Here is a 144,179-nt window from a genome sequence, read left to right as displayed (position 1 = left end):
TTAAGGTTAACCGAGATATCATTATTAAATTTTTACGAAATAAAATATGTGCGATTTTATAGAAGATATGGTACAGAATTTTGAGTTTTTGTGCAGTAAAATAAATAAATTTTTCCTTTTAAGTGTACAAGGTTTATGAATATAGATATCTAAAAGACACCTTTTACAGTAGAAAAGCCTTAATTTGCATGAACTGATTCTAAAACGCTTGTAGAAACGTTAAATGTTTGAAAATTTACTTATTTTTGCACCAAAGTTTTGTACAATCCCTCAATCAACGGATAAGCTATTTAGCTCTAGTTCTCTAGTTTCGCATATTATAAACCGCTAGTCTCCACTTTTCTTTTAGTTTCTTTTTTAAATTGTATTTCAGTAAGATAAATAATTTGGTAAATTAAACTTTCTTCATTGCGAGCCTTCATAAAAAATTTAATTTCATATATTGTACTGAAAGCTGTCGCATGACCATTATTGTTGGAATCTGAAACCTTGGTCAAAGCATTTCTTTAACTGTAAATATGGATCTAAGAATATTTGCTCGAGAGATATTTAGTCGTGCAATTTTTGTAACATCTTGTGTATTCTTTAAGTGCTCTGTATTGCTTAGTATCATAAGCGATATCAAAACGTTGCAGATTCCTCGAGTAATTGTCAGAAAATCATCCACGAAGGCATCCCTTCCCTTGCGAAGAAAGTCATCGCGTGCTTTACCGTAATCGAATAAACCAACTTCGAGGCAGTTTAACGCTTGAAAAATAAGATATTTCACATTAAGTATAAATCATTAACGCATGAAAGAGGTCCAGCTAGCCTAACCTAAAGACAGAAATGTAAAAATCCTGCTCCAAAATTTTCGACGAACAGTCGAAGGCGAAAATTTAGATTCAAAATATGGTTAGGTAACCATAGCTTCCCAAATAATTATCCATGAACATCGTCTCCTCAGCGTAGGAAATTACAGTTGAAGAAATAACATTTGCCTGCAGATCATTTTATAACATTTCATTATATATCAACGTAAATAATTAGAGTGCGAAATAGAATATCGTTATAAACATAAGAGCACACAAACGCCAGCTAAAAGCAGCAATGCTCATTGCACTGCACGGTCATATTCAGTTGCGATTTCTGATCAAAGATTTCTGTTAAGAGAAAAGTGTCAAACGTAATGACATTCCTCTTGTGGATATTTGCTTTCGAACCATGTTTGTGGAAGGATTTCATAATAGAAATTCGTTATTATGTTGCAAGGGAGTACTTCTAACACAATATAAACAATAATTTGAAGACTTTTTTTTTTTTTTTTTTTTTTTTTTTTTTTTTTAAGACATGTTTTAAAAAACATCCAGTGCTGAAAAGGGTTAATTCAACATGCATCAAAAGTGAAGACCAAGTTTCATGGATATCAGTTCAAGTTAGAGAAGAATATGAAAGATCTTATAAAAATCATTCCAGCAGACACCAGAGAAAAAGCAATTTTTGACGAATTTGAAAGACAAAACTTTTAATTCTGAAAGTGCGGTTATTCACAAGCTTCATAAATTCAGAAGTGGAATCTGTTAAATTTCCTCGTAATGCCGAAGGAAAGAAAATTTATATTACATATCTAATGGGTCGTCGCCTCGGGGCAGACACTGTTAGTCGAGGTTCTGCCCAACACGTCAAAAATGCTAGTGTCTGGGCCTTAGATGAGCACTGTGCTTTAGACGAAGGACAAGCAGTTCTTTTCTTCAGGAGACTTAGTCATGCTTAATGTGCAGAAAACGAAATTCCAGAGTGAAAGCCGAAGAGGCTGGAGTTGTGTAGAGGTCTACACAGCCAGCTATCGGGAAAATTACGGGAGGGGGGGGGGAAGGAGGCTTTAAGAAAATGACTTGAGTCCCTAGCTCTATCTAGCAAAACTATCACAGGAAACTTCCTCTTATAAAAGGGACAAGTGAAGAAAATCCAACTTGCTGGATTTCAGAAATAGCATTAATTGCGAGCAGTACCTTCAGAAATTTCTTGAAATAAACAATACAGTAGTATCAAACCTGAAAAAGAACTTAGTCTCATCGAAGAGCTGAAGTCAGATTTATCGGCCACTTAATATTGAGAAATTGAAAATTCTGTTTCCTGTTTGCCTAATCGAGTGGCGACTACAAATAAAGCTCTATTTATAGATAAGCAAGCATCCATTTAGTTATTTAAATTTTTTATTGTCTGCCAGAACCAGTGGAATAATTAAAAGCAGGCATTTTCAGAAAGGAATACATATTTGGTATCAATCAGGACCAGCGCCGTTGCAAAATTTCTCCGTGATTTAAACACTACTGGCCGCTGGCTCCGTAAATTTTAGAAATCGGTACTACTCCGTTAATAGAGCTGCGTCAATTAAAAATGAGAAGAAAGTAATATTTCAACAACACGCCAAATATCGTAGCTCGAGAATTTAATGTTTGTAATATTATGGGTCAAGATTTCTAGTTTTCGTTTGAAATATTGTCAGTCGTTATTTTGAGTTTTTTTTTTTTTTTTTTTTTTTTTCCCTGTTGTTGTTGTTTTGTTTATGTTTGAAATATCGGTATTTGTTCTCGTTTCAAATCACTTGTTAGTGACATATCATCACTCGTTGGCCATATTCCACCATTTTTTTAATACGAAGGATTACACAATTTTGCAGTTACCTAATGACGAAGAATCTGCCATAAGTATTTTTCAGGATAAAGGAATAATTCATAACAACAGAATTAGTTCTCAAAAGAATACGATGAAATTAACTTTTGACTCAAATAAAGCTCCTGTATGGCGTTGTTACGTACGTTCTTGCTCTGGAGGGGGAAAACAAAAAAAAAAAGGATTGACAGCCAAAACATGGTTTCAAGGCTCGCGTCTTTCTTTTCTCAATGCCGTTCTTTTTATTTATCTGTGGTGTCAGGAACTGACGTCTATTGAATTTTGGTAGTTAGAAATCAGCCATAGTACGATTAATTAACTGGAATAACTACTTTAAAGTCTTTTTTTAAAAAGAAAAAACAACATTGGACATTTTCTTACGGAACAATGAGTATTTGGGGTTTATGCCGGGAAAGCAAAGAATGTTTCAGGTCGTCTTTCCCGATCATTGTGCTACAACATTGACGACCGCCATTTAGGAAAACATCGCGGATACAGTGCCTATTTAAGTTCATTTCGGGGCTTGGGCGCAGAAGATTTACACAGAATTGAACAAATGAAACAAAATTTTAATGTTTAATTTTTATTGAAAAAATATATATAAAATTAAAAAACAAAACAGTATTATAAAAAAATATTAAAAATAAAAACAACATTCTAAAATATACCATTAAAGAAAAGGTAAAAATAAAAATAACATTCTAAAATATAACATTAAAGAAAAGGTAAAAATAAAAATAACATTCTAAGATATAACAAATAACAATAAAAAAATTACAGCCTTCTTTTTCGTGACTTAATATTGGCAGACTGACGTATGATAGTATCACTATCAAGTTTCTCCAATACGTTATATTCTATACAGGGTGTTTCATAGATCATGGGACAAACTTGGAGGGGTGGTGGAGCGTACTAAAACATGCATTTTTTTTTTTAATAGGAATGTAGGGTGTAAAATGCCGGGTTAAGGCAGGAACGCAAAAAAAAAAAAAAAAAGACACAAGAGAAAAATGTGTTTATGTACAAAATCAACGCAAAGTGCTTCTTTGTATTCACAATACAATAGTACAGATCATAATACAATTCTGTACAGTATTTGCAAATAAATGTTCAAAATTGCAACCGCCAGCAGTAATACATGCTAGGTAACGTCGCACAAGGGATTAACGAACATTTTGAAAAACGACAGGCATTTCGCGCACGCTTGCAGCTGCAATGGATAGTCGTGAAACGAGGTTCTTCAGCGAGTCAACGGAAGTCTCGTAAATGATGCTCTTCAGATGGTCCCATAAAAAAAAAATCCAAGCTGGATAAATCTGGCGAACGGGTCCACCACGGCCCGGGAATGTCCCATCCAAGTAATTGCGGACCCGCACGGGGTTATGGGCTGGTGCACCATCATGCTGGGACTACATGCGATCACCCGGAACAACACCCGGAACAACCTGCAGCAATTCCAGTAGCACCTCTTGCAGAAAAATATGATAACATAAGCCATTTATGCGTGCAGGTAAGAGGTATGGGCCTATGAGGTAGTCTTTAACAATACTCGCCCACACATTAACGGAGAAGCGGGTTTGTAATGCATGTGGGCGTGGGCCGTGGGGATTATGAGTTGCCCGCATGTGCATGTTGTGGCTATTGAAGATGCCGTCCTGTGAGAAATATGCCTCGTCACATCTGATGGGAAATCCGCCTGCACCGCACACTGCTGCACGAACCAATAACAGAAATGAAATCGAAGCGTGTAATCTGTCTCTTGCAAAGCTTGGACTCTCTGCAAATGGTATGGGTGCAAACCATTTTCATGCAATACTCTCCAAATAGTGGAATGACTCAGCTGCAGACGACGTGCAATAGCTCTTGTACTTTTCTGAGGTGATTCATGCACAATGTTCAAGATGGCTTCTTCAATGCGAGGTTGTCGTGCACTTCTTCTTCCATTCCTAGTGTCAGAGGTGGCTTCAAATGACCCGTTTCCACACAGAGACCGATGCAACCTCTGGAACATTGTGTGCTTCGGCATACGCCTGTTCGGAAACCGTTCCTGGTACAACCGTAGCGCTGCTCTGATGTTCCCATTGGCAGCACCATACATGAGATGCATGTCAGCTTTTTCCCTGTGCGTAAACTCACCCATCACGCTCGACATAAGAGTTGCGAATGATCCTCTGATGCATCGGATCGTGGTTTTTCCGGCTCACACTTTCCGGTTATTTATGTTTAACTTTACATTTAGACATTTCTTATAAGTACTCTAAAAGCTTTATTTAATAAAATTTTATTAGTTCATTCAAAAATACGAAATTTAGAGGTAAAAATATCATTTCTTCTTGCTCTCACGAATCATTATTTACAAATTTTAAAGTCTGAAAAATACATGTCTGCGATGTTACCATTGTACGATGATTTGTAGGTGCTTTATTTTTTTACCACGATATTTTTTTACGATGATATTTTAAAACTGCGAAGCTTCGCCTTGTATTGTTTTCTCTGTGATATTTTTACCGCATTGATTTCGGCGAACACCGAAGCAGAGCTCGATCATATCTGAATTCGTAAACTACGCTAAGAATATTTTTTATAATTAGTGATGTTAGGGTGAAAAAAGCTTCCAAAAACTTAAAGTAAAAAATAAATAACGATTATGTGAAATCTTCTCTTGGCCCCCCAAAACTTACAAATTTCTATATTTTTTTTATATAGATACAGCGGTTCTCAATCTTTTGACTAACGCGTACCATCTAAACAAAAATTGAAAACCTTTAGTACCACCATTACATTTTACAATGATTATTTTCCAATTTCTGAATAGAAATATTTTTAAAAAATTCAGAAAGTTTTCAGATTTTATATTACGCCCAAAAGCTCGTTTTTTTAGCGTTTTGTGTGTCACCTTTATTTATTAAATATCATGTTCTTCGCACTTAAACCATAAAATTCAAATCAACAGCAATATCACAAAATATTAAAAAGAGCATATCGTTAGTATTTTCGGTACACAGCCTCGCGCGCTGAAGATTAATTTTTTTTTTTTTTTTTTTCCGTACAGTGTTGCCGTTGCTCGCTTTGAAATCGTTGAGTTTGTTAATCAAAAATTCCTTTAAAGTGTTACAAAATATGAAATGTTGGGGTGTTGAGGCATTTAATGCAGGATGTTGGGGTTATTAAATTTAGAATTTAATAGTTAAAAATACTTTGGTTCTTTGCGTACCACCTATCTTTCTGTTGCGTACCACCGGTTGGGACCCCTGATATAGAATATAAATTAAAAGAAAGAAAAAAAATCTGAAGGCTTTCAGATTTATTATTACACACACAGGGGCGTTTTTTTAACGTTTTCTGATTATATTTATTTATTAAATATGTTTAAGCCATAAAATTCAACAGCAATATCACAAAATATTTAAAAGAGCATATCTTTATAATTTCCGATACACAGTCTCGCGCACTGGAGATTAACTTATTATTTTTTCCCCTTCCGTACAGCCTTGCAATTGCTCGTTTTGAAATCATTGAGTTTCTTAACAAAAAAACTCATAAATGCTTTACAAAATATGAAATAGATTATCAAACAAATTCCAAATTTAGGCTTCCAGATGCCCATACTCCGGTGGAGACGTACGTTATTCAAAATTTGATAGCTCTAGGTAGCGTTGTTTTATCACAATGCGAAAGCATACATACATTTATGCAGATTCTTTATTATTTAATTCCTTTAAATAAAATACAAGGATCTAAAATTTGATGGCACCACTTTAAAAAGTGGTATGCCGTTTATGGTGAATCAATGCAAAATGCCAAAACGAAATTGATAGACGTTCTGGGCAAACTGCCCCTTTGAGCTAATAATAAAGTAGATTTTGAAAAAAAATTACCGTCGATTTTATTTCGTCAAAAGCAAGAAAAATTAAATACTTAAAAAAATAACTAAATAAAAAAAACTTCAACATTAATTAAATAAAATTTATGTTAATTTTGTATTATTTATATTATTTCAGCGTTATTTGCTGTTTATCAAAAAGTTACTTTTTAATGGTTGCTTTTAAAAAGTATAATTTATTATTTGCATTTACTTTTTGAATGCATAAAGTTATGATTTAGAATATAATAAACTTACGATATGGTTTTATATAATTACCTTTCAGAAGTCAAACAACAAAAATCAGCGTTATACCTACAAAATTTTCACAGGACTAGTTTCGATGGTTTTACCGAACCATCATCTTCAGCTGCAAAACCGCAAATGAACAAGATAGGAAATAATGATTAGATAAGATAAGAAAGCCTGGACAAGAATAAGCAAGTGGCGCCATCTGTTGGCGAAACCAGAACTAAAACATAATTTCTCTAAAAGCCGAAGGCAAATTTGGATTGGAATTAGGATCGTTAATTAGAACAGAAAGATTTTTATGAATGTGAAATGCCTCTAGAAAATCCAGTTCTCCAATGGAAGATGTTTTTTGAATAATTTTGGCAGCAGAAAAATTGAAAGTGTGATTTTCGGACCAACAATGGTGAGCAACAGAAGACTTCTGTGTTTCCTTTTTTCTAACATAAGCCTCATGTTCTTTGACGCGAAATTTTAAGGCTCTCTTAGTTTGGCCAATGTAAATTAAACCACACTGGCAAGGAATCCTATAAATACCCCAGGAATTCATATCCGGAATGGGGTCCTTGAGTATAGAAGTTGGAATTTTATTGATGGGAGAATAAACAACCCGAAAGTTAAATTTCTGCAAAATATGTGCAACTTTATAGCTAATTGATGGAAAGAAGGGAATGACAACAGAATTTTTATAATCTCCTAAAATAAGAGTGTGGCTTTTAGTGTGTTCAGATGAGAATTTTTTAACTGCTTGATTAATAATGTTGGGTGAAAAGCCCCTGTCAATAGGTATTGCTTTTAAATAATTTAGTTCTTCATCAAGGGCTAGTTTGGAGGAGCAAACTTGAAGAGCACGGAAAACATAGCAATAAAATGAAGCTAACTTTTGTTTAGTCGGATGACATGATTTAAAGTGTGGTGGAAGGCAAACCGATGAAGGTTTACGGTAAACTGTAGTACTGAAGTTGGATGTGTTACGTGTGACCAGAATGTCGAGAAACGGAAGAGAATTGCAAGTCTCAAGTTCAAAAGTGAACTGAATAGCAGGATCAATAGAATTCATTGTTGAAAGAACTTTATTTAAATCATCTTTATTACCTTCAAACAGGGTAAAAGTATCGTCTACGTAGCGGAACCATGCCGGGAAGTTTAAAGTTTCAAACAATTTTGATTCATAATAATGCATGTAGATATCAGCCAGGATGGGACTGAGGGGGCTTCCCATGGCTAATCCCTCAGTTTCCTTGTAATATTTATTTTGGAAAACAAAATGTGTTTGTTTCAAACAGAGTTGAGTGAGAGAAATTAGCTCCTCAATTTCGATGCAAGAGAAATGAAATTCGCGAAGTCTGGTTTCTAGACACCTTAATGCACCCTCCACTGGGACATTGGTGAATAATGATTTTACATCAAAAGAAACCATGAGTAAATTACTAGGAGAAATGTTTTTAACCTTTTTTACAAACTCTATTGAATTTTTTATGGTGTAAATGTTATTGTCTAATAGAGTGGAAAATCTAGAAACCAAATATTTAGCTAAAGGATACGAGGCAGTACCTAAATTTGATACAATAGGGCGGAAAGGAATACCACTTTTATGAATTTTGGGAAGAGCATATAATCTGGCACAATTCGCAACAGATGGGATAAGCGAATGTTTTAAGTTGCTTGAAATGATTTGCGAAAATTTGATCGCAGTTTTTATTTTGGATAAGTCCGAAGGTGAAAAATCTTTAGGGATCGGATTATATGGTCCTTCGTTTAAGAGTTTAGTGACACCATCGATGTAAGTGTTCTTATCCATGACGACTATCTGGCCGCCTTTGTCGGCCTTTGAAATGATAATATCCGGGTTAGAATGAATTTCGCGCATTGTAGCTCTTTCTACAATGCGCATTGTAGCTCTTTCTACAATTTTCACCCAACATTATTAATCAAGCAGTTAAAAAATTCTCATCTCAACACACTAAAAGCCACACTCTTATTTTAGGAGATTATAAAAATTCTGTTGTCATTCCCTTCTTTCATCAATTAGCTATAAAGTTGCACATATTTTGCAGAAATTTAACTTTCGGGTTTTTTATTCTTCCAACTTCTATACTCAAGGACCCCATTCCGGATATGAATTCCTGGGGTATTTATAGGATTCCTTGCCAGTGTGGTTTAATTTACATTGGCCAAACTAAGAGAGCCTTAAAATTTCGCGTCAAAGAACATAGGCTTATGTTAGAAAAAAGGAAACACAGAAGTCTTCTGTTGCTCACCATTGTTGGTCCGAAAATCACACTTTCAATTTTTCTGCTGCCAAAATTATTCAAAAAACATCTTCCATTGGAGAACTGGATTTTCTAGAGGCATTTCACATTCATAAAAATCTTTCTGTTCTAGTTAACGATCCTAATTCCAATCCAAATTTGCCTTCGGCTTTTAGAGAAATTATGTTTTAGTTCTGGTTTCGCCAACAGATGGCGCCACTTGCTTATTCTTGTCCAGGCTTTCTTATCTTATCTAATCATTATTTCCTATCTTGTTCATTTGCGGTTTTGCAGCTGAAGATGATGGTTCGGTAAAACCATCGAAACTAGTCCTGTGAAAATTTTGTAGGTATAACGCTGATTTTTGTTGTTTGACTTCTGAATTAGTATTTATTCGGCGTGTTATTGTGTCTTAATAATTACCTTTGTTAAATCTACATTACATACATTGTATAGACATGCATTTAAGCTGATTTATATATAAATAAACGCATTTACTTCTTTGTCTAAGGTGGAAAACTGCCTAGGCACGGCTTTGCAGCCTTTATTGGCATTCTTTCGGACTATGCCAGTTGATATCTTTTCCTTATCCATGTATGGCAGTAAGGAGCCAGATTATCTTTTAAGTAAAAGCGGCCGTAGCTCTTCGTATTACTACTAACACAGAAGAATCTAAATATTCCACCTTTGTTCGACCCTGTATGGAATCATTTACTTTCTGTCACAATCAGAATGGTTAAATCTGCTAAATTTTCTGGTATAGCAAATTTCAAGTCCACTGAATGGCTAAAGCTGCGAAACACTCATACTTGGGTTGAGACTTTAATAATTGTAAACACTGCCGTGCATATGTCGTGAAATGAAGCGAATATGTTATTAAGATTGTAGAGACATTAGGTATATTTTTGGAAGCAGGCAAGACGAAAAATTTGCAATCGCCTTCGCCGGGAATCTAACCACGGACCTCTGGAATACCGGCCCAGCGTGCAGACCACCACACCACGAAGGCACGCTAGGAAGGCGGGAGAAATACCTTATATACTCCCACTTTTAAAGGGCAACTGAGGTTTTAGGGGACCCAATCGCCAAATCCTCGATGAGGAAAATCATCATCCAACATCCTTTTAGTTCGAGCGCCACTGTAGAGACATTAGGTTTTTTTGGAGCAGGTAAGATGAAAAATCGGCAACGGCCTCGCCGGGAATCGAAACACGGACCTCTCGGATACGTGTCGAGCGTGTAGGCCACTACACCACGAAGGCACGCTAAGAAGGCGGGAGAAATACCATATAAGATCATTTTACTCTTAATTATAATATGAGGTATTCCTCTTTTTCTCTGTTTTTTTAATTGCTTTCGAATTAACCGTGATTTTGAGTTAATCATGGGTATTGCCCCAGTATTAGTCCGGTTAATTAGAAATTGACTGTAGTCTCGGATGAGTTGGCGTTGTTTTTTTAGGCTTTAAAGTAGGGTAGTCTGGATATTCTAGAAACAGGAACAGTGGATTCGTTGATGATGTAGAAATGGCTGCAATAAGATATTGCTCAAACTGACCTGAGGTGCTATGAACACGAAGGAGAGGGTTTTTTATGCCTTAATATTAAGCTGAATGAGACAAGCCAAATCATACAAGCCTAAGTTGAAACATTAATCAAACAAGTGTCATCATTACGGAAGTCACCATAAATTAAAAGCACATCCGAACTTCAAAACGTGAAGGTATGATTATCTCATGGCTGTGATAGTTTTACTCTAACATAGATTGTATATCATGGACAGACTATCCATGCACAGTATTACTGTTGACGTCTCGCATTTAATTTGAGACTAACATAGTAAAAAGCCGACGGTAATTTCTAAAGACTCCTTTCCTAATTTTGTAGGATAATGCTTGGGTGCATAATTTAAGCTGATTTGGTAACTCTAGGCTGTTGTCATCTACCACACTCCACGGACTTAAGCCATTGTAATAACGATTTGTTTCATAAAATAAAGAAACTGCATTGCGGCATTCGTTTCTGAATAATTCCACAGGTTTTTCAGATAACAGATGGCTCCATTCGAGCCATCAATATAAAAGACGTTTGCTACAGATAGGGTATGATTTCCATACCGCTGGCAATGGACTGCATACAATGCTGACGACTATATGAAGGCCAGTAAATTTTTCGCTCTTTTGAATTTGTTACAAATGAATAGTTTCCACTAGTAAAGTTCAAACACCGCTGTTTGTTCTGGTTTTCTCCCAGATGGTATAGTGGTTAGTGACGCTGACTGCCGTACCGATGGGCTCGGATTCAAATCTCGGAGATGAAATGAATATTTTGAAATGTATAGTATCTGTGTGGGAAGGGGGCACTTAAAATACACGGTGAGCAGAAAGACCTCCCGAATAAGTGGTGGTAGGGGAAGAAACATGGGAGGCTCTCCCCCCCTCCCCAGCGTGTTTTCCAACAAAACTGGGGCAGAGCTCAACAATTAGCCAAGACCGGCGATGCATGACATACCTTTGGGAATGCACAGGTACCAACCAGTCTTGCTTATAATCTGTTCGTCCTTTTTTTGATTCTTGGTGATGGGATTCTTCGTTTGCTTGATTTAAAAAAAAATTTTTTTTAGGCTTTTTGCACATGTAATGTAAATACGAACCAATGCCTTTCAAGAAGGCCTTCTAATTAATTATCCAACAGTTCAAATTAATTTGTATTCTGACCCTAAAATATCATTATCAGGACGCAGTCTTTATTTCTTCTTTACCATATTATGAGAATGCTTTTCTGTTTGATGAATTATAGCAAAACATGCGAAACGTATCTTTCTGAGGGAATGACTTTCTAAGGACTCCTATTTATGTTATACATAAAGGAAACGATAAAACTGCTCATGCAGTTAATCCAATTGGATTTGGTTTCACAAATTTCAGTGATGATGTTTATTCGGTCATTTTCGACTCATTATGAGAAGAAGGACAACTGTTTTTAATACAAAGAAATATGCAAACTTTGAAATTTTATTCCTAGATTATACTTAAATAACTTCAAAATTGTATGCACTATGATATACTAAAGGAAGTGAAAGTAAAATTTTAAATAATTGATGTTTCGAATATTGAGAAAAAGTGTTGTTATGCTATGCTGAAAACTCTTAGTAATTTAGTAAAAGATCACAATATGCCAAGGGAGCCATTGATTCGTATATTCGGGTAAAAAGCTACGTGAAAATTTTTAACATTATGTGCTTATCATGAGAATGCTATTAACTTATCTCTTAAAAGATGTGTATGATAACTATCTCTAACTATAAAATACATACAAAACCAGTTGAGGAGAATTTCGCTTTCATATATCTACCCCACTTTTCATCTCGAGTGTGTCAACAACTCGAAGGGGAAACCATAAAGAAAACAACTCTTGGAATTCACAGGCAGCAGTTGATCGTGTCAACTAGTCATCAGTCCCGCTCACCCGAAAGTATTAACTTACATTTCCTCTTGTTACCCCCGTTCTTCTTGTGATCCAGCCCCGACTTTATTTGGGTGGGTGAGTGATAGAGGTTCACGCTCTAAGTGAAATGCATGAATGCTTTGTCTGTTCTTAATTGCTGTCAGTATAAGCTAAGGTCTTTGTTTTACTTCATGTCACATAAGGAATTACAACGAAAGGTAAGATTTTATTTAATATATTGCGATAAAATGCATAATGTTTGCTCTGATTTGAAAAGAAAACTTAGCAATCTCCGTTCTATTATTATTGTTTTAAGAATATTTTTGCTTGCCAAATTAAATCATGTTCTGAAAATACTGCTAACATTTGCATCTTTTGTATTTATTATTACTCAACATTAGTTTCATACTTAAAATTATATTATAATGCAATGCTATATTTCTTGTGTAAAAAATAATTCTGGAGAAATGCGTGTAGAAATGTAAGTAAATTTTGCCTCGAAGAGTAGCATTATGTATTTTAATCCTACTGTTTTTATATTAGAACAGAATTCAAAAATTCCGAGTAACAACCTATCTGGATCAGTTAAAACAAAACAATGTTATTAATATTCTTTACATATGCCTTAAAAGTAAAGATTTTTTAAAACTTTTTAATACATTAAATTTAAACAAAAAGTCTCCTTTTTATTTATTTAATACAAAATATGTAACTCTCTTTATTCAACTAAAATTAAAACAAAGTTTTTCAAGAAACTGTTACATCAGTTCAATAACATATTTTTTTAAATATATATTGTACTGCATTATTATTTTATATTATTCAAATTAATGGAAAAAAACTTAAAAATTACGCAAATTAAACACAAGCGATACTTGACGTAGAAAGAGAATAAGCGATCCAAATAACTGAAGCTTGAAGTCCGGATAAAAGGATTCTGCCATATTGAATTATAAATATGAAAGTTTTATATTATAAATTTTACTGTTTTAGGGTGGAGCTTGGTATTTATTCTAAATGATATGTAATAGTAGTACCCAATATTGGTTAATTATACCAGTATTCAGGGTTCTTGCGGGTTGGCGAACAAAATAACAATGAATAGAGAAAATATAACAGAATAAAGTTCAAGATATTACTTTTAGCATTAGCTGAAAGAGTACTGCTAAGAAGCACAGCAAATGTTAAACTGGCTTATTGTATGTTGTTCTAAATGCTAAACACCATAGCCTAGCACCTAGAACCATGAAGCCGGGTCTAGGGCCTCACATTTTAAGAGCTCCAAAATCCTCTTTTCCATCATCCTTATTTAACCCTATTTATCTTGCATGAAAGTTAGGAAAATGAGAGCTGGGAACCCGCAAAGGAACACAATTCTTAAAGTCCCAGACTATTTACTCTGCCCATGAGCTCCAGTTTAAATTTATTTTGGGTACATAGCATAATACGTTATGTTTAGCAGATATCGAGTCTTGAAATAATAAATGTGGTTAATTCAAAATTCTTATGGTATTAACTTCAAATAATCTTTGCATGAAAGTAGAGCTAAGATTATTATAATTATAAAATATATAAAAATTCTAAAATTCGGTCAGAAATAATAAATTTTGCTGGCCTATCCGAAGGGCCGGAGAAAAACAGTTGATCATCACTAAGTTATGGTTAAAAACACAATAAGGAACATAACTTAGACAGAATTAGTGCAGAATATGAGATTTTGTTAAATTAAATTAATAAAAGAAGCTGAAAATTCTAAAAAGGACCGTATTCTGTAAATTCCGATTGCAGTATAACACCTCAAGAAGAACTAATTATGTTAGAAATTTAAAATATACAAAAATATTTTATGTATAAAAATTTCATTTCTCTTCTTAAATAAAGATGTACAGTTGTTGATTCATAAAATTAACTATTAATAAAAATAAGATTATTAAATAATAAAATTAATAATCAGTATATAGGAAAGAAAAGAAAAGGAGGAAGTACATAAAGAGGTTTACATTCTAAATTCTGCTATAAAACTCCATCACGATCATTACATTTTAGTTTTATGCAGATGCTAATGTACAAAATGTGTAAAGTTAAAAAATTTTACAGTCACCTATTTATAGTGCTTTAGAAATTTATTTATGACGTAATAGTATAAAGCAGGGTTTCTTAAACTGTAGATCGCGATCCCCGAGGAGGTCGCCAAAATTTTTCGCAGTTTTGATATTTCTTTAACTGATTACAATAATTTTACAATTACCAAACACTTTTACACACTGTATCTGAAAATCGATAAAGATAAGTCAGTACAGACAAAGAAAAAAACGAAAATGTTTCAACGCATTCTTTTCATAATAGAAACGTTCATTTTCCTTGCTTTGCACGTGACGCTATCATTTCGTCTGTTACTTATTTAAAATTTTCACATCGTTCTATGTCTTAAAAATAGAAGTTAAAGTTGATGACCTAAAACTGCAACAGTATATTACAGTACAAGTGACAAAATTGACAGTTTCACTCACGCGTATGTCGGATTTGCGCAATACTTATGGAGTGCCACAAAATGTTTGTAAATATTATGGGGCCCTGGGGGTCGCGAAAAAAATCTCAGTGATAAAAATAGGGTCGCGACTGAAAAAGGTTTAAGAAACCCTGGTATAAAGCATCAGTTTCTGCAATAAGCTATTAAGATAGGTTAGGTTATTTAATTACGGCAAAGCCTCGAGGGCTATCTGCCTAGGGGGAGGGATGCCTTCGTGGAGGACTTTCTAAGGGAAACTGGCTCGTATACACGTCACATATGGGGAAAGCCACGAAAACATCCATGCAGTCAGCCCGTTTACAGGATTCGAACCTCGGACCGAACTACCAGTGTTTAGCGACTATACCGCTCGGCCGCTGGTGGGCCTGCTATTAAGAAATCCGGACTTTTTCAGTGATAAACTTAACGCTCTATTCAATAACATTCTTATAATATGAAAAATAAATAAAAATTCTTATTCGCCATCTACTAGAAACAACGTTTCAGTTTTTGGACTTCATTTTATCGAAATTCAAAACAGTAACACCGTGTAGAGGTAAGCGTTAAAAAGCGAAGAAAATAAATATCATTTCAAAATGAATCATTAACTATTCTGGTTATAAATTTGCAATGGATTATAAATAAAATTTAATTTTTTACACTTATTTTTCAAATATGCAGTCATTTATTCGTAAATATGGTTAATGATTTCATTTAAAGGTACAATAAATTCAGTATTTTCTTTGTTAATGACCAATATATTGACAGGCACATCATATTCCCCAGATAAACAACGAAGTTAAAGGAAACCGTTTCCTACTCGTACTATCTGAAGGTCATTTTTTTAAAAACAGATTTTTTTTTGCTCACTTCTTCTTCCAAACCATTCAACAAAATTGCTGAAAGTTTTTCATTATTTTTAAGTCAACTATAAAAGGTTCAGTGGAAATTTTAAAAAGTTTTTATTAAGACATAATTTCTGATTCTTAAATGATGTAGGTAAAGATTTCATTAATGGGAAAAATAAAAATAGGCTCTAATTCCCTTCGAAAGCAATGGTGTTAATTTTTTTTTTTTCTTCTCCTTTTTTTTTTTGTTTGTTTTTGTTTCTTTAATTAGTTATTGCAAAGTACATGAGAACTTTGTGCTTAAATGGAGGGATAGCTTTCTGAAAGACTTGCTTATTTACAGTACGCAGAAGAAAATTGCGAAAACTTGAGTTCCGACTGAATTTAAACCTAGGTCGAATGACTAGTGTTTAGCGTTCTTATGCAATCTGTTACGGTAAGCCAGAAATTATTTGTGCCAATGATCATTTAATGGATGATTTTTTTAATGGAAATTCTTTACTTTTCAAACGGAAAAAGAATTTACTATTTTCAGAGAAAATTTTAAAGTATTTTAAATGCACAGAATATGAATGAGTTTTAAAATGTAGATAACAATCAAATGTAGATCAATCTATGTAGAGATTTGAAACAGAATTAGTTACATTACATAACTGAAAACTGTTCAAGTTCAGACGTAGGAAAAGCAAGGAAAATTTATACATAATGCGGGTGCATTAAAATGAACATACGTGAAAAGTACAATGTGGTATATTTAAATGCCCCTTTTTCATCCTCAGTATAAGATTTGTACGGTGTAAAGATTTTAAGGTAATGATATGATTAACTACAAATAATAAGTTGCTATGAGTTTTGCATAATCTGAAGACAGAGTGAAACTCTTCCAAAAAAATAAGATTTAATGGGCAAGACTAATTAAACGTTGACTTAAATGGCTATCTCACTAAATTGGCGAGATATGGCTAAGCTGGCGATAATTTTGGCGAATAATTATTGTCACCAAATTTGGCGACCATTTTGCGACATTTTAGTTCGATCCCCGTACAGCTGTAATTGGTGCTGTAATTGATTCCTATATGTAACTATGACGGTATTCGGTCCTTAGATGTAACTTTAATTGTAAATGCCTTCCAATAATTTCGAGAAATGGAAGGTTTTATATATTTCTCGGCGTCCGGGGGGGATGAAGCTGTACAAAACAGTAGAGAGTATCAGTCTCTGAGTTGTTTAGTTCAGAGCGAGTTCGGAGTATTGAGATATCTCCGTGTTAGCTTCGCTCTTTAGATGCGCTTTGCATTGCATTGTTTTTAATGCTTTTAGTAGTTTGAAATAGTAACTACTGATTATGCTGTGTGATACTGTAAAGAAATGTACTAGTGTTTTTGTGGAAACTTTCAGAACTGTAAAGTACTTCTTTTGGAAAAATAATTTTATCAAGTTATCATCGGTTCCGTGTGCATTTAATCCATTACGAGCCTGTATGCACTTAAAAACATAATAAATCATTATTCAGGTAAAATTCCAATTTTATTCCGTATAAAATGTTTTGTGTTCATCACTTTTCTATCCTCAGTGTTAAAACTGTTCTCCGTCAAATTGCATGCGTAAAATTCTCTAACTTACGAAACTTCGTAATTGAAAATATATATGGCTAGCCTAAATATTAAAAAAAAAAACAAAGCCTCTTAAAAATTATTAAAAAAATAAACCCATTTTCGAACAGCCCATAAAACGAGTTATTAATTATCTAGTTATTTTGCTTCTCTTAACCAAATTCTGATGATTTAGACTATCATATTTATTGGACACAATTGTTATTTAGGTTATTCTTTCATGCTAAGATTTTTGAAATAGTGTTTCAAAACTAACTTGCTGTAGACGATAAACGTGTTAGTACACTGTGAAGGCAAAATGCATTTGATATAGCATCAAAACACTGTCAATTTACATAGCCATGGATGTTGAAATTTAAAATAGAAATTTTAATGCAAATAATTACCTGTCCCCAGCTGAAAGCTTTTAAAATGAAATTTTGCTAGAATCTCGGAAACCTGACAAACTGCAGGCTAGCTATACTAGTAGTCACTAAGTTACTGAAAATTGCTGACCGGCCGGAATTTTTTTTAACAAAATGAGAATGAACACAAATATATACCTTTAATGTGTACATACAGACATACATACATATCACTTCAACTCAATTTACTTAAACTCATCTGAACTGTAAAGCTTTATTGTCATAATAATTCTTACTCGAGAAAAAGAACTTTTGCATTTATCAATTATTGTTAATTGATTAGAAGTTAGTTTGTTCCCCTCGAAAAGTCAACTAACTTCCGGTCAATGACGACTGGATGTTACTCGTGACGTGTCTGTGTTTTAAGTTTGTAATTTTAAGTCTGCAAATTTATAACATGTTTGAAAACTTTGTGTTTAAAACTCAATTTGCCTCGAACATGGTTTAATTTAAAATAATTTCGTTAGTATTCTCTTCCATTTTCTGAAATATCTTTCTCTGTATTTACTTTTTATTTTTGAACCTTTTGATTTTTTTCCTTCTCTCCTTGGCTAAAATTATGAACCTATTTCGGTTAAATTCTTTTTTCTATTTTGATGCTAAGCTTCTTTCCTTCTGCTTTGATAAATATGTGTAAGGTGCCTAATCCCTTACAGATATTAAACAAATCATACATAAAAAATAATAATAACGCAAAGGAAAAGTTCAAATTTATTTTCTAAAATCTAAAGATCTGAAATCTAAAGAATGGTATCTGCAGAATTGTTTTTTAGTTACACTTCGCAATTCAAATGTATTGACATTAAATGTTAAATTTTCAAATCGTCATTTATTTAAAATAATTCTAATGTGTTGAATTTACAACTAAATAACTTACGTAAATTAAAAATAAACACATTTTATGGAAACTTCCCAAATTTCCTGAGAAAACATTCAAACTTTCGAAATGGCATAGAACCTTGAGAATAAACAATGACAATGCTCTTTCTTCTATTTATTAAATTTTTCTTTCATTCATGTAAAAAGATATATATTTGTTTGTAAATAATTATAAGCTTCTTTACTTCATAAAACAGACTGACACTTGATAGATTTCAATTCTGATAAAGTTGACAAATTATTGGAAGTTTGCTGTTATTATTATTCCTGGAGAAAAATTACTATCTTCATTACGGATCATAGATGCTCATCGATCCTCGGGTTCTTTTCTTATTAAATAGATATATTAGTTTTCAACTGTGAAAACGTCTGTCCACGTATAAATGTATTCAAACAAAGCGATTATTTTTACTGAAAAAATTCATAACTAAAGGTATATATCTTTTCACAAGTACCATTAAAATTTAATGCAATCTGTACCTTCAAATTCTTGTAAAACATTTATATTACACTGGTAAATTAACTAGCACCAAATGTAGACTTTTCTGTTGAGTTATTTACGTTCGTTTTAATGGTAACGAGAATAAAACAAAATTAGACTGCAAATCATTAAAATTAATGCACCTTTCTTCAAACTCTTGTACTAATAATGCTATTCTTATATATTTTTGAGATTTTCCATTTGAAATAATAGCACAGGATTTAAGATGTAGGAAATTTATGAAATATTTTGATTTAAGTTGTGTTTCCCTTAACTGCAAACTAACTATAAAAGTTTTGATACAAGCAATAAATGTGAATGATAAATTTATTTTTTCCGTACAATTCTTTATTTAGAATATTTAAATTCTAAATAAAGAATTGTACGGAAAAAATAAATTTATCATTAAATGTCTGGTTAAGTCATTCAGAATGTTCTAAATCTGTTTTCATGTATTATGATTTTAAATTTCACAGATGCTTTTGTTTATTTATTTTGTGTTGTTAAAATTTTGATTTCATTTATTAAATTAAAAAAACTGTTTTAATACAGTTCTTTCACTTAAACATCTCACCTTATTATAATAAAACTTTCTCTGAACTCACTCTCTTTAAGGAATGCAATAAACTCGAAGATTCAGAGCTCATCCTCGTATCAGGATTACTACTTTTGTTACTGTTTCCGTAATTTTATCCATCTGTAAATTTTTGGCACAGTATTTACAGCAAATACATAACTGAAATGTATTCATGGGCCGCATAAAACTGCTTCGGAGCGCCAGTTTGAGATCACTGGACTGTATTTTACGTTTTCATTTCATATATTTACTTGTGTTTCATATACAGAGTGGTTCATAAAGAATTATACAGTTTCAATGCACTATAAATCAAGAACAATATATGTTATATATTATATGTTATATGTAACAGAATATTATATGTTATATGTAACAGAATTGTATGGGATTATTTTTAAGTCTTGTTAGAGACAGTCACAGATGTTCTATGTTTCAACCCTTAGGTCCCAATCACATTATGTTTCGGCTACGTGGGACTTGGCATCGAAAGAGACAATTCTCAAAAACCGCACATTTCCAGGAAACCCATGTAGTTAGATTACCATTATCACTTAAGACTTGAACGCAAAACAGTAATCGATTATCGCTCAGATTGGGATCACGTGATACTTCAAAAGCAGAACTTTCGTCTGATTAGTTGATCTGTACAGGGAACAGAGCTCCAGCCCCAGCCGAAACATTTTCGGTGAGGTTTGAAAAGATCCCGGGTAGCTGCAACATCGTTTCCATAGCTAGGGGGGATTTCGCTTCCATCGGGCTCTTTTTTTTTAGGAATCCTCCTTTTTAAACCAGTGCTACCAGAAATCTCGCTTCTTAGAAAGTCCCGTTCAGCAGGGACTGTCGCCATATATAACAACAGCACACATCAAGCCGGTAATCAATCCCCCCCCGATGCCTGTTAAGGTATTAAAATCAAGTCTATCGGCTGTGATACCCTGTTTCAGCTCCGCTAGATCGATAGGAAGGGAAGGCACGAATACCTTATCTTTTAAATACTCCCCCCCCCACACACACACGAAGAAATCACAAGGTTTAAGTCAGGACTTCTGCTTGGCCATTGGATAAGGGCCATGTTATAGTCCACGGCTAGCCCAATCCATCGGTGCGGGAGATGTTCATCGAGGTATTTGGCAAGTACGCCGACCAGTGTAGTGTTGCACCATCCAACTAAAGAATTAAGTTGTAAATTTTGTCCTGCAACTGTGTCATCAACCAAAGAGTTAACATATCCAAAAAAGTAGCTCCTGGGACAGTCTACTCGTGCTAAAAGAAAGGGTCGCATACTTTCTATCTGAACACTGCATAGAACACATTTACCTTAGGGGAATCTTGCACCTGTTGTACTCTGAATTTGGGATTCTTCTGTTCCCAAAAAGTGAACACTATGTTTGTTTACCTTCTCACTGACGTGTAATGTTGCTTCATCGGTGAAAACTAAGCGTTCGGCAAAATCGTTATTTTCAAAACGAAGCTGCATATCGGCAGAAAATTTAAAGCGCTTTTGTTTGTCAGAGTCAGTCAGATTTTGCAACACCTGCACTCTGTATGAAATCATTTTCAGCTTATTTCTCAAAATTCTCCAGAAAATGAACTGAAAAATCTGCACTTCACGGCTCACCCTCTACGTGATTTTACCAACCTTCGTTGAATCACGGTGCAAACTCTATCGGCGACTTCTTGCGATGCAGTCGGTAGTCCAAGACTTTAACATAAACAGATCGTAGTTTTAAATTTTTCATTCATTGATAAAATTTAAAAAACTCATTGATAGATAAATTTTCTAGGTGGAGGTCCTTTTCCGAATAGTGATTAAAAGTGCTGTTGCACAGCATTGCGGATTCCGTTTTGCTAAATTCAAGAAGACAAAAAGCCTTATACACCGCAGACACCGCCATTTTGATTAACTGGTCACATGATAAGCACGCTACTGCCTACGTCCCTTTTCACCAGGGGCAAGACACAAAACTGTAAGAGTACATCGACCTTGCGGTTAGCTGAGGCAGTGCGTGTCTTTGACTGTTACTGTTTTATAGCATTTGGAAAGTGCATACCTCTTTATGAATCACACTGTATTTATGTTCTGCTTCATATATGTTTCATATATTTACTGTGTTAGTTTACATTGCTTTCACATATTACTTTAACTTATTCAGAAGTTTTTTTTTTTTTTTTTTTTTTTTTTTAAATCTCAGAAGGGTTTTTAATTTCGTTTCGGCGTTTTGCGTCGAAAACTTTAAATGTCCATTTCACTTTTCAGATTGTTGCCACCAAATATTATCGCCCTGTTTTATATTTCAAGAAATTAAATAATGAAGAATCTGCATAAATGTATATATGTTTCTCACAATGAGATAAAACAACAGTATCTAAAGCCATCCAATTTTGAATAACGTAATCCTCCACCGAATATGGGTATCTGGAAGCCCTTATTTTGAAATATGAAATTTGTTTTATTATCGATTTCATATTTTGTCAGATATTAAAGCATTTTTGATTAAGAAACTCAACGATTTCAAAGTGAGCAATGGTAACACTGTACGAAAAAAAAAAAAATTATATTTTTATCTTCGGAGCGCAAGACTGTGTATCGGAGATTCTAAAGATATGCTCATTTTAAAATTATTTTGTGATATTGCTGTTGAATTGAATTTTATGGTTTAAGCCAGAAGAACATGATATTTAATAAATAAAGGTATTACACTAAACGTTAACAAAACGCCCTTTTGGGAGTAATATAAAATCTGAAAGCTTACGTTTTTTTTTTTTTTTTTTTTTTTGGAATATTTTAAACTACGATTTTTATACTGAAAATCTGGCTTTAAGGAGATTTAAGAATTCTTGGTTCCTAAATCAGATAAACCGAAATAGTTTGATATAGATAGAAATAAATCGTCTAGAACGTCTGAAAATGTTATTATCTTATTTAAAATATATGCGTCACATCAGACAATGAATATATAACTGGAATTTATATAATTATATTTAAATATAATTTATATAACTGGAATTTATATTATCTATAACTGGAATTTATATTCTGCCAGACATATTGTAATGCATGTTTCTAGTACCTGGGCGTGATGTTTCACCTTTCAGTGTTTTCGATTTCATTTACAAATCCTTTTTCTATCTTTGATAACTTCTCAAAATCACTTCCAAAATGCACAGCTCCTGGCCAAAGATTTTTGGAAAGTATGCTGTCTCTAAACATTCCCTTTGTTCTACATAACGCCTTTCCAGTTATGTTGCAGTTCTCAGCCGTTTAGTTGCTTTATGATATCAATAAAACTCAAAAACCAGTGCAACAAGTTTCGAGTCATGCAAATCTGTATCAGTATAAACCGGGTGGAGGATATTTCCGCCCATGATGCGACGGAAGTATCCTTCGCTAGGAATACTTCCATCACGTAAGCTAAAAATGTCTTTGGCTTATATACGAATGAAATACTGATGCAAGTATCCTCCATTAGAGACGTGCTGATGCCCAGGTATGAAAAACTTGCAGCTTTGTCAACGTATCCCTGACGAAAAACACTTTCATAGCATGATGCATCATTTGATATGAAGACAAAGAAGTGTCTGGGAGATTTCGATTATTTCGTTCCATTAAATCCCTATCTAAATAAAAAATAATAATAATAAAAAAAAAGTATCTGATTTTATTTATTATGCATTTTTTTCTAATAAATTCATATTCAATTTTGTATAATATAACATCAAATATCTTCAAACTACCAAATTAGGAAAAAATTTTTACTTTCTGTTAATGCTGACTGATAACGCTGTAGAATATTGTAATTTTTTAAATTTTGCATGCTTTTCATATGTCAAGAAAAATCGAGCTTAGATATCGCAACAAAGAGGCCAGGATAAATGAGACATATGTTGGATTCCTAAAATTTTAGATGCTTATTGAAAATCACATAAAATCTTAATACTAAAACAAATATTCGAATTTTTTCCTTTCCTTTTAGATAAAATCTGAAGACACTAGTGAAGATGATGCTAGTGAATTTCCTCATTTCGAATCCATATCTATGATGCTCCAGCGGCATGTTGCCAATGCCAGAGAACGCAATCGTAATTCCAGTGTTAATGTGGCTTTCTCAATCCTCAGGACGCATATACCAACAGAACCGAAGGACCGGAAATTATCAAAAATTGAAACTTTACGATTGGCTTCTTCCTATATTGATCACTTGGCGACACTTATACGAGCCAGAGCGGATGGCGATTATGGTGGTCAAGTATGTCAAAGATACAGTTATAGATTAAAGGAAAATATGGACTTTACTGGCCAGAGATATATCTGTACTTTTTGTCTAGCGGAAAGTAAAAAATCAGTAAGTAAAATTATACTATATTGCCTATGTTTGTATATGTAATTTGATATCCTTTCGATCAGTGTATCATTTATATTTTGCAAGTAATCATAGAAGAAAAGGAGCTCATATTGTATCATTCCCATTCAAAAAGTTTTATGAGGTTTTAGAAAATTTTTAAAATTTTTTCTTAGCAATTGGAGACTTTTATATTTTTGCCCTTTTTTTAAGGGAAGGATATTATTCTATGTAAAACAGCAAAAATGATTTAATATGGCTAAAACCAATAGGAATAACAATTACAAAGCTGCATGGTCACATTATTTAATTACACATGGTTACACAATTACAAGTAACGCGAGGAAATATTTTAGGCAGGAATTAATCTGCGAAAATGAAGTTGGAAGGTTATTATTTTAAACTAACCAGTTATTATGATTTGGATCTCTACTTAAATTTCTCCTTTGGGCCTACCTCACCAGAATGCAAATGAGGTAGCCAGCATTTAAATTGAGGTTTCTGGAGTTTAAGACAGAACGTGTATCTGGCTGCGCGTGCACGTTAGTTCCTGCCAGCTCTGATAGTTGTAATTATTCGACTTTGCGTTATATCGCTGCTAACATGCTAGTTTTGACTCCTTGGTAGAATTAATGAGCCAGCTTTGAGTAATATTAAATTGTGTAGGCTTTGGTTACACTTCCACGTTTTACTTAAATTTGACTGTTCTGTTTAGTTGCGTCACCAAGAACTGTAGCTGATACTATTAGCACAAGAAAATGCATTTGTAGTCTAAATTCTGTTTAAATAAAAAAGTTATTTAAAACCTTCTCACAACTTGTAGTTACTTTACACATAGCGATAATTTCGCTTCACGTCTGTTGGGGTTATTAGACTAATTACCAATTCCGCATCAAGTAAAATTCCACAAAATGACTATGACCATACTGATAATAGTTTTAGATTGATATTTTATTGACGGTTGATAATACTAAGATTTTCTTTAGATAGTAAAAGAGCATTTCACGTAGAACTGGATCACTCTCATAACACGATTATTATCAATGTTTTGTCTAAATAGTAGCATAGTTTGTAAAACAAATGCAAAATACAGATGGAGGACAAAATAATGCGAATACCTATAAAAAAGTATGATGTATTTTACAGCCGCGCCATCTGCAACAGAAGTCTGCCATCTAGTGAGCGTGAAGAGGAAGGTATCAGTCTCTCAACAGCAGTCACCTGCGTTGCATGCTTCGATCGAACTGTCTGTGAGAAGTTGAAATGTCAGACCTGTCAGAGTTCCAAAGAGAAATGATGCTTGGAACGCGTTTAAGTGAAGCATCGGTTACGGAAACAGCAAACCTTGTGGGGTGTGCAGGGAGTGAATATATGAGCTTAGGGCGCAAATCCGGTCGGTCCACCGTGCAAAACAAAGTTTGCCCTATGACCCTATATAAGCTAGGTCTGCAAGGAGTATGGTATCAGCCGTTATAACAGCCTACACGAAAGAGGGTAAGACAACGTCTTCAAAGCACAACACTGGCCGAAAGTCAAAGCTGGCTGATAGGGATAGACGGGTCTTGAAGCGCATAGTAGAGCGAAAGCACAAGCAATTGTTATCCGAGATAACATCCGAAATGAACAGTCATCTTCAGGACCCCATTTCAACAAAAACTGTCAAAAGGGAACTTCATGCTGCGAACATTTATGGCAGAGTATATTTTTTTTTTCTGTATCTTGAGCAGTTACGATTATAAATTTTAAATGATACATTCAAAATTTCCAGTCTTTTCGTAAAGCTTAATAATGCTCTTTTGAGCGCTAACTCGTTGTGTTAAATGCTAACAATATAGAACATAAAATAAAGTAGGTTTATAATAAGAAAGTCTCGCACAGTAACATTTTAAATCTAGCATTTTCAACCGACTTAAAATATTATTTAAATTTTCTTCAAATATGAAGTTATAACATAACTACAACTTGTTTCTAGAAAGAGACGTAGCCAATACTGCGTCATAATAACGCGTCTCCAAGCCTAAGGCAAGTAAACACCGTCTTGCGTCTTGATTTAAGCAGTGTCATCTTTTAGGTTTGAGACATACGTACAGTAGTAGGGAGGGGTCTTCAATACTATAATGCAATCTTCTATCCTCGCTGTTAAACCCTGTGCACTTTTTCATTTCCTTTTGTATTTTCCATAGAGTTATGTATGTTAATTACTGTATCTAATAATGTAAGTTTCCGCAGATAATTTTATTTTATGCTGATGCTAATGACATCGACTTTTCTGGGATAAATTTAAGTTTTTCCTTCCTCGATAATCAAATGTTGATTGTACTTATGTTTCATATATTCAATATTTCTGATAATTTTTTTTTTGCTTCTTTGTATTTTATTAATGATATTCGATTTTGCCCCCTCTTTTTTTTTTCAGTTTTCAAAACACAGTAGATCTCACGGTCCAAATTCCTAAAACAGAAGATTTAACCAAATGTGTAAATTTATTTTCCATGGAGAGTAATTCAGAGCAATGTGGTGTAAAAATTGTGCTGAATTGAAATAATTGAATACTTTCATTTATGATGATTGGCTTATGTAAAAACTGTCAACACAACATTTTTTATTTTGCGAAATTTGTTTAGCAATAAAAAGAAATTTTAAACTGGAACTCTGTGCAATAATCTTTTGAGATTCTTAACACTATTAATCCTAAACAATATTCCATGACTGATATTTCACCGTTTGTTAGTGTAATGGGGGAAAACTATAATTTAGGCACATATAATTAAATGAATAATTACAATGCACAACTTCACTTTTGCTCCATGCTACAAACTTCTTTGTGGGGATAGGTAGATTTAAAAGCAACAGAAATAAACTTTTAATAGCTATAAATCTCCCATATAATACCAAATGTTTACTTAAGTAAGTTAATTTATTGTTAAATATGAATCATATAATGTTTATTAATTTATTCTTAAATATGAATCATACACTGTTTATTGATTTATTCTTAAATATGGATCATACACTGTTTATCAATTTATTTTATATATGGATCATACACTGTTTATCAATTTATTTTAAATATGGATCATACACTGTTTATCAATTTATTTTAAATATGGATCATGCACTGTTTATCAATTTATTTTAAATATGGATCATACACTGTTCATTAGCGATTTGAAATAGGAAAATTTACACATGTTTTTGCCAATTAAATAAAATACGGTACTTTCTGGTTAATGGGATGACATATATTATTGGAGATATTCAATCCCGGATCTGGGGGGGGGGCAAGCCGGGGGTCTGTGCTCCGAGCGGCAACTTCTGAGGGCGGCAAATTCCAGCGTGACGCTGGGTCGTATTTGGAATGTTGTAAAATTTTGATACAACATTTATCAAAGTTAAGATTAAAAGGTCCATTAGAAGAGAAAATGGAGATTTTTTGTTGAAACTAGATAGTAAAAATGAAGTTGTTAGGTTTGAAAGTGCTATTAAAGAAAAAGAAAATTTGAGGAAGTATATTAAACCAAGGAGGCGTAAATTTATTAAACCAAAAATTATTGTCTATGGTATTTGGGAGACCTTTAAGAATGAAGAGCTTAATAGATGTCTTGAAACGTAACTGTGTATGGAATGCCTAATGTGCTAGATATTTGTTTGATATTCCTACGAGAGACTGGGTAAGACACTCCGTAGTTTTTTTTTTTTTTTTTTTTTTTTTCTGTTGATTCTGTTTGTCAAAGGGAAATATTGGAAGAGCAGAGTCTGGCAATTGGATGGCGTACTTTCTCTGCGAGATTATTTTTGAGACCAAGACAGTGTACACAATGCTTGGCATACGGTCACTTTAAGAGATTCAATGTGCTTTAAATCATCTTTCGACTGTTTGTAAGAGTAAAGGTAAAGGTAGGAAATGTGTTATCTGTGTGGTTTCTAATTAGAAGTATGATATAGAATTAAAACATGATCACAGTGTATTTGATAACAGCTGTTCCTCTTTAAGGAGAGAAATTGAATTTATTAGAGGCCACATAGACTTTAAAGATTTAAAGAAATTTTGAAGAAAGACTAGTATGATATAATACTTTTTATGAATTTTAGCATGTTCATTGGTTGTAGTATATTATATAATTAGATTTTATCAACTATATTTTCATTTATGTGTATATTGTTTTATTTTCACATGATATTATTATATAAATTTATTTATATGTTTATTTTAAGTATCAACCTAAGCCACTGTGCCTTAGCTGCTAAAAAGCTCTCTGTTCTCCAAAATGTTATTGGTGTTAGTCCCTGATCTGATCTTACTGTAGGAGCCCTATTGGGTTGGTGCTCGCGTCCTCCGTCACTAAACTAAACTAATGGAAAACTGGCATTCATTGAAAATGGTTGGAGAGTTGCAGCTGGAGCTGGAGGACGAACTGCAATTGTTATTTTAAAAGAGGAAATTGATTTTATAGTGGATTATGAAATGGATGAAATAACAGGTATTACTGTATTAATGAGAGACGAGCAGTTGAATTTCATATCGGTATACTTCTCTCCTGCAGAGGATGTTGCTGTGAATCTCCATAAACTGGAAAATATTTTAACTATATATAAAAGGTTTTTAATTATGGAGGATTTTAATTCAAGACATTTTAGCTGGAGGGGGGGGCAAACTGGTTGATGTAAGAGGAACGTTGATATTTGATTTTATTGTATATAATGATTTAATTTTGTTTAATGACTTTATTGCAACCTTTAATTCTGCTGTCGGATTAAGTTGGACAGATTTGGTTATGGGATCCAGCAACCTGGATAGTAACTAATGAAAACTTGAAATCAATACTGAAGGTTTACTGAGCTATCATCGATATATAGTCTTCGAAATGACAGATTCTTGTTTCCAACATGGAAGAGGGGTCTTGGTATCGAGAAATATTCTAACAGGGCTCTGTAAAAAACTTGAAGTCGATATGATGAGGCTTGGTGAGAGAATTAGTGTTGTAAGTGACAGTGAAAATTGATTGGTGTAGTAAACGATTTTGGAATGTTGCTTCAGGCAAGAATAGATTGCGATCTGTTAATATAGAGGAAGGCTCGAAATATAATCTCATGGACGCCCGAATTGGAAAAGTTTAAAAGACGTATCCGTGCATATAGGAGAAGCTCACAGGTAATTGGATTAGATGATAATACTAAAACTTTACATAAGATATAGTATAAAAGAGAATTGGCTATTTATAAACATTTGATTAGGAAGACCAAGAGAGTATGTAAAGCTAATTATTTTTTAAGAAGCGTTGCTTATTACGATGGTCCTCATAAGACGGCAATTGGAAAGCGAAATTTACTGCTGAAGGTGAAAAGATCCGAAGGTATGGGTGATGAACAAGATATTAATACTGTACCTGCTAAAGAGGTGTTTGATTTGGGTGAACCAGAAGATATACATATGTTTGAAGATGAAATGTAGTGAGAATGACTCACTATTCACATATAATGAAGTTAAGATTATTATACTGGGTTTGAGGAGTAAGGCTGCTGCAGATCCGGATCGCATATATTCTGTTTTGATTAAAAGATTATTCTTCTACTACCCAGATTTTTTTTGTTTGCCTATATAATGCCTGTCTTAAGTTTACTCTTTTTTTCAGATCGTTAGAAAATTAGTCAAATTATTTTGATCCCTAAGCCTAATGGAAAGCAAAGACCCATTACACTTTTGAATATTTTGGGTGAGGTGCTAGACAAATTGGTAACTAACAGAATTTTACATTTTATGGTTAATAAATGTCCACTTAGTGAGTTTCAATATGGATTTACCTTTAGAAGAGGTACGGTGGATGCACTTTACCGGGTTGTTGGCTATGTCAGACGTTTTAGAGGTGAGCAACACGCAGCTTTGATTTCTCTAGATATTTCGGCTGCATTTGACTCTGTTGATTGGCCTTCCTTGTTGCATGGTTAAATTGATTTAAAAATACCTAGAAATTTGTTTTATCTATTTAAAGGTTATTTTAGTAATAGAGAATTTTTTAAAATTGCTTTAAGGATAAGAGTAAAGACGTAGTAATAAATATTTATAAGGGATGCCCTCAGGGCTCCTGCAGTACTTCCCCTGCTCTAGAACATTATTGTGGATAACTTGCTGAAGCAGCAGTTTTCTCAAAATGTGGAATTAATTGCATATGCTGATGATGTTATGATTCTTATGAAACACAATTCCCTTTAAAAAATGTAAAAATTATTTGATGAAACTGCTCTAATACTGAGGGATTGGCAAAACAAAGAAAATTACAATTTAATATTAAAAAAACATGCGCATTGTTTTTTCTCAGAGGAGGTAAAAAGACTAGACCACCAAATTTGAAATATCAAAGCAAAAGAATCCAATTTGTAGATAATATGAAGTATTTAGGCGTTATGATTGATAACAAATTAAATTTATAGAACATTTTAAGTTGATACAAAGACGAACTGATCTGATTTTATTAAATTATAGAAGAACTTTTTCAGCTGAGATTTTAGTCTTGAAACCCTTCATTCTGAAAAAGATTTACTTAAATATTGTGCTCCCAGTCATCATGTATGGAACTAGAGTCTGGGGATCCAGGGCAGGGGAACTGGGTAGATTTGCGAATGAAGTTAGACAGTATTCAGAGAGCTTTAACCCGATGTTTTAGAACGGTGCCTACCGAGGCCGTCTTTGTGTTGGCTGGGTTGTGGCCTCTCTCAATTTTATACGAATTTTATTATGAGAAATTTTTGCATGAAGATTATTTGGTTACAAAGAATGTTTTTGAAATATTTTTAATATTCACTTAATACATCTTTCCAATAGATTTGGTTTTGTTTTCGATAAAAGTAATACAACTGCTAATGTATTTGATATTTATACAGATGGTTCTGTGGTTGGGGGGGGGGCGTAGTAGTTGCTTTTATTGTTTATTACTATGGAATTGAGGTGGATTGTAGAATGTTTAAGTTGAATACATATAATTCAGTTTTCCAAGCAGAAAGTGAAGAGTTCAAACAAGCCTTATTGTGGATTAAAAATAGCTTGTTTCTACTCACGTCTGTAAATATTTACACTGACTGCCTGTCACTTTTCCATGCTGTCTCGCGCCCAGACAATTTCAATCCATTAGTTGTCGAAATTAATTAATTATTAATAAATTAAGAGTCATTTAGAAACTTTGAGTTCATATTTAACTACATTGGATTAAAGCCCATATAGGCTTTATTGGTAATGAGAGGGCCAACAGCCTGGCCATCAGGTGGTCTCAAATGTCAATGCAATGGATACAAGTAACAGGTTCGAAGAAAATTCCTATTCGAAAAATGCAAGAGTTTTACGTTAACAAATGGAAAATACAGTGTTTCTCTTCACCTAAAAACAAAGGATTTATGGAAATAATTAAAATTAAGAATAAGATGAAATGTCTGAACAATATTGACGTTAATCAGGTTTTCTGGACATGGTTGGTAGGTTTCGTTCTATTTTAACCGATTTAATCTGCAGTAAAATAAACTATGCAATAATTGTCAGGTTGATGGTGATGTGATAATGTCATGTTGATGGCATTTTGTGGTTGGTTGTAGTTTAACAGCCCTTATTAGACAGATTTTTAACATAACTGATTTTAATGTAAGTATCATTAATTTGAAAGTTTTTAAATCATATGCCATTGCTCTAATGAAGTTTATTAATAAAAGGAGGCGCTTGTGGGAATCCTCTGTTAAACTGAATTCTGTATTTATATGGGATTTAGACATCTGTGGTTTTCTATGTTGTGATTTTGTGTTTTGTTTTGTTTGGTTGGTTTTCATTTTGTGTTAGATGTGCTTACTTATTTTTAATTTAGTATCTTTGTTTGTTGTTTGGAGGCGGCTGGAGTGCTGGCTGCCCTCATTTGCGAAGAGACGGGGCTCCTTTTTTTGAGGTATGGGGATACTCGTATGCAGGTGGGCTGAAGGGAGCCTCCAATTCTTACAACATTAGTAGCTTTAAAGCCAGGTTTAAAATATCTTTTATGGATATTTATAATTAATTACTCGGAAACCTTTTAATGGAACAAACAGTTAAAAGTAAAGGCGCCCCTTGGATTCTGCGCCTGGGGACAGATGCCTCCCTTGCCCTCCTTTGGTCGAAAAAATCATAATTATCCACTTTATTTTATCGAGATGATTGATAAAATGAAGTGCATAATTATAGAAGTTATCTATGAAAAGACAAGTGCACCAAACCAGACTTTTAGAACATCTCTGGAAAAGATGGAAGGAATAACATCTGCTTGACTTGTGAGCGGCCCACCATTCATACTCTCCTGAGTAAAGAATTAAAAGTTGGAGATGTCATTCTTTTAGAAGGGTCTACAAAGTCCAAACTCTTAAGGATGCTTGGTGTGGTAGTAGAGTTATATAGAGGACGAGATCAATATGTTCGGTTCTTGTTTAATTAAAACGTCCGAAGGACAAATTAAGATGCCCATACAACTCTTATATCCTTTGCACATTGTGAACCAACTAGAGAACTATTGACATTTTTTCCAACATTTGATAAGAACGTTTTGAAATTGATTATTTAGTAATTTCTTATGCTTGATTGATTAGTTTGTTTTATTTTATATTTTAGTTAGGTGTTCAAGAAAAAAAAAATTTTTTTTTAAAAAAAAATTTATGACAGTATTTTCATTTGGATTTGTTATTCTCTTTAATTGTGTGAACTCTATGAGCTCAGGTGGGGAGTGTAGAAAAATATGATGTTATATGATAGTAGAGCCCCAACCTGAAGTTAAAAAAAAAAAAAAAAAAAAAAAAAAAAAAAAAAAAAAAAAAACTGTTACATGTTAGACGGGAATGGCGCATTACCCCATATCCTTTGATTTATAGAATTTTCCATATGTAGATTAATTAACTGTATATAGTGTAAATAGATATTTAACTTGACCTTGCTTTGAGTCAATCATAGATAGAGATATGATGTTCTTTATATAGAAAGATAGGATACATTAGAATTAGCCTTCCATGTTAATTAGAGTTCCAATTAATTAGTTTAATGGCATTCAAATTAAAGTCTATTCTTTTGTCATAAATTTTTATATTTTTGTAGTTCAAAATATAATTATTTAATATTTACTAAATAAAATATTTATTTATTCAAATAAGTATTTAATATTTTCTTGCTGTTTGTTCATCTTGTTAAGTATTAGGCAGGAGGGATAGATATTACTCTTTTCTATCTCTCCATAATTATTAGTACTCAAAATGTCATCAACTTATCTAAAAATATTCACAGTGTATGTTCAATTTTCTAAATTAAGTGCCTTTTGGAATTCATATTCTTTAAGGAAAAAGTAAAGGTTACCAAAGGACAGAAGATAAATTTGAGCCCATTGGTATTCTTGTTACCTGCTTTAAAATGTTATTTTTTTAACTGAATGAAGTTATGAAATAATACATTTTTCAGGTAAACGGACCAATTTTCATCTGTAACTATTGAAGATATTTTCAGAAACATATTGGGAATGCTAAGATACTATTGAAAATTTCGTTTAATGGGAGCAATGTATGATGATATTCGAAATCGTAGCAATTCACATTATTTATTTCAAGATCTTTAAATGCATACATCATTGGTTATTATAATAAACCAAATGTACCTGTGTTCTTCATTCACTAATTTTGAAACAATGCAAAGAATTTGTTTAAGCTTTGCAGCAGTCCTTAAGTCAATTTCTTAGTACCATTAGCTATAAACCTGAATTTTATTGGAGATTTGCAAAATTTAGGAAAAGCATTTATGTTAGAAAAAGGTTGCAGTCTGCTGGGACTGAAATTTAAAGCCTGTAGTGAAATGCTCCGATTTTGTTATTGATGGAAGTCAAACTGCAACTCCTCCTCTTGTAAGTAATAGTGTGCTGAAACTCTTTTTTTTTCAATGAAGTTGTAATAAGACTTAAAATTATACCGAAATTATTAGTCCTTATCAATTTTCGTGATTAACTTTTGTGTAGGTTGAATGATTTTTTTTATTAATTTCAGTTCTGTGGTGGACATATTGCAGTCTGTGAGACTGCAATAAGTTACTTTTGATATTACTAAAAATTCCTCCTTTCATTTATAAAAAGGTTGTAGTGGGCAAATTAGTTTTGTAGCTTTGAAGAAAGAATGAATGCATTCAAATTATTTTTAAAGATGTAGAGTTGCTTATTAAATTTAAAGAATGATCTAAATACCTAATTGCATTAATTATCTTAAATCTTGTTCTTTGGTTAATTTTAAATCTCCAGTAATTATATGCCCATAGTATTGATCCACAAAAGGAAGATTCTCTGGTACAGATAAGAAGCTTTAGAATCCACATCATGGTAGTTAATGACCAAGTCCGCTTAAGGTTTTTGTATACTTCATAGTACTGCTTTGTAATTGTTATCCGGAAACAGATGCTGAAAGTATTTAAAGGTATTATTGGTGTTAGGCGAATCATAAACCGGATAATTAAAGTTAATAGTGCAGAAATCTTTTTCAGTTAGAATTTTGCTATTTTCCAATTTAGAATTACAGTAATCTATTATGAGGTCTTTAATAATTTGGAGACCTGTATAATGATATGAGAAAATAATTGAGTACTCGCCACAAAATTTTGTTAACAAAGACATGGAGCAATTCTTTGGTAAAAATTATCATGAAGCAGTTTATTAAAGTTATTCTGCATTTATTGTAGCAAACAATTGGAGGATTTTCTTTTACTTTTTATTATCACCTCTAGTTAGCAAACAATTGGAGGATTTTTTTTTTACTTTTTATTATCACCTCTAGTTTCCCTTAGTCTTTGTGCTGTAAATTTTGAATTGATTGAATGTAAAACAGCTTTTGTGTCATTCTGAAAGTAGGAGTCGAGCCCATATGGATAAAGTGATTCTTTAGTCTTTCTTCCATTATATAATGTTAACACAATTTTAGGTTGAAATTAAAATGACCTCATATTTGTAGCTCAATAATTCAAGACTTTTTTTTTGTCAACAAAAGAAAAACTTCACCAAGTAAAAATAGTTTATTATCACAGTACAAAATTATGATACAAGTTGAACTACTTTTTAATCTAAAATCATTATTATATATATATTCCATCATTAGCCTTAACAATATAACTAGAAGTAGAAAAAGCATTTATTACAACAGAAACGTTTTTAGCTACAAATAGTTATAAACAGTGCACACTTGATTTAAACTAAATTTATAAACTTATAATGAACTGCTTAAAAAAATGGAAGCTCCATTATCATTGTAGGTTAATACACTGATTAAATTTTTCTCTTTCTTATTTTTTTTACATGACTTGAAGTCAAATACTTAAAAGTCAAGTACTGCACATTACTGTAAATCAGTTTTAAACCTTATGTTATAAAAAAGATAACTTGGCATTGCAAAAAAGATATGTTATTTTTATGGTCCTCACTTTTTTAAATTCAGTAATACTTCCCAGATTATTTGGCCACTTAAAAACTTCACAAAATGGAAAACTGTACAATGGCAATATTTTGAAATTATCTATTTAGAAATATTACTTTGGAATTTGTTATTTGAAACTTGAAGGATTGAAAATACGATTTTTCCTTTTTATATTTAAAAATTTATTTAATCTATTAAACTACATTTAAATTTCTTTTGTCGTTTGTAAAGATATACAATCTTAAGAATTTTACTTAATGTAAATTTTATTTTTGAAGATAGTTTTAAAAAGATTATGCAGATAGAACTATTACAGGATGAATAAAAGCCTGTAAAAAAGTAAGTATCCACAAATGTCAAGCGTGTACTAGGGATCATGTATAAGATATAACTGATGACAATAAATATGTTATTTTTAGCATAAGTGTACATTTTGATTGCTATTGAAGAGTTAGGAATGTTTTTGACAGTTAGAATTAAGCATGTTAAAACCACCTTTGAGAGGTTTTTCTCAACAATTTTTTTTAACATCAACTCAATCTAAAATGGATTACATTTTAATAATGACAACCTAAAACAAAAGATATTCTTCAACTCCCTTAACATCAATATGCATACTTCTCGGATTAATCACAATGTAAAGACAAAAATGCATAATTATTATTTGCAAAAGATAACAGACATTTTACCATATATATTTCAACGGTTCATAGCAATCACAACTTTATCAGCAGAAACATATCTCACTTATTAATACTAAAATAAGATATTTTGCTCTATTTCCATCCAGTACATCCAAGGAATATATACAATCTAATATTTTTAATACAAAGCAGCACTTTCTAGGAACAATTATGATTTAACAACTGATTAAATAAAAAACATCAGGGCTGGATTAAGACCTTTACAAGCACTAAACACATAAAAGATTTTGGTACCCCCCATGTTTATGCCTTTTTTTTCTTCATTTCTTCTCTCTCTCGTTTTTGGTTTAGCTGCATCATACATTCTCTAGTAGAGTCGTAAATAAAAATTTTTTGGTGCTTCGTTTTTATGCCTTGATGCCTAATTTCTTAATGGTTAATCCAGCCCTGAATTACAATATAATATTAAAAATATAAATTAACAAATAACTTATTAGTTTGAACAAGCACATCTCTTAGTTCATAAATCTTTAATCAATCCAACAAATATTTCACATTTTTGGACATTTATTTAATCTACAATAGGAAAATCAATATAGGTATTGACTTGATAGTAATCATATCATTCACTGCTGCTCTTAACTAGTTCCTGGAAAATAAACAACAGCAACAGGATAAAATTTAAATGAAATTTTTTTATTACATAACTAGATGGAATGTTTCCAATACAGAGACTCCTGAAAATATTAAAAAAATTATTTATATTCTAAAATAGGAAAGCCACTAAATCTCTGATTTAGAAATATCAGTTTTACCTAACTGATATTTACTCATGTAGTATTTCATCTTTCTTTATTAATTTTATCGTTTGAAAATCAAAAGGAGAAAATTATGAAATATATTGTAATTCTGAATAGACAGTTAAAATGAAGAATTTAGTATATTAAAAACCCATACAAGCAAACATGCTAACAACACTTTATTTTACAATTCATAAAAGCTAGTTGTTCATACTTTCATTACTATTCTTTTTTCTGCGCAGTATACTTTGTTCTACCTCGCATACTGCCAATACAAATCAGAATTTTTTGAATAAAAAACGTAAGCATGTATATAAACCATGGTATTTATAGATAAGGAAGTTCAAATTTATCACTAAAGAGATTTTTTATAAGCGTGAAAAAGAAAACACAGTACTATTTTCCTCTTTCATTAGCCAAATTTAACTTCCACATACAGTTAAATAATTTATTCTGCACATCAATTTAAATCAATTTTTCAATACATATATCACAGATAGCTATAAAATATCATAGCCTATATTAAAAAAATTGACAATGTAAACTTATGCAGAAAACCACCAAAAGCCAAAAATTTACTGAAAAGTACATAACTCCATTTTATCCATCAGCTATTTTGGATAATATACAGGAACTATTTTTAGCAGCAAAATTTGAAAACAAATGCAAATAACATTGTTAAGCAAGTGTGTTGTATCTGTAAACAAACATACCTATCCACATTGTAATATGTTTCTCATATGCATTTGTGCAGTATTTGGTCTAATAAGTAATCTTTACATTTCTAGGAGGAATATAACATAGAAGTTACCTTCTGGATACAGATTTTGTAGTTTAATTTATAATGTCATATAACATACTGAGATTACTCATTTTCAGCATAATGTGCATTTATTACAAAAACTGTTAAAAGAGCTGTTTGGAAATGACTGGAATCAGTACCTATTCAGTATTATTTCCCCCCTTCATTTTAAGCTTAGTTAAGCATGCTTTTACTACATTCTGTTAAACATCTATTCTTGGATTATTCCATTACAGAGATAACACACTGCATAAAAAGCACAAAATCAGAGTTCATTAATAAGGTAAACAATGCAGTAAAACTGTTACAATAATATCTAGATATACTTCAAAAACACTTTGAAAAACATTTTGGCATTTTCCCTAGCAAATTTTCAACATATTTTAAAACTGAAATTACCATTGAAGGACTACAAGTTTTCATCGTCACAGAAGGTGAAACACACTCAAACTGCATTTGATGAGCTTGAGAAAATACATTTTTATTTGTTAATTTCAACTCAAATAAGATATAGCTTTTACTACTGAAATGCTTTCATGAAGATGGTATATAAAACTTGAATCAAATTTAATAACAAATTTTAGAGAGAGAGTTCACAAGTTCATTCAAGAGTTCAACAAGAGTTCATTCTTGGCTATATTTTTATTTTCATAATTAATATACAGCATTTAATGTGTTAAAATATATCTTCAAACTTATATTTTAAAATTCTATTTGTAAGAAAGAGTTTCTTCATTTATTATATTAAGAAACTATAAAATTTTTGCATACTCAAACCATACATGGCATGGGATTCATAATTTCTTCAAATCTTGCATTGTACATTAAGTATAGGTTTAATGGAAGGAAATTTGAATGTGTGTGTGTATGTATATATAAAAAAACATAATAGGCTAAAAATTATAAAAAAAACAACATTTTACAAAACCCGCCCTGCTGCAGGATTGAAGTAAAATAAACTTAAAGCATCTATAAATTGGAATTAAAAGCAAGGCTATTCCTCAAAAATATTAACAACTGCAACCATATACAAGAGGTGTAACACGATATCTAAATAAAAATTAAAATAAGAATTCATAGTATAACAAACTTGAAAAATAAACATATGAAAGGGAAAATATACACAATTAATAAAAATATAAAAATTAATCTCCTTTTACTGAAACTCCAATTCAGAATTCATCAAGGGAAAACGAATTAAAGCTTCACAAAAATCGATTAATAGGTTTTGAAAACATATTTCATTATCCTGGTTTATTTCAGATTAAAAACCGAAAAAAGATTCAATTAAATTTTCATTTAAGATATTAAAATTCATACAAAACCGAAAAAATGAATCTCAAATGTACCAGAATTTTCTGTACATGCTTTTGAAACACTTGGAAAAAGTAATAAAATATAATATCATGCCAAATTGACAACTAAAAAAGACCCATAAAACTTGACATTATACCAATTGATCTTAAAAAAAAAAAAAAAAAAAAAAAAAAAAAAGAAAGGTCTAAAACAATTCAATTCTTTGATTCTCTCAGTAATTAAAATTCAATGCTTTGAAAGGGTTGAATAATCTGCAATTATGCACCTGGAATGCAAATGGCATTTCCAATAAATTTCACGAGTTCAGAGATTATGTAGAAGAGAAGGGCTTTGATATCATTTTTGTCCATGAGACCAAACTCCAACCAGGGAGAGTTCCCAAGCTTGCAAATTATGCTATGTATAAAAACGATACGCAAGCTACTGATATTCGTAATAGATTTCATGGTGGCACATGTATTCATATCAAAAATAGTATTACATATAAAAAGATTGAAATATCTAATCTGAGCAAACTTGAAGCGATGATTGTTGAAATTTTCATTCAAAATTCACCCTCCCTAGCTTATCTTTCCCCAGGAGGAAAATTACCTGTGGAAGATTTTAATAAACTGCTCAGAATTTCTAATAACATGATTATTGCTGGTGACCTAAATTATCATCACCAGTATTGGCGTTGTAGAAGATCCAACTCTGCTCTGCATGACCTTCTAAATTGGGCTCAAATCAAAATTATTGTAATTTTGATTTGATTTTGACGGATTCCCCTACACGTTGTTATGATGCATGGAGAACCCCTTCTATTATTAATTTGGCTCATTTTCGGAACACTCCCTTTGATTTTCAGGTGACTGTGGAAAGTTGTTTAGCCTCAGATCACAATCTCATACTCATCGACCTTAACACTGTACTACTTTTGATCAAATTCTCTGACACTAGTCTCCACCAACTGGGACAACTTTATATTTAAACTTAAAAGTAAAAATTTGCCCTTCCTTGAAATTAAATCCTCTGACATTGACGAAGCAGTTGATCAATTAACGAAAACCCTTACTGATACCTTTAAAGACGTATCCAAACACACCCTTAGACCCAATTTTCGTAAGCTTCCTCCAGAAATTAAAAACAAAATTCGTGAAAAGAACAAGGTACAGAGACTTTGGCAAAGACATAGGAGTCCTGGCTTAAAATTATAATTTCGTGCCCTCCAGAATGAAGTCAAGGTGTCTTGTGACCAATTCTTCCAAACACAATACATTCAGTCCTTATCGACCAATGGTACAGCCTTTAGCGTGCACCTGCTAGGATACACAAACCTAAAACTCACATTCTGTCTTTATTAAAAGACGCAGTGATGGCTCACACAGACATGGAGAAAGCAGAACTAATTACTGATAGTTTCCAAACACAATTTACACCACATAATGAAGGAGTTTTTGCTAACACCTCAAATTCCTTCCAACAGGATGCTGAACATTTCCTTTCCTCTCCCTTTCAGAGAAACATACAATACACAACCATGAGCGAAGTTAGAGAATATATTGCTAAGCTCAAACCTAAAAAGGCTCCAGGGTTGGATTCTATTTCTAATCGCATGATTAAATTTTTACCCACCAATCATCTGTTCTTCCTAGTGATGCTTATAAATTATATGATCCTGCATTGCTATTTTCTTCAAAGCTGGAAGCACGAACTTATAGTGCCTATTCCAAAACCTGGCCAGTGCCACTCAAATCCTCAAAATTACAGACCTATCAGCCTCCTATCTTCATTATCCAAGATTTATGAATTTGTGCTACTTAAATGCCTGAATGATTTTCTCTGGAACCAAAAAGTCCTTATTGATAAACAATTTGGATTCCGAGCAAAATACGGCACTACACACCAGCTGCTGAGGACAGTGGAGTTCATTCATGAAGGGTTTCGTAGAAAAATGCTTACAGGTGCACTTTTTCTTGACATTGCCAAAGCATTTGATAGGACTTGGCACATTAGTATTATTATCAAGCTCATGCGACTTGATCTTTCACCTCATTTCATTCATATAATTAACTCATATCTCACTAACAGATCTTTCTCTGTACGAGTTAATTCTATTATTTATACTCCCCGTCCAATCCTCAGTGGTGTAGCCCAAGGTAGTCTCTTAGGACCAACTTTGTTCAATTTATTTATTAATGACATACCAAAATCACCCAGTGTCACCCTAGCTCTCTATGTGGATGACAGTCATCCTAGCAAGACACAAACACCTGGACAGATTGGTTCATAATATTCAGAGTTATCTCTCAAGCCTTGAGCACTGGCTCATTACTTGGAAAATAAAAATTAATGCCGTTAAATGTGCTGCTATGATTTTTAACGAGCTCCCCTCCCATACCCTACCATTAACTTAAAGTTCTTTAACGATTATGTTCCCTAGACTAATTCTTACAAGTATCTTGGTGTTGCACTTGATTTCAAATTAATCTGGCACATTCAAATTGATAACATCAAAAAAGCAAAGGGAGTCAGATTCCAACTTTACCCACTTTTAGCGTGTAACAGCCAACTGTCAATCAAAAACAAAGCTCTTCTCTACACATCTATTTTAAGACCTATTATTTTATATGCATGTACTATTTGGGGCACTGCGGCTAAGACTCATGTGAAAAAACTTAAATCTTTTCAAAGTAATACCCTACGTATGATTCTAAATGCATCCTGGTATGTCCATTCAGACGTAATTCACTCGGATCTCAGTATTAAATCCACTGATGTTGAAATTAAAAAACTTAGTAAAAATTTATTTCTCAAAATTGAAAAGATTGATAATCGTGTACTTCAACAACTACCTGCCTATGATCCTGCAATTCCCAGTTTACAGAAGCGCCTTGCTCTATTATTGACCGGGAATATAACATCTTTCCACCAGCTAAAAGGCGAAACCACGCCCTTCCAGCCCAGACTCCGTGAAGGAAGAACGTCTCTTGTTATGCTGCCATAATATGTCAATAGCTTATCCATCTTCACTATAATTTGCTCACACCAACCTGAAAAGTGACCTTTTACATAATTATCAATCTGTTATTTTAAAAGTCATATCTTCCCGCAGAATTTATTTCTCCTTTGAATATTTTCTTGTGATTACCTTGCTATATTTGCACTATTACATCCAGCCACATGCCAATGAGCCTATTAATCGTAAAATCTTTCCTATCCACTTTTTGCTTTAGTGTTTATATTGTGTATGAGAAAATAATAATAATAAAAAAAAACTTAAAATATAAAACTACAAAAAAGTTTATTACAAAAACCATAATTTCATTTTATTAACTGTTTATATATTTCTCTATCCCTAGCCCTTACTCAAACATATGTGGCTCCCTCTAGTTTGCATCAAGTAAACTAACTTATACAATTTTCTATTTCTGCTCACTTTATTTAATTCTGAGAGGTAAATGGTCTTAAACCATAGGTACTCCGTAATTTGAAATCATTGGCATTGGCAAACCATTATATCCAAATCTGAAATTCAAAAGCAATTACAAATAAAGAGAGAAATAAATGAAAATTTAATTGAATTTTTTTTTCGGTTTATGATTTCAAGAGAACCAGGAGAACGAAACATGTTTTCGAAACCTATTAATCAATTTTTCTGAAGCTTTAATTCAGATTCCCCAGATGAGTTCTGAATTGGAGTATCAATAAAAGGATATTAATTTTTATATTTTTATAATTGCGTATATTTAACCTTTCACATTTTCATTTTTCTAGTTAGTTATACTATGAATTCTATTTTTAATTTTGATTTGTTTAGATATTGTATTATACCTCTTACACACGATTGCAGTTATTAATACTGTTGAGGAATAGCCTTGCTTTGCTTCCAATTTAATATTTGCTTTAGATGCTTTAAGTTTTTATGTATATATAAACATAATAGTCAGTTAAAAATTAAAAAGAAAATTTTTAAAACCATGCTTACATATATAATAATTATTATACTGATAATATATATATATATATAATGTAAATATAGCATAAGATTTATGATTCAGCTTAAGCAAAAACATTTCAATACACTCTAACTTGAACAAATAATCAATGATTCAGATTATTTCATAAGCTTAAATGGAAGAAATTTTTAAGTCCTCAAAATTATGTTACACTTGACTAACATATTTTAGCTAAAATTTAATATTTTATGGCTTTTTATGATTAATTTCAATTTTCTTTCGATTATTATTAACTTTTTCACTGTAAATCATATTTCCAGTTTTCTCCCTTTTTTGACTAGCATTTAAAACACAGCAGGCAAACATATTTAAAAAAAATATATTAAATAATTAATAATAATCATAATAAATTAAATAACCAAATAACAGTAAAACGGATAAATCAAAAGAACAATGAAGGAATAACAAGAGTATCTTCCATTGGAAAAATTTCAAAAATGGATTGACTTAAATATAAATTACATTTCTCAATTGAAATCATTCCCTGATAATATAGTTTTAAAAGTATATAAAAATAGGAATGCCATTAAATGGAAAATAAACATTAAATTGTCCATAAAAACATAGATAATGGCATAGTAATATAATTAAAAATAATACAGGCTTTAATGAATACAAATAAAAAAGCCAGTCATCTGGAATTGGTTGTCATCTACTCATGGGTAGAATAACTGCATCCTCATTTTCAGGTAATTCAGTGTAAAAAATAGCTTTTTCTACAGACTTCTTCCTTCTCTTTGGCTTTGGACTAGGAAGCGAATTCTGCTGAGAAAGGCACTGGAAACTCAGCTTATTCTTTGGCTCTTTACGTACTTTAACACTAGGCTTATCCTTGATTTCATTCAGTTTAGTTTCAAAGTTTTCATCTGGATTAGACTCAATCACTTTTGAAATATCTTGAGCAATTTGCTGATCTCTATTAATTTTATCTACTGAAGCAGTATACACTTTCTTGAGCCTAGCAGATGGCAAGTGCAATTTTTCAAATAATTCTGGCATTTTATTTTCTGGAAACAGCACAATAAGGAAGTTTTCAAGCAATACAAAAAGTAAACGGCGATTCAGTGATGGATATTGAAACATGTTGAAAATAAGCATGGCACCTTTAAATGATGTTTCATACCCAATTATATGTTTCAATTCATCTGAAATGATGTAATTTAGAATGTTACAGTTAGAAAGAGAAAAAAAAATCATATAATAGATTTAAATCAGATAGGAGAAAGTATATAAACACATGCAATGTCTTCATGCAATTCTGTGGAAAGTATTTGTTATAATATTTTTCTCATTACATTTAGAATCCACTATAGATACAATTTAAAATTTAGAAAATTTTGATAGAAACTATTTTTTGATAATTTGTTTGTATTGTAATTTCTGGTGCAAAACCTTATAAAGCTCTGCATGAAACCGAGTGAAGCAGATTAAAAAGTAATAATGCATATGTGCAACTATAATACAGTTTAGGCTCGATAAAAATGAGAGTAAAAAAACATTAAATTTACTGGAACAAATTATGAGGTTGTCTTCCTATAAAGTTTTCTAAATCTGGATTGAAACAATTAAATGCTTTAGGAGAAAATATTTAAAACAATGGCATTCTACTAAAATATGACAAATTGTCAAAGCTGCATAACAATTCACAGAGAGTAGATCTCTCTCGCTTTTCAGAAGAAGCTCATGAGTCAATCGATGGTGACAGATTCTCATACGAGTTACAGTATTTTTTACTTTTTGTTTAGCATTAGTAGGGCATTTAGCATTAGTTTAGCATTATAGAGGAGATGTTTTAAAAAAGGTAACTAACACCATCAGGGACAAGACAAGATCTCCTTTCTGTGACAAAGTTATTTTCAACTCTACCATAGTTAGACCTTGATTATAAAATTCAGGAATGGGAGAGTTGAAATTACTAAGATGTTTTTCAAAGAGGAGCTTTGCGAAAAAAAATGCAGGGTGATAGATACTATTATTTGATATGGCTGAAAACAGTCATGACTCAGTAGTACTTGATTGGCTATGACATTGCCTCTGCACAAAGCTTTTTTTGATAATTTGAGAGGAGAATGAACGTGATATATGGCTATTTGTACAATTTAATGCATTAAAAATATCTGAAGTTTTCTATAAATCACATAGTGAAAAAACACCGTTTGTATACAAAACATTACAAGATGCATGCATAATACTGAAAATTAAATAAATAGTTTAAAAATAAATAAATTAGGGAATTTACAATTTATATTTTAATAATAAATTAAGTACTGAAATTAAACAAAATTCATATAAAACAGTAGTTGTTTCATTTATTTTTATAACTGAAGTTATTATCAAGGCTTCAGATTACAAATAAATGAAAAACCCAGATGTATACAATCAGTCTGCTTTATCTTAAATTCATTCCAATCATACAAACTAAACAGAATCAATATTACATCTCCCACTTTGTTACAAAATTCTCAAACATATAAATGTTTCAAAATATTTAATACAGTCAAAAGTCTTTAATCCGGACTCGTCGGGACTTCGACGATTCCGAATTATAGATCATAAGTTTAAATCTGGTAAGATGGCATGCAGAAATTATAAAATTAAAAATATGAAAGCGTAATTTATAAAATAATGAGCAATTATGATCTAAAGGGTATCAAAATTTACAAAAAAATAAGCTTAATATTTATTTGTTTACTTTACTAAACATTTCTTTAAACGCGCGTATGCGTAAAGCATACCCTACGCATAGCCGGAATTACAAAATTGCAACCAGAAAACTATTTGATTTGTATTCGTGATATTTATAATGACGAGAAATTTGATTTTAATCATATCAAAGACGGAGTACATCGAGATTAAATACTACATTTAATACGGAATTATAAGCCGAATAAAATAAAAACATCTGCCCTAAAGATAACGATAGTGCTGACAGATCAACTTCCAGTTCATAGCGCGCCGCGACGTCTCCCCCCCCCCGCGCAGAGCAGCGTGAAATTGATAAACAGATGTCGGAACGGTTATATAAACAAAGGATATGCTTTTATCCATTTTTTATAGCAATTCGTTTTTTGTTTGATGGACATCGAAGCATACTTTCGTTTTCTAGATCCTTTGGGAGCTCCAACATCGGAAATTCTATTTGACATCATCGAAAGTTCAAGTTTACTTTTATAAAATTGCTCTTACAGTCTGCAAAAAATAATAAGCCGGATCCAATTCGAAGATTAAGGAACAACGCAATCATCAACATTAACTGAAATAGATAATTATATAATTTTAGCTTATACCGTCCGTTTTACATTAAACGCGCACGCGAAAACGTATTCTGCGCTTGCGCAGACACATATGCGCAGTCGTAAATGTCTTGCGTGCACGCGTAAAACGCCTATGCGCATGCGTCAACGCGGCGCATGCGCAAAAAGATTTTAGCTTTGAGGTCCGGATTATAGATCATTCCGGATTATGGGTGTCCGAATTAACGACTTTTGATTGTACAAAAACTGTTCTACTGGGCTGTTGTAAATGAAATGGATGATTGAAAAAGAACAAAATAAAAATAATATTTATTTAATCAAAGTTTTCCTAAGCAGCATCAGTGCATTTCTAGAAAAAAAAAAAGTTCAAGTGCTGGAAAAATTATAATTCTTTGATAGAAATATTATGAAAAAAATTGTGCCTTCTTGTTTTACTGCATAAGAAAGTAAAACAAGAAGGCACAATTTCTCATGCCAAATTGCTGATTTGTTGAATGGATTTCAGTGTCATGTGTGGTCAGATGCTATCCTTAAGCAATAGGACTATCTATCTTAAAGTGTTGGTTCATTAAGGCTCAATTTGTCATCTATTTGCCACATATCTATACAATACTGAGCTGCACTTGTCTTTTCTGTTTGTGGGAGGAATGAGTAATAAACACCAACAGAAAACCACAAGATGGTAAATAACATCTTCTTTGGATACAATGATACTTTGGACTCCTTCTTGAAGTACATTTCACTTCTAACTTACTACAATGGATGTGTAAAATTGTTAGAGAATATCTATTTTTCATCCATAGCCAGAATTTGTTGAACTTTCTTTGGTTACTTTTTCTAAAATGAGAAAAGCCCCATGCTTTGTTTTCATCACAGAATTCAAGAAGCATCTACTTATTGAGCTTTTTTACTTTTCCTATTAATGACAAGTGCCACAATACAATTTAAAGGTATACATTTAGTGTCTGGATGATCTCTTGTAACAATACTGAGCTGGCTTTAATTCAACTGAATCTTTTAATTCATTTTGAATTAATGGAAGAAACATGATGACCACACAGTTGATTTCATAATCCCACATAAATTTTCTGAGCGTAATCTTTCAAACTAATATTGAGTAGATCTCTCATTAGCTGTTCCACTCTTCAATGATTTATCGATCAAGACAGAAGAGAACATGCCTAACTAAAACATAAAATTAGGCAAAGGAACAACCTTGTATTTGGCATAGATTTAGCAATCACCCTCATTTATTTTGAGGGCAAACAGGTACAAGTCCCTCTTAATTAGCAGCAAAGAAATCTGCAATGGGGAAAAGGAAACACCACTGTTGTATTTATACTCAAAAGGAGTAAAGCTAATGAGAAGGTGGCATCATTTATCAGCAGAAATAGTAATAATGGCAAAAGTAAAATTGAAAAATTACATTAATAGAATTTTAAAAGCTAGAAAGGACACGGTTGGAATTGGGAGTAATTAACTAACAAGCTAAATCTTTGTGAATATCGACAGCTTCAAGAAAATCCAATTCACCAATGGAAGAAGTTTTTGGGATAATTTCTGTAGACCTGAAGTCATAAACTGTGATTAAATTTCCAATTATGACTAACTATTACAAGTCTTGTTAATTTTGCCTTTTCAGACATAAGATTCGTGTTCCTTGAAGCAATACTTTAACACTCTTTTATTTCTATTTTCTTTATTTGTCTCTCCCTCTTTAATATCTTCAACACTCTTTATTTCTTCCTTTTAGTTATTTCGTCCCTTTAGTTTGGCTGGTAAGTCCAAGACCACACTGAGAAAATATCCTATAAATTCCCCAAGAATTAAATTCAGAAATGGAATTTTTAAGAATAGAACCATGCATTTTATTGATAGGTGAGAAAATGATTTAAAAATTGAACTTCTGGAAAATCCATGCAATTTCGTATCTGTATGAAGAATGAAATAAAAGCATGGCAAAGTTATTAATACTGTAACATCTTCTTTCACGGAAAGAAAAAAAAAATTAAGGGCCTTTATCAATGACCACAAGAGAAAATCTTGCACCATGGCAGAAATTCAATGAAAACTGATTTCAAATAATTGAGTTCATTAGCAAGCAAGGATTCTGAGGAACAAAGTTACACAGATAGTTCTAGTGTGGTTTGCCATAATCAACTACACTAAAACTGAAAAAGGAGACATGTTTTGCTTAGTTGGGTGACATGACTTAGCATGGGGAGGTAAACAAACAGTAAAGGGTTTATGGTAAACAATAGTGTTGAAACCAGATTCATTGTGATCATATGAAATTCTTGAAAGATCTCCATTTTTCCCCTTAAATGCAAGCATCAGAATATCATTCCCAAATTTATATAAGTCAAATTTAGTCTTAATCTCCTGTTCATGTTTAAAAAACTATGCATAAATTCAAGCTGTTACTAAATCATCATAGTATAAGAAACACACGCAAACATTGGTCTAAAACTGAATATGAATTATAGTACCTTCATTTAAAGCTGTCATCTTTACCTATGACATTATTTGAAAAGGCTTTAAAAACTCATTAAAAATTTGGTAATTCTACTTTAAAGGTTTCCTCATTTGATCATAAATCTCGGTCTACAACCGATACCGATTGTCAACTACATAAAGAAGTCCTTGTTTCTAAATTCTAAAAGCTCTCACTCCAGTCAACTAGTCCCACCCATCTTCTTAATCTCCCCACAGTAAATACTAAATCAAGCAAATAAGGGTTAAAATATCTGATTACCTATGTAGCTATACATTAATCACTGTTGTGATTAATATTTTAAGCATTATACAGATAATGTTAAAGTATGCCTTATATGACCTCAGATTACATCAAGATTCTATACTGAATGCAAAGTATATCATTCTTATTATTCAAGGATAAAATATTTATTAATAGACATATGATGGCATGATTCTGATTTAACTCACCAGGGATAGCACTGAAAAGCAATGTCTTTGCAGCAATGCATGTTCTTAACTTTGTATTTTGGTCTCTTTCTGGTGATGGTCCAGCCAACACCCCATCAGGCCAAACACTAGCACTGTAAAAATCTTTAACTTAGCATTACAAATTAAAATGACTTTGGGGTAATTTGTTATTATTTTAAATAGCACTACAGTGCAATCATTTTTATTTTTATTAAAACCAAATCAGCTCGTAGAGTTAATATGCAGAGCTGTTGACTAGTTACCTTAAATATATTCATTTAAAAAATAGTCCATGTCCGTATATAAGAAGAACTATTAAACCCTTTCACACTGTAAAAAATTACAGACATAATTCTGGTATGTCGTTATGGAAAACACATCCAACTGGCATTTGGAAGATCTTAGGTTCAATTTTTAGGTAAGGTGCATTTACTTTTTAACATTCTGCTCACTAGAAACTTAATGACTCTGCAATACAATGAATTAAAATATGGAAACAGATTAAGCTCATAAATCTAAGTATGAACAAGTGACCATAAAGTTAGATAATAATAATTTTAAAAAAATTTGAAAGCTTTCAGATTTTATATTACGCCCAAATGGGTATTTTTTTTCATTTACAGATACATACATGTTATGTTTTGAGAACATGTCACATTGTGATAAAAACTTTTAAAAACAACATATGTTTAGAATTTTTGATAGACTGTCTTATGCACTGGAGAAGAAAATGTTTTATTCTCTACAGCGTTGCCACTGTTCGCTCTGAAATTAATGAGCTTTTTTAATAAAAAATTCATTAAAATTTTATGAAATATGAAATAAGACAAAAGAAATTTCTAATTCCGGCTTCCAGGTGCCTACATTTGGGTGAAGCACTATGTTATTCACAATTTGTTGAATCTAGGTACCATTGTTTTTCCTCAATGTGAGAAATGTACATACATTCATGCACAGATTCTCCATTATTTAATTTCTTTACAATACAGAACGATAATATTTGGTGGCAAAAATTTGAAAAAGGATTCAGCGCTTTTAGAGATTCAGGGAAGGGGGAAAAAAAAAAAAAAAAGCCATTTTGAGACTAAGCCTTTCTGGGCTAAAGAAAAGAAAAAAAAATATACAGTTAGAACACACTGTTATGTTATTTCATGTTCAAGTGCTGTAAAAATAATCTAATAGTCTTCTATCCATAAACTGGTTTTAACTTTACAGGATATTTCAAGTATTCCATATTTTTACAATTTATAATAAAACAGTAGATGTATTTCACGATACAACTTTCATTTCCCATTTACTTTAGTTATAAAAGAGGTGGTATAAAAATGGTAATTCACAAATTTGTTCAGGAGTAATTTTGTTCTATGTGTTTTTCTAGTACAGTAATTTACCATATTAAAACAAAATTTAAAAATAGTGTTTTCTGATATCTTAATGACTTCAAATGTATTTACTTCTATACAATTATTAGTAAGAACTGGAATTTATTAAGAACTTTCTAAAATTTCAAGATACCCAATAGTACCAAATAAAGCATCAACTGAAAGACATAACAAATGTTATGGAACATAAATAATAATTTATCATATTAAAACAGCATTTAAAAATAGTGCTTTCTGATATCTTAATGACTTCAGATGCATTTACTTCTACACAATTACTAGTGAGGACTGAAGAATTTATTAAGAACTTTCTAAAATTTCAAGATACCCAATAGTGTTACCAAAGTAAAGCATCAACTGAAAGACCTAACAAATTTTATGGAAAATAAATATTATAAAAACTACTATTACTCATTGCTACAAAATTTATCACATTTTATTAAAAAAAAAAATAAATACAGAAAATGGAACATACCAAAAAATTTTTAACCACTCTGCTATTTGAGTGACACTTGTCAGACCTCGTATGTATTCTTTTATTTTTCTACATGAAAGTGTAAAACATAAATTAATAATAAGCTTTAAGTAAAGCAAAGTTATTATACTTTGTAATGTAATGTTTTAATATAAATTTAATGTTTACTCTTAATTAGCTTATGCAAAAGAGAAAATGGATTTTTCTCTGTTGTACAAATGTTTTATCATCTCTGACAAATTAAAAAAATACTTAATAGACTCTGAAAATATTAATAGTTAGAAAGCTTTAAATAGTACTTTTATAAAAAATATTTTTTTATTACAAATTAGTAAAAAAAAAAAAAAAAAAAAAAAAAAAACCCCGGATATAAGCTGCTTAAATACAAAGTTTAATATTAAACATGCATAGTATTTGATTTATGCATCATGCAGCACTTCTGGTTTCACATATTATTAGTTTATAAGGCTGTAATGGTAAATATTTAACTTTTTAAAGAATTTGTTCTTATAACTACTGCCAAAAGTCAACTTTTTTCACACAATAAAGTTTGCTTATAGGTTCATTTCATATATAGTGAGAAAATTTATTTTGTTGCTCAGAATATCATATTACATCCTTCTACTTGCTTCTCAGTACTTAATCTGTTAAAATATATAATAAATACATTATACAAAAATAAGATTTAATTTTCTGAATTAAAACACCATTAAAAATTCTGCACACATGATTCAAATATTTATAAGCCACACAGAATGAAAAATAATTCGATACATAAGAAATTGAAAATTGCTTTCAGAATATTTAAAAAAACAGTGATTTTTCATTTACCTGGTAACATTATCTTGCAGATATAAACACAATCTAAAGTTTAAATATTATATGAATCATTATTTCTTCATATTCATGATTAAAAATACAGCACACTGTTCTACAAAACTTACAAATCTCTCTGCCATTTAATTAACACATCTATAAAACATTGGGAGAAGTTTCAATATTTTCATTAACAGCACACAATAGAAATTTTAATGGATAAAATAAATTACCTATTTATAGCACCCCCTTGCATAGTTTTGATGATTTGTCGAAGCAAAGCCATTATTCGTCTACGGAACCAAAGATCTTTATTCCTTAAATTAAAAACTTCATCCATCAACAAAAGGATTATTCTAAATGGAATATCCTCTGGCTAAGAAAATATGAAAATTCATAAGCCACATGTTTTCTTGTTTATGGAGAGAAAATAAATAATATTATTATACAGTTTTAAAAGCATATAAGATATTTTCTCTCTCTTTCCAGCATGCCTTCGTGGTGCAACAGTTAGCTCACTCAGTGCGTATTCGAGAGGTCTAGGTTCAAGTCATGGGGAAGGCATTGCACATTTTTCAAATCTCCTGCTTCAAAAAACCCTAATGACTACAATGGCACCTGAACTAAAAGGTGGTGGATGATGATTCTTCACCATCAGGATTTGGCGAGTGGGTCCCCCTAATCCCCAGTTGCTCCTTAAAGGGGGATTATATAAGTTATTTTCTCCCTTCTTCCAGTATGCCTTCGTGGCGTAACGGTTAGTACACTCGGCGCATATTCGAGAGGTCCAGTTTCGAGTCCCACTGAGGGCACTGCACATTTTTCATGTCTCCAGCTTCTAAAAAATCTAATGATTCTACAAATGAACTTGTGCAATCATTTAATACTTCTCTGTTATTATTAAAATACAGAATATTATTAATCTTTTAATTTTAAACTTTTAAAATTTGAGAAATATATATATTTCATTTACAAATATTTTTTTTTCTCATTTTTAGATATATTTCATAATTGTAACATTTGTCCAATTTTACAAAATTATTAAAGCAATTGCAGTAAAACTTTCTTTCTAACAGACACTATTTTAAAACTTCAAAAATAACTTAGATGATAAATCCTTCATTTTTAAAATTAAAAATTAAATATAAAATATCTCCCTAGTTTTGAAATGAAAATTGAGAACGTAAAATTTGTACTAATGACAGAAATTAACCATCTTTTCCAACATGCTAAATACTAAAAAACTGACAGTACTATTGAAAATAAAAATGATCAAAATAGACACTGCTAAATTACATAAATAGATAAATAAAAATGAACATATATTCTACTACCTTACCCTAGAATTTTTAAAAGGCAAAAATTTTCCATCAGGAACATCACACGAATCAATTTCACTATTTCTGAAAATGTTTCTAACAAGACCACCTTTTAACTCAAAAAATGTATCAGGCACCATTTTTACTATTTGGCTAACTGTTTTAACAGATGTTTTGAAAGGATTCACAACCTGTAAATAAATTAAAAAAAGAAAATATTAGATATATAATTGAAATATATTCATAACAGGTGAAACAGGAATTTTCAACTTGATGCAATGACATGATAAAAAACAGAATAATTAATGGAATCCAATGAACCAATAATATATTCAACTGATCATCTGAAAGATAATATGCATAAAAATAAAACTGGTTCATTCTTATTATTAAGTATTTGATTTTTTAGCATATTAAAAGAAAACAATATAATTGGTACTTGGGTATTAGTCAATACTCACTAATACCCCACCAATATTACAATCCTTGATTTTGCTTTTCTCCGAGCACTGTGAGAACATCACATTTTTCGATAATCTAATGAATATAATAGTTGAAGAAACTAATAATTTCTATTAAAAAATGAGTGAAAATAAATCTTCATCCAAACTCAACATACTCCTCTAGATGTGCCTAAAATGACAGGATCCTAGGATTTAATCATTCTGCTAGGATGGAATAATTAAAAAGGTTCAACCTGATAATGTGTTTCATAACTAATGAAATAATATCGATTAGAATATCACACATTGTCTCCTTTCTGAATCATTTAGACTATAATATTTGATCATATATTTTATTATTTTTTATGAATGTTTAGATAGAGATTTAAGCAAGTTTTTTTTTACATTTCATTAAGATGAGTCAAATATTTTAATTTGCATTTAGATTTTAATTAAATTTTTTTCAGAATCTCTAGATATTCTGTATTTATGATTATATTAGTTTTAGATACTAAAAAATCAAAACAATTGATAAAAAATACTTTTAATGAATTTTTTTTAAGCTAGGCTTAGTGATAAGAAATATCCCATCTTGCAAGATCGTACTACAGCAACAACACACTGTCTCAAGGTGAGTTGCGCTAAATGGCATGCCATCTCATAAGAGGATTAATTGCTGATTGCATACAGTGGCTCCCAAAAGTGTTCGTACACTTATGATTTTCTTTGAAATAGGGCTCTATCCATTAAGTAAACTTTCTAAATGAGATTTTGATAATAAGATCTATAATCTATTCGTAACAAAATTACATGAAATATTTTTTAAATATAGCGAAACTTTATTTTTAAGAAATAAATAGTAAAAAAATGACAAACATTTTATCTCACAAATATCTTCGTACACTGAAATATTTTTAGATAAAATCAAAATTAGAATTATTGTTTGCCGCTTTTTTAAATTTTTGCATTGTAGTGGCATTTAAAAAATCGTGTGCTTTAATTTTTTATTGTTTACTTCATAATATTTTATTCATTATTGAAAAATGGGTCGGACGGAGTCATAAAGAAATTACAAACAGCATTCGAAAATTGATAATTTTTCACCATAGTACTGGTAAATAAATTCAAAATATCGCTAAATTAGTTAATTTATCCCATTCTACCATGCAGTATGTGATAAAATGCTTTAAAGAAGAAAATCAAATTGAAAACAAGGTAAGAAAAGATCGACCGAGAAAGTTAACTAAACGTGATGAGAGATTTATTATTAGAAAATTTATGAAAACCCCATGTTTGAGTGCTGTAAAAGTTTCTGCAGAATTTAATGCAAAGTTTTCTACTTCAATTTCACCTGAAATTGTTCGACGAGTTTTCAGAGAAGCTGGATTACATGGGCGTTCTGCGCATAAAAATTTTTTTGTTAGTGAGAAAAAAAGAAAGCTTAGGCTTTCATTCACAAAATCAATGATAAATATAACCGAAATGTACTGGAATGATGTTCTATTTGCTGATGAAAGCAAATTTAACATTTTTGGTTCTGATGGTCGAACAACTGTATGGAGAAGTAATAATGAGGAACTTCATTCTAAGAACTTAGTTGGAACAATTAAGCATGGCAGTCGAGGTGTTCTTGTGTGGGGGGGTGCATGGCAGCATCAGGACTATGTAATTTGGTATTTATTGATGGCATAATGAATCATTCTCTTTATTAAAATATTTTAAAAGACAGCAGCCCAAAATTTGGGTATTGGAAGCAACTTTATTTTTAATCATGATAATGATCCTAAGCATACAGCTCTCAACGTTCGCCTGTGGTGTCTCTATAATTATCCACAGGTTTTGAAAACACCGTCTCAGTCACCAGATTTAAACCCCACAGAACACATTTGGAAAGAACTAGAGGTTAGAGTAACCACAACACGTCATCAAAACGAAAAGCAAACTCAAAACAATCATGATGGAAGAATGGATGAACACTGGCACAGAAATTACAAAAAAACTAGTAAAATATATTCCCAGATGCTCAAAGGCTGTTGTGGATGCTAAAGAATATCCTACTAAATATTAATTTAACAAAAAATTTAAATATTTACTAATATGTCAAGATTTTTTTGAAGTGTACAAAGACTTTTGTGAAATAAAATGTTAGTCATTTTTTGATTATTAATTTCTTAAAAATAAAATTTCGCTATATTTAAAAAATATTTCACGTAATTTTGTTATGAATAAATTATAGATCTTATTATTAAAATTTCATTCAGAAAGTTTACTTTTAATTAATGGATAGAGCCCTATTTCAATGAAAATCATAAATGTAGGAATACTTTTGGGAGCCACTGTATATGATACGCTCGTCCTGAAGCGGTTAAAACTTACTACTGCTTATAGCATATTTTAGCTAAAAGAAATTACTCATTAGAAATGCATTTTGAATTAAAACTATAATTACTTACATATTTGTGACAAAAATGTTCAACTTACTGATCTTATAAAAGACTTCTTTTTGTTTTCAGACACATTAGGTTGAAGGAAATTATAAACCAGAAGATTTAGACCATCACATACAGCAAGCATTTCAGGTGAAAACAAAAACTGAATAAAACCATTCAACATATGTCGTCTTTTCTCCATAAGCTGACGACTTAAATTATTGAAAGGTTTCTTTGGTGGAAAATTGTAAGAAGCTAAAACTGGATACTGAAAAAAGATGAAAAATATATGCAATACTTAAATTTAAATTAGAGAGTGAGCAATAACAGAAATATTTAACAATTTTATGCCACAAAATTCAATAATTAATAATATACTATCAATAATTTTAGATTACAAATTAAAAAACATGATTAATGCATAAAATATATTTAATACATTTTGTTTTGTAATTTATTAAATAATAAATGAATTCAAGTACTTTACTATATTTTACTAGAAAAATTAATCTTATGGAAGTTTAAAGTAGATTTTTAAATTTAAACAAAGATTATAATTTTTTTTAAACTTAATTTATCTATTACACAAAATCAAAATTCTAATTATTAAGAGACAGAGATTAAGACAGATATTGAGAGAGACAGCCATTTTTCATAGATTTCTGTTCTATTAAAATGCCAGCTTTAGTCATTATCAAAATAGTTTGATTACACACCTTTAGCTTTTTAATATGCAGGATACTTCTAAACTATGGCAACAAACATCAAGAGATGACAGAACATAGCAAAACAAATACTTATTACCATAGAATATATGTTCGCAAGTGGAGTGGTTAAGCAATCAGCCTTTTTTTTTCCCCATGTAACCCTTTCACCATTGCTAGAAGATCACTCTCCCCTCCTTTCCAAAACATGAAAAGTACATATATATTAAGATTTATATTATTTTCTAATGTGTTTTATAAATTAAGCAGCATATAAATCTAGAAAATGTTGGTAAATGCCACAACTTGAACAGAAGTAGTTTTTGTATTCATAAACTAAAACCAAATATTTAATAGCTAAATAAAAGGCTGTCTGCATTCCGCCCTGGAACTCTGAAATTTTCTCCTAGGGGGAATTCTTTCCTGGTTAAGAACCCCTCTGCTGGAAGATGTAGTCAGGCACACTTACGAAAGTGGTGGTTTTTCATGCAAGTTCAGCAGCAGCTGGGAATGGATTAATGTATGGATGAGCAAAAAGTTGATATGCATTTTATGATCTGGCCAATGGTAACAGCAAGGCATATACAAAGGATTTACCAAGAATACATCTCTAACAGATGTATTCCAAGTTACAAGATATCTGCATGCTTGCACTGTCAACTTTCAAAAAAAGCTTCCATGCTGACATGCATTGCATAAGTTGTAGCAGAAGTGTTCAAACATAGGGGCATATCAGAAAAGATTATGCGTTAAAGAGGACAGCAGCCTGATGTTACAGGCTATCACACGGGTGTATCACATATCAGGATATGGTAAGCTTGTACTAAATTTTACATCTATACATGTGCACTGCAGATGAGAGTTCCAGCCTAAAAATCACCCTGTACATACTAAATTCGCATGCTGGTTCCTGCAGCAGAGTAGAATAAACCTGAAATTTCTAGCATGCATTGTTCATGGATGAAGCCATATACATCTAAGAAGATGTTTTCAATAATTTTCAAACACGTTCACATATCTCTCCATGACATTATACAGTGACTACAGGCCCATACTAATTACTAGAACCATCTGCCTGAAACAAGTTATGCCCCATTCTGTCAACAATTATTGGAAATGTGGCAGTAAATACCATTAGCAATCCACCAAAAAATATGGCTCCAGCAGGATTCCATACAAGCACATTTTAGCACAACAGTGCATGCTTATGTTTTAAGGTGAGTGGACTGGCCAAGGCACAGCCATCACCCATGCTTGCGTATTCTTTCTCCCCATAGTTCCTTTTTATGGATAATATGAAAGACTCTCAATGAGTCCAATAAGATTTTGATTGCCAGGTCACATGGGAATTCTTCGTAAGTTGACAATAAGAAGCCTCCAAAAAGAGTGGCAGTTGTCATTTTGTAACAGCTCTTGTGAATGTATTTCATTTCAGCAGTTATTAATGTTTGCATATGTGATTTAATTTGTATCTCTTGCTCATTGCATTAATTTCAAATTTATGCAATTATGAATTATTATTCTATTTATGAAATATGCAGCAGTGACATTCATGATAGATTGATGACAAACTTAATATCTTCTTACTTTAAGACTATTTCATTTTGGTGAAACATGAATATATTAAGCCACTGAATGTTGTTCAGAATGGTTGAATATTATTGCTGCATAGCAGGTAATTCTTATGAAATACAAATTGATTAGCATAATATAAAGGGAGCATAATATGGATTCCTTCAGAAATAAGAGGTAAGAGATCAGATGAATATTTATATTGCTAAGCTAGTGAACAAAGTTATAAAATAAATTGTAGAGCATGCAAAAGAAAGTTGTCTCCTTATTTACCCACACTTTTCTTATGAAAATATTTGAAAACTAATTATTGCTCATTAGAAGATTTTAACAATAAAATTAACTGAGCAATCTTGATTGTTGATAAGGACATGCTACAGAGGACCTTTGATAACAGAAAGCACTATTTTGTCTCCGAGTATCAATAAAGGATAATTTCAGTAATTTTTACATAGGGTACTTTAGTTCCTTACAGTACAGAATACTGTAAACTAAATGACATTTTTATGTAAAGTGTGTTCCAAATTATGGCCGATTGTTTAGAAGACCTATCCCATAAAACACCCTGTATAAAGCAAAGACATCAAACTGCTTTTCATATTATAAAACAGTAATTTTTTTTTTGTTCATTTAAATGCATTAAACTGTATTTTAAAAAGTTCAATTCATGCAGCTAATAAAAGTACTTGGCATTCTCAGTTAAAGGTGCAATAATAATTGCATGCCAAAGCACCAAATATAGTAAATGTTTACATAATGAGTAGACATGTTATATCGTAGAGAAAAAGCAAAAACAAATGTTGGCCTAGTACTTTTTTTCCTCAGAGAGTTTTTTTTTTTTTTTTTTTTGAAGAACTGATTTTTTTTTCCCTCAAAGAATTAATAAGGATTATATTGCATAAACAGCAACTATCCCAAATAGCTAAGATTAAATTATTTCAAGACAAACATATCAGCAGTACTGAAAGGCTTTGTCTGAAAAACTACAAAATGAAATTGTATTTTATTACTAACAAAGAACTAAAAAATTTCTGCAATAAAAGATCATGACAAAAGAAAAAAGATTTACAGAGCAGATGTTGGTTCAAAGGTCTGTACATTTCTTTCCTAACAGCTTTTCTGTTTATTTACTATTGGTGTTAAGAACTCGCATACGTAACATTTTATCAACTACAGTTAAGAATGAATCAACAGCTTTGACTACAAAAATTACATGTATTCTTCAGTTAATTTTTTTATCACATTTCTGCATTTATCTATGTTTCTTATATTTGTTTTCGATTTAATGAAATAGCCATTCTTTTCATACAACTATGTATATTGTTACAAAAATGTAACAACTGGTGTCAGAAGTGGGATTTACGAGTGAATGCCAGCGACCCGCCTACAAAAAAAGGCATATCGGAGGAAATCGAGTTAACGGACTTCTTAGCAACTGTAAAAGCTGGACTGGAAGAGATAAAGGCTGAGATAAAAGCCAGAAATGAAGTGTTGTGAAAGCCAGATATGAAGAGATGAAGGTTGCACCAAGAAGAGTTACTGATCAAAATTAAATCCTGTCGAGAAGAAATAAAGCCAGTTTTCGTCAGAAAACCTGCCTGAGCAACTTCAACCGATGAAAGTGGAGCTAACACCCAATCACGTGCCAGCGTGTGACATTGTGTTATCAGCAAGGATCCAATCACGCACCAGCCTCGTGATGTGGGGTGATGTCTCAGTAGCCAGTCACGCGCTTGCGCGGGAAAATCCTATACTTGTTATTCATTCTCCAGTTCATTTGGCATTGCCATGCAGGGCTTTTTTTTTTTTTTTTTTTTTTTGCTATTGGCATGAAGTGATAATTAGAAACTATGTATAAATAAGCGCAGTTTCGAGATTATTGTTTTATTTTTATTGAAAAAATAATATTTTAGTATGAGTTATAGAGATGATAGTGCAGGGCCTTCGCACACCGAAAAAAAGAAAAGCTCAATATAAAAAGGCTCTTATTGATGATAAAATAGCAAATTTGTTGGCTGAGCTATCGGATGAGTACCCGAGCAATTTTAGTTATGACAGTGATGAAGAATTCGTTCCTCAGACTGGTACCCATGATATTTTGGATTCTGATGAAGAACGAATCGTGCAAGAGGATGCAAGTCAGCAGGATGATTCAATTATGGAGGAAAACGTTATTTGGGAAAACTATTCAACATCAACGAAAAAATTTCTTTTCATAAAATCCGAGTGTTTGCTCCAAGCTGTTTCAGTTTCAGGTAACAATCCTATAGATTTCTTTCGTCATTTTTTCACTGATGGTATCTTGGAAGACATAGTTACTGAAACTAATGATTATGCTCATAAATGATTCACCATGAAAAAAAGAAACACTCTTGTATTAGTGCTTGGAAGGACACTACAAAAGAGGAACTCTTGGCATTTGTGGTCATACATATGGGAACTATACGAATCAACCATATACAAGATTACTGGAAAACAGATTCACTGTTTGGTTTACGTGCATTTTCAGAAAATATGAGCAGGAATCGGTTTTTGTTGTTACTGAAGGCATTGCACTTTGCAAAAATCTCAAATCAGAATACAGAGCTTCCAAAGGATCGATTGTATAAAGTAAGAGACATGGTGAATTTGTTCAACGTACGAGTATCTGAAATATATTACCCAGGGCATGAGATTAGTTTAGATGAATCGATGGTATTGTGGCGTGGATGGCTTATATTCAGACAGTATATACCAAATAAATGTCACAAATATGGTATCAAGTTGTATATGATCACAACCCCTGATAATACGAGTCCGAAAAATTATGGTATATACAGGCATGTTGGATGATTCTGGTGGAAAAGAACATGCAAAAAAAGTCGTTATGAATTTACTTGAGGGAATGCTGGATGTAGAACACAGCATATTTATGGACAATTATTAAAACAGCTATGAACTGGCAATTTTTCCAATCATTCACTTGCAATTTTGCCAATCACGTCTTGCTGATAGGAAAACTCATTGCACTGGGACAATTAGAAAGAACAGAAAGACATTTCTGAAAGTGGTAAATGAAAAAAAAAAACTGAAGAAAGGGCAAACTGTAGCAAAGTATGCTAATGGTGTGATGATTGCAAAGTGGCAGGATAAGAGATGTCCCACTTGCATTTCCAATGAATATAAAAATGATATGGTGGAAATAAGAAACAAAAGAGGTGAAATTAAATCAAAACCTTTACGTGTAATTCAATATAATAAATTTATGGCCGGTATTGATAAGTAAGATCAGATGCTTGCTTATTATCCTTGTGAGAGAAAAACAATTAGGTGGCCCACGAAAATATTGAGCATATTTTGCAAATAATGATGAACAATTCCCACTTTATCTATAATAAGTATTCCAATAAAAATATATCACTGTATGACTACTATTTATCCGTGATACGAAATTTACTGAAACAGCCATCTGTTCTTCTTGCTCCGGTGTGTGATCAGTCCGAATCTGAACATGTGCTGAGTACACGGGAAGAAAAAAAAAAAAAAGACAGAAAAATTCTAAGAAAGCAATGCAAAAATTGATATTCCCAAGGGAAACGTAAAGATACAATATACGTTTGCAAGTTTTGTGAAGGATCTCCCGAGTACTGCTTAGATTGTTCAAAGATAATACACAAATAACATTCTAGATTTATCTTTTTAAATAATGTCTGTAATTTTCTTGTTAAAAATTCCTTTGTAATATGTATAATTGTCTGTTATACATATTGATATAAAAATAATGCATACTGTCACTTATTTTTCCTATTTTAATTTATATTTTACATTCCACATGCCAGCGCGTAATGTGGCGTTTGGGGAAAATTTTGATATGTAGTGCCAGTCACACGCTGGTGCATAATTAAAAAATTCTTTAATAAAAGGCTTAATACTTAGGTATCACATAATTATCTTTTATTAATATTTTTAAATCATATTTCTTATGGTAAGTATGTTGGCATCTAGATACAATATAGCTGTAACCATCAATCTAACTCTAGTGACTGGCAGTCAAAGTGCTAAAGAAAAAAATTGGATCAAAAATAGAATATGTCAAAATGACAGTAGTAGTATCTGTAGAATCAAAGGTGAAGAAATGAAGGAAGTAGCTGGTGAAGTGTTCGAGAAAGATCAAGAAGTGATGGAAGAAACATTTATAAGATTAACCTTTTTGCGACGATGAACCTTTGTTTAAGACGCTCGTGCGGGACGGAAGGGAATCGAAGGCAGTCACTGTATAGGACGGAGATTCTGCATCACTAAGCCTAATTTTATAAAAAAAATCAGAAAAAAAAAAAAGTTTCACTTCTAGCATCATAATTTTTGGTATCCTTTTAGATTATTACTTGAGCTCTTATATATGTTAAAATTAGCATTTAATAGCGTTTTTTTTTATTTTTTTTATTTTACATGAAAATATACTTAAAAATTTCCTTATATTCTAAAATAAGTTTCTTAAGCGCTATTCAAATTATTCCAAAGTTATAATTGATAAAATTAATCAATAAAGTTTAAAATTAATAAAACAACACAATAAAGACTATTTTCAGTAAGAAGTAACAAAATTTAAAATGAAGCCCGTGTGTGGTAAATCTCAAAGCACGGAGACGTATCACTTTCTAAATCTTTAAAAAAAGAATCATCACTCTCAACTGCGTTAGTAAATGGTTCATTAACCATATGAGGGTATTCTTCCACTGATAAATAGCAAATAGCGCCTTCCTGCCATAATAGACTGGAGGTGAGGCTTTCCGAAATAAAAAGAGAAGAAACAGAAATATATCTGAAGGCAATGCAAAACGTAACAGAACTCCACATATTAATCCTAAAAGACCATATAGAATAGAATAAAAAAGGAATTGGATATAAATCAGACATGCGAATATTTATATTAGCACACGACGTTTTAAAGAGCCTACTTCTATTTATGCTTTCCCTCCTCCCCCCACCCTCGCAACAGTTGATGAGTAAAATACCAGTCAGACAGAATATATCAAACTCAAGGTCAGGAACCTAAAACTGTGTTCATTTCAAAAGTAACGGACATAGAATGCCATCTAGTGGCCTTCAGAAAAATGTTCCAGCTTAATCTCTAGCGATGCGTGGATGGGACGCCCGGCTGTAAGAGACATTCTTAGGGAATGCGTATATGGGACGCCCGTCCTGAAAGGGTTAAAGAAAAAGAATGAAAAACAAAGAAATAAAAGATGTGAAAAGAAGCTTTTGATTCTCAAGTCTCTGAAGAAAGTGAAAATGTGACTGTTAAGTTGGTAGAAACTGATAGTGGAGTTATTAACTTGCATTGTTCAAAGTATTGAACCATCTGAAAGTGCATGCAATGCAGAGATGGGAGAAGCTGATGTACAGCTTAAGCAGAGTGTTCCAGTATGGAAAGAAAATACATAGACTTCACAAACTAAGCATGCATCTCATAATACAAGTTGTAAAGACACAAACTTTATTCTACACCAAGATACATCTGTTTGTAAGATATCGGATTCCATTCATAAGTGTAACGCCAAATTTCGAACTGGTTCCCTGGAAATAGAGGAAAATAAGCATATACCAACTGCTAAAACTACTGAGGTGAACTAGACACATGCTGCAAATAAACTACAGAGAGGTGAACAAACTGTTTCAGATCTTCCTGTGGATGAAACATATGAAAGGACTGAATCTTCAGACAGAATATCTGATATGCAAAACAGAAATACATCTGAGAATTGCAGTGTAAAAGTATTTAACCCAGGTATAACTTAATGTAAAGACTGACACTGAAATTCATTCTGAACTTTAATTTTTGTAATTTAAAATTATTATGTGGTTAATTTATGTATATAATTTGTGCACAGTGTAAATATTTGTTTCTTTAGTTATGTTATTTGTTTGTATCGAATTTGGCTTCTGACCAAGGATTGTACTGCTCGGGACATGCAGCCCTTGTGGGAGGGGGTACCCTGTAAAGTGGGAGGGTTGCTAGAAAATGGCAAGGGAAAGGCAGGGTTGCCATATTTGGTGACAAAACTGGCAATATGTCATAGACGGACGGAGAACCTTCTAGAACGGGTGAGAAATCGCCCATTTGGCGACAAAATCAGCAATATGCCAGATGGATGGAGAAACTTCTAGAACGAATTCTTACCAGTTTAGACCAGAATGTTCTCGAATGTGAGTCAAAAAGCTATATAAACCCTGCCTATACACGGAGTAGGGGTCAGTTAATAGTCAGTGAGTGAGTGTCTTGTCAGAGTCAGTCAGTGTCTCCTCTATCAAGTTGATCGCAAGTTAGTGCCTCGTCGAGTTTTTTTTTGAGTGTGTTGAGCTCCGAGAATTACCGAACCGAGTCAGGAGCTGTATTCTAGTGTTTATCGTCGAGTGCATCACAAGTTTTAGTGTGAAGAGTCTCGAGAGTATGTAGAGTTCCGAGAACGACTGAATCGAGTCGAGAGGTGTATTCTGGTGTGCTGCCGTGAAGCTGTCTCCAACGTTGAAGCCTGAAGGCTGCGATTGATTGTTGCTGATTGTTTCAACATGTTTGTCATAGTTTTTGATGACTGTAAATGTGTTTTGGAACTGTTGTGAATAATACTGGCTAATAAATTGTGTTTTCTTTTTTCATCAAGTGTTGTCACTAATCACTCCAAATTAATGAACCCATACAAGAAATGCAATAATGTTATTATGGCTGTCATTTCAATCTCTAGTTAGATTTTGCAGCAAAATTTAAGTTTGTGCCCAGTGGCAGCCAATTAACCAAAAAGTATCGAGTATCTGAGTTAATAAGTGTTCTTGAAATCTTAATCATAACATAAGCCTTCGTATGACCAGATTTTACTCATATCATAAAAATCTACAAATTTCACAACTAAAGTATGTGTACCTTTGGTATAATAATAATTTTTAAAAATAGTTGACATAAAATATTAACATTTTAGGAACATTTTTATCATTCTTGGAACAGCAGTGGTAATTTTTAAGAAATACCTTAGACACAAGTAATTCATGGAAATCATAGAATTCACTGTAGCGGCGAATGACAAACCACTTTTCTTCAGGACCATCAATCCGTTGATGACAAACAGATATTGCATAAACAGCAAAAGTTCTCCCAGCATGATGAGTAATTCCTATCACCAAAAAAGATGACAATTTTTTTATGTATGTAAGAAACATAGCTCCTGATACATATATTACATTTATTAAAAAACCGTACCACTTCAACAAAGCCATTCTCTATATTTTGCTTTGTGAATACACATTATTAAGCTAACATCTATGAATTTTAAATTCTTTAATTTGTCAAAACGGCTATTAAAGTTAACTATAAAAATACTGTATAAATTTCGTATATATATATATATATATGAATAATTTTGGTGAAATTATATGTAAAACTGTAGTATTTTTTGTATAATGTAATATGAAAATCTGAAGAGGGGAAGCTTTACTGGAAAAATAAGAATACATGGGCAAGTCTAACATTGAATAAATGGCTATTTCTCTAAATTGGTAAGGTATCGCCAAGCTGGAGCTGGTTTTCGAGAATTTTTGCTGCCAAATTTGGTGAGAAACCACAAAACTTGGTGACATCTTGGCCCCCCCCTGTATAACTGTAATCGGTATTCAATTGGTATTGTGAATGAATAAACATTATTAATCACTATGTGTAACTGTAACCATATCTGGCTTTCATATGCCTTCCAGTAATTTCGAGAAGTGGAAAGTACAAGAGATATCTTAGCAGCCATGGGAAGAACCATATAAGACGAGACAGAGCATTAGTTTCCGAATTGTTTAGTTCAGCGCGAGTTCAGAATATTGAGATATCTCTGTGCATTCAGTCTGTGTTAGCTTCGCTCTTTAGATGCGCTTTGCTTCTTAGTAGTTTGAAGTGTAACTGCCAACTGCACTCTACGATACTGTGAAGAGCTCTACAAATATTTTTGTGGAATGCTCCAGAGCTGTGAAGTGTTTCTTTGGTAAAATAAATTTTATCAAGCTATCATCAGTTCTGCGTGCATTTAGTCTATTATGAATCCATATGCACGCAACAATAGATAAAATACAAAGGATCATAAAAGTCAAATGTATATTATGAAATGTTCTAAAATACTTTCTTTTATGATCTCATTTTTAACAGTTTTTCATTTGTTATTTTTTTTTTTCTACTGCATTTTCTAAGCAAACTATCAAAAGGGAAATACATGATATATAAATGCAAGAAAAATGTTGAGTTTTAAGTTTTTAAATTTAGCTTCTTATTGATCAGTGGTATCAGCAAATACACTCTTTCGCGAAAAAATCGAAGCACCAAGAAGGACTTTTGCGATCATGACAAAATTTGGTATGCAAAAACATCTTGATCAAATGTGCAAATGAACAGGAATTGCAAACACAGTGCACATTTCTAGTGAGCAATTAGCAAAGTAGATATAAAACCAGTAACAGAGGCTGAAAATTAATCTTTTTTGTTGCTGTCATTGTAATTCCGTAAAGAAGCAACTAAAGATGGCATTACAACGATATCCAAGACCTTACAGACAACTAAACAACTTCAAACATGGTCGCATTGTAGGGTTGCATGAAGCTGGGTGGTCATACTGAGCATTAGGCCGCCACTTGCAGCATACAGACACTACTGTGTAAAGATGTTGGCAGCAATGGTTGCTACAAGGAAACTGCCGACGAAATGAAGGGTCTGGAAAGCCAAGGATCACAAATGCGAGGCAAGATAGGATGATTGTTTACCAGGCCCGAACCGCCCCAACAGTATTATTGTCGACTATTCAACACACTACAGCCATGTCTTTTCCTCCTGTGGTATCATCCACCATCTCATGGCACTTGTCTGAGGCGGAGTTATGCTTACAGAATCCTTTAAGACCTTTGACTTTGAACCCACAACATTGGCCGTGTCGTCTAGAGTGGTGTAACAGCCGATCATCATGGCTGCCAACAGACTGGCATTGTATAGCGTTCAGCAATGAATCCAGCTTCACTCTTGAAGCAGATGACCACCGCATTCGTGTCTGGAGAGAACGGCTCCAGTGGTCACAATCACCTTTTGTTTTACAAAGGCATACAGCCATAACCCCCCAGTGTGATGGTGTGGAGTGCTATTTCTTATGACAGCAGTTCATCTTTAGTCATCCTCCGTACAATTTTAACATCTCAATGATATGTTGATACCATTAACATCTCAATGATATGTTGATCCTGTGGCCGGTTGCATTACCCTTCACAGCACGTCATCCTGAGACCATTTTCCAATAAGATAATGCCAGGCCACATACCGCTCCTATATCTCTGGACTGTCACCATCTAGTTGATACTCTTCCTTGGCCAGAAAGGTCACCAGACCTTTAAACAATTGAGCATGTCTGGGGCATAGTAGGCCGCCAGATTTGGGCACCACAATATATTGCAAATCTGGAGCGACAACTGATGAATGCCTAGCAGAATGTATCCTTGCCTCATCGAATTCAAGCATGCATTGCCGCCAGGGGCGGTTCGGCCAACTACTAATTTGAACACTCAATGGGTGATTGTGAGCCGTGAACAGGTACAATGACCTTGATTTGTTAATTATTTTATTATCTGTGCATGAGCTATACACATATTCAATTTCATCAAAAACAACCACTTCCTTCACGGGGCTTCGATTTTTATGCAAAAGAGTGTATATTTGATGCTTTTTACTTGGATTAATACTAGAATATGTGAAGTAAAAATTTTCATGCACTGATTAACGCTGATTTAAATTTCATTGAAAAAAACATTTCAAATACTACAGTAATTAGTATGTTTTACAGCTTTTAGTACAATTATGTAAAGATCTGATGTAACAGTGAACTATGATCACTTCTGGCTACCTTGTAGGTGTTCATATTACTGTTAGATGTCGCATATCGTTTAAATAAATTTTTTCAACAAATAATAACAATACATTTATAACTAAAGGTTTATATCTTCAATAAATATAATTTGCATCAATTGCATCTATAATGAAAATAAAGTGAAGAATGAAATTGTGTTTATATACAAAAACTGGTACTTCAGAAGTTAAATATACATAAATTAAAAATCAAACAAGCCAGAAATGGGAAATATTTTGAAACAGATTTAATAGTCAAAATAAGGGGGAAAAAATGCAAGAACAGTCTTTCAAGTTTCTTTTTTTTTTTTTTAAATTTTATTTACGTTTTTATTTATGTTATCAGTTTTATGTGTATATTAACCTGATGATGAAAACATACTGTATAAGATACATAACTGTATAAGCTATAATGCAATATGCAATCTGTTATTCATTACAACACAATTACCTGTGCTATGCACTTCAGCATATAATGTACCAATTTCTTTTGCTTCTTCTAATAATGGGCCAGAGGAAATATCTGGAAAATCAAAATCTTCAGGAGAAATTTCTACAGCCAGAAGTTCATTTAACATTTCCTCGTCAGTAGGTACCACAGTATCACAGTTAAACTAAAATAAGCAAACATATATATATATATATATATATATATATATATATATAACAGAGATTCCAAAACATTATAAGAGAAGTTTTTAAAGCAAATTTTTCAATGCTAAAATGATTTAATAAATTTTTACATTAGTGTAGTTACTTATGTATTATTTTACTGCATTATTCATTTAATAAATAAGTTCACTTGATAGCATAATTTTCAACTTATTTCCTGAATCCAGGAGACTTTTATATGAGAATAACAGTTCCTAGAATAGTTATTCTCTGAATAAGCAGTTCCTTCAACCTTTTTCATTTGTGGACTGGATTATGAGCATTCAGATTATGGCAAAGCACACAAAGGCTACTTGCATGTTGGAAGAAATGTATTTGAAAGTAGGTCAAACTATCAGCATTCAGTAGCTTTATAATTCAGCTTACTGGTGGGCTTAAGAGCTAAAATCTCAGAAGATTGTAATAGAAACATCTTTATATTTCATGGATGTGAATGGCTCTCATATTTCTGAAAGGATAAAGTTTTAACAATCAGATAGCATCCTATTAATTTTCTCTCTTTGGTCCACATTACAACATTTTAAGACATAAGATACATTCGACAAATTCACCTTCATTACATTAAAGTGCATTATTATAGGCCTCTGTTTTTAATACAAATCTCTAGATTATCGAATATTTCCACATACACACCAATATTGTTTTAGCAATTGTTTTTTGCTACTTAAGTTTAGGAATTGGCCTATTGTTTAGCTTAGACTGACTGATAATTAATTCAATTAGAAAAATGAATAATTAGAAAATATTAATAATGAAAATTAAAATATTTTTATCTTATTTAATCCCAGTACACATTAATTAAATTTCTTAGTAGCAGTATCTGATTCAGAGTTTTCAAGTCTCTACTTGGTACAATCAAGACTGAGTAAATGGCATTGTAGTTGTTTACCTTGTTTGGATAATAATTTTAGTTTTGCCCATAGCATCACCAATGCAATATTTTTTGAATAGATCAGGAATCAAAACCCACCTTTAGCTCATCTAAATTAAAAACCAATTATTCAGAATTTTGGTGATGTATCACTAGATTTATAAGGCAATCTTAAATTCAGATTATACATGAATTTTAATTTGGTTAAATTTTCGTCACAAACTCTTGGGTTATAATCAAATATATAGTATACAGTTTAATCCAAAAATCTGCTTCTACTTGTAATTCAAGAGTTAGTTAGGAGGGAAAAAATATGCAGTTCTGAAGAAATAATTAACTGCAGTTTTTAACATGCCCAATTTGCACGCTTTTTAAAAGCTTATTCTCTTATTTTACCTCCCCCCCAAAAAAAAAAACTGGTAGCCACTAGATAACTTTTCTTTTGAGATTTCAGATAATAAATTTAGAGAAAAAATTATGTGACTATATAAAATATGATTTAGTCTTTTTTTTTTGCTCCAAAAGAATTTACTTGAATTCAAATTTACAATTTTTTATTAACATCATGCTAATTTTACACATAATGACATGGAAACATTAAAACCATTTTAAAACAAAATTTACTCACTTCAGTTTTCAGCATAATTTCAATATATAGGTTATAACAAATTTTGCATAGCATTATTTGAAATACCTTCATTCTGGCTTTTTGATTTATGTTTACAGGTCTTATTATCATCAGCAAGGAACACAATTTTTGTTTACTTCCCTTAGCTGACGCATAATGTATTACCACATGTAGGAAATCTGAATCAGTATAATAATGTTACGAAATGTACAGGCATGGTAAGATAGTTTTCCCGCAAGGCAGTTTTAGGGTTGCCATAAAATAGCAGGGAGGGCAGGGTTGCCACGTTTGGCGACAAAATTGGCGATATACCATGGATGGTTGGAGAAGCTTCTGGAAAGAATTCTTACCGGTTTAGTCCAGAATGTTCCTGAACACAAGCCGAAAGTTATATAAACCCTGCTGGTCCGCAGTCAGTCAATGTGTCTCTCATCGAGAGTGTGTGAGCCTCGCCTAGCGAGTCAATCCCTGCGGAGTCGATCGAGTTAACAGCCGGGCATCAAGTGCCGAGTGGGTCGTCGAGTCCACTGAAGGAGTCTGTTAGTGTATCGGAGATAGTGCATCGTCAAAACAGCGTGTCGAGCTCCGGGAAAGACTGAACCGAAGAGTCAGGAGCTGTGCTCGTGTGTCGTCGAGTGCATCGCGAGTTGTAGCATGGAGAGTCTCGAGAGTACGCGGAGTTCCGAGAACGACCAAGCAGAGTCGGGAGCTGTACTCCGAAAGCAGAGTTGAGTGCTTTGCAGGAAGCTGTCTCCACCGTGATAGCCTGATAACCTGAAGGCTGTGTCGCTGATCGTGTCAGCGTGTTTGAACCCCGTACGAACTGGTGTCAGAATAAAGAAAAACGTAACATTTGGTGTCAGAAGTGGGATTTGCGAGTGAATGCCAGTGACCTGCCTGAAGAGGAAAGCCATGGTGGAGGAAACGAATACTTTGATGGACTTGTTAGCAGAGATAAAAACCGGATATGATGAGTTAACAGCTGAATATGAAGAGATGGCAGCTGAGATCAAAGCCGGACTGAAAGAGATGAAAGCAAGACTGGAAGATAAGAAAGCCGGGGGAGAAGAAATAAATGTCAGCCGAGAAAAGGTGTGAGAGCAACTCCAACAGCTGAAAGTGGAACTTGCAAAAGAAAGTGGAGCCATAAAAGATGTGAAAATGACAGTAGTGGCATCTGGAGAATCCAAGGGTGAAGAAATGAAAGTAGTAGCTAGCGAACTGCCTGGGGAGAAAGATCCAGTAATGAAAGATGAAACAACTAACTGGATTAAAGATAAAGAACGAAAACATGAAGAAATAAGAGATAGGAAAGTAGAGTTTGAGAATCAAACTCTACTTTCCTATCTCTTATTTCTTCTTCTCTTATTTATTAAGAAAGTGAAAATGCAATTGTTAAGTTCGTCAAAACTGATAGTGAAGTTATGAAGTCGCAGTTCGCGAGTATTGAACCATCTGAAAATGCATGTGATGCAAAGATGACAGAAGTTGATGTGCAGCTTAAGCAGTGTGCTCCAGTATGGCAAGAATATTCACCCGCTTAGCAAACTATGTGGGTGCCTCATAGTGCAGATTTTTCAAACAAGGACTTGATTCTAAACCTGGATAGTTGTGTTTGTGAAGAATCGAGTTCCGTTCGCGACTCTAATGTAAGCATCGGAATTGTTTTTTAGGAAATAGAGGTAAATAAGCATGTACCAATTGCTAAAAATACCAAGGTGAACTGTATGCATGCTACAAATGAATTACAGAGTGGTGAACAAACTGTTTCCGATCTTCCTGTGGATGAAAAGTCTGAAAGGACTGAATCTTCAGACTGTGATATGCAAAACAGAAATACATCTGAGAACTGCAGTGGAAAAGTATTTGACCCAGGTATATTTTAATGAAAAGTCAGAGACTGAAATTAGACTTTAATTTGATATTAGATATTAGATTTAATTTTAGATTTTCATTCAGAACTTTAATTTGTATAATTTAAAATTGTTATGTGTTTAATTTGTGTATATAACTTGTATATAATGTAAATATTTGCTTTGTTAGTTATGTTACCTGTATGTTTTTGAAACTTTAAATTGTATCGAATTTGGCTTCCGACCAAGGGTTGTACTGCCCGGGATGCGCAGTTCTTGGGAGGGGGCAGTGTTACGAAATGCACAAGCGTGGTAAGATAGCTTCCCCGCAAAGCAGTTTTAGGGCTGCCATAAAATTGCAAGGAGGGCAGGATTGCCACATTTGGCAAGAAATCACCCATTTAGTGACAAAATTGGCGATATACCATGGACAGTTGTAGAACCTTCTGGAACGAATTCTTACCAGTTTAGTCCAGAATGTTCCCGAACACAAGCCAAAACCTATATAAACCCTGCTGGTCCACAGTCAGTCAGTGTGTCTCTCATCGAGAGTGTGTGAGCCTCGTCTAGTGAGTCAATTCCAGCGGAGTCGATCGAGTTGACAGACGGGCAGCGAGTGCCTAGTGGGTCGTCGAGTCCATTGAAGGAGTCTGTTAGTGTATCGCGGTTAGTGCATCGTCGAGAGAGCATGTCGAGCTCCGGGAAAGACTGAACCGAAGAGTCAGGAGCTCTGCTCGTGTGTCGTCGAGTGCATCGCTAGTTGTAGCGTGGAGAATCTCGACAGTATGTGGAGTTCCAAGAATGACCAAGCAGAGTCGGGAGCTGTACTCCGGAAAGAAGAGTTCAGTGCTTTGCAGGAAGCTGTCTCCACCGTGATAGCCTGATAATCTAAAGGCTGTGTCGCTGATCGTGTCAACGTGTTTGAACCCATACGAACTGGTGTCAGAAGAAAGAAAAATGTAACAATAATTTATTATTGAAACATTTCTTACTGAAATAAGAAATTTTTAATTACATCTATGAATTAAGAAATATTTTATTTCTTAAATGATATAAAATTATAAGCGGATAATATTTACAAAAATAATGGGGAGTATCTAGCAGGTTTAAGTGGAGTAGAATAATTAATGGTGCCAATGCAGTGTACAGATATTCGGATAAAAAAAGGTTAATTTCATTAAACATGGACATTTTTTCATATAATAGTTACATTACTACTTACAGGAATATATATTACTTATGCTATGAGGATGTAAGCACATTATAACTATGCCTTTACAGAACTTTTAAATCAATTAAATTAAATTATAAATCCCTTTTTAAAATTATAATCCTATAAGCAATTTATATTAAAAAATCAGTTTCATGTGTTTATATAGTAGAATATAAAAACACTCACTTTTTCTTCTTCTTCAGATTTAGATGATGATAAACTATCTAAATAAATAAAAATATGCAAGAAATTTATTTACACAATGACCATAAAATTAATTAAGAATAAGCTGAATTTTAAAAAATCTGCATTTAACATGACGACAATATAATTAACAGTGATTAATAAAAAAGTGTCTGCAGTAAATTTTCAAACACAGACTGAAAAAAAGAAAATAAAAAATATACATTATAATTAATACAACACTTTCCATACAATAAACATTAAATAATTTTGAATAATAGAAATATGTTAAAGAAACTTACCAATATCACTACTTGAGTTTAAATCATGAAGTAAATCCAATTCAGCTAAAAGTTTGACATACTGCTTCGAGTCTTTAAAGCCAGTTAGATAGAATTCGTTCTCTAAAATTTCGTAAACCTATTTTGAGATACAAAATAATAGTCATGTGTGTGTGTGTGGGGGGAAGACAATAGAAATATCATGATATAAGTACAAAGAAAATTCTGAAAGCTCCTCTTTCATTCAAAATGTGTTGTCTTAAACAACTGTCGCTAGTAAAATAGATATATTCAACCAAATTAAAATGGTTTCAGGACCCAACAGCTGAATTTAGAAAAGTTAACAGCTTCCACTCTAGCCAAGTAAGAGAGAAGAAACTGATCAACTATACAACTGTACAGTATCAGTTAATTTGCAAAATCAACATCAAAATTAATGCCCAGTTCTTATCCGAAATAATACAGCTAACTGCCTCAAGCAAAGGTCCCCAAAGTATAGATCATGAAAAGCTATGTTTCTTTTTGTATAATTATATATAATTACTTAAAATTATTAAATAATTTGTATCTATTAATTAATAATTAATTATTAGATCATTATTATATTACTTTTTGAGTTTCTTCTTCCACTCATACTTTTCTTCACAGATTGTTATGCACCCCAACTATTAACACAATGCTAAAAAATCTCAGAAACATTGGCCTAATCATTACATGCATTTATATCAATGGAATTGAGTAAAAAAATTCTGGATTCTATCTGCATGGTAAGGCAGACATGATATGGATTGGATGATATGGCATGGAATTTGTCTGCATGATATAAAGTATTATGGTGTGGTGTATTAAGAATACGGCAAAGCACACTAGGGCTATCTGCCTAAGAGGAGGGATGCCTTCGTGGAGGACCTTCTAAGGGAAACTGGCTCGGATGCACGTTACACATGGGGAAAACCACGAAAATGCCCATGCAGCCAGCTCGTTCGCGGGACTCGAACCTCGGACCGAACTACCAGTGTTCAGCGATTTTACCGCTCGGCCGCTGGTGAGCCTATAAAGTATTATGATGATTATTGGATTATAACACAATCTTTCTTCTGGTGAAATTATTTGTTACACATGTCTTACTTACATGTGGGTTTATGAGCAATGCATACAACATTTTGCAAATGAAGAAAAATGAATCTTTTTGAGCAGCACATTAACATTCCTTTTGTGTTCATTTGTGGAAAAAAAAAATTCAGCAGAATTTTATAAGAATTTGAAGCAAGTTTATGGCAGAAACAACATAAACAAGATAATTCAACAGGCATCAGTGCTTTGGAGGAGGCACACAGAAGCTAAAATCAAGCTAAAGGTCTCCAACAAAATATTATTCATTTGAACTTACTCCTGAAGGTACACAGAGGTTTTACCTAAATATTATATAATATTTATGTCAGTTGATTTGCATGCAGAAACTTCAGTTATGGAGATGATAAATTAACCTTATATAAAAGAAAAATAAAAGAAACTTTTATGAAAATGCCTTAAATATAAAAGTAACAGTTTCTATTTGCAATATCTAAAATTTTTTATATTATTATTTTAATGAATGAAATACCATTTCTTCAAAACAGGACCAAATAACAAAGTATATAAGATTTCTTAAAAATAAATATACCTTTTCCTGTACTTCATCGAAACATGTTTCAGCTATGGTTTCAGTCTTCAATCGAGATAAAAGTTTCCTGAGTAGAGTTTCATCCAAATTAACTCTAGAAGTTGCCTAAAAGAAATAAATAAAAGTAATGAATTACAAAATAATAAATAAAATTAGAAAAAAAAAAAAAAAAAAAAAACTGGAGAAAGAAAATTATGAAATATAAAGACAGATTGATAACTTTGCAATAGCCAAATTAGATATAAAATATACCATTAATAAAATGTTATAATTGCAATTAAAATTAAGTAATTTTTTCCCTTATAAATTTAATGCTATCTTCCATTCAGATGACTAAATTTTTAATTAAATACTGATCACTTTTAACAGGATGATGGAAGGAGATAACAAAGGGAAGGAAACAGAATCTAAATTAAAATTTATATAATTCTGATGCATACAATTTATGTAATCTGAATTTTAGCACATAAGTTGTTTTTAACATTTTGTGAAGAAATTACACTTTTAACCACTTGCGCTATGAATAACTTCACAGTTGCGGTGCCGTGAGCTACAATATAACAAGCGATAAAGTGTCTCATTTATGCCGCTCCGCGTCTGTGAGTGCAAATCAGAGCTGTAATTCAAGAAATAAACAATCTCGTAGTTAGGCGACGTTTGCACCACGTTATTTTCATTTTTGCAATAAATGACTATCGACGTGGTGTTCATGTCGCTCGCGGTTTGAGACAAAAGCATTTCGACGTGCGTGGCACATCTTTTTAGCGCAAGTGGTTAACAGCTCTGCATCGTAAGTATAAAAAAAGCAATAAAATCTAAAAATTTTAAATTTATAATATTAGGTAAAAATACAGTTGCATAAATTAAAAAATAATCAAACAGACAAGTTAAACACTGCTAGATAATTAACTGATTATTACATAATATAAATAGCCCATAATATTCTTTCCAATATGGTAGAGATAAATAAAACATAAAAAATACACTATAAATTTGACTAGCAATGTTTAAAAAATTTAATGTAACCAAAATAACTGGCGAAACCTGGCGACTTTAAATAACTTTTCAATTTCTGTTAAAGAGTATATTTAAAATTATACATGTTTTCAGTTACTTTTCCCCCTTTTATTAAAAGCTAAATATTTTGTATTTTTCATGAATTAAATTTATTCTAGAGCATGAACACAGAAATAAATCACAGTACAAATGCACAAATAAATCACAAAATTTAAAAACATTAGCTCTAACTTTCATTTAAAAATAATGACATTTGTGAAAAATACAAAGTTTTTCTACAGGAGAATAAGACATTTGAAGTTCAAAACATATTCAATTAATTATATAAAAATCATTCTGCAAGATTAAAAATTTACAAAATAAGAGCAGGCACCATCAGTCTGAATACTGATATCACTTATCCATAAGGAAAATAAAATAAATATCTATTTTTAACCATTTCAAGTAAGCTTTACTAAAATAAATATTCAGCTAATGATTTTTTTTCGCAATTCAATTCTTAGGTATATCTGTCTGCAAAGAAAAACAATATTATGCACCTAACACGTATCTGGGAGGAAATTATGGTTGTTCATTTAGTAAAATTTTTTTACAGCTCATCAACAGTCAGTTTTTAGTCCAAAGAAGCTATTAGAAGCCCAAAAGAGCTATTAGTCTCGAACCTGCATTTTGTGTTGTTTTACTATAAACAGCATATCACTTTTTAAAATGTTATCATCAAATATTATAGCCCTGTATTATATTTAAAGAAATTAAATAATGAAAAATCTGCACGAATGTATGTAAGTTTCTTGAACTGTGAAAAAACGATGATACCTAGAGCCATCAAATTTTGAATAATGTAATCCTTTTCCCGAACATGGGCAACTAGAAGTCCAAATTTTGAATTTGTTTAACTATCTATTCCATGTTTTGTAAAACTTAAATGAATTTTTGAACAAACTCAATGATTTCAAAGTGAGCATTAGCAACAACGTATGGAAAAAAACCATTTCTATCTCCAGCGTCTAGACTGTCTATCGGAAATTCTAAAGATATGCTGTTTTTAAATATTTTGTGATATTGCTGTTGAATTGAATTTTATGCAATTTAAGTGTAAAGATCATGATATTTAATAAATAAAGGTAACACACAAAATGTTAAAAAAGTCCCTTTGGGTGTATTATAAAATCTGAAAGATTTCAAACTTTTTTTGGGTACTGCTTATGTTTTTCTTTTCGTTTCTTTAACTGCTAATGAACCCAAACTAAATATACAGTCTAGATTCACCTGTTGTTGGTTGAATAGGTAGACACTGTTTTTGCTTGGACATAATTTTTTTAAATTCTTTATTTAAAACTTTGATATTTTTTGACTTTTTCTAAAAACTTACAAATATTACATGATTTTTTTTGTCCATTTTAAATAATTATTTTTACCAATATTATTGTTTATACCTAGAATTACGGCTATCAGCCATTTTGTCAGTATCCAGAAAAATTCTATATTTTTCATTATTTTTAAGACTTCATTAGATTTTTCCCGGTAAGCTGATAAATAAATAAGTGTATTTTTGGCAAGGAAGATTGCATATTTCATAGAAGTGAATGAGGAAGGAAGAGAGGGGAATAAAAACACAGGCTTGGAATTTTTACGTGCCACATGTCTGCCCATTTCGCTTGTGTTAGAAAGGTTATTTTTCAGCAGACACAAATGTACTTTACTTCATTTGAATAGTTTTGTTGTTCTGACCTGTTTATCATGTCATGTAGAAGTGTTGGTAGAAAATATCTAACAAAGGAAGAGATGCTGAAAGTTTTTGAAAGCCTTTCTGATGGTAATTCCGCTTCAGAAACAGATGAAGAATTTTATACCAAAACTATATTTAATTTATTTGACAAGAACTGGATTGTTCCTACTGAAACAAGTAAACCAGATTTGCCTGATGGAGAATCTGTTCACAAAACAGAAAAGAAAAGTAAAAATTTACACCAAGAATATATTAAATACCTTGCTTTCTACTCATATAGTTCCCAGAAGTGAAATCAATGGCAGTAGTCAAACTCAAGAAAGTAGTGAGAGGCAACAAAACAGAACTTGAGAACCAGGAAGATAGCAAAAAAGTAAATTAAATCCTGTCCAAAGTAAGGAAATTCAAAACAGTGAAAAAACAGCAAATGATGGTTCAGTTTGGAAAATAGGAAATATTTCAACAAGTGTTACAGGAAGACATCCTCAGCAGAATGTAGAGAAGTAGCTGGGGCAATTTCATATGCAAGGAGAAAAATAACTGATGTTAATTCAAGTAGTGCATGTAAGTAGTGCTGACAAAGGACATTTTTTTTACTCCGCTAAAATTAGTAAAATAAATGAGGAGTTCAGGGATAAACTTCATTGGCACAATAAATCATTCAAAATGAGAAGTACCTTATTCTTTCAAAAAAGAGATAAGCTCTCTTCTAGTAAGACTGCTAAGCATGACAATATAACACTTTAGCAAGGAAAAAAAAATAAGCAAGGAAAAAAAATAAGAATGTCCTGCTTTACAGTACCAAGCACCGAACTTTAGAAATCGCATCTGATGAAAAAAAGGCACCAGAAGTTGTGAATTTTTACAATTTGACCAAATATGAAGTTCAAGGAGCTTCGAAAGATGCACATTTCATCCAAAATTCACAATCTTCCTGTATCTGATGAAAAGAGAATTGATACTTTCATCAACCTTTTCCATAAGCTTAAACAATGCCAGATAAATGCATGCAGAAGTAACAAAATTTTGAAAACTTGTGAATGGTATAAAATATATATTTGTGGAACTTGTACAGGTAAAATTAAAAAAACTAGTAATCTGTATGCACTGTAAAACTGAGCAATCTAAGTACTACTATGTGTAGTCTTTAATACATTTATTTCATATTGAAAATTTTTATGAGTCAATTTATTAAATGACAAGAAGTTTAAAAGTATCCAAAATACTTTTTTTTTCCTTTTAGCTCTCTGTTATATTAAAGTATCTATCGATTAATATATTTACTCACTTTACATTATTTTGCTTTTTGTTACATTCAATTATTTTTTGATTGCATGTATTTACTCAATTTACTTCATTTACTTATTAAACAAGAGAATGTATCATTCTAAGAATTAGCTTTACATAATATTAGCAAAAAGTGAGCCTTTTCTTCTATTCAGAGTAAGCAGGACCACTAATCATAGTTATAGGTATACAGAAAACGCCGGCACGCTAGTGTTAAAACACATTTTTTTTTGTTATAAGCTATTACAACTTTTCCACCCATATCAGCTTAGATTCACATCTTGTGTAAAATACACTCAATGTTTTAAAAACTTACAGGATAAAGTGGTAATTGTGTATTAATCAGTGCATGTCAACACTATGCAAAAAATACCATTCAGCTATAATTCCTGCAAGCATTTGATAATCCAGAACGTTGTTCCAGATAGAAAAATTAGTTTCTTTTATTTGGGGGTGGGGGGAGGGTCAGTGTTGTACTTTTCTGGAGGAGAAGGGATTAGGAAGAAAGATAAAGATGGTTTCTTTTGTAATTTTAAAATCTACTTCAGAACCAATTACAGCATGTGCATAATCTGCATTGTGTCCTTTTTATATTACTCATCAGAAATAATAATAATAAAAAATAACCTTTACCTTAAGAAAGTTCTTGGGACAATGTTTATTTATAGTGTGTAAAATTTTACTGCATTTTGCATCATATGCTTGCTAGATTTGCTGAGAAATGAAGAAGCAATTTATAATTTTTTGGTTTATGGTATATTGCAAAAGAACAGTGAGTATTCAGATTATCATGCAATGAAGTTGTAGTTGTTGAAATACATGTGATGGAAACATAATATTAAGAACAACTGATAAAGCATTTAAATAATAACCACAAAATTAAATGAGCAGCTGATTGCCATCTTATTTAGTATAAAGTTTATACAGAGGTAGAGATAAGTTGCAGAGTAACTATCTGATGTGACTTTGAATGCAGGTGCCAAATATTACTCATCAGAAATAATAATAATAAAAAAATAATTCCAACAATTTGGTATGTTGAAAATATATTTCATCACCAAAAGATACAAATAAATTGCTGGCACTGCAACAGCAGGAACTGACCATTAATACAAATATCCACAAAGAAAATAAACTTAAAGTTCTTAATATGTCCTCCTGTTTTCATCTTCTATTTAAAACACATAAAAAAATTTAACTGGCATATCATGCGTATCTCAAAGTTCAGACCAAAATAAATTTTTAACACACAATTTAATAACCAACGAAGAAAATTTTCCCTCTAATCAGATTATAAAAGAAAAGCATCATAAAAATTTTTTGCCATTGCTTACATTAGCTCCTAGATGGGTGTCGAATATTTGGAGAGCTAAATCTCTTAATTTTTCATTGATTGATTGTTGATCTGGTAAAACATCTTCCGCTAGTAGTCCAACTGTAGTACGAAAGCTCTAAAAATAAATTTTAAAACAGTAGTAAATTTAAAATTGAATATTAAATTCTATAAAATTAAGAAAATTAATACCAATATGCTATGACATTTTAAAATTAACTGTTCATTTTTACACATATCATAAATTAGATTTGTTCTTTTGATAAAACAAAGCATCCTGATTAAAACTACAATTTTTTTTAATAATTAGATTTTTATTATTTATGTTGTTTACTTTAAGAAAGCATATGGGGATATATAATGGAAAAATAATTGCATTAAAAACTTTTTAATTGTGCTAATTTTCTATGGTGATTCTGAAAGTTCAAACAACTGTATTAAGAATAAGTTTCTATTTTGTGAATACAAGTTTTATTTAATAAAATCTGGTAATCCCCATTTAATATCTTACTAGCGATTTCAATAAATAACCAAGCTCAAAAAGATTTTTATTTAGTGTTTTCAAATTTTTCAGGAAGATAAAATAAGTTATTTTCCTTTTCATTACTTTTTGCACAAAAGCATGTATTTTTTTAACAGTTTTATAGGAAAGAAGACATTCATCATTTCTTCAAATGATATATATATATAAATTTTATAGAGCTAATTTAAAGGGGGTGGTGGTCGAAATGATGACTCATGTTTTCTCTGATTAAATATTCCAGTATGAAAAGACATAGTTTTCTTTTTATTTTTGTATTTTACATGGATTGTTTTTGTTCACGCTAATGGGATAATACTTTTTCCACCATTCTACTATAAACAGATTTCACCTTTTTTATATAAAGGTTAATTTTCCACCAAAGTTGATTGTAATGGATTTTCAAAAGTAAATTTTACTTTAGTAATAAACAGAAAAATTATATTTTGGGGCATACACATTCACTATATAATTTCCACCAGTTCAATAAAAGTAAATTTGGCTAAATAAATCAAAATTTAAACGTACAAGCAATTTTTGAAGAGAGCAGTAATAATATTAGTTACTGCACACACATTTACTTGCATGTCTGTATGCTATATTATTAGTTTTTAATAATGCCATATAAATATACAGTACATTTAGTATAGTAATTATTAAATTAATAGATTATTGAAAGACATGTAGATCATAGGGGTGATTGCAATACCATTTAATATTTTACTGGTGAAGCAAAATATACATACTGTTACAAATTTTGCATACATGTAGATAATTTTAGTGAAATTTTAGTATCTTTTCTATAATTGTAACATTAAATGCTTGAAACAAAAGGAAAGCTCTTTTGAAAATAAGCTTATAAGGCCAAGTCTGTTTGAGGTAAGCGGCTATCTCACTAAAATGGTGAGATATCACCAAGCTGGTCATGGTTTTGATGATTAATGTTCGCTGCCACATCTAGTGAGAAATCCCCAAAAGCTGCTTGACAAACATTTCGCAACAATTTGTTCTGGTTCCTATATAACTGTAATTGATTCCTCCATTTAACTGTAACTGCATCCAGGCTTTTATGCAACTTTAATTGTGTATGCCTTCCAGTAATTTTGAGAAATTGAAGGATTTCTCAGCAGTCTGGGGAGAAATTACATAACTGAAAAGAGCATCAATCTTTTTGTTTTTAGTTCAGAGTTGAATTTACAATATTAAGAGATATCCATGCGAGCTTCGCTCTTGAGAGGGAGTTTTGCACTGAGTTGTGTTTAACTTCCTTAGTTGTTAAAAGTAGTGACAACTGATTGTACTATCATACTGAGAAGAGCTCTGTGAGTACTTCTGTGGAAAGTTCCAGAACTGTAAGATGTTTCTTTTTGGAAAATAAATGTTATCAAGTTGTCATCTGGTTTGTGTGTATTCAATCCATTATGAACCCATATACATTCAACAATATACATATATATATATATACAAGTAAGAACTTTTAGAACCTATTTTACACAAAGACCATCAAAAAGTAAAATTCAATACCAATAAATTTCAAAATATCCTGTATTTAAGTTTTCAAATAAAATATTTTGTGACACTGCTATAATATACGTATATACACACACACATACATATATATTTAACTTTTTATATTTCACTAAATCAATGGCCACAGTTGCTTACGTGTTTGGTTTCTCAACATTAAAAATAACAATAATTGCTAAGTTAAGATGAGGAGATGCCAGTGATGCAATAAATTATCCCCCATACCCTTACCAATAATTATCAAACAGATCTTTTTCATTGTAATTTTATGTAATAAGAATAAATAACATTTCAATCTGTACAGTATCTAAACTATCACTGTTCAAGTATGCTATTTATTCTGGCAAAATATCACCCACATAATTAAATAAACTTTCAGCAAGTCCACAGAAGCAAGTTAAAACAGATTTATACATTTTTCTCAATACTGGGTATTTTTGCTTTCCATTTCCCTTCAGTCTCAATACTTCAATCCCAAAACTTACAGTATCTATTTTTTCTACTTTTGTATAAGACAAAAAGGAAAAATAATTCTTCTATGTGACAAACAGTGTGCTTAGACAAGAAATTTCCCCCTTCACTGAACTTTATCAAAGTCTCAAAATTTTATATTTATGTAGTCTCTAATAGCTGTTCTAAAGCAAATTTTGAGGGGGGGAAAAAAAAAAAAAAAAAAAAAAAACAGATTTTGATTTTACAGATTTACTAATTACAAAGTTTACATTGCACATATCTTGAAATTCCAGATTTCAGAAATAAAAAAAAATCTCGAATTCTGGCTATTTCCAGACCACAATTACGCCCTGTAAATATCATCTACATAATTTAAAAAAAGCAGCCAGTTTTGATACACTTTAATATAATCAGGAAAAGTCTTAGAATAAATACATAGTAAAAACTGCTTTTACATTGTAACTAAAAATTACTCTTTTTATATATGTAAAATAAAAATACTCACTTGATGTTAACTAAATATTTCTAACACATAATCATAAACATGTATAAGCATCTATAATATAGGAATAAATTATACGGCATTTAAAAGAACAAACAAAAACACTTACTTCTATATTATGATACAAAAATACATAACCTTCAGCTTCTATACTAATCAGGTATTCTAAGGAGAGAATATAATTTAACACTTGCACTACATAAAACAAAAATGCACATAACAATGCTAAACTTACACTAAATAAAACAAAAATGCACATAACAATGCTAAACTTACACTAAATAAAACAAAAATGCACATAACAATGCTAAACTTACACTAAATAAAACAAAAATGCACATAACAATGCTTTTTATCAAAGGCAAGACTTTTGGCTTCATAGTAGATTTCAAGAAACCATGCTCTAAAGGGCAGTTTTACTTTTAGCATAAATGTCCGAGTAATAAGCAATTACTTCAAGATTATGGTAAATAATAAATTAATGAATGTACCAAATAGCTCTTTATATATTGTGAAACATTTAATACAGTGTGAAGTATTTACATATTAAAAAAATTATATTTGAAAATTTCATTTTAAAATATTAATTTTCCTTTATGCCAACTTTCTACTCCCGACCATATCCTAAACAATTTGCATTGTTACATTAAATGAAAATTAAAAGTAAAAATACCTATACCTTTCTAATCGAAATGAAATTTTTTAGAGGTTTAATTACTCATATCAACACTTAAAAAAGAGTGAAAGATATTTTAATTACATATTTAAGTAGCATTAAAAATCATAAAACAGGTCAAAGTTATTAATAGAAAATTCTGCAAGGTAAATATGCAGTTCTTACATTTAGACTGCCTAGCAGAAAATAAATTGATAAATTAATAAAATCATGGATTTATTTTTACTATATGTAAAATATGAACTTAAAATACTTGCAAAGCCTATACAAAAGTTAAAAGCTATATTTGCAATAAAAATAATAATAAAATTGTATAGAAAAATGGGTAGGTGAAAGAGCAATTACTAATGATTAAAAAAAAAAAATCAAAACATGTATAAATAAGCTTTTTTTGCATCTCAAGATTCTTATTAAAAGAATAGCATTTAAGTGACCATTTTGAATGAGCCAAATGCAATACATGTGACACCACAGCGATATATATGTACATACGTTACTGAATTTTAATTTTCATGTATTAAATAACATGATATTTCCTACATAGCAGTTCATAAATCATCGAAAAACAGAACTCCAGAACACACTAAGAAATGAAAAAAAATTCTGAGCTGTCATGTTCAGTGAACAAAACATGTTTTGCTAATGGAAATATCATTGTGGACACAGAAAAATATCTTCTACTTTTTCATTTTAGCAGCAGTGAAAACAATGGATAGCACACCAGATATCTGGGAAATACTAAATGCTCCAAAATTCACACCAAAAAAGAAAATTTCATCTCTTTTTGCAGCATGTATTACATTTTGGGGAAAAAGTTTGGAATAAAATGTTTTGGGAAAAAGAGTCCTTTATTCTGTTCTTATGTACAGATGTCATGCAAAAACATCATTAAATTGCATTCGACAGTGGTCAAAAGGAATATTTTCGTTCAAATATGAAACCTAAAATTTTTCGAAAACACAATGCTTCCTTTACTTCGTACAAGAAATTAAAAACGGATTAAATCAAGAAGAATGCATTCAATGTCTACAGTTAGCATTTGGAAATGAAGGCAAATCTCGTGCTACTGAATTCAGATGGTTTACTGAATTTCACAGAGGTCGCAACTGTCTTCAGGATAAAAAACACACAGTAAGACCGTTGTCAACAGTAATCCCAGATAATGTGTCTGCCATATGCAAAATGCTAATTAATGCTAACTGCTGCACCTACCAAATGTTACGGAAGGAACTTAACACTCGATCTGACAATATACATAAAGTTATTCGTGAAGAATTGCGTATGAAAAAACTAGTTTGCTGTAGGGTTCCCCATGATTTAACTTAACACAAAAAAAGAGTTGTGTGTCAGAATCAGTAAAGAACTCCTTAAAATACTTAAAGGTGGTGACCACATCGCATAATTTCTAAAATCATAACTGCCGAAGAAACATATACAGTACAAAGTCTTTAATCTGGACTGGTTGGGAACTTCAGCGGTTCCGGATCAGGGGTTTTTCCGGATTACAGATCATCAATTTAAATCTGGTAAGATGGCATGCAGAAATTAAAAATTAAAAATATGAAACCGTAATTTATGAAATAAAGAGCAATTATGATCAAAGGGTATCAAAATAAAAAAAAAAAAAAAAAAAAAAAAAAAAAAAAAAAAAAAAAGCTTAATATTTATTTGTTTACTTTATTAAAGATTTCTTTCAACGCGCGCATGCGTAAAGCATACATTATGCATAGTTGAAATTAGAAAATTGCAACCAGAAAACTATTTGATGTGTATTCGTGATATAATGACGAGGAATTTGATTTAAATCATATCAAAGACAGAGTACATCAAGATGAAATACTACATTTAGTAAGGAATAAAATAAAAACATCTGCCCTGAAGATGAGGATAGTGCTGACAGATCAACTCCCAGTTCATTTCGCGACGTCCCCCCCCCCCAGAGCAGCATGAAATTGATAAACAGATTTCGGAATGGTTAGAGAAACAAAGGATATGCCTTTATCCATTTTTTGCAGCAATTCCACTTTTTGTTTGATGGACATCGAAACATGCTTTTGATTTGTAGATCCTCTGGCAGCTCCATAATCGGAAACTCTTTTTGACATAATCAAAAGTTCAAACTTACTTTTTATAAAATTGCTCTAATAGTCTGCAAAAAATAATAAGCCGGATTCAATTAGAAGATTAAGGAACAATGCAATTTGCAACATTAACTGAAATAGATAATTTTAGCCTAGCTTATACCGTCCATTATACATTAAACGCGCATGCGTAAATGTGTTATGCGCATGTGTAAATGCATAATGCGTTTACACATGCACAGAAAGTTTGTAACTTTGAGGTCCGGATTACAGATCATTCCGGATTAAATACTTTGTACAGTATACCATTTTTTTGATGCTCCAACATGCCAAGAAAGTAAAGTATGAGTCTTTGAAGATGATCCCATGCAAATAATGGGGAAAGACCATATGCCATGAAAAAGGTAATGCACGTCGTCTTCTTCAGAAGCACAGGATAGGTCAAAGTTATTAAGGTGGAAGGACAAAAGACAGTCGCAGCTAACTGGTACACCACTAAGTGTCTTTTAGAAATTCTTCAAGAAGTGAATGTTAGAAAACTCATGCTTCACAATGACAGTGCTTCTTCTCATTCAGCAAGACTGACAGTTGAGTTTCTCGAACAAAAACACATTAATGTGATAGAACATCCACCCTATTCACCTGATCTAGCTATGTGTGACATTTGGTTGTTTTTTAATCTAAAAAAGAAATTATATGGATGTCATTTTCCTTCCAATAATGAGACTGACGAGACTATTGAATGCATTTTTTTCATTGATTCCAAGAAATGAATGGATTGAAGCACTTAATCTTCGGAAAATTCGTCTACAGAAGTGCATTCATACTGGAGGAGACTGAACACTCCTAAAATTTCGTAAGTATAACTTCAAAAATTTACCTTAAAAAATTTCCGAGTGACCCTCGTATATATTCATATGTAATTAGCAATGCAATCAAAAGACTGTAAATATTTCCAATTAAGCTTCATAAATATAAATAAAAAATGGAATATGTTGCAGATTAAGATAAATTTATCTTGAATTTCAGTAATTATATATACACTGCATTATGAAATATTGACAATCTACATCAATTAATATTGCCATTTCCTGTTACATTAAATGCATTAAAAAAAAGACCATTAGGTAAAACAGCAATAATAAAACACTATTATTGATTATTTGTAAGTTCCAACTTACAAATAATCAGTATGTATGTTTCATCATAAACAAAAACAACTTACGAGTAAAATAATGTAAGGCAATATTATTATTGAGAATCACATCGAATGGAAGTGAAACAAGTTTTGCACTGTTTCCTAAGTGAAGTGAATCTGTACAATCACGCTCCTAAAATCAAGAATAAATATTTAAATTAACAAGCTATAAAGCATATTTTTAAATAAAAAAGGAAGCCTTAACAACATAATTAAATATGAGAGACAGCAATAACTCATACAGAGCCTTATGCATATTTATAGGTTATGGGAAATCCCTCAAATTGTAAACTCACACCTCTTTTTAGCTCTTCAATCATAAATCTGATGGTGGGGAATCTTTGCTACCAGCAGTCAAAAAGTCTATGATTAGAGAGACTATTATTCTTAAATTTGCTTCCACTTTTGATTCTAAATCCTACTCTCATTAGCAATATATTCACAGCTGTCGTACTTTTAAAGTTCTGATTTACCACTATAAAAACCCCAAAACTAAAAGTAGTGATGCTAGAACTCTCTTAGGTTTTGGGAAGCTACAACTAGATGCTATGATACTCTTAAGTCTCTTAGGTTTTGCTTCGATATTACTATTATGCTATTATTATTAAAATGATTCTTAGTTTTCCATTGAAACAGTATATTGTGCTACATATGGCAAGAGATGTATTTTTTCATTTTCCAATCACCTTTCACAGTTAAAAACTTAGAAATCCTTACTTTCACAGATATAAGTATATATTTACGTTATTATAGTAAGTAGAACTGTATACAATATATGTTACTCAATGAAATACTTTAGTACTGCTTTAATTAAGGTCAGCAATGTCTTAAATGCGTAATTTATCAGTGCAGAGGCTTGCCATATAAAACAGGATATTTGAGTAATGCATAATGCAATTATTTCCTTAATTATATGCTATTAGCTATGCTATCTGTTATTATCCATATTAAACTTTCCTACCTATTATTTACACATATGGGTAAACTGTATAATTATAAATGGTGAAAGATTATGTGTTATTACCTATGGTATCTGGTATTACCCATAATAAGCTTTCATACCTTTTATTTATACATATAGGTAAATGTATAATTATACATGGTGAAAGATAATACTCATAACAAATAAAATGTCATTCATTTTTCAGAATAAGAAGTGGAAATATTAATCTAAAAATGAATGCATAATTTTCAAAGCATCCTAAGAGTATTTTAGGTAATATAGTACAAAGTCCGTAATTCGGACTCAACGGGACTTCGGCGATTCCGGATTACAGATTATCAATTTAAATCTGTTAAGATGGCAAACAGATATTATACAATTAAAAATATGAAACCATAATTTATGAAATAAAGAGCAATTATGACCTAAAGGGTATCAAAATTTACAAAAAAAAAAAAAAAAAAAAAAAAAAAAAAGAGCTTATTATTTATTTGTTTGCTTTATTAAACATTTTTTTCAATGTAAGTTGCTTAAGTTGCTTCATTTTTTGTACTAATACTTTCTCTTTTATTCTATAAACAGACATAATTTCTTGTTTAGTTACAAAGTTCCACCGTTCAAGTCCTGTAATTGCTGTAATAAAAATACCAACTAACTTGTCAATCAAAATTTTTTTGTTTTCAATAACATCTCTGTCACTTTCTTCACTATCGGAAGCGGTATTTTCTGGATCTAGAACCATACTACAGATTTCGCCGTGCATTAATTGATTGATGATTGCGGCATTGTTGTGGCAACGAAAATTTCTGTTATATCATCTTCATTTATTACTGCTTCTCCACATTTCTTTACAAAATCCAATAACTGGAAAATTGCACCTTTAGTTTGCAATGTCCGAGAATCTTCAAATTCACGGCTATCATTTTCATCGTCCTCACTATGAAATATGGTAGCTGGCCATAAATTATGCCAAGCATTTTTTAATGTATCTGAAGACACATCCTCCCACAATCTTGCGATGCTCCATACAGCAGATTTTATGCTAAAAAATTTCAAAAAGTCTTGAATAGTCTTGTTCAAGAAATTTAACATAGATTTTAAAAATGCTACTTTATATTTGCATTTCAGCACGTGCACTTTTCCGATATCCATAGGCTGAATGATGGATGTACAATTTGGAGGAAAGCATAATATGAATACATTATCTGTCACTAAAATTTTTAAGTGAAGTATGAGCCTAACCATTATCTACAATCAGATCAATTTTTGCATCATCAGGTAAATCAACTGAATTCAAAGTATTGCTGAACCCATGGTATAAAATGATTTTCAAACCAGTCATTCATTTATGCTTGTGTCATTTATGTTATTTTATTTGTACGATGTATAAGGGGGGGAATCTGTACTTCTTTCATTGCTTGAGGTTATGTATGTCTTCCGATTACGAAAAGTTTGTACTTGTGCGTTCCTGCAGCATTTGTGCACACTAAAATTGTTAATCTCACTTTGGAATCTTTGACACCAGTTGGAGCCTTTTCTGCAGAGGCTGACAAGGTATTTCATGGTACATATTGCCAGAAAAGACCAGGTTCATAAGTGTTGTAAATTTGTTCTGGAGATAATTGCTCACTAGTAATGAGTTCAATGAATTCATCTGCAAATTGTTCAGCAGCTTCAGTATCAGCTGAAGCGTTTTCACCTGAAATTTTTAATTGTCTCATACCATGGCGATTTTTAAATTTGATTAACCAACCTGTCGAATATGTGAACTCAATTTTTAAGTTCATTTCTTCATGAAATATTTTGGCTTGAGCCATTAGCATTGGAACCGTCAATGGCACGCCCTCGCTGCAATGCTGTCTGACCCATTCAATCATCACTTTTAGCAAAACAAACTCTTTTTCTGTCATTCACTGAAAATGGGGTGTCGGAATCCACAAAAAATTAAAAATGTTCCTTTTTCTTTTTGCTTATGTCATATACAGTTGACTTTCCAATCTCATTCTCCTCGCATAATTTTGAGATGGATATGCCTTTATCCATTTTTTGCAGCAATTCCACTTTTTGCTTGATGGACATCGAAACATGCTTTCCCTTTGTAGATCCTTTGGCAGCTCCATAATTGGAATTTGACATAATCGAAAGTTCAAGCTTAATTTTTATAAAATTGCTCTAACAGTCTGCAAAATATAATAAGCCGAATGCAATTAGAAGATTAAGGAGCAGCACAATCTGCAACATTAACTGAAATGCCTTAGAATCAGTAAAGATAATTTAGGCGAGCTTATACCATCCATTATACATTAAATGTGCATGGGTAAACGCATTACAAGAAAAAAAAGTTTGTGGCTTTGAGGTCCAGATTATAGATCATTCCGGACAATGGATGTCTAGATTATGGACTTTGTACTGTAGTAAGCTTTAAAGCAACTTTTCTGAGAATAAAATTAAAAAGCATTTCCTCTTCCCATTTTGTGCAATTATTTCTTTTTACTTGAAAATTAGATTCTGGATTATCAATTCAATTTATTTAAATAAATAACGAATTACTGATTATGGAAACTGCAAAACCAAGGGAAAAAATCAACCTTACTCAATAATTATTTATTGATAAAATTTTACCATAATTTTTAAAGCAAATTATTATTGTGCAAAGTTTCATGATCAAATGAGCATTTAAAAAAACAAGGGTATAGTTAAAATCAGTATGAAAAGGTAAAGGCTAATCCCAAAATATCTCCAGTGACACTGATTAATTTGCTAACCTAGTTATGAGTAATTTGAAGGCTGGTGGTTCAATGGATAGAAAAATACATTGATACATGCAGCCAAAACATCTGTTACAATACAGGAATTCTTTTATGTGGCGAATCAAGATAGTTAATATAATGACATTGTATTTGCTGCTTAAAAGATTGCTATTCCCAGTACACTGGCCATATCTCTCCCCCTTTCTTTTTGTCACAAAAATAGCCAGATGAAATGTCAGTTTTGACATTCTTGGAGATTTAATCTCTGGACTCTATCAAAGCAGCTTTGATAGAAGAATTTTTCATAATTTCAATCATTTTAATTTTGTTATTAGGCAAATATACATCCCTTTAAAAATGCATCCACTTGGTCAAAAATGATTTCTACTGCAAACAGTGCAGATAAAAATGTTTGATAAAAAAAAGCAGCAAAAGATATAAGAAATCCTGTCTTTTGAGCATTTTAATGACCTATGAGCCTTAAGTCTAATAATAAAAAATAACTTCCCATTTTAACACCATACATGGCTAATGGCAATGGTTTTGTATAATATCAATAGACACGCTCCTTATTTTGCTCATTAGAATTCAAATTCACAACATTAGAGCTCTATAAAGCAGAAGTCAGATTGTTTACTTTCATGATATCTTAAACTTTTTCTCATTAAATTTTCTTCTCACAAGCCAATTAATTTGTTACAAATCACATAAGCACAGCAGCTCATGCCAAGGTGCTAATAGACCTATTCAGGCGAAACTGATATCACAGATTACTTGAATAATTAGAAATAACTGATTACATCTGCAGAATTTTACAAAACTTTTTCACTTCAAAACCAGTACCATGTAAAGCCACCTTGAACAACTACACTTTTAATACAACATGATGTATTCAATAACTCTGTATGCTATAACATGGCAGCAGAAAACCAGTTAACCAGTTCAAGAACTTATTTCATTATCAAAACATTAATTTAGCTTTGTAATTTAGCCCTTGATATACTATAAGGAAATATAAAACTTGCAGGATTCTGAGTATGCAAATACAGCTAGCTCTCCATATGACTGACATATTTATCATACAACTTAAAGACTCCAAAATGCCATCAGAAATAGTTCTGACAAAAATTATATTTAACATTCTCAAAAATATATTAAAAGCTATGACAAATCCAAAAACAAACAATATTTGTTCCCATTCATTCAAGGGATAGTAATATTTAATACTAGTATGGCAAAAAGCAGATAATCTTATATATTAAATACAAGTAGCAAAATATAACTATGATTTTTCAAATTAAAAGAAACTTTTCAGAGCTAAGAGCTAACTTCTTAAGAAACCATTATCTAGAATATTCTTGATCTAACTCCCTATCACAGCTCCATTCCCCCCAAAAAAATTAATTCTGATTTGAGCTCAATTCAAGAGAGCTCATTAGTGAGAGTTCGAATTTAGCAAAAGCTATTTCTTGTAACCCTGGTCTTGTTGTTAGGAAATATTTACTAATATTTTTATTCTTAAATTCCTATAAATTTAAACTAATTTTTAAAAATACATAATGAGGGATTTGTCACTGTTTTTATTCAGAGAACTTACTACAAATAACTTCTGGGATAGCACAGTTATTTGCCTTTACTGTTTTAAAAATGACATATGATGATCACAGCACATTTTACTATTTTAATAGATATGAAGGTTTTGCTATTTTTAGTCTCTGATACTGCAGTCTTTTCAAAATTCTAAAAATGCAAAAACATTGAATGGAATTTTCTTGCAAAGGAAAATCTAGGAGCTTCAGAAGTGTAACAAGAATAATTAGGAAATAGGCTTATGATATAAATTTATGTTTTATGATTTGAAGAGTGTTATATGGTAGGTGCACAGCAAGGCATCAAAATCATTACTCACAAAAATATTAAAACTTTCAATATTATCATTAACTGCTTCATAACTCCCCCAAAAGTTCCCTTGTTATTTTTTTAAAAATATAAATTAAATTCTGGTACAGGCCTAAATTTATATTATACATATCAATGCAGCCTTTGCGGCACCAGTATTACATTAAAACACAAATTAATATTAATTAAAATTTAAATGAGCGAATATTAAGAATACAATACTTTTCATTTTGTTAATTTACATATAAAAACAAATAAGAAGCTTATGGTACAATATTAAGAAATATTTGCTTACTAAATAAAATTCAGCAAAATCTGTATCAACAGCTTTAGAAAGACCTACAAGTTTGTCGTACCGCTGGCGTGCAATATTTTGAACAAACATAATACTTCTCATGTACTTCTTCATCTCTAAAAAAAAAAAAAAAAAAAAAAAAAAAAAAAAAAAAAAAAAAAAAAATACATTTGTGCCTTACTAAATATATTAACATAAGTACATATATATATATATAAACTCTTCTGCACAATGTACCATGTTTTTTTTCATATACATGACAATATTTACTTTTCCCCTTAAAATAACTAAACCGAAAATTTAGGATTATCTTATACATATAAAGGTAGGCAAGTGAAAGATCTCACAACTGTTGCAGTAAAACCATCTATTCATTGCCTACACTACTACACTGCCTAGTACTACTACCGCTAATTAGCTTCAGTTAACTAGCAGTGTTAATTACATTGTTAAATAATGTTATTAACAGTTGATTTTGATTAAAGCAATTGCAAATATGAAAGCATCGAAATGTCCACAATTCATTGGAAGGAGTATTATTTCAGAATTGTTGTGATGGATCAATACTCTCTAATCAGTCCACACACTAATTTAGAAGTTAAGAATATTTTGAGCAATGGTCAATAAAAATTGCCAAAGAAATAGGATATATCACAAAAATATCTAATCACTAAATATATTTTCAATACTTAAAAACATCAAAAGTGCTCTATCTTATACATAAATTACTCATTTTTTGATTCTGGTTTATAATACCCATTTGGATGTCATATACATGGAAAAATATGGCATAACAATGTAATATATTAAATTAGTTTGAAAATAAGACAAATTGTTCCCCTTAAAATGCTCTCCAAAACCCTTTATATCTTTTATGGTTATTTAACAGAAAAATATATTTAAATAACTATTTATTTCTTATTTTGAATTTAGAGTAAATATATTTACTTAGCTTTCTCAAGATACAGTATTTCGGTAATTCAGTTATTTTTCATGAAAACAACAAGTTCATATATGTGAACCCCCTTCCCATTTCTTGTAAAACATCTTAAAAAATTCAGGGCCATTTTGTATGTGAAACCATTTAATATTTAGGTGGATACAGAATGCTTTTCTTATGTAGATTCAAACATAATTATTTTTAATTAGCACCTGACTATAACACTACATGAAACGAAGTGAAGTACTGCATGCTTCATTTATGTAGATGATTAAGACTACATAAATTAAGTATAATCAAAGGCATATTAATATAAAAATTTTAAATGTTGTACACATTATTACAGATAAAGCCTCATACATAAAATACAATGTTAATACACAAATTCAAAAAATGATCATATTACTCCAAATAAAGTTACACAGAAAAAGATATTAAATAAAATTACCATCTTTATCCCCAGTATCTTTAGCATTCTGTACTTTGAGCTCATGCTTACAAATTTGAAAAAATGAATTTAGTTCTTCATTATTATCTGTTCGCCTTAAGACACTTAGCAAGGATTTGCTTGAGAGCGGATGATCTTTGCACTGGAAGGTAATTTATGAAATCATTCCAAATATCTTAAAAATACTGAAAATATATACTGGAAAACAATTTATAGAATCATTCCAAATAGCTTAAAAATACTGAAAATACTTCTGCTTTTCAAGACAACAAAATACAATCATTTTAAGTATTCTTAAAAAATTTTAAGTATTCTTAAAATTTTAAGTATTATTTTTAAGTATTCTTAAAAAAGTTTACATTTGTATATAAAAACAAAACTTATAACATCAAATTATCCTACATTTCTACAGTAAAATTTTAGAACAAAAAGTTTAAAAGTCACAAACGTATACTCCAAAGCCAGAAAGAATTAATTAGAAAAGCCAGAAAGAATTTATTAAGAAAATAAAAAATAAATATAATTAATAAAAATGAAGGAAAGAACACATAAATAGCAGATCAAACATGGAAAATCATACCATCCAAATCAAATTTTGATTTATCACATCAGGGTCAGAAAACTGAGAAATTAATGGTTGTAGTACTGAACACAACAACACTTCCTGAAAAATATAAGAAGGGAAAAATATAGCCTTTCCCAAGTGTACTACATAGATACATATTATAAATACATGACTCAAAGAGAAGGAGGAAATTATTTAAAGCCTGTTTATGATTAAGTATCTTAATTACACAGTTCAATATGAGTCAAGATTTTTATGTTTAGATAAAAGTACAAGATTTAAAGGCATAAAAAAAATGCTACAGTAAATTAAAAAAAAATCAAATAATAAGAATAAAAAACTGTATAGAGCCCACAAGAAGTATGGAACTTAACAACTACCAGTACACTTTCAAGTATTATAAATATTGGTGCACATTAAGATGTAAAAGAATGATTTAGAATCATATTTAATTTGGTGATGACTTTGATATGAATTCATCATATTTAACTATGAAAGTTAATTAAAAATATTCAATTCTTTGAAGTCATGCTGAATTTATGATATTAATGACATATCTGAATTTTTGACAGCTTTGAGGTAAAAGCAGCAAAATTTTCAGTATCATGTTTCAGAGATTGCACTGTGATTCAATTCTAATGTAGGAGAACAGCCTGTATATCAATAATAGGCATTTTTAGCCAGATGTGAATATATGGAATTTATTAAATTATATACAGGGTGATTATAATTAAAGTTTAAGTTTCAAAACGCTATAAAAAAAGAACCACTGATGGAAATGATGTGAAATTTGAAAGGAATGTTATTGAAGAAGGCGGAAAGCGTATGGCAGAAGAAAAAATTTAGTTTCAAAAGTTAGCAACAGATGGCGCTGTAAGGGGGAGAATCACGACGAGAAACGAGAAATGATTCGTAAAACAACGGGTTAAGGTGGAAGTTACACATTAAAACGCATTGACAAATTAGAATTGTTGAATAATTTTATTTGCATGACTGTACATATCACATCGAAAGGGACAAATCGGTTTCAAGAGTTTTGCGGCGACATACCACATAAGAACCATTCATCAAAGCAGTTCGGAACTGTCGCGAGACTGGCGCAAAACATGTTCAATATGGTGTCCACCGTTGTGTGCAACAAGTTGAAAGCGACAAACAGCATGTTCCACAACGGATCGCAGTGTCTCCGGGGTGATGTTCAGAATGTGTTGCGAAATGCATGCCTTTAATTCCGCTAAATTTGCAGTTGGAGCACGGAACACAACATCCTTCAGATATCCCCTCAGCCAGAAATCACACGGAGTAAGATCAGGCGATCGGGACGGCCAGGCTGTAGGGAAATGACGGCTGATAATTCGAGCATTTCCGAAATGGCGCCTCAGCAGCTGCTTCACGGGATGTGCAATGTGCGGAGGAGCGCCATCTTGCATAAAATGATTTCATCCACACGTCTACGCTGTTGCAGAGCTGGAATCACGTGGTTGCGCAAAATCGATGCATACCTCTGACCAGTGACGGTTGCGATAACAGGACCGGAAGCACCCGTCTGCTCGAAAAAATATGGTTGTAGGATGAATGATGCCATAAAGCCACACCATACCGTGACCTTTTCAGGATGAAGTGGTACGGGGTGCGTTGCCAGTGGATTTTCTATTGCCCATATTCGACAATTCTGGGTATTCACGTATCCTATCAGATGGAAATGGGCTTCATCTGTACACACAATTTTCCACGGCCATTCATTATCCACTTCCATGCGAGCCAGGAATTCTAACGCAAAAGTCTCCCTAGCTGTCAAGTCAGACGGAAGCAACTCCTGCACATGGCCAATTTTGTACGGATAGCATTGCAGGATGTTTCGTACAATTTTCAGCACCGTGCTCGTAGGCCTGTCCAATGTTCAGGCAATTTCTCGTGCACTGCACGGTTGCACACGACCGGCCGACCCCTCTTGTAATGCTGTGGCCACTTCTTCAACTACCGTCGAATGCACTCGTTTTCTCCCTCTACCAGATTGCACATCAAACGAACCTGTCGTTTCGAATTTTTGCATCATTTTCTTTAGACCTACGACACTCATTGGACCAACGCCTTCTTTTATACCCTTCAGTGTCCTGAATTTTTGCAGAGCTACTCTTGCACAATCATCATTCTTGTAATACAGCTTTACCAGCAGACGCGATCCTGCAGTGAAACACCCATGGCGAACGTCTGAGACGCGAAATGAGGAACAGCCTGGTACCTGGCGGCTTTATAACACTGAAATTTAACTAAAATTTTAATTTACGTCTTCTTCCGCTTGCAGTGCCATCTGTTGCTAACTTTTGAAACTAAATTTTTTCTTCTGCCATACGCTTTCCGCCTTCTTCAATAACATTCCTTTCAAATTTGACGTCATTTCCATGAGTGGTTCTTTTTTTATAGCGTTTTGAAACTTAAACTTTAATTATAATCACCCTGTACATAAAAGGAATAAGGCACTGTGAATACATGTTCTAAGTGCTTTAAATATCACTGCTTCAATACATGACTATTTCATCTACATAAATCTTACTCAAAATGGTACTTGGATGTTAGTTAACACCTGACAATAATATAATGGCACCTTCTGACAATGATACATTTTCTGAACTCCAGCCAATTGGTTAAAGAGGTATTTTAATTTCCAGTTGGGTTACCGTCTGGCAAATACATTCACAGTTGCATGAGACAGATTGTTATTCTTTACATTTTGCCTCAGGTTTATATGAGCTCTGCTAAATAAGAAATCAAATAAATTCCTTCCAATTCACAGTTCTTATTCTAACACTTTGTAGTTAGGTAGCATACTATTGTCAACATTTGCATTGTATATCTAGCATCATGCACTTTCACTGCATGTGAAATCCCCTTTGTATATTCCCACATTACACGTATACTTAAGATTCTCTGGGATTCCCCCCTCCCCCGATCAGAGGTGGAGATGGTTCGCACTCCACCTTCTTCTTGGCAAGCCTATACATCATAAATCTTCTGGGTAAATGCTTGAAAATAACAAACATAAAGGAATAAAATTTATCTTACTCTTAAGCATTGCTTTAGCACTCTGTTATTGAAATCATCAGGTGGAAGCAACAGATACAAAACAACATCACTAATATATCTCAGATAAGCTGCCAAGAGGGAAAAAAATAATGAAGGTTACATACACACACAGTTATAAATTCAATTACACTTTATTCCATTTCTCACATTATTAAATTATTTGTTATTAAATATTGCATTACAAAATATTTTTTATAAACTTTCTTCATTCTTTAATTATTACAGAAAATATAAATTAAATATTCTACAAGAAAATAACTGCTATGAGAAAATTTAGGCCACTTTGTAATGATTATTATATTTCTGAAGGAGGAAATGTAAAAAACCAGTTTGTTCCTTTCAAGAATTATATCTTCATATTGTTGGAAGGATATACCAACTACTACACAAAAGAGCACATGTGGAAGGGGAATGTCATAAATTTTTACATTCTCTCTTGATCTAAAAGGCAACTGGATAGAGTATATGAGACTTAGTTAGCCAAATTCATATAATGCTGAGTTATCAATTACCAGATTTTAATTAGGATGCTTCAGAAGAGACTGTTAGGCTTCAAAGCAGCAAAAAAAAAAAAAAAAAAAAAAAAAAAAAAAAAAAAAAAACAGTAGCTTTCTATACCTTTCCCAACATAATTAATTTGAATGCTGAATTTCCTTATAAATTAATTACATTAAGTAACTGAAAGTCATTAAGGCAATTTTAATCACAAATGGATAATTTTTTCTTTTTAAAAGTATAACAAGATATAAATTAAAAAAATCAAATACTATATATTAAAAAAGCTCATTTGTGGATTTGCATGGAAGGTGCATATGTATACAGATAGATACATAGATAAACATATTTAAGGTTGCTTATATAAGCAAAGAGTAATTAATGGTGTGAGTTTTCCTCAACCAGAGCCAGTCTGACAAATATTAAAATATACAAATGCAAAATAGATGCAATGCAATGTATAAGCATGCAAATAAAAAGGCACATCTCAAAATGGAATAATCTTGAAATGTAAAACTTATGGCAAAATGGACTACTTAGAAATTGCAAATAAAGAAAAGTTAATAATAATACCACACAGCATTCTCAAAAACGCATTAAGAGCATCTAAGCATTCAGAAAATGCCAATAGCATATGCTTGTAGAACACTGACTGATATGGAGAAAAAGTATTCTCAGATGGATAAAGAAGCATTGTCAATCATCTGGTGAACTAAAAAACTTTTTCTGTACTTAAAAGACAGGAAATTTACTTTGATTATGGATCATAAATCTCTTATTGCAATTTTTGGCTCAAAGAAAGGCATGCCCAGTTTTGGCAGCAACAAGACTCCTACACTACACTTTGGCTTTACAGTCATTCCAATTCTATATTATTTACTGTAAAACAAACACAATACCTTATACACAGCGCACAGTACCTTATACACTGATATATAACTTGCAGTTGTTGCAATAACTGTGGTTATTCCAGTAAATACTTCTATAGATATTTCAGTCGTTGTAACTACTACAGAGACACAATGCAGGTAGCAGTCTGTTCATAGTCAGTAGTTTGCTCTATACGCCGTAAGTGAGTACTGTACGCAATAAGCAGCTATGTCTGCAGATATGTTACAGTGCAGTTATGTTATAAGCGCAGCACATAGTTTAAACATATTGTAAGTTGCATTCAGCTGACTGTCAGAATTCTGTTGATGATTTGGTAGTAAAAGCTGACTGTGGTTGCTTTATGAGACACTATAATTGACGCTAGTTTGGTTGGCAGATATCTTACCCTAGGGCGTTGACCTGCCTAATTATATGGCAGATCTTTTTGACCGCTGGTGGGTGCTTAATGATGAATCATTTATATGATTCTATATTTGTGGCTGGAAGTGGTAGGTGAAAGTTGGACGTAAGGCTGCATTCAAATATGTAGTGGTCAGGGGAGCCAGTTGCCCCGCAGATGAATATATCTGTCATCGAAATTGCATGTATCTGAAAATAGGATGGAAACGGGCTGTGCCCCGTGATATAGTTTGTCAAGGGTGCAATGTCCTGGAGACGTTGGTTATCTACTATTGGGTAGAATCCATGTGTCCTTCTTCCTGTATCACAGTTATCCCACTCCTGTTGCCACTGTTCTTTGCTTAGTTCTCTTAGCGTTTGCTTTAAATACGAAGTCGGGATTGGAGTTGTCACCTCTTGCACGTCGTTGTTGAGTGCCGCCTCATTTACTAACTGGTCGGCCATCTTGTTACCCTCTATGCCATCATGTCCTTTCACCCAGATAAGTTTGATGTGTGTTTGCATATTGTTACGCAGGAGCTGTTGGATTGCTATAATTGTGGGTGAGGTATGGTGGTGATTCATGATTGCCTGTAGCACTGACATGCTGTCTGTGTGAATTTCGGTTGCTGCTAGATTAATGTCCTGAGCATACTGAATTGCAGTATGGCAAAACAATCCTTAAGAACCATGCAAAATTGTCCAGGAACTCTGAGACAAAAACTCAGTACATTTTTGATGCAAAATAGAAAAAGCTCCAAAGTTAACTACTCTACAGAGCCCTGCAATGTTAATGCTGAAAAGGGAAATTTGAACATGAATCAAATTGTTGAGAACAGTTTTCAAAAGGAGGGTGGAAATCAGAGTTTGAAAAGGAACCTATGAGTTTGCAGACCAAGGATTTGGGGTTGGCGACAAGGTGGCAGTAAGAAATTATCGCCAAGGTGACAGACAATGGAGATTTGGTACAGTCCAATCCAAGGATGGACAGCTTCATTACACTATAAATGTAGATGGTCAGCTGTGGAGGCAACATGTCGACCAGATGCGTGATGGAGGAACTATACCTGATGAGGAGCTCTTATGTCCACCACCAGCTCTCGTGATTCTTAAAGAGCTTGATAAGAGCAGAGTTCCAGAACCATCCAAAGATAATAGCTACCAGATAAATGAGTGTATGCCATCTTCTCCACCAAATATGTTACCAGAAGTTTCATCCACTGGACCTGCTGTTGATACAATCAGGTTACCAAAGAAACCAGCTGTGCTATAATCTTAGCGTCAGTCCAGTAGAATTCATCGCTCCCCTGATAGACTGCAGTCGTGATAAAGGGGGAAGGATATGGTATATCAAGAACTTAATCGTAATCAACCTTAGAACTGACATGCACAAGCATCGGGTAGCGTGCAAATTGAGTGTTTACGTGGATAGAGGAAGTGCCAGTGGTGGAAGTTGTACATGTGTTTAGTGTATGCTTATATGTACAGTATGATGCATCTTGTATAAAATAAAGTGTCATGTGGATAAATACAGTGTTGTGTGTAATAAATATCCCCAAAAGACAGGATAATAACTGCACATTGAATTCCTAAAATAATAAAAGAGTTCAGTTATCAGGTTCAATGTTTCTTCTTACCTTCTTCGGAAACATACAATGACCTGACTAGAACAGAGAGCTTACTAAAGCTATGTTCACTAATTGTAGTAAGTAGACAGGATACAGACGAAGGGTATACAAAACCCTTTATTTTTCTTTATATACAATGACTTCCGTACTTCGGAATACAATGACCCACCACTCGGGGTCTAACATAAAAGATATCAAAATAAAACTAAACTCTAATTTAACTTTAGAATAAGATTGGCCTTATAATAACAGGAAGCGTATGTAGCACAGAGACTGTGAACACTACAATACGTTTAATTTATCAAGAGGATTAAAACCTCTGGCCTGGAAGGCAAATAGCAACTGCGTAACTTCTAAGGTAAGCGGCCTGCTTCGAACTCACTGCTTCCTCTCTTCTGCTTGGCAAAAAGGCCACACTTAAATACTTGGCGTTCGCCAGACAACTTTGCATAAACTCCTTCACGCTTATAATTCTGGCCGGAAGTAGAAAATAAGAAGTGATAGTAAAGATTTAAAATAAAATAAACGTTAGTAAAACTTAAGATCCTTACATACTTCCCGCCAGAGTTAATTTGTTTGAAACTGAGGTCTAAAACGACCTTGTTGAAAACTTTTAACTCTAAAAACTAACGCGAGGCCAACCTTTTACAATCATAACTTAGCTAGAAACTAGAAAATTTAAAAGAAAGAAATTTGTTACAATAGCAGCTCCCGGGATATACAACAATCTTTTTTTTTCTTTTTTCATCTGTACTGCATCTAAACAGGAGCTTTATTCAATTCTGGTTCCTTCCAGAGATCTGGAAGGAAAACTAGTTTAATGAAATGTTACAGAATGACATTGCAAATAACATATAGAATATACTTTTCTTAACATTCTTATTTCATTCATGACTATTTTAATTATCTCTCCCCGTGCTCTCTGACATGTGTTGTAAAAGAACACCAACCACGAATGTGTTTCTGTCTACGTGTGCCACACTTCCTCCTACAATCAAAACACTAACGTGTTAAAATTCAACATACGAGACCTCTTAACACACCCTAATTTCAACTCTAGACCCTGAGGTACTATTCTGAAAGTGGCTAACTCTAAAGTGTAGCGTCAGAGAGCCTAACTACATCATTCAACCTTTAACATATATTCGTCATGATTTAATCTTTACAGTCACACGAATAACAAATTTTTAACATTACTTTCACTTTTACCATATCACGGTATTTCTTAGCATTCAAAATAACAGTTCACATGTATACAAGAACATATCAACATGCCGTTAATTTTACACATTTGAAAACATACATTAGTAGTACATTGTTAACTTCTATTCTTTTCAAAGCAAGTGCCAATTCTTTCTACATTGAAATAATACTACATTTCAAAAAGTCTTTCAGACTAAAACTTCTTTCTTGTTAGAATGTTTTAAATAAAATTTATACAACAACTTTTTACAATATTTAAGTCTTTACACAACGCTATTATACATCAACTTTAGTTTTACGCGCGAGTAATTGAAAAACATAATAAGAAAATCGGTCACAACTCATTTCTCGCCCTTTTGGCGATAAAGGTAGACCTCGCATGAGGTAAAACTTCTTGAAATCTGCCACTTGCAGTAAGAATGAAAGATTAACTTAAGTTTGTAAAGTAACATAAAATTTTACTTATCTTTGTAATATTCAGACATCCTTTTCTGGGCCCAGTCTTTAAAGGTGCTGCAGACCGTAGCTTGGTTGATCCTCCTTCTTGTACGGGCTCGCCCTTCAGTGCTTTCCTCTGGAAGCTTCCGTTTTTCACCACTACGGCCACCCTTGAACATCTTCCTTCTGTCCTCTGCTTGTGGTCTTGGCCGTTTGAAGGCAGCTGGTCTTGGTGGAACCGGGAAACTTCTGTCGTGATCCTGCTTGGACCTCGTTGTTGGCCGTTCAAATTTTTCTTGTACTTTTTCCTCCGCCGCTGATGGCCCTTCCGCAGTTCGGCGACTTTTGCTGCGGAGAGTTCTGTCGGATGAGTCAATCTTCCGTTTCACAGCCGGGTTATAGTTGCCGTCCTTTCTCCCGGTCCTTTCCACATACGTCGTCCTTCTCCCTTCTTCATTCTGGGGATGTTCGTGAACTCTGTTTTCTGGACGGTGGAACGGCTTCTTTTTCTTTTTACCTTCAGTTTTTCCGCGGGGCAATTTTCTTTTCACTTGCTTCTGTCTCTCATTGGCTTTCCCTTGTACTTGTCGTTTTCCCACCTCTGGAACTTGTACCTGCGGTGTCTGCCGTACCGGATCCTGCAAAAGATCTGAAAAGATTTTCATTTTATTACGATCGAAGTAGGGTTTAATTTGATCCATATTTGCGGAACAGGTTTCACCATTTCTTGCCTTTAACACTACAACAGCGTGAGTTATTTTTTCTATAACATATGGTCCTTCAAAGCATGGAAAAAATTTGGCAGTTTTATCTTCTGGTGCTGAAGAAAGTGAATGCTTAATTTTTAAAACTTCATCCCCTACTTTATAAGTTACTCCCCGTCGTTTCAGATCATAGTATAACTTCTGTTTTCTTTGTGCTACTTCCGTATTCTTTTTTGCTTCTTTTATTAGTTTTTCTATATCACCCATTTTAAATTCTGGGGCTCTTTGTTGCACATAAAATAGTTTATCTAACGGTGTTATAACCTTTCTGCCTAGAAATAACTCAGCAGGAGTTTTGCCCGTTGTATCATGTTTTGCGGTCCTAAGGGCGAAAGCAAATTCATTGACATAGTTATCCCAGCTTTTATGAAAATTTTTAACATAACTACGGATAATTTTCACTATATTTCTGTTGACCCGTTCCGCTATATTTGATTGCGGCCGATACGGGACCATTTTTAAATGACGTATGCCCAGTTTTTGACACATGTCTTCAAATATATTACTTACAAATTGAGGACCATTATCCGATATAACTTTTAGGGGCGCCCCGTATTTTAAAATATATTTATTTAAAATAGAATCAGTAACTAATTTCGCGGAGGCTCGTTTTAAGGGAACAATTTCAGTCCATTTACTAAAATGATCAACCATAACAAGGAGATAGCGATTTTTATTTAACTGACTTTTTGGGAAAGGGCCCAATAAATCGATGCCGATTATTTCATTTGGAAATTCGGATTTAATACTATTTAGAAACCCGGCCGGGCGGAAATTAATATAATTAACGGCTTGACATGTTGGGCAGGACTGGACATACGCCCTTGTTAACTTTTGCAGTTCAGGAAAGTAGACTGCCTCGCGTACGCGTTGGATAGTTTTTCGAATACCAGCATGAGAAGCTAAAGGGCTGTCATGGAGCTCTTGCAGGATATTTAATCTAAGACTAGCTGGGATAACAGGTCGAAATTCATTGTTGGAATTCGTAGTTTTTGTGTAGAATAATAGACCATCTATTAGTTCGTAATGGGCCGCCCTATTTCTTATCGCCACAATATCTTGGTGGCTAAAATTTTCAGGATCCTTCAAATACTCATAAATACTTCCAAACTCAGGATCCTTACCCAGTTCGGTTATTACAGTTTCTCGGGAATTTATTGTACACGCTGTCAGCATTGCAACTTTTACGGTATTACCCTGTTTGTCTAATTTAATTCGTGATAGGGCATCTGCTACGATATTTTCCTTTCCGGGGGTATGCTTGATTACCAGATTATATTCTTGCAGCTTGAGTGCCCATCTTATTAACCTTGGGGATAAATTTTTCCCTGAGTACAATCTAGTTACCGCCGCATGATCAGAATATACTGTTATCGGCGCCTTTCCAAAATAGACTCGGAACTTTTGCACTGCTAACAGAACTGCAAGTGCCTCTCTCTCGGTCGCGGAATAGTTTCTTTGTGTTTGATTTAAAGTTCGGCTAAAAAATGCCACGGGCTGCTGATTTTGCGAAAGTACCGCTCCTACCGCATAATCCGAAGCATCCGCTGAAATTTCTAAATTTTCATTCTTTTCAGGAAATTTCAACACAGGGGCTTGCGTTAATGCTTGTTTTAATTTTTCGAAAGCACTATTGGCTTCGGCAGTCCACGAGAATCTTGCCTTTTTCCTTTTTAATTTTAACAATGGCTCAGCGATAGCCGCAAAATCTTTTATAAAGGACCTATAATATGAACAAAGTCCTAGAAAAGAAGAGAGCTTCTTTGCCGTGTTTGGAGTCGGATACTTTTGTACAGCGATTATTTTTGATTCATCTGTCTCGATCTCTTTTTGCGATATTTTGTAACATAAATATTTTAATTCAGGGGCTGCAAATTTGCACTTTTCGACATTAGCTTTTAGACCGGCCTCATTTAATAAAGAAAACACCTGTCTTAAATCCTGTATATGTTGGTCGAGATTACCACTAGTAATAATGATATCATCTAAATAGATAAATGTGGACTTTCCAAGAACAGGTCTTAACACAATGTCCATGCATCGCTGAAATGTTGCTGGGGCGCCTGAAAGGCCAAACGGCATTCGCAAAAATGCATAAGTGCCAGACTTGGTTATAAAAGCAGTCTTAGGCACGTCCTCAGGCCTGACCCCTATTTGAAAATAACCATTCGTTAAGTCTAAAGTCGTCATAAATTTGGTTGATTTTATGTTCCTTAAAATTTCTTCTATGATCGGTAACGGATATACCGGATATTTCGTTATGGAATTTAATTTACGGTAATCAATAGCGAATCTCCACCTTTTTGGATGCTCCAAAGGATAATCATTATTTTTCTTACATAAAACCACCGGACTAGCATAACTACTTGAGATAGGCGTTATGATCTTTTTACGTAGCATATCGGTAATATGCCATTCTATAATTTTTTCCTTATTCTTATCATACCGGTATGGTTTTTGACGAACCGGCAATGCATCTCCGGTGTCAATACTATGGTTAGTAACCTGAGTAAATCCTGGAATATCACTAAATAAGGAAGCAAATTCACTTACCACTTGTCGGATTCTATCTTGCTCGTCATTAGGCAGGTGGTCAAGATTTAACCTTGGCGGTTCAACCTTTTCTACACGCACTGGTTTCATCGTCAGCTTAAGGGACGCTGCATTAAAATCCAGTGTAGCTTGTGCGTCTGAAAGAAAGTCTATTCCTAGGATTAAATTTGCTTGCAAATTCTTTACTATAAAAAACATCACCTTTACTTGTTCGTCCTTGATACGGATGTACAAAGGTACTTTACCTACGCATTTACATTGTTCTCCTTGCGCCGCTAATACTGTTGTATTATCCGCATTATATATGCGGTATTTGCGAAAATACTTTCTAAAAAAGACTTCTGCCACACAGGAACACTGCGCGCCGGTATCCAGGAGTGCGGTGGCCGGGATATTATTTACCAAGACTTCAATCTTCGGAAGAGTTAAATTTTTCACCATTACTGTATTTAACTTGTAGGAAGAGGGGTTTTCGTGGCCTTCGGATTTCCGCACCCTCTCGTCAGCCGAAATCCGTTTTAGTTTAAATTATTTTTCCTTTCGGTGCTTTCCTTCTTTCTCCACTGGCCTTGAGACTTTTTTCCTGGGTTGCTATTGAACTGTCGACGTTCGCCGGCTGTTTTTGAATGCTCGGGTTTCCTTGCCCACTGATTCGCTTTTTCTCCGTAGCCATGTGCTTGAGTTTGCTGTAGTCTTGGCGTACCAAATTGGTTTCGCTGTTGATATTGGCGTCTTCTTTCGACGTCCGCCGTTCTTCTACTTTCAAACTGCATTGCTAGCTCAAATAACTTTTCCAGTGTAGTCGGATTTCGTAATTCAATAAAGTCTTGCACTTGGGGTAGTAACCTCGGCAAAATCACTTGAATTATTTCAGGATCCGGACGGTTTCCATACAAGAGCTTGAAAACGTGAATTTTTCTTAAAATAAAGCTCGAGAGGTTTTCCATTCTTTGTTGATATATACTGAAAAGTTCTGTTTCTAATTTCGCACGATCCCTTACAACAGGGAAGGCTTTTAGTAGGGCAGTCTTGAAATTTTCGTAGGTATAGGTGGGACTTCCTGCTTGACCCAAGAGACTTCTGCCGATACATTTGAACCAGTTAAGCGCTTGGCCCCTCAAAGCGCTGGTAGCTAAGGTAACTTTTTGAAACTCGTGCACGGGGTAGAGCATGAAGTGGTCATCCAATTTTTCCAAAAAACTGGTTACCTGTGAGTTTCCATTAAACGTTGCTTCTGGTTTCATCGAAGCGCGCATGGTCTGGACGATGTACCCAAATCCTTCCAGGGCGGTAGCTGGCATTTCTGGATTCTGAGCCGTTTCTGCAGGCAGCACAGGTTCTTCCTGAAACTCGGCCATGGTTATTCTTCGTCGGGCGCCACTATCAGGTTCAATGTTTCTTCTTACCTTCTTCGGAAACATACAATGACCTGACTAGAACAGAGAGCTTACTAAAGCTATGTTCACTAATTGTAGTAAGTAGACAGGATACAGACGAAGGGTATACAAAACCCTTTATTTTTCTTTATATACAATGACTTCTGTACTTCGGAATACAATGACCCTCCACTCGGGGTCTAACGTAAAAGATATCAAAATAAAACTAAACTCTAATTTAACTTTAGAATAAGATTGGCCTTATAATAACAGGAAGCGTATGTAGCACAGAGACTGTGAACACTACAATACATTTAATTTATCAAGAGGATTAAAATCTCTGGCCTGGAAGGCAAATAGCAACTGCGTAACTTCTAAGGTAAGCGGCCTGCTTCGAACTCACTGCTTCCTCTCTTCTGCTTGGCAAAAAGGCCACACTTAAATACTTGGCGTTCGCCAGACAACTTTGCATAAACTCCTTTACGCTTATAATTCTGGCCGGAAGAAGAAAATAAGAAGTGATAGTAAAGATTTAAAATAAAATAAACGTTAGTAAAACTTAAGATCCTTACACAGTAACGAGCTCCAGAATTGGAAAAGCTCTTTAACAAAAGCATACATTATGTCCTTAGACAGAAAAGAGGTAAGATAATATAATAAAATCTTAAAACAATACTATTATGCATGAAATGCATGTGTTTTAATGTTACAACTGAAAAATGTTTTAAGAAATCTTAAAAATGAATAAAAATAATCGAAAATAAGCTTAAGTTGTATGATGTCATTTTGTTAATGAATAGATTCAAATATAATGAAAAATGTTAAATCACATATATGAATTTATTTACTTCAACTTTTGAATTTTACATATATATTTAAGTCCTGTGTTATATAGTTACACACGATATCATGGACAGAAAGAGAGAGAGAAATGTATAAATTCTTATGGCTGTGCTTTTCTAATATTATCGCACCATGCTGCTAAGAGAATAGTCTGTCCATGACAAGAAGAGACTTTTCCTTGCTGGTTAGGAATGTGAACTGATTTCACTGCGGGGAGAAATGCACAGAACTCATTTAATGTTGAACATGAGTTAAATTCAAATTCCATTGTTACAGAGGATCGGCTATTTTCTCAACTGACCTAATGCTGATGATGCTGGTGATTCAACACCAAATAATATAGGCATGGCACAATCCCTTCTCCTTGTGGACAGACTATACTTTAGCTGGCAAGCACATTTGTATATTTCCTCAACAAGACAAAGAAATTTTTTTATCATATACTTTATTTATCTGTTATATAATTCTATGAATAATTAAAATGACATTACTTGCATTAAGAGCAAATATAAATTGGTACTAAATCTGAAACTATAACTACTGAGTTATATAGAAAAATACACAAATCAGTGGCATTCGATACAGTATGTTTATGCTTAATATTCTAAATAATTACCAACACATGAAGGAGGGAATCAGACACAGGCAAATTGCAGAATATCACAATAATAAGAGAATATTTGCTTACAACAGTTACTAAATTATATTTTGGAAAAAAAAAAAAAAAAAAAAAAAAAAGCAAAAATATTCTGGCAAGCATGCTACCTCCACCGATCAGCCTATTCTGGCAAGCATGCTACCTCCACCGATCAGCCTATTCTGGCATGCATGCTACCTCCACCGATCAGCTATCACCTCCGCAGGCAGGTATGGCACTCTAGTGAACGGACTACCTGCACTGATGGTGAAAATGCTATTCTGGTGGGCATGCCATTTTGCGCTACATAATAAACATAACCAAATAATGCATATAAAAATAAATAAGTAAATAAAAACATTCTGATACACCACTACACTAAAAAACAATGAAGAAATATTCTTGTAAAAATCTTGCATAACCAAAAGATATATCTGCAAAAGATGTGGTAAGCAAGAAATTTCATTACTTTCTGATTATCCATACCCCCCACTGAAAAGTTATTAACGAGGCAATGCACCACATTACCCAAAAGCATTTATGTGGAGACCCAGGTGTGTACACATCAGATGAAAGTTTGAATACACATGAATTTGCACTTTCGAAATTAAAAGGCCATTTCCAAATTCCCCCCTTTCTTTGCATTGGGTATATCTGTTTTTGCCTTAAAACATTACATTTTTAAAGGAACTATGAAATTTGACCTCTTTTATTTTCATTATATTGAAGTATTTCGACTGTTCTTAAGTGAATGTGACTGGTACACAATGCTGAGGTTGTGTACAATTCTTCGAGTTTGTGTTTCTTTAGTCCTGTTAACATAGAAGGAAAAAAAAAAAAAAACTGCAGAAGGATTTCTCAAAAGAAAAGTATATGTTTTTATTTTTTAATGAATGTAAAAAAATAGGTGAAACCAGACACATCACTGAAATAGATGTAAACATACTAAAACAAATATTTCTCTCCAAAGTTGACACTGAGTTTGTGAATGTTTTTCAAACTTACTAACGAGTTCTTGACTTTGATAGGGTGTGGATAGTCAGAAAATATCAAATTTTCACATAATACAATCAAAAAATTACATTTGATATCAACTAAAAGCATGATTTATAAGAAAAATTCTACACTATTACAAATACACAGTACCTTGAATTGCTCACATTTACAAATTAGATAATTCAAATTTTTACACTTTAGTAAAACTATGCTGATATTTTTCATTGTATATAAGTAACACAAATAAGAAAATGTGACACCATTTACAAATATATAATGATTAAAAGGTGCTAGGTATTTTACCTATTTCACTTTCACTGGAAGTGCAAACATTCTCTCTACATATACTGCCCTCTGCATTAGTTTCTAAATCAAAGAATACTGATTCGATACTTGGAGGGTTACTAAGTTCTAAAACAAAACAAAGTCAGAAAAAAGAGGCTCACATTTAATTTTATGATTAAGTCAATAATTTCAAATGAAATAAAACTATGGAATAATCTTACTTTCTTTTTGCTTCTTTTTTACTATTAACTCAGCATGGCGATATAACCTGAGATGTGAAGTAAATTCTTCAACAACTCCTTGAGTAAAGAATGAAAGCCAATTTACTTGCTTGGCACTGAAAACAGAAACATTCACTGTATAATTAAAATCGTACTCCTTAAAATAATATTAACCTTTTAACTGTCAAGTTATTTTGATGATTTGGGTGCATAAATTGTCATTTTTATTTTATTCCAAAAATGAAATATTTGCCTCACAATCCCCCCCCCCCCAAAAAGAAAAAAAAGCTGTGCACTTTGAACTTTAACCTCTATCCTTTGAAACCTTCAGTAAAGTCCTGCCATCTGTTGAACTGAAGCCGAGTAAACTTCTCACGATATATATTCGGGTATAACAATACGATGCACTCAAAAAACATTAGCCTGAGTAATGTTCAGGCTTGACATTTTGGAATACCCGAGCTGTGCCCTACGTTAATTCGGGCATGACAGTTAAAGGTTAAAAGGCAAAAACTGTTGAATATTATATAATATTTATATATTTTAAATATTATTTCTAAACAGAGAATAAATAAAAGAATTTTATTTAAAAAAAATTCAAAATACTGAAAAACTAAATTAATCTTTTAAAAACGAATATCATCAAGAATTTTTTAAAAAATATACATAGTACTGTTCAATGCACAATTATGCCAAATTTTTTATGCTGATACTTTTGTAACAATATTATGTATTATATATGAAAAGGTGAAGAACAATGTACATAACAAATAAAGATACTGTGCATATCTATACAGCTAACAATCACTACAAACTAAATAATTTTCATATTGGACAAAGGTTTTTCAACTGGTTTAGCAGCTACAATGAATTAGGCACAATTATCCTGCTAAGTTTAATAGCATAATTCCAAGGTACACATTTTTCATATGTGAAATTGGATACTTGCATATTATTGTAGCCATCTTAGTAGAAGTAGAAATTGCCAACTCTTGGCTAACATGCAAATAAAAGTTCAAAAGTTCTTTTGGTAACCATATCGACTGTATGTTGCAAGGCGAAAATTCCTTATATCACATTTTTCTTATGCAAAACTGCCAAACTGCATCAAGGTAGTTGCGCTAAAATGAAAGTACCAAAAAATGATGCATATTGAGTAAAAAAAAGGAAGGGAAGCAGTTCTACATCTTCCCAGCAATTGGCCAATATACAACTTGCATTTTTTTCTGTCTCAAAAGTGTAACAGATTTATATATATAGCATTGTTTTAACATACAGATTTCAACATAATATCAGACTTTTTTAAAAATGACATGCCCATAATCAGTATAGCCTTTATATATGCATTATTTAAAATGATACAAATAATGTAATAAAATACATAGCATACATACATGCATTTATGTTTGGTACCTATCATCTTCCTAAGGTAACCAAATGAAAATGACTAATATTCATCAGAAAAATATTTTAAATTTATTTATAATTACAGAACTTCTAATTATAAACTCAAAAATAAATTAGCTATTCAAAATGCTTTAAATTTAAATATTTGAAAAGCTAAAAAATTGTAAATAACAAAAATATTGTTACGTTTTTGGTATTTAAATGGCTAATGTTAGTTGAATTATAAATTAAATTGTTTTATTCCCCGTGCAGTGCAGCACGTGACGAATATTAAAGGAAAGCTGTGCTGGAAAATTAAAAATACAAGAGCCCGTGCATTTAACATTTAATAAATAAATATCTCTTTTTGATTTCGAGAAAGTTCCAGAAAATTCTCGTGCGCGATTTAAAATCATATAAAAAGGAGGAAAACTTTTCAACTCGATAGATTTTAATTGTTTTAAGAGTTTGCTTGGAAAACTGTTCTTGTTGACTGTAGCGAATTTCTTTAGCTGTTTTGAATTAAGTTCTCTTGAACGTTTGAGTAGTTAAAAGATGACTATTGTGAGATATTGTAATATTGCATGAATATCTGAGGAGATTTAAGCATTTTTGTTGTGATAATAATAAATTTTGTTCATTTTTCATCGGACTTGTGCATTCATTTCGTAATGAACCCGTACACATGCAACAACATTTCAGTTTCCTTCTCAAATACAAATAATATCTAATGTTATCAATCTAATGGCTCATAAAACTAAATATTTACTATTGCTGAAAAAACTAAAACTTAAAGTGAATTTTAATAATTCAGCACAAAAATAAGACATGTAATAGACACAAATCATCCGAGTTACATTTACATCTTTTCTGTTTTTCACTAAAAACCATACAAGAATAACTACTGGACAACATATTACAAATAATTTTTCACTAAAAAAAGATTAGAATTTTTTTTTTAAATTTATATTATAGAATCTGCTAGGATTAAGTTAAATTTCAAACAAAATGCAGTAGTCGGTAAAAATATATTTATGAGTGCCCCTTGGTGATAATTGGCGGTACACGAACACATTTTTGTGTCAAAAATTGCCACCACACAAATCCAAAATAACAAATCAAAGAATTGCACAAACTTGGTATCCATGTACACATCGACCTATTTTCACTTTAAAACAAAATCAGAGAATTGTACAAACTAAACATTCCGAACACCCTTGACTTTGTCCATGTACACATCGATCTATATTCACTTAGGTCAAAGAAGCAGCCAACAAAAAATATAAAATCTCAATAAACTACATTTGAAATCAAACAGTGAAATATAAAAAAGAAAATTCAACTTAACAACTACACAAAGGAAATATCCATTTACCTTATTTACAAATTTCCCTGCCTTCAGTCAAACAAAATTCCTTAACAGCATCCAAAAACTTCCTAAAATTATCTGAACTAGAATCTGTATACTGGCGTCGCCCCATAAATTCACAAAAACAAGAGTAAAAAATATCCTCCCTAGTGCAGGTATCCTCCGACATTTGACTATATGCATTTCCTTCCTACAAACAGAATACTTATAATAGCCTTCATTTACACACCAGTCAATTAATGCTTTTTCTCCTTTCATTCCAAATCGGACAGAAACTGCAAATTAATCTTACCACATGCAGCCATTTTACTATGTAAACTGCAAAATAAGCAGCGTACTTCCTAACCAACATCCAACACATAAACAAGCCCTTACAATTCTTTTCCCATCAGTCAAATTCACTGCAGTCACACAACCAATTATGTCATAATAGGGTTTCCATAATATACAACTACTCAGGTTACATTAAATGAAATAACTTAGTATCCAAGGGGCACCCTTCAATCTACTCTAACACAGCAGTCTTTAAAGTTTTAATGACGTAAATAACAGAATATATAATAATTTTTGCGAGTTCTGTTTTGTTCACATACACAACCAAAGGATCTGGAACAGTATTAAGTCGTGTTTTGAACACAGAAAACATTTATATCTTACTCTACTGGCTACAAAATTTGTAGCCAGTAGAATAAAACAATAAAGGAAGTAATTTTGTTGTAGTGCTCTTTCTAAAAAAATTTTCATCACATATATTGCAAACACTGTGTTGTCCTGTTTCTGGTCTTTATTTGTAACAGATAAGACTTTACCATTTCATGGAAATATTCATATTCCCTCAAAGTATTAATAATTGCATTGAATATCATTGACAATAATGTTATCTAAGTACCTGTACAAAATATCAAAACCATCTGGAACTCAGTGTGTTTCTTAAATGAAGATGTTACATAAAAAATCAAACAAAAAGAATTTTCACAGTTCTTTAAGATCTGACATAGTTTCTTTTCTTAATTCTTTCATATGATATAAAATTTAGTGCATATTTGGCTTGTAACTGGTACGATTAAGTTGTGTGGCCTCAAGCACGAATCATTTAGATATGTGGGGTTACTATACATGGGGGAAAACTAATAAAGCATATTTTATCATACAGTAAAATTACAAATCTTTTTTGTGTGTAAGTAATTGCATATTTGAAAAGCATTTTGAAAAATTATAATTTTATTTATGGATTTGCAGGACATAGTCATAATATCTGAACATAAAGTTTCATCACAGCAGAAATAAGACAATTTTTAAGTGAACCTAATGCTTTTTATTTTCCATCAGAAAACTGCTAATGAAGTAATGAGAATTTGACAAAACTGAAAAAAGAGATGTAATATGTCAAATATTTCTTCTTTTACATATTTAAAATGCTGAAGCCTACTAAAACATGCAACTCTGAGAAATATATCCTTTTCTCCTATAAATCATTACAGATTTTATGAAGAATTTATTAATAATGAACATAAACAGAGTGAGAATTAAAAGTTTAATCATGAAAATGACTCTGATACCAATAAGGATGCAGATATTAATAATTCAAAATAAACAGTTTAAAAGAAAAATGATGAACTATATATCTACTTAAAAATAGGTGCTATTAAATATTAGTAAATCAAACTCTGCTGTTGTAAAAATATTTTTTAAATGTACATTTATTTTTTATTTGATTTAATTGATTTTCTTGAAAGTTAATTCCCTCCTTCCTGTGATTCTAAGCCCATATAATTAAATTTAATGTTAAAAATGAAAACATTATGTAAATGTAGACAAACAGCAAGAATAAGACCTGGAAATTAGTGTGAAAGAAATCAGATCACATTTGCAATAACTAATATATTGCAGATAAAATAATTTATCTGCTTTTAAGAAAAACTATCAGTCAAATTTTACAAGTAACTGGATGTAAGAGAAAAAATTTTCATTAATTTGAATAAAGTTTTTGCAAAGTTTCCCTTACTGAAATATCTGCTACCTATACTGCCAGAACCCAGACTACAATTACTAAATATGTTTAAAATGCCAGCTGATTATTAAAAAATGGCAATAATGCAATATATCAAGCCTATTTTTGACTTATTTGGAAAGTTAGCCTCAAATTTAGAATTTTAAAAAACACATTTTTCTAGAAAATATCTATTCTTACAAAAACGCACAGAACAAAAATAAATTCTTTACTTGTTGGAAAAATTATTTATCATTCTTCTACACATTTCATTCAGATCAATGAGGAAATCTTCCTTTGATGAAACACTTTTATACCATGATTGTATAAAATCTCGCAAAATATATATGATGATCTAAAAAGAATTAAAAAATACTTATGTAAGATTTCAAAAAACAAATAAAAACATTTATTTATATTTAATCATGCAACATTCAAAACTTCCATACATGGCTTAAAAATTTCCTAATTAAAATATTTCACAATATTTTTATTCTAAGAAAATTAAAAGATCTAGAAAAAAATCATAGAGAATCTAGAAAATACAAAAAAAAATCTTATTACCTCTCGCAATGGCTCATCAATTTCATTTGATCCAGTAAGGCGCTGATCATACTTTAGACATCCAAATGAAGAACTCATTTGAGCAACAACCTAAATTAATATTTTGATACATAAAGACAATCTTTTATAAGTATGCATACATGTATGTACAACAAACATATGTAAATCAGAACTCAATTTTAATTTGCAACAGCCCTTAACTCTCATTTTAATTTGGCAACATCCCCTTTCCTGTCTTAATAATATGAACTGCTTACAATAATGCTATCTAAACTGTATCATTTCAAAATTAATCTTCCACATGATTCTTAGATAATGCTAATGATACAAATATGTAACCTTTCAGTCAATAATAATTTAAATTTTTGTAACAAAATTTAGAATTAACCAATAAGGATAAAGCTAAATTAAACTAATTTATTCTGAACTCAGTTTTCATTTCAGGCAGATCATATTCTTCCCTTTCTTTGCTGCATTACAGATATGTAGTCCCCTGCCACTCCTCCTTTTTTAAGGTATTCCCAAAAGAATAAAAGTATTCAAGGAAAAGTGTACTTTTTTTTTGTGCCAGTTTTAACTGGGTCTATCAGAATGTTATATTAAAAATAAAAAATATTCATGCTGCTAAGACTGTATTTAGTTTTTCTTTAATTGGCTTCCATCATCATGCATGTGCATCATTTTTTGAAAATGACACTATTACACACACACAAATGATATTGCTTTATACATTTAGTTTTTGATTTTGATAAAAAATGATAAACAATTTCATGAAGAGAGATAAAAGGTGGATAGATTTCGATAGAACTTTTACAGAATATTACGAGTATATAATTATATATAAGTCTTAATACCAAATTGTTTCCATAGTTTTTTTTTCTTTTCTTTTTGAAAAATCCATTTTCAATCCAAATTTCAATAACAGTTCAAGCAGTGAGAAAATACATATTTTTGAAACACATTTTGATACAAAACATTCATAAGAATTAGTGTGAGATGTTAGGAGATAAGTACCTCAGCTTATTTTACAATGTCCAAATACACAAAGAATTTCATGATGAAAAAACTTCCTGTAAAAATGATTTATGCTTTAGTTGCCCATCCATATTAGACAAAGAAAATAATTCTCAAAGAGAAAAAAAAAAAAAAAAAAAAAACTGAAATGTTTTAGATTTTAAATTACGCCCAAAGGGGCGTTTTTTAACATTTTGTGTGTTACCTTTCTTTATTAAATATCATGTTCCTCGCACTTAAACCATAAGATCCAGTGCAACAGCAATATCGCAAAATAGTTTTAAAACGAGCATATCTTTAGAATTTCCGATACAGAGACTCACGCGCTGGAGATAAAAATGTTTTTTCTGCACAACGTTGCCATTGCTCGCTTTGAAATCCTTGAGTTTGTTAATCAAAAATTCGTCAAAGTTTTAAAAAATAGGAAATCGATCATAAAACAAATTTCAAATTTCAAATTTGGTCTTCCACATGCTCATATTCGTTGGAGGATTATGTTATTCAAAATTCAATGACTCTATGTACCGTTATTTTATGACAATGTGAGAAATATACATACATTTATGCAGATTTTCATTATTTAATTTCTTCAAATATAATGCAGAACTCTTAACATTTTATGGCAACAGTTTGAAAAGTGAACCGACATTTATCCGTCCGACGCAAAATGCCAAAACGAAACTAATAGTCCTTCGGGATTCAAATCCCTTTGGACTAAAAAAAAAAAAAAAAAAACTCAGACTGATGGGTTACCACTGGGCATGCAGCAGAGATTACAGGTATTTCATTTGATAGTGTAAAGTCAATTTAAAAAAACATCATAGCCTAATAGGTATTCAGAATGTCAATGGAGGCCTTAAAAAAAAAAAAAAAATTGCATGAGGATTTCAGAATAATTCTTGGCAATGTTTCAAAAGGAGGCAGAAAAAAATTTCGCATATACGCACAAATATGAAACATGAGTACACCACTTTCATCTTGAGAGTAAGCAACAAAATATGGCTTGGAAAAATTCCTCTCTCCTAAAAAGAAGTTTTGCATGTCATCATGAGATACTAAAATTATGGCCAGTGTTTTCCGAGACGCCAAAGGGCTGCTGATTGATTATATTCATTACAGAAAAGCAATCACAAAGAAGCATTATGCACAGGTAAACAGGTAATAGCAAAACTGTATGATGAAATTAAAAGTAAGCAAATGAAACTGGAGCAGACAAAAGGAATTATGACCATAGCGACACGTTAAACACCATAGTTAAGGTAACAATTGCTAGAATTGCTGCAGGATTCCAAGTTAGCTCACCTTCCATACTTGCTTCAAGGGACTTTTTCCTGATTAAAAACTAAAAGAAAACTTTTGTGAGACATGTTTCGCATGTGATGATGATGTTATGAATGCTGCTGATGACTCGTATTTAGAAAAGAATTTTTCCTATGCACTACAAAGACACAGGAAGAAATGCACTTATAACAAAGGATTATATACAAAAATAAACATAATTCATTTGATATTGTTTTTTAATCTCATGCCAAATGAACTTTCTGGACTTGATTCTTCTGAAAATACTTCTATGTACTTCAATTAAAATAACATGGTTTCTTCAAAGAACAGGAGCCATCAATTTCAATAAATGCAGACTTCTTGCCATGTGCATATTCTCTGATTCACAAATTATGAAAAGGAGACATCAATGATTACATTATGAATTTAGAACTTCATAAAACTACAGCAGAAATTTCAACATCACACTTACAACAATGAAATTATTCATACTCTGAATGAAACTGAGGCTTAAAAAGAATTCCACAAAAATATTTAAGTGTAAAGAGTTCTCTGCATTTTATTGGTTACACAAAAGTTCCTCAAGCTGAATTTCAAAAGAAGTGAAAGTCTATCGGTTTTTCCTTCCACAGAACAGAGAACTTTTTAAAAATAATGCATATGAAGCAGAGAATAGGTCACAGGGGCAAAAAACAGTATTATAATGATAATGTTTTAAATGGTTTTCTGGGAAAATTTGAACAGCTTGCATGAAAATGCAATTTTTAAAATACTTCTGGATTTCTTCCAATCAAACAAAATCATGGTGATATGAGAGACAAAACAGCAAGTACTTTCATGGAAATATACTGGGATAAAGGAGAAGTGGGCTATGTTAAATGATTCTTCTAATGATAACACAATATGCTAAAAAATACAATAATACCAGAGACAGGCCAAAAGGAGACAACATTATGGTAAACGACTGTTCTTTTATTTTTTCATAATTCATATTAATATAAATCCATATGTATCTCAACAAACAAGACAATTTAAGTATCATTTTCATATTCAGCGACCCAGAAAAATGAAGGAATCTCATTCTATGTTCTATACTTTTGAAAATTTACTGAATAAATGTTATTTGCATATAATTTCTTTAAAAATAAAAGCATTTACTTATGTTTCAAATTTATCTTTTCATTTTCTCACATATATTACACCTTTACAACCAATGGTTTCATTCAATATGAAAAATTTTAAAAAGCCACGTATAAACTCAAAAAATATACATCGTTGTATGTGACTTTCAAGAAAAATTTTCATTCATCTTAAGTTTACAATACAGTTACTAAAACACTTTTAAAAAGAATATTTTACATGCTAGTAGCAAAGTGAATTAAAATATTTAAAAAAGAAAATGAAAGCATAAAAAATAAGCCCTTTACAACCAAAATTTAACAGCTATTACATTTTTTTTTTTTTTTTACATTCATGTCAGAATACAGGGCTACTATGAATGATTAATCATATTTCAAAACATAAAATATAATAACTGTATGTGCTTGAAATCATTTGTACTTTTAAAAGTATTATATATATAATAATTGATACATTAAAATTTTACTTAGGGTTTATAAAGAAAATTCAAGGTTTGTCTTATTTCTGAGATAATCTGGGTATCTGTGTAATGATTTATAACTACAGCCTGGATGGCTGCTTTGGAATCGACTAGAATAACTGCTTTATAGAATTGATCTTTATCTTGAGGTTCCAGAGCCAATGAGATTGCAAGGATCTCTGCATCAGAATTCGATGAAGCGCCCCACAGAAGTACAATGGGAAAAAAGTTTACTGTATACACCAGCCCCAGTGTTGTCTTGTATTTTAGAGCCATCAGTATATACTCTAGTCCAGGGGTGGCCAAAGTGTGGCTCGCGAACCTGATATGGCTCTTGCAGGCAATTTGTGTGGCTCATCTATATAAAATATACGTATGAAATTTAGTAAACTAAAAGCCTTAATTATTATTCAGTGTCCAAAAAGAAGTAATTAGTTTACACTCTTTTTAAAAAGTTATCAGAGATTTATCTCTATTTAAAACCTCCTCCACTACTTCTATAATGATGTAAATATGAACTCGTGGCTTTTATAAAATATAGATGCGGCTCTCGAACATTCCTGAATTCAAACGTGCTGCTCTTACTGACATTAAGTTCGGCCAACCTTGCTCTAGTCCGTTCAGGATATTGTTCACATAACTTACATAACATGTTTGATTTTAATATTGCATCAGGAATGTTTTTCTTTTTTCAAGTCATATATATCTAGCTGGTATTTGATATCAACATATTCAAGGGTATTAACCATGACCTTGTTACAATTCATTGGTTTGTTTTCGTCTTATTTCTTATAATAAATTCTCACAAGCTTCTAAGCTTCTAGGGAAGACATTTAAGTCTTCATAGTACTTCCCCTGGTTTGCATTCATTCATCCAACGCGCTCTATGCAATGCTTTCATTTTAACGAATATTCCAACTGCTTTTTCTTGATTTCAGTAGCAACTGGTGGGTTGGAAATATAGCTTTGCATAGCTGTAATCCGAATAGTTTTCACCACTCCTGTAATAATTCCAAGAGCTTTGTTTCAGGCTCTTTCTAAAGAATCAATCTTCCCTTGTGTAGTACCTGGCAAATCATTGTTTATTATATTTTGCTTTCATCAGTGCATGTTTATCAACAAATGACAACTTGAGCAATGACTCGTGCAACGATGCCTAAACAATTTTTTTTATATTATTTTTATTTTATATATTAGTAATTGAATAACAAAGTGTATGGTAACCTTTTATGTTGATATTACACTTAGCAATGATTACAGATTTAAGTTAAATGCTTTAAGAAATGATGACCAAGAAAATATTAACAAAAATTTCTTTCCATATGCTAAAAATAGATATTGTTAATGATACTCACAGACGAAAGCATTACATTTAGTGCTTATTATTCCCATAAACCCAGAACTGGTGCCAGAGCTCATATGGTTGCAATGGGTGGCAGAATTTAGGGAGCAACAAAATTTTTAGACTATAGGGAAAGCACTGGGACCCAAAATTTAGGGACGGCAAAAATTTAGAGGACCCGCAGAAACTGCATCGAGTGGTAAGATATCCAGCACCGGCCCTCAATAAGTATATGTCAGAATTTATTTACTCCGGCCTCGGATAAGCCTTAAAGCAGATGCAAGAAATACATGTAAGTATAATAAATAACTAAACTAATACTATCAAGTTTACTTGTCTCAGTGCACGATAAAAGCAAGATAAAATTTAGCAGAACAACTTGTTTTTCGTTGTCAATCTCATTCTACATTGCCAATAATGTACAGCGAACGCTATTAAGCTAGGCTAAAATTATACGTTAGTGTTTCCAAGGAATTTCAGTCAATACAGCAGATCACGCTATTCCTTAACTTGTTTCAACTTTCGATTATGTCAAAAAGAGTTTCTAATTCTGCAGCTGAAACAGGATCTACAAAGCGAAAGCATGTTTTGATGTGCATTAAACCAAAAGTGGCATTGCTACAAAAAATGGTAAAGGTATATCAGTCTCAAAATTATGTAAGAAGTATGGCATTGGAAAGTCATTGTTGATGAGAAAATAATATGGCATAAGGAAATGTATATGATATAAGAAAACAGAAAAAGGAACTTTTTGATATTATTTATGGATTCTGATACTCCATTTGCAATGAATAACAGAAAAATTATTCGTAATGCTAGAAGTGACAGTCATGACAAAGTGATGACTGAATGGGTCAGACAGCAAAATATTTCATGAAGAAATGAACTTAAAAATTGAATGCACATACTCAACAGGCTGGTTAACTAAATTTAAAAACAGGAAATTTGTGCGGCTCATGCATATAAAATATATGTATGAAATATGGTAAACTAAAACTATTTAGTGTCCAAAAGGAAGTAATTAATTAGTTTAGACGCTTTGTACAAAGTTATCAGGGATTGCTTTCTATTTAAAACCTTCTCCACTACTTGTATAATGATGTAAATATGAAATTGTGACTTTTAGAAAATCTAGATGCGGCTCTCAAACATTCCTGAATTTAAACATGCAGCTCTTACTGACATGAAGTTTGGCCAGCCCTGGTATATAATATCTAGGTATTCTAGAGAATGACAAATGCTCTTTAAGCAAAGCATGAAAAAAAGATTATGATAAGGTTATTATTTAAAAGACATTCATTCCTCCAAAATGCAAATGTTATTTTGAAAAATTAATGAAAGTGCCATTAAAAAACTGTTATTCGAAATAAGTAAAAAAAAAATAGTGAAATGAACTTGATGCAACATAATAAGTTTGTATTTTCTATCTGGCTGAGACTGGGAATCAGCAAAATCTACCTGACAACGGAAATCAAATTCAGAAACAATCATAAGTTTACATCAATGCCCTTTGTAATAACTTTTTGTTTTTTCTGACAGGGCTCACAAAGGTGGTTGTACAAGTTCAATATCATTACATGTAATGTTTTTGTATTTAGTTGAATTCTATCGCGTCGTCCATATGCTCAAATGAGTTTTCCTGAAATACAGAAAATAAATCAGCATCCATGACGTAATACTGTATAGTACTGACACTTCCTTCAACAGGCTAAATGAATGTACTTTTATTTTTCACAAACATCACATCCTAGCAATTTAGCAGCCAGAAGTCCTTGGTATAATAGTCATTTGGGATTTTACATCATTTACTAACTTCTGGTATGTAGTTTCATTTTTTCAAAACGAATCAGAAATGTATTTCATACCTTGCCGGTTTGTCATTTGTCATTCCATACAATGCCTAGGAAATGTGTGAAATAAGAATCATTTCATACAGTTCCGGCTAGTTTCAGGCATTCTACAGAATGCTGGATTTCAAACTTTGCAGGTAACATATATATATATACAGTGGGTGATGTTAAGAACTGTGCTCACCATAAAAACCAAGCAAGAGATTATAACTAAAGTAGAGAGTGGAAAAAAAATGACTGATGCTGCTAGGCCGTATGGCTTGAAAAGGTCTACAGTAGGCACAATTCTAGCTAAGAAAGATATCATCAAGAAATCTTCAACAGGCTAAATGAATGTACTTTTATTTTTCACAAACATCACATCCTAGCAATTCAGCAGCCAGAAGTCCTTGGTATAATAGTCATTTGGGATTTTACATCATTTACTAACTTCTGGTACGTAGTTTCATTTTTTCAAAACGAATCAGAAATGTATTTCATACCTTGCCGGTTTGTCATTTGTCATTCCATACAATGCCTAGGAAATGTGTGAAATAAGAATCATTTCATACAGTTCCGGCTAGTTTCAGGCATTCTACAGAATGCTGGATTTCAAACTTTGCAGGTAACATATATATATATATACAGTGAGTGATGTTAAGAACTGTGCTCACCATAAAAACCAAGCAAGAGATTATAACTAAAGTAGAGAGTGGAAAAAAAATGACTGATGCTGCTAGGCCGTATGGCTTGAAAAGGTCTACAGTAGGCACAATTCTAGCTAAGAAAGATATCATCAAGAAATCTTCAACAGGCTAAATGAATGTACTTTTATTTTTCACAAACATCACATCCTAGCAATTCAGCAGCCAGAAGTCCTTGGTATAATAGTCATTTGGGATTTTACATCATTTACTAACTTCTGGTATGTAGTTTCATTTTTTCAAAACGAATCAGAAATGTATTTCATACCTTGCCGGTTTGTCATTTGGCATTCCATACAATGCCTAGGAAATGTGTGAAATAAAAATCATTTCATACAGTTCCGGCTAGTTTCAGGCATTCTACAGAATGCTGGATTTCAAGCTTTGCAGGTAACATATATATATATATATATATACAGTGGGTGATGTTAAGAACTGTGCTCACCATAAAAACCAAGCAAGAGATTATAACTAAAGTAGAGAGTGGACAAAAAATGACTGATGCTGCTAGGCCGTATGGCTTGAAAAAGTCTACAGTAGGCACAATTCTAGCTAAGAAAGATATCATCAAGAAGATGAAAGACGTTAAAGGAGTAATGAAAATTACATCTGAGAAGCAAAGAAGTGCCATCCATGAAAAAATGGAGAGTTTGCTTTTAGTTTGGAGGATATCAGAGCAACGGTCTTAAAATGGCTTCCAAACCAAGCTGATGTCAATAGGGTTGCTGATCTCTACAACGACATTGCCGTCAACAATTTCCTGAAAGTCCTGAAGGAGAGAGAAAAACAATCGACATTGGACAATAAATAAAACTATATGTATGTATTATATTTGTAATAAATAAACTTACTAAGAAATTATACTTGTACATGGCATTTTTTTAATATTAAATTTTTAGGACCTCCAGAACGAATTAATCGAATTCCGATTAACATATACGGTAAATCGGTGATCGGTTAACGAACAATTCGGATAGCGAACATAATCTTGGAACGGATTATGTTTGTTAACCGATCACCCATTATGTGTATATATATATATATATATATATCATTACAAAAGTATTAATTAAAATGAGTTCACTTACTTTAGGTATACCAAGAATAGGAAGCGGTCTTCTTTTTGGTTTCTGGCGTGCAGAATTAAAATTTATATATATTCGTCTATTTTTTTCATAGTATGATGTAACTACGAACCTAAAATGAGATGAGGCAAAGATAAAATTAAATATTTCACATTACAACATAACACTACAAAATATAAAAAGATAACTAACAGATCAAAGCCAAAATACAAAGCTTACTCCAAAAGCAATAAACTAGCAATACTTATGTACTACATAAATATACATTAGCAATATTTATAAGCACAACATGCCTGATTTTGATATACTACTGATGATTTTTAATCAATGACATATTTTTATCTCTAAAGATCTGGAAACTTATTGCTTAGGATTCTTAAACCACTTCGAATTTTGTTTATTTTAAAATCCCATGTGTCTCTAACCCACTAATAAAGCATATTCTAATCTTTATATAAGCTGAATAACATATTTTGTAAACTTTATATACACACACACACATATATATATAGAATAAAAAAACTGAAAGGAAATTTGGTACTTACGTATTATCGCAACCAGGTTGGCACGATTTGTAAGTTTGAGTAAAAAAGTATGAATAGAAAGAAAATGTACATTTATTAATTACAGATAATTTTTAATACAGTTTTTTATATTATTTTGTTTTAAAATATAAAATAGCAATTAAACCCTTCCGGTTTCGAATTTGAATAAGTTGCAGAATTATTTTTTCGGCAGAAATCTTTTGGCTATTGCTTTTAGCACTGATTGAAAACTGTCTTCGCCATTGTAATTATTCCAATCTACAACAGTTTTGTCAGCAATTCCCATCTCTTCTGCACAAAATTTAATTGAGGTTAACTCTTTACACCAACAATAAATGAAGCGCACCGCTGTCACAAATGAAATTCGGCTACCTTCAAACCAATTTCCGGTTCTCACACCCAAATGTTGATTGCACTCTTCGACGTTACATTTCCAGAAGATTTGCTTTCCAAAATACAGTTTCATTTTATGAGAATTTTTACAAGTACGTTCGTTCAGTATAATTCCATATCCCTGCAGCAATTCAAAAGCATCTTTTTCACTCGCAGGCAGATCCCAAATACCCATAGTTAAAGTATTTCAGGGCATTCAATCTAACCAGTAAAAAAATAATTTCTTTACGAAAAACTACGTATAACACGTAGGATCGCCAAATTTGGCGATTTATGCGAATTTTGGCCTGGTTGCATTAATACATAAGTACCAGAAATTTCTGATTTTAATAGGGGTATTCCCCCCTTTTGTCCTACAAATAGTAACTATTCAGGGCCTATTCTAGTGGAAGGGGGGGGAGATGGTGCACTACCAAATTTAAGGATGGTGAAATATCAAACATATATTTCTGTAAAACAGGGCAGCCAGTTTTAATTTGCACTTGGGCAGCCAATGGTCTAGGATTGGTACTGCAACTATTTATAATATTGTTACTGATTTGGTATTTAAATAGTTAATGTTGGTAGAATTATAAATAAAATTGTTTTATTCCCCGTGCAGTGCAGCACGTGAAGAATATTAAAAGAAAGCTATGCTGGAAAATTAAAAATACAAGAGCACGTACATTTAACATTTAATAAATAACTATCTCTTTTTGATTTCTAGAAATTGCTTGAAAAATCTTGCATGTGATTTAAAAACTTATAAAAAGGAGAAAAACCACTCAATTCAATTAGTAGCTGTTTTAAGAGTTTGCTTAGAAACTCCTTCTTGTTGACTGTAGTGAATTCGTGGATCAGCTTTCTTTAGCTGTTTTGAATTAAGTTCTGTCGAACGTTTGAGTAGTTAAAAGATAACTACTGTGAGATATTGTAATACTGTAAAAATATCTGAGGAAAATTTAAGCATTTGTTTTATTTGATGTGATAATAATACATTTTTGTTAATTTTTCATCGGACTTGTGCATTAAATTCATAACAAACCCGTACGCATGCAACAATATAAGCAATCCAAAACTACATCATTTCAAAATAATCTGCATCATAGGATCATGCATAATGCAGCAAAGCAGGTACATTTTAGTCAACCACTTTTTTGAGAACCAAAAGCTTTTGACACTCTACTAGGCCTTTTAGTTTTATGATTGCTCGCTTCCAGCTAACACATAGCAGCTCATTTCGCTGTCCATCGTCTAAAAATATGTTAAGCTTCCAAAAATGTGGGGATGCATACTGCACCCATAATGATGTGAATCAGACTATATGCATCTCAAGAATTGCTTTATCTGGTAATAAAACTATGTTGTACTTATGGCTACATTTCAATAAATTTCCTCTTTTTATCTACCCATTAAACTTCTCCAATCTGTTACATACATACAGAATTTAAGAAAATTGATGGTAACGACTTTAAAGGATACAAAACATCTCAAAAGTCACAATGGTAAAAGTATATTTTAGGGTACTCCTTGGCGAAACTCGGCGGTACATGGATACCGAGTTTGTGCAATTCTTTGACTTGTTATTTTGGCTTGTGTAGCGGCGCTACACAAAGCCAAAATAACAAAAGAAAGAACTGCACAAACTGGGTATTCATATACACATCGACCTAGTTTCACTTAAAAAAAAAAAAAAAAATCCCAGAATTGTACAAAAATGGCATTGCATACTCTCTTGACTTTATCCATGTACACATCAACTTATTTTCACTTAAAAAATCAGAGAATTTCACAAACGAGGCTTTGCCCACTCCCTTGACTTTGCCCATATAAGCATCAAACTATACTAATTCAGAAGTCAAACAACAAAAATCAGCGTTAATTTACAAAATTTTGTAAATTAACGCTGATTTTTGTTGTTTGACTTCTGAATTAGTATTTGTACGGCGTGTTATTGTGTCTTAATCAAACTATATTCACTTAAAAAGTCAAAGGAGCAGCCAACAAAAAATATGTACTATATTTTAACTAATATAACTATATTTTAAATATAGTTATATTAGTTTTAATTTTAATAAACTATATTTTAAATCAAACAATGAAATAACATAAAAAAGGAAATTCATCTTAGCACTACACGAAGGAAATATCCACTTACCTTATTTACGAATTTATGCATCTTCAGTAAAACACAATTCCTTAACAGCATCCAAACACTTCAGAAAATTATCTGAACTAGAATCTGTATACTGGTGTAGCCACATAAATTCACAAAAATAAGAGTAAAAAATATCCTCCATTCGAAAATATCCGATGTTCGACCATACGCATCTCCTTCCTCCAAATAGGACACTTAATAATGACTTCTAAGTAAACCTTCATTTACACACCAGTTAATTAATGCTTTTTTCCCTTTCGCTCCAAATCCTACAGAAACTTCAAATTAATCTTACTACATTCAGTCAATTTACCATGTAAATCACAAAATAACAATGTAGTAATCTATCACACACAAGCTCTTACCCGAAATCCGACACACACTTTCCAAATTTTTTCCCACGATTCAAATTCACAGCAACCAATTACATCATAATAGGGTTTCCATAGAATTCAACTACTCAGGTTGTCATAAATGAGAAAACAAGTTGGCGATAAATGAAACAACAATTTCGCGATAATACAAGGGGTTCCCTAAAGTCAACTCTAACCATCACAATTTTAAGCGTGTAATAAGATGCGAAATAAGAGCATGGAAACACAGTAAGTATGAAGAAATATGGAAAATGAAAAGTCATTTTAATACACTATTGCAAGAAATAATGTTGATATTTACAAGAAATAATGTTCAATATTTACAAGAATGGTATCATACTGTCTGTCTACGAGAAGAATAGCACCCGCCACAGTGTCTGGCGGGTGGTGGTCGCTATAGCAACAGGGCTAGTATATTTCAAATAGGGACGAGCTAAGAGTTGCTTTATTGTTATTTTGTGTAAAAGTATAGTTTAGGGTACCACTTGGTGAAACTTGGCAGTACATGGACACTGATTTTGTGCAATTCTTTGACTCGTTATTTTGGCGCAAAAATCGCCGCTACACAAAGTCAAAATAACAAACAATTGCACAAACTCGGTATCCATGTACACATCGACTTATTTTCACTTAAAAAAAACCCTCGAATTGCACAAAAATGGCATTGCGCACTCCTTTGACTTTATCCATGTACACGTCGACCTATTATTACTTAAAAAAAATCCCTGAATTGTACAAAAATGGCATTGCACACTCTTTTAACTTTATCCCTATACACGTCGACATAGTTTCACTTAAAAAAAATCCCAGAATTGCACAAACTTGCATTACCCTTTACTTTGTCCATGTACACATCGATATATTTTCACTTAAAAAGTCAAAGAAGCACCAAATTCTACAATATAGGCAAACAAAAAATACATAAACTCAATAAAATACATTTTAAACCAAACAATAAAATAACATAAAAAAGTTAAAACATGTTATACATTTAAGCACTACCAAAAGCAAATATTCACTTACCATGATTTTTCAAACCAGGTACTCTTTCTGATCGAACGCTTCACAAAGTGACCATCTGAACCTTTCTTCCTACAAACCCATTGAAATCCACCTAAACGCTTTTAACAAACACCACAAAAACGCTTACAAAACATCCCATGATTCAAAATTTCCCAGAATCATGCACCCGATTATGTCACAAAAGGGTTTCTATAACATTCAACTACTCAAGCTACCATAAACGAAACAACAACTTTGCCATAATACAAGGGGTACCTTAAAGTCTACTCTACCCATTATTTTGTTTCTGGTGACTGTTGGCTGGGGAGAAAAGAGTTTATCATTCATCTTCAAGACACCCCTATGTAAAATGGTTCCAGGCTCGTTTCTATGGCAACAGACAACTGCAGACTGACTGACGAGAGCTTTTCTTATGATAGACTGCACAATGCATTTGTCATAATGATGACTGACTTCTTTACAAGACACAGATCAACTCATCTGAAGCCCTTGTTATCAATCAGAATTAGCATTGCTGCTACAGACGACATTACGAGTATGTTCTAAAATGCCAGTCACTTCATAGTAATTGTAATGCACATACTGCAGTTGATGGTCCTTCATTAGAACAATTCTAGTGAATATCAAATACTATTTCTTGTAAATATCCATAATTAAAATGATTTACCTCATACCATATTTCTGCATTCAGATTCTATTACAACCTATATCACTTTTGTTTTTTGGGCCATATTTGTTTTATCAGCCTTTAAAGTTATAACCACCAATTCTATTACAGCTCACATATATTACATATATTTCCTTGACCTACGTTTCAATATACTGTACTTTTTTTTAATTTACACGCATAAAAAAGCAAAGATAGTTCATTAATATAAAGCAACACTGCATTCACAGTTTAGCTTCAATTTATTAATTAATATTCTTTTTTATACCCTTTACACTATAACATATTTATTTCCTATTAAAAGACAGCAGCTTCATATTTTATTAGAAAAATAAATAAATTAATAAACAAAAATTCTGACATATTAAAAAACATTAAGATTTGTAGCTTTAACAAAATAGATGATAGAAACTTTACATTAAATGTACTACTTCATTAGTCTTGTTTTAGTGCTTAAAACATAACATGGTTCCAAGTTTTTTTTTTAAACATTTCAGAACTATTAATGAAATTAAATAGTTTAAAGCTTAACATTCACATTTAAATGACAGCTTTTTTTTTTAAAGGAAAATGGAATAAAGATTTTAGCAGCCTTTAAAAACTTCAAAACAATACAACTTATATACTAGTTAAAATATTAAATCTGATAGCTCAGATGAAAATAACTAATGCAATATTTCAATTAATTCAAATAAAATATATTCAACCATGAAGCAGTTTTTAGTCATATATTATGGTGTACAAATAAATGGATATGACAGTCTCACTCATTTTACAACACTGTGAGATATTCATCTAGCACCATAGAGTAAACTTCAAATCAGCAAATTATTAAAATACTGTATTGTTGCAGTATTTATTATAACAATTCCTTGAGGCTAGACTGATAATTATCGCAAATAATATTCCAGTTTTTATATTTTAAGATGTCACTATATACATAAATAAATAAATCTTGCTGGCTCAATTTTCAACTGGCATAAATATTACCTAAATTTTCTAGGTATAATTTGTCATGATTTTTTTTTTTTTACCTTTCAGCTAAATAAATTTTCTGTTGTGATATGATACATAATATAATAAAAATTTTATTTCTTGTTATACAAGAATGAAAAACTGCATGAAAATTGAGTTCATGTAAAAGAAAGGAAAACACATTGCAAAAATATCAAATTCAAACAGAAATAATAATTTCTGTTTTTCTGAGTAAATAATTTCTGCATCATCATAAAAAATCTGCACAATTCATATACATAGAGAATACTAAAAGATTTACTTAGAGCATTATTAATTTAAATAGCAAATATTTCACAGTAAAAAGAGTGTATACACACACAATATGCTGCAGGAATGGAAATTTTATTAACTTACCCTGTGAATGTAGTCATAAAAGAAATAATTAGGATACTGCAAATCCAGAAGCCAAAAGTTGAAATACTGAGTATTACAACCAAAAGGAGCCAAAATATTTTGGATGCCATCTGAAATACAAAATTAAACCTCTGGTGGAAAAAAAAAAAACTAATTTAATTGAAATGAGAAGTAAATTATAATACAAGTAGTAATGACAATATAAATTAAACAAAAAATTTAAATATATCAATAAAGACAGAAATTTCTAATATCTCACAAATTTTGCTTTTTCTTGGTTTGAGTAATCACTAAAACATTTTAAAAAAATGCCAGCTTATGATACAATAATAAAACTTTATAACACTTTTCAGTATTGAATTACTAGATTATAGCAAAGTGTATATTTACCTAAAAAGAGTTTTTCCTTCAAGGAGGTTTTTTTTTTTTTTTAAAGGAAACTGGCTAGTACTCACTCTAGGTAAATCTAATTACTTATAATATAAGTAGATATACAAATAGGCAATGAAAAAAACTGGAGAAAAAGTTTCCAAATAAAAAAAAATCACTGCATAGACCTGATATAATTAAAAAAAAAAAAAAAAAAAAAAAAAAAAAAAATACAACTTTCTTCATCATCATAAGAAATCTGCAGAAAAATTATAAAAATAAAAATTATAATAATTTTGCAGATATTAATTTACAAAGGAATTCGTAAGTCATTAAATCCAAAGAAAAAATACAAAATTTTGATGGTTTTTTATTAGATTACAAAGCATGATTTTATTATTTATGTCAAAAATCACGGGAAACTAACAAAAACAATTTCGTAATGACAAATGGAAATTAGCTTTTCAACCAGGTAAAAAACATACTGTATATCACAGTCTGAAATTTGCAAATAAAAAATAAGCTACGAAAATTAAGTCCACTGTCAACGAACTGTATAATCCTTTAAGTCAGTTAAATTAGGGCCTAACGCTGAAAAAATATAAACGAAACATATTCATGATTTTAACACAAAGCAACGCACTTACCACGTAATTAAAGTAAGTTTCAAAAGTCATTTTTGATCTTATTACTGCTTACACAGATAGGCTTAACATCTTGTAAACATTGCTGTTCCTCAAAATAGGCAAAAACAACTGACAACATTTTATTATGCAGAATTCTTTTCAAAGCAGAAACAGTATGCAGACCAGTGATATTACATATTTTCACGTAACTTTTCGAAGCGTACAGGTAAGTTGCACCTGTACGTAACGCATTTCCCACTGATTTTTACATTAGATGTAAACACAGACAGTTCTTAACAGACACGAAACCACCCCCCGTATATAGCGCCCTCTACTGGCACAACTTACGACTAAAAGAAACACTTACACAGGTACCGCACAAAATCATTCAGTTTTCATTCAGCTATCGTATCGTGTCAAGTAGTTTGTTGTTAGGATTGTGAACACGGAATACAAAATGTGAATACTTACTGGTTGATCGTGATGGCTTGCAAGTCAAAGTTTTTTTTTTTAGAGAACGTACAGTAAACGTTTTGGAAGAAAAATTATCTTCGTGCAAACTTGTTTTTGACATGTTAGCATCATAAGAATCATGTATATACTATAATATTGAACCAGTTAATCTGTGACTGCGAAGTAACCATGCGGATTTGGCGTGGGTGCAGCTAAAGGTGAGACACCAACTTCTTTACTGAACGTCGATTTTTCAGAATTATACCTCTAAAGCTTCCAAAGTTAATACACAAATTCATCCTTCATTAAAAATTAGCAGCAAGTAAAGTACACTTGGTAAATATAGAAACTCTCACAATTTCTTTGCATCGATATTCAAAGTTATATATATATATTAAGCTTTCAGAGTTAATATTAAACTCATATTCTCTTTATAAATAGCAATAAGTACTTTAAATACGCAAACTTGCATTTCGCTTTAAAATACATTTATGACACTAGCACTGCTGTAGTTGAACGAAGCAACTACAATCAACTGAAAAAAAAAAAAAAAAAAAAATAATATAGCATTCGTAACAATAAAGTTTCAAGAAAATAATAGCTTTTGAAAATTTCGAAAGTATTTTATATTGTCAGCTGAATGTGTAGTACTTGCAACTTCAGTATAAAAATGCGAGATCTCTTAAGAGGAGTACTATAAGTAATGCAATAGCTAGACACACCTAAAAGTATTAAATTTAAAAGATTAAGGCACACATAAGTGAATGAGATTTCAAAATCCCAATAATGAAAAACTGGAATTATAATTATTTTGCTTATTTCATAAGAACTAGTTATACCAAGAGTTTTGATCCGTTTTCCTTTAACTGAAATAATTCTGTAAAATTACAAAATTCGTTTCCTCTGCTTAAGAAATTATTCCTTTCGATTCTTCAAAAAATATTCACCCGCTCAACAAAATCTCTGTTTGTGTAAATTATTAAACTATGAAAAGCGCTTATCTTTTAATTAAAAAAAAAAAAAAAAAAAAAAAAAAAAAAAAAAAAACCGCTTAGTCAACAAAAGTTGGAAATTAAACTTAACAAATTGCAAATTACTTTAAAATAGTTTTATAAATAACCTCTAAACGTGCATATTGCGGAAACACTCCGATGTACATCATCTAAAAAAAAACGTGAAAGAAATAAATATTAAAAAAAGGCCTTCTAAGCTTACAATTTAAAAAACTCCGAAACGGTATATCTGAAAGAAGGGAAAAAGATGCCTTCTTATCCTTATCCTTTTCAGAGAAACGAAATTTTAAGTTCGTTTCCTCCTTGAAACTAGAGTTTGAGATTCCATCTAAATATGAAAAAGCATCCATCGATTGCAGTAGAAAATAGGATGAATGCTTAATATTATTTTTAGATTCCTTCTAACTACTTGTTCGGGCTTTTCAACTTTTTTATTTTTAACCTCCTTTTCCGCTGCAGATTACCTTTTTCGAATCAATACTGTAATAGATTCTACTTTTTTTCATCAATACTATAATAAATTCTTAGTCTCTGAAGTCAGTTGGTTCATTGGTCCATTTGTGATTAAATTCAGTTAACGTTTTTAAAAATGTTCTGATATGGTTTATTCTTTTTATGCCGTATAGAACAATGAATGAAATGCTGGAATTTATAATTAAAATATTAGCGAATTATATTGGTAGAAAAATTAACTACATGGAAAAAATTCAATTTCATTATGTAATTTAAGTATGCTTCGAAATTCCTCTTCGCCTTTGTAAATAAGTTACCATTTTCCATACCCCATGTGAGAATGTCATGTAAATTCAAGTCAAATCGATATCTAAATAAGTGAAAACAAACTCTCGATGATTCCAGTAACTGATTATGACATAGACAGAGAAACACTAAGTTTTTTTGTTTCTTTCATATCTTTTCCTTTTGTGTATTTTAGAAAATGCACTAATTTTATCTTCATGGAGTAAACTTATGGCCAAGTTATCAAACTGATTGCTAGGTGTTATGTATCGTAAAATAATATCGCATAAAATTATTTTTCGTTTTTAAATGACATTCTGTTTTTAGGAAAATTATACCACTGAAAAGAATATACAACAATATCTTTTTGAGCAACATGCTTATTTTCAAATATTTATTAGGTATAAAATTTTGTTCTTTTCTGCTTATAATAATTTTAATATTACGTTAATATAAGCGATATTTTTTGCTATGGCTCTAATTTCTTTATTCACATGTTTATGTGTATAAATGTTTAAGTTCTCTTTCTCTCTTTCTCTCTATGTATCACATGTGTGAGTACCATGTTATATTCGTGTTAAGGTTCTGAATATATAAACAATACGCAAACAAAACTTTTTGTTTGAAGAAAGCAATTTTATTGTTGTTTATCATATAATTTCTAAAACTATTTAGCGGCAAGCTATTTATTCAGAAGTACAACATTATTCAAAGGTTATATTCACATAACTTCTGAATATTTTCGTACCGAAACACTGTTGAAATGCTGCTTTACTTTCAAGGTACGTTTTTCTGAATTTTGCATATTCTGCTAAAATTGAATCCTTTAATGCCAAATTTCAATTTAATGAGCAGAAAAATATTTCCTTAAGATGCCAAATCTGATTAATATGGGTAAAAATAATGTTTTATGCTTCTTTGCAATAAACATTTTAATGATAAATGCCTCGAAAGAAAATGAGGGTTAAAACCCCTTTTCTGTTGCTTTTCTGTGAAGCTTGGAGTTTACTGTCATCTTAATGCTAAGGTTCTTTGCGAATGTTCCTCTGGTATGCTAATGGAGGGGGGATTTATTAAAAAGGAAGTTACTCTGGCGAAGTATATTGCACATTTCCTCTTACCCATGCAGAATAATGCCCTTTGGGTTATAAATAAATTTTTTTTCCTCACGATAATTAGTTTAAAAGTACTCACGATTATTTTCTGCCGTTTCATTCATATCCTTATCGATTTACGTTTGTCTGCTTTGAATTTTTAACAAGAACTATCTGAATGAAATCAAACAGGAAATTTTATTTAAAGCTCTTTTTCATAAGGAAACGATATTATAAAATGGAAAAAATATTGTAGTCATTGTAGATGGTTATTATTTAGTCGATCTAACGGAAATAGATAAAAAAAAATCAATTTTAAAACTCTATAGTCGTACCGCCTGAGTGAGAAACTGCCAAGTATTTCTGTAAGAGTAATCGTATGTATAATGCGAATTTATGCGAAATAGGTTGCAAACTGTAATCACTGTGAAAAACAAATCGTTCTTTAGATATTCCAGAATCTGGTAGCGATTGAACTAACGTAATGCCATTTTTTTAATTTGTAGTCGTTATTGATATGTTTAAGAAACCCATAAAAAATGTTCTCTAAACGTAAAAATTATGTATCTCATTTAATTCAAAGAAAGTAATAGAATGACGTGTTTTAAAAACATTTAATTGAAAATACGTACTTTGAAAAGAACACTGTTTTAAGAGCTAAAATCTTAGTTATGGCTAACAGGTAACATTGTACATTAATCATTCTAAAAAAAATCGTTTGGCACACGTTATCCTATAACTAAAAATGTCCTAACAATTTTGCGCTGCTTTAAAGAAGGATTGCACTGATTTAAAGAAAGATTGCAACTTTATATTAATATCGTATGTACTGTTAAGGCGAAATTATTTTGGACATCAAACGTAAAAAATCTGTATTTATTTGATAAACAAAAAGATGAGTATGAAGAGCTGATACAATACTTTTTAATCACTAAATAATTTTAGCTCGTTTGATGAAGTTGAATTATTTTTAAAAAGTTAGTCGAATACGCATTTCACTTCCGTGGCATTTTTATTTATGATCATAAAACAATGGAAATGTTACACGGAAACTAATGTAGAAGCAGTATTCTGAGATGCGCAAGTGGTACCGAAGCGTATGTTCTTTCTTCTGTCAGGACTTCTTAAAGGCAACATGCGTGTTCATGAAATACCTGTCAGTTTGAACTACAACTTTCACTGTCTGTCCATAAATATAATTATTGTAGTTATCTGTATTCCTTAAATGCGTTCGAATAAAAAAAATGAAAGAAAAAGAAATATAGTTAGCACGACGATAAAGCCGTTGTAAAGCTATCATTTTAATGCACATATTAATAACAGACGATACAGTATATATTCAATTGATATTACTTTCACTCAAAACCTTATTATTCAGGAAATTAAAGGCATAATTATAAAGTATAGTGATACAAAAGAAATAAAATGCTTTCCACATTCAGTCAGGGAGGTTAAAAGCAATAAAGATACTTGTTTTTAAAAATTTGTTAAGTCGGACAGTTTGATAAGAAAAAGAACGTGATTCGTTATAATTATATTCTTTTCATTTCTTGTAAAAATTATGTTATATATTATACAGCATAAACGTTTATCATTTATTCACTTTTAGTCTCTTTCGTATATAAAACCTGCAGCGCCAATCATTAATTAGCATTCGTTGTTGTTTTTGCTGCCGCGTTTCATTGTCTGCAGTGAAAACTGAAAGACAGTTTCTAAAATGAAGAGTAATATGTATTTTAATATCTTTATTTATAAAATGGCTTACCAAACACAGAAAATTGTGTTTTTGCAGCTGATTCGCTTTTTATATTTAAGTATGGATGAAAATATGTCCTTTTCACAGCTTCTGAATGAGCAGTTCAAATAATAACGTGATAGTTATAGCGAATAGCAGAATCATAAAAATGTATGGGGATAATATCTGTGAAGAATCTCTTTTCATTTATGTTGCTTTATATAAAATTCTACAAATATAATATAAGGTATATTTTAATTGAAAGTATTTCTTGAATAGAGCACTGAAATCTGGTTTTTCAGTACAGTAATTTCCTTTTAGCCTTTCTTGTGATTAATATTTGTTCATAAATTTAATAAAAGCCTTTAATATTGGTAATTCCTCGTCAGATTCTTTTTTGAGTAAAAGTAATTTTCTTCTGCAGGAATTTTCTTTTTTTCATGGGAATAGCACAAACTTGTCTTCTTATAATTGCAGTATGAATTTCCTTTTCGTGTTTGCTGTAATTTAAATAATTTTTATAACTTTTATTATACGCTTTCAGTTTTTTTTTTTTTTTTTTTTGGTTAGAAATATCTTCACCGAAGTAACTGATTTTTATTTTTTCGGCAACTATACGATACTTGTATATTATTAACCATAATAAACATTTAGAGAGAAGACTTTTCAGTATCATTTGAAATTGGATAATGTCATTTGGAAATAGTCAAAAATGTTTCATCACAGCATTTTGTTTTCCTCAGAGGAATGATATTTTTATGATATCAGCGGCTATTCTAAGAGAAAGTCGCCACCTCTGCTATTAACAGTCAAAGTTAATTGCTGATTGAACCTATTTTCTACTTAACATTGTAAGATATTTGTCCCGCCTTCCTAGCGTGGCTTCGTGGTGTAGTGGTCAGCACACTGAGCCGGCATTTCAGAGGTCCGTGGCTCGATTCCCGGCGAAGGCGATTGCTCATTTCTCATCTCTTCTGCTTCCAAAAATTACCTAATGTCTCTACAACATATCGTGCAGGAAACATAACTACGCGAGTCAAAAGTTATTACGGACATTTTTAACTGCTTCTTTAACCATTAAATGGGCGTGAGTTCTTGTGCCCAAAAGTAAATAAATCTCAATGCTATTACAATAGGAAACCGGAAAGGGAATTTTCTAAGTGCACATTGGTATAGCAACCATGGGAGAGTTTTAAAATGGGCCAATGGGATTGAACTGCAAAATTCGCTCACGTCATGTTTCATGAAAAGGGGGAACAAAAATTCATTTTCTGAAATTTTACAAAGTATCTAACACGTATTCATATTCGTTCTAAATTCAGTTCTCCCTGTACATCACTGTAATTTTTATTATTTCGGAAATGAAACTGAACATCAAAATTATTTTGTTGATTAGAAATCGGCGTCAAAATTCTCACGAACACAATTTGACTATTGAATTCTCAGAGACATGTATTGCAGATCCGTTAGTCCAGTGTGGGAAGCGCCTTTCAAAGATGCCATAATAATGTGTATTTGCATCCGGGAACTATACAACCGATATAGCATTAATGCGTTTCTTCTTCTATAGAGTTTAATCATTGCATCTTCAGACGCTTTCATCATTCATATAGAGGTGTATTTCGCCACTGTTATGCGGTAAAATGTTGATTTTGTTTTATTTCCAAGAATACTACATATGGATTGGAATCTATTAGAATCGTACATGAATAACTTATGTATAAGCAAAGCGTAAAAAACGCAAAACGAAAACCTCTTTAAAACCATATGAAATGCAACTGGTTTTGTAAATTCCGTACGTTTTGTGCTTGGTGGATTTTCCACAGCTCACAATTCGTGCTTGTTGATTTTCTTTCACAGCAGCCGCTAATATAAAAATATCAATTTTTACTTTCTTGTACGAAATAAAGGAAGTATTGTAATCGCGAAAACTTTCAGTTATCAGATTTCAACGAAAACATCCATTTTGGCTGTTCCTGAATCTATTTTGATTTTTGGTCAGAACGTCTGTACATACAGACAGAATATAGGACTTTTTATTCCAAAACGGATTGTAAAATGGGTTTTGGGGACGTCTGTTCGTACGTACGGATGTATCTCGCGTGATGAATAAGAAATGATTAGCAGCAGAGCGCTGAAATTTTGTATATGAAACTGCTGTAACATCTAATTGTGCATCTCCCTTTTTTATTGTAATCGGCAGTACCATATATAAATATGTAAGATATAAGAAAATACGATAAAAATAATTGGCGACCTCAAAATTACGATTCTAGATCTGGTGCTCTCCTCCTAAATTCATTTTTCTCCCAAATTCGAGATCCTTCTATGTTATGTAAAACCTCAAATTAACCAATCATAGCTGGTATCTATAATTACAACAGACTTAGTATAAATACCGCTCACAAATAAACTACGCCATTCATTTCCCTAGCCTTCGCCTTGTAAACGTCTCTATGCTGTTGTGTCCTCCTTTGTTCTTATTCTAAGATGATATAACGTGCATATAAAAATATTGTAATTGCTTATGATCTAGAAATATCTATCTACTAATAAATGATATGATATGCTTGAAAGTAAAGTTTGGTGATTTGTCGGATTCTAGGTTTGTCATCTTCGTCTCTTCTTGTCACTCTGCCAGCTCGACTACGCATCAAACATATTACACATATATATGTAAGATAAAATATATATTATGAAGAATTTATTGCCAAAGTAAACTTGATTGGAGCGGTCCTTTAAATTCTTAATTTTAATTGCACACATTCCCTCTTCAAGTCTCTATATTGTAACATGCTACACCACGCTTTCCCTACAGTAACCGCAGTGCGAAATGTTTTGCCCAGTCGCTGCTCAGCAATATTGTAATTGCTTATGATCTAGAAATATCTATCTACTAATAAATGATATGATATGCTTGAAAGTAAAGTTTGGTGATTTGTCGGATTCTAGGTTTGTCATCTTCGTCTCTTCTTGTCACTTTGCCAGCACGACTACGCATCAAACATATTACACATATATATGTAAGATAAAATATATATTATGAAGAATTTATTGCCAAAGTAAACTTGATTGGAGCGGTCCTTTAAATTCTTAATTTTAATTGCACACATTCCCTCTTCAAGTCTCTATATTGTAACATGCTACACCACGCTTTCCCTACAGTAACCGCAGTGCGAAATGTTTTGCCCAGTCGCTGCTCAGCAATATTGTAATTGCTTATGATCTAGAAATATCTATCTACTAATAAATGATATGATATGCTTGAAAGTAAAGTTTGGTGATTTGTCGGATTCTAGGTTTGTCATCTTCGTCTCTTCTTGTCACTTTGCCAGCACGACTACGCATCAAACATATTACACATATATATGTAAGATAAAATATATATTATGAAGAATTTATTGCCAAAGTAAACTTGATTGGAGCGGTCCTTTAAATTCTTAATTTTAATTGCACACATTCCCTCTTCAAGGCTCTATATTGTAGCATGCTACACCACGCTTTCCCTACAGTAACCGCAGTGCGAAATGTTTTGCCCAGTCGCTGCTCAGGATTAAAACAGACTTATAAATAGTACCACAATTAATTACGCATTCTCTTTTGCAACTTTGCCTTGCTGCTGGCAACGTGTGTGTCGCTTAGCCTCTGCCAGCTATTCTTCTTTATATAATGTAAATGTGTATTTAAAACTGTGAGGTGCGTTTAGCACTACTAGTGTTCTAACAATTAAGAAGATATGTGCTAAGAAGTTTGTCTTCGAAATATAAATGATGTTTTAACTATCAAACTAGTCTTGCTTCTTTCAGAATTCTATCCTGACATTCACTATACCGCAATTTCTAGTCACATACGCAGCAGTTTCCTCGGCTGTGACTAAAAAGTAAATCAGTACATTCCCTAATCAAGCTCTTCTAATATTTAGTTATCTATAACAAAATAAAACGTTATATAATATAGTATATACCAGAGCCGTGCCAAGATATTTTTTCACCTGAGGCAAACAGGTAAATACGCGCCCCCTTATCTCTCTCTCTCTCTCTCTATATATATATATATATAAGGGGGCTTATATATATATATAATTTATTTACTAAAGAAATATTGATTATATTATCTCTTAATATAAATTTAGCAGAATGTATCTAAATGAAGTATGAAATTTAATTCCGAAAATATTTTAAAGGTACTTGAATTTAAATCATGCAAAATAGAAATTAAAACTTTAGAAAAGGAAAGAAAATTAATAAACCAAGAAATTATCGTCATTGATCGGAAATTAGTTGACTTTTCAAGGGGAACAAAAACAACCCCGGTTCAATGAACAATAATTAATAAATGCGAAAGTGTTTCGTCTTTTACTCAGCTAAGAATGATGATGCCAAACTGAAAAATTTAGTGAAGGCCAAAATTGTAGTTCCGTTAAGTTATTGGAGTTTTAGAAAACTCGAGATATTATAGCGAAATTCAGCACTATAAAGAATTCATTTTAAATGTAGCATTTCCGTTAAGTCAATGGATGTTTTAGAAATCTTGAGTAAATAGCCAAATTAAGTAGTAAAATTTATATTATACTTGAGTAGAGTGTCTTCCGACATCCTCGCTTTCATGCATGTTAATTCAAAACTATTTTTATAAATATAATAAGCAGTAGTTAATCTTTGCTTATGAAATAAAACTCAAAGTAATTGTAATAAACATGAGAAACATAATAAACTATGCTAACTTTGAAAAATTAATTAAATATAAGTTGAAAAATTGAAATATATAAAATAAGATACAATGAAATGTACAATGTGAAATGTACATAATAGTATACAAAAAAGGCCAGAATATGAATTAATTAACTTACGTTCTTTCTAGCGGGATGTCGGTAAAGTGTTCGCGTCTGTTTCTTACTCAGAAGGGGTGTTGTACAATGAATTTCTGTTTCTTCAATATATATATATGTATATATATATACAGGGTGGTTCAAAACTATATGTCAAAAATGTAAAGGCAGGTAGAGGGAACTTCAATAAGTAAATTTCGTATAGGAATGTGTGTGAGGTAATGCTGCATTAAAACGCTAGCACGTAAAGGAATATGAAACACAGGAAACTGGAAAGACAAATATAGACAAAACTAAAAAAAAAAAAAAAAAAAAAAAAAAAAAAAAAAAAAAAAAAAGAGTTTAAAATGGGTGCTTGAAAGAGCGGCCCTCAACAGCGATACAAGATTTGCAGCAGCGGCGCATAGATCGGCGTACATTAGGAAAAAACGTCAGACATGTAGAGCACACATCCAGGAGCAACAGACAAGCGGGCAACAAGATTTTCTGCAGATGTGACTGGACTCTCGTTCACGAGGTTTTTAATATGACCCCAAAAGAAGAAATCTAAGAGAACGTGGTAGCCAATCAGGAGAACGTGGTAGCCAGGGAACTGGTCCGCTCCGTCCTGTCTAGTGCTGGCCGTAGACACGTCCATGTGATTCCTGACGTTTCGGATGAAGTGAGCTTTAGCTCCATCGTGCTGGAACCCCATTCATCCGCGAACAGCCGGAGGAACATCGACCAAATGTTCAAGTAAGACCTCCTGTAGGAAGATGCTGTACGTGTGGCCAGTTAATGACTGGGTAGAATGTACGGGCCTATTAAGTTATTGTGCACAATGCCTACCCAAACAGTAATGGGAAACCTTTCTTGGTTGGCGTGTGTTATTGTGCCGTGTGGGTTATCATGAGCGCACAATTGAGAATTATGAATGTTAAACATACTCGACCACGTATAGATAGCCTCATCAGTGAATAAAACATCTGCAGCAGGGAAAGTTTGATTGC

General features: G+C 32.0%; 2 protein-coding genes across 3 annotated transcripts; one reads left to right on the top strand and one right to left on the bottom strand.

The window, feature by feature from the left end:
- The first annotated feature begins 12,521 nt into the window (after nucleotides 1-12,521).
- Nucleotides 12,522-26,759, top strand: LOC118180341 (transcription factor 15-like). Its single transcript, XM_035349443.2, has 3 exons — nucleotides 12,522-12,682; nucleotides 23,750-24,118; nucleotides 26,532-26,759. Exons 1-3 carry the CDS (start codon nucleotides 12,596-12,598, stop codon nucleotides 26,568-26,570), a joined length of 495 nt encoding a protein of 164 aa, XP_035205334.1. The 5' UTR covers nucleotides 12,522-12,595; the 3' UTR covers nucleotides 26,571-26,759.
- Nucleotides 26,760-42,910: 16,151 nt separating this feature from the next.
- On the bottom strand, nucleotides 42,911-133,636 carry LOC118191841 (sorting nexin-13-like). Of its 2 annotated transcripts, none has more exons than XM_035362694.2 (25): nucleotides 133,351-133,636; nucleotides 132,335-132,465; nucleotides 125,828-125,936; nucleotides 116,970-117,059; nucleotides 116,639-116,760; nucleotides 111,661-111,776; nucleotides 111,458-111,565; nucleotides 98,932-99,020; nucleotides 95,884-95,967; nucleotides 95,304-95,445; nucleotides 93,916-94,031; nucleotides 88,056-88,161; nucleotides 84,183-84,238; nucleotides 81,073-81,189; nucleotides 75,706-75,810; nucleotides 74,064-74,181; nucleotides 73,765-73,802; nucleotides 68,793-68,955; nucleotides 65,452-65,594; nucleotides 56,226-56,441; nucleotides 53,322-53,492; nucleotides 52,216-52,358; nucleotides 51,167-51,235; nucleotides 49,310-49,422; nucleotides 42,911-44,254 (listed from the first exon to the last, which is right to left on the bottom strand). In XM_035362694.2, exons 1-25 carry the CDS (start codon nucleotides 133,378-133,380, stop codon nucleotides 43,758-43,760), a joined length of 3,192 nt encoding a protein of 1,063 aa, XP_035218585.1. In that variant the 5' UTR covers nucleotides 133,381-133,636; the 3' UTR covers nucleotides 42,911-43,757. The 2 variants fall into 2 exon arrangements, with proteins under 2 accessions (XP_035218585.1, XP_035218586.1); XM_035362695.2 differs by having other exon boundaries at nucleotides 132,335-132,444.
- Between the last annotated feature and the right edge of the window lie 10,543 nt (nucleotides 133,637-144,179).

This window comes from Stegodyphus dumicola, chromosome 3, assembly GCF_044657685.1.
Source record: "Stegodyphus dumicola isolate Sdum_Otavi_A_Nest chromosome 3, ASM4465768v1".
NCBI lineage: Eukaryota > Metazoa > Arthropoda > Arachnida > Araneae > Eresidae > Stegodyphus > Stegodyphus dumicola.
This window is presented reverse-complemented; position numbering and strand designations above follow the sequence as displayed.

What these genes read in the sequence shown, in the direction of transcription:
- LOC118191841 (XM_035362694.2), bottom strand. Translation starts at nt 133,380, where the DNA reads ATGACTTTTGAAACTTACTTTAATTACGTG. An exon ending in ATGAATTACTTGTGTCTAAG is followed by an intron (nt 56,442 to 65,451) that starts GTATTTCTTAAA and finishes ATCTTTTTTCAG; the next exon opens with TATCCAGTTTTAGCTTCTTA. An exon ending in CAAGGGGGTGCTATAAATAG is followed by an intron (nt 51,236 to 52,215) that starts GTAATTTATTTT and finishes ACTTTCATGTAG; the next exon opens with AAAAATAAAAGAATACATAC.
- LOC118180341 (XM_035349443.2), top strand. Translation starts at nt 12,596, where the DNA reads ATGAATGCTTTGTCTGTTCTTAATTGCTGTCAGTATAAGCTAAGGTCT. An exon ending in ATAAGGAATTACAACGAAAG is followed by an intron (nt 12,683 to 23,749) that starts GTAAGATTTTAT and finishes CTTTCCTTTTAG; the next exon opens with ATAAAATCTGAAGACACTAG. An exon ending in TAGCGGAAAGTAAAAAATCA is followed by an intron (nt 24,119 to 26,531) that starts GTAAGTAAAATT and finishes TTTTTTTTTCAG; the next exon opens with TTTTCAAAACACAGTAGATC.